General features: G+C 43.4%; 1 protein-coding gene across 3 annotated transcripts; it reads left to right on the forward strand.

Annotated features, from left to right (window-relative positions):
* The first annotated feature begins 28,192 nt into the window (after nucleotides 1–28,192).
* Nucleotides 28,193–101,065, forward strand: GFOD2 (Gfo/Idh/MocA-like oxidoreductase domain containing 2). Of its 3 annotated transcripts, none has more exons than XM_089689953.1 (3): nucleotides 28,193–28,287; nucleotides 39,812–40,096; nucleotides 99,830–101,065. In XM_089689953.1, exons 1-3 carry the CDS (start codon nucleotides 28,221–28,223, stop codon nucleotides 100,726–100,728), a joined length of 1,251 nt encoding a protein of 416 aa, XP_089546079.1. In that variant the 5' UTR covers nucleotides 28,193–28,220; the 3' UTR covers nucleotides 100,729–101,065. The 3 variants fall into 3 exon arrangements, with proteins under 3 accessions (XP_089546079.1, XP_089546081.1, XP_089546080.1); XM_089689955.1 differs by lacking the exon at nucleotides 28,193–28,287 and adding an exon at nucleotides 28,305–28,483; XM_089689954.1 differs by lacking the exon at nucleotides 28,193–28,287 and adding an exon at nucleotides 29,859–29,969.
* The last annotated feature ends 43,114 nt before the right edge of the window (nucleotides 101,066–144,179 follow it).

Genomic DNA, 144,179 nt, shown 5'->3' on the forward strand with positions numbered 1-144,179 from the left:
ATAGTTGAACCGCGACAAGAACAAGGCCCATCTGGCCTGACGGGGTGTCAATCTTTTGGCCTCCGAAAGATAAGTCAGGTTCTTATGATCGGTAAGAATGAGGACCGGAACCGCGGAGCCCTCGAGCAGGTGCCTCCATTCCTTGAGAGCCAGAATGATTGCCAACAACTCCCTATCTCCAATCTGGTAGTTGCACTCTGCAGAGGAAAGCTTCCTGGAGTAGAACCCACAGGGAAGTAGGGGTCCATCGGGTGACCGACGTTGAGACAGGAGAGCGCCTATTCCTGTCTCGGATGCATCGACCTCAAGGACGAAGGGCAATCCAGGATTGGGATGAGACAGTATCGGAGCCGAAGCGAAGGCGGATTTCAGAGCCTCGAAAGCTACAATGGCCTCGGATGGCCACTCGTGAGGATTACTGCCCTTCTTGGTTAGGTCTGAGAGGCTTTGCCAGCGTGGAGAAGTTCCTGATGGACTTCCGATAGTAGTTGGCAAAACCCAAAAAGCGCTGAATGGGCCGAAGACCATTGGGACGAGGCCACTGCAGAACTGCCGAAACCTTTTGAGGGTCCATGGAGAATCCCTCCGCAGAAATGATGTAGCCTAAAAAGGCAACTTGGGATCGATGGAACTCGCACTTCTCGAGCTTACAAAAGAGTTCGTTCTCCCGTAATCGTTGCAGCACCCGCTTGACATCCTGGATATGGGACTCCATGGAGGTAGAGTAAACCAGGATGTCATCCAGGTAAACCACTACGCACTGCTGCAACAAGTCACTGTCAGGGCAGGAACGCTGGAATGGGCAGGCAGGCCTATGGTACGTTCACGCTGCGACTGACGACAGCCACTACCCACAGACCAGAGTCCCTCAGGGAGCGGAGTCTAAGCCCCAGGCTACCCTTCACCAGGGCCCCTGATGGTGGGGATGGACTTGACGCAGCCTGAGACCAGGTCGCGGCCCCCGAATGACCCCAGCTGCGATAATGACTGCCGCCAATGGCGTACAACTGGTGGGAGCTAGATGGGAACACGAGTAGAGTAGTCAGACAAGCCGGGTCAATAACAACGGAGCAGACAGTACTAGACGGTAGGCAAAGAATACTCAGGTCACGGGCCGGGTTCAGCAACGGGAGATCAGGTAAAGGGTTAACGCAGAGAGTAGTCTTGTCCAAGCCGAGTCGGTTACTAGGAGAGCAATGGGAACAACACAAGAGCTTGCAACAGGGCAACATACAGGACACAAGTGCAGAGCACACTTGCAGACAGCAGGTTTAAATGTGCTCAACCACACCCTTCTGAGGAGGAGCCACAGAAGCCTGAAGGCATAAAGGTTCCCACCATGCTTTGCAGAAAACCAAGATGGATGCCAGCTCATGGAGATGCACAAGCTCTGAAGAAAGGTAGGACCTTGACAGTCACGAAGGACATCATTTATGAATTCCTGAAAAACTGCGGGCGCGTTACACAACCCGAAGGGCATCACCAAGTATTCGTAGTGGCCGGTTCTGGTGTTAAACGCGGTCTTCCACTCATCCCCCTGTTTGATCCGTACGAGGTTGTACGCCGCCCTAAGGTCAAGTTTGGTAAAGACTGTTGCCCCCTTAAGGCGGTCGAACAACTCAGTAATCAAGGGAATCGGGTATGCATTCTTAGTGTTGATTCGATTGAGACCCCTATAATCAATGCAAGGCCTCAATTCACCACCCCTCTTCTTTACAAAGAAAAAGCCCGCTCCTGCTGGGGAAGTAGACTTACGAATGTGCCCCCGGGAAAGCGCATCCGCAACGTACTCCTCCATGGCCTTATTCTCCGCAACCGAGAGAGGATACACCCTGCCACGTGGAGGAGTGGCACCGGGTTGCAAGGATATGGCGCAGTCGTAAGGACGATGAGCAGGTAAGGCACCAGCGCGTACCTTATCAAACACATCCTGGTACTCCCCATAATCAGTAGGCAACGCAGAGTCCGAGGAGGCACACAACACCTTAACCGGCCCATGGATGCACCCGGCCCCACACTGTGGAGACCACGAGAGGATCTCAGCAGTTTGCCAATTGAAGGTTGGATTGTGCATCTGGAGCCAGGGATACCCCAAAACCACCGAATAGTGTGGAGAAGAAATCACCTGGAAACAGGCCAACTCCCTGTGAACAGCCCCAATAGCTACCTCAACTGGCATAGTCTCGTGGGTAACCTGCGGTGGTTGCAGGGGCCTGCCATCTATTGCCTCGAGAACCAATGGGGTAACTCGAGCCTGCAGGGGAATGGAGTGCTGGGCAGCAAACGAGCTGTCCATAAACAACCCGCCGGCCCCAGAATCTACCAACGCCTGGGCCGTCACCGAGCCCTCCGCCCAAGAGAGGACAACGGTGATCAGTGGCTTATCTCTGCGGAACGCCGGGGACGAGGAGACTCCACCCAAGATCTGTCCCCGACAGGATCTCAGGTGCGAGCGTTTCCCGGACGGACCGGACAGGACTGCCGAAAAGTGCCCACCAAGACCACAGTACAGGCAGCGACCCCCCCGACGCCGAGCGGCCCGCTCTCCCTCGGAAAGGCGAGCAAACCCCAGCTGCATGGGCTCACCACCAGACAATCTATCCCCAGGAGGCGTGGGAGGAGAGGGAGGAATGGGTGGGACAGAAAACGCAGGTGCCAGTCGATTGGAAGGCCTCTGCAGGCGTTCCTTGAGTGAAGGCCTCTCCCTGACCTGGTATCAATCAGGATCAGGAAGGAAATTAGTGCTTCCAGCTCCACAGGCAATTCCTTGGCTGCGATCTCGTCCTTCAATGCATCAGAAAGACCCTGAGAAAACGCAGCCACCAGAGCCTCATTGTTCCAACCCACCTCTGCTGCCAGGGTACGAAACTCTATGGCGTACTCGGCAACGGTCCGTGAACCCTGATGCATAGTGTGGTGGTTTATGTAAGGATTTATTCTACTTATAAAGGGCGTGTCCCTTTCCCTTAGATGAAATATTACAGTGCCTCCAGCCGTTAAAATACGGCAAATATTTAGTAAACCAATAATTTGGACACCTTGATAATTTGATCACCACTTATTATTATACCTTGAATTCTTTTAGCCAGTATGATTTCGTACCATACACACAAAATTTGCCTTATAATAGATAAATATAAAAATTTTATTTATGTACAAAAATTATATATATATTAACACAAAACGCAAAAGACTGGTGATAAATGAATATTGGTACACGCAATCAAAGATATACCCTACCAATGTAATACACAATAATAAGGTATCTAACTAATTACATCAATATCACAATTTTTAAATGATCTGATTAAAATTAAATTTATTAATAACTAATAATTTCGAGTATCTCAAAGGTTATATTCTCACAAGCCGTGGCCATAGGATTGCAAGACGCTATTCCTTGATAAATTATACTCTGATTATTAATATTTAATAAATTATGAAATATGAAATATTTTTATAATATGACACCAAACAATTTTTTTAACAGTAAAACAGGATCTCTCTACATATATATAACTACCCAATATTGTTGTGATACACTAAGGTAATTCTATGATTCCACACAACAGAAAAAAAAAATAGGCAATGCAAAATTAAATTAACAGTCTCACCACACCCGGAATTCAGACTAGGAAACTCTCCCGTGGATTTAGCTGGCAATGGAACGCCTTCAGAATGATGACCACAGGGGAAAGTGAGATAGAGTTCAATAGTGTGGGAGAATGTAGGAAGTTAGAAGGACAGAGGTTTAGCAATTTAGTAAAGTTTGGAAATTTGAAAGGATGGAAGAGGGGTTGTAGAGAGGTCTCTTCAGATGTCTTCAGATTCTTCTCATCAGGTCTTTCTTCAGTCAGGTTTTCTTTCTTTTAATGAGTTTTTCTTTTGATGAGTTTTTTCTTCTTAAAGGTGCATGGGCTTTTATATCCACTAATCCATTGTTCTAAGATACCTTCCCACCAGGCTTCTTGATTGGCTAGTTGAGAAATGTGTGTACATAAGCTATTTCTCACCTGCCCGCCAGATGGCAGTCATGTATCATAGAACAATTTGAGTATTTGAGATGACTCATACCTCGGGTGGAATTTTAAGGTAATTACAGGGATTAAATATACGTCTTTTTCCAAATATATAAGTGATCATACCTATAATATTCTAAATAGGGACCATGGAATCTAGGTGTATATTCAGTTATTCCTTCTTGAAATACCATCCTGTCTGTTTCCTGATAAGACATATAACTAATGCTAGTTTATAATACATCTTACTTTCCATCATCTCAATACTCAAGTTAGTGATATATAATTCCCATTGCTGAATATTTGGTGGTGTGTGAAACCTATTCTTTATAACATCTCTAGATACTATGTTTTTGTAGTAATATCTTTGTAGTTAGATACATTCAATTTTTTTTAGCTTTAAATGTCCTGAATTTAACTTATGTTTCAGAACCACATTTTCTATGGGTAGGGAAAAACTCTCTGTTTGCCTGGCTCTTGTATTGGAGTCACAGTAAACAACTATTAATACTTTCACCCTTGGTGGACAATAGCATATTGTGATAGTTTCAGAGGTCTGTTGGTTTATCACACTCTGCAAGGTTTGGGTAAGCTCTCAGACAATCAGTTTGGTTCCTCTATTGTCATGTCCAGACCTTGTATATGTTTACCTGCTATAGAAGTCTGAATAATGGTGTTTGACCACCTGTAGAACTTCAAATAGTATATTTGTCTCTAGGAGGAAAAAAAATCCCTTCACCCATCGTTTACATTTCTCTAGCTAGATGGTCATTCGACTTTCCAACCAAGACAAATTAACCCTTAACATCCGGCTATGCTGACTTGATGTTATATAGGATTATGTCTTGATAAAATCATGTTTTTGAGACATAATTTCAAAAGGTCCACAACAAATCCCCCTTTTTTGGGGTACAGGCACGTGTAGATGGGTGTCTGTGTCGCAAAACATGAGTGGGACTTTTGGCTAGAGTGATCGTTCGTCTTCTCCGGTGAAGTGAATGAATTTTTTTTTAATAATAAAATGGCAGCGGTGATGCTGGTTGGTCCTCAACTTGACTCGGCGTCTTTAGATGGACACTCCTGATGACGATCCTGGTCTTGTGATGAGGCCTGGCCTGGCACATCCACCTTGGGGTCCATGGGTCCTCCGCACGACAGGTCTCTTAGACGGTCTCCTAGGCGGGTCTTTTCCTCTGGACTGGCCCTTGGTGGCCTGGGACATCAGGTTATCGTCTCCGGATCGATCTCTGGCATCTGGTCTTTCCCACAGGACATTATAGCTTCCTTCTAGGGTCCGGTCATTGACACCTCCGATCGCCGGTCTGGTCATTGTCTGGGCCTTCCTTTCTAAATTATTAAAATGAACAGTTTAAGTATTGGATATACATAAAATTATATTACTGGATCCTGTAAGGCAAAAGATGAATGATAATGTTCAAAGGAAATTTAATAATGATCTCAATATCTCCAGATAGGAACTGGTGGGTTAATCTTCCAACAACTGCAATTGAGACTTCGGATGGCAAGCACGTAATTGGTTGATGTGCACCCATCTATCACTGATTTCACCATACCGGGTAACCTGTAATTTATATGCGACCGGAGAGATTTTATCAATGATAGAGAACGGACCTTTCCAAGATGGAAGGAATTTCCATTCCTTGATCTGTTCTCTTGCAAAGTTGTATAGATAGACTTTGTCACCAATCTCATATTCCTTCTTGGAGGTTTTGAGATCATAGTATGTCTTAGCACTAGTTGCAGCTCTTTCCAAATTTCGCTGGGCAAAGGCAAAACCATATTGCAGATGTTTACGTAAATCCTCTATGTACTGGTGTGTGGTGGTGGCATTGATCAAATTTTGATCTGTAGTGCGATACAATAAGTGCTGGGGCAGTACCATCCGTCTACCTGTCATCAGTTCAAAAGATGACATTTTTGTAACTGTATTCGGAGTAGCCCTCAACGCCATCAGGACCAGCGGGAGTTTGACATCCCAATCTTTGCCTGTTTCCTTAACAAATTTCTTAAGGACGTTAATGATGGTCTGATTGTATCGTTCTACACCACCACTAGAGGCTGGCCGATAGGCGATATGCAATTTCCTTTTAACCCCCAAAACTTACCACAATTTGGCCATCACTTCGCTAGTGAAGTGCGATCCTCTATCAGACTCTATCCTCTGTGGTAGACCAAAACGTGAAAATACATGATTTATTAGCAATGCAGCACATGTCTCGGAGCTATTATTTGGTGCTGGTATACATTCGACATACTTGGTGAATAAACATGTAACTGTTAACATATACCGATTTCCTCGTGAAGATTTTGTTACGGGCCCAATAAAATCCATTTGAAGGTCTGACCAAGGCATACATATCCCCCTTTTCTGGAGAGGTGCTCTGTGAGTTGGCTTGGTAGGTTGAAATTGGGGACATATTAGGCAACCTTGGCAGTACTCCTTCACATCACGTAACATATGAGGCCAGTAGGCATAATCCCGCAGGATCTCATACGTGATCTTCTCTCCGCGATGACCGGAAGTAGGAGCATCATGGGCATGCTGTAGCATCAAACCTCTAAATTTAAGTGGGACGACCCATTGTTGTACGCCACCCTTTGAGGTTCGTTTCAACAATCCCTGGTATAAAGAGAATTGGGATTTGGATTTCATTAAGATACGTAAATCCTCCTTCCCACTACATACTTCCTTATTTATGGGATTTTGGTTGGGATCTTCTATATGACTATAAAACAAGCCAATTATTGGGTCTTCTTTTTGGGCAGTAATTAAATCCTCACTAGGAGAATCGTGACTCCACTGTAATGCATTTGGATCACCAGCTGTTCTGGCCTGTTGCCTGGTGACAGCTTCAACCTGTACGGTACCTTGGTCTTCTTGAAGTGCAGGGTGATATCATTGGACCTTACCAGTTCATCGATGTGACAAAAGAGCTTACCATGTTTCATGGGTTTGTGATTACTCTTGTTCATGTTGTTTCGCTTCCACCTAGGGAAATACTCCACAAAACTATTCCTGACATAATTGGAATCGGTTATGATGGCACACTCTTTAATGTTGAACTCTATAGCCATCTCAACTGCTCTAAGGATTGCAGTAAGTTCAGCAACCTGACTGCTTTTTGGTCCAAGTTTGTATCCCACAGACATTGGGGTGACACCTTGGGTCCAAACGATTCCAATACCTGCCACTAGTTGGAGCTGTTCCCCATCCTTGTGATGAAAAGCACAACCATCCACATATACACACGGCAGCTGTTTACAGTATTCTTCATCGTAAACCTTGTAGGGAGAGAACAGTTGTTCTTCCAGAAAGTCAGTGTCCGGGGCCTCCATAGCAGGCGTAGTTGCGGAACAATCATGGAGCTCGGCTAGGCCCTGGGCTACTGGACTTTCCTTGTTCTGTTTGTACCGAATTTCAAGAGGCCACCCTTGCAAAGACAAAGTCCAAGCAGTGATGCGGCTATTAGACACATTTCCTCCCTTGATACGTTCACTCTTTAAATACTGTAAAGGCTGGTGTGCCGTTTCAACATTGATTCTCTCTCCCTGAATGTAACTGCGGAAATTCTGTAATGCCTACACGGTGGACAATAGAGCTTTTTCACAGTCACTGAACTTTACTTCAACCGGGGACAAAGTTTTACTGGCATAGGCAATCACCTTACTGACATCATCACGTTTCTGGTAAAGAACGGAACTCATACTTACGTGCGTAAACCCTGTCTCTAGATAGAAATTTTTACCCCCTTCGGGATATCCTAGACACGGCGCTTGTGTGAGACGTTCCTTTAACTCCTTCATGGCGTCTTCCTGTTTCTTACCCCACGACCATCCGACATCCTTCTTCAGTAGGTGAAGCAGTGGCTTGCTTATCTCGGCGTAATTATCAATAAACTTACGCGAGTAGTTTACCATACCTAGGAATGATCTCAATTCTTTAAGGTTAGTAGGGACTTTACAGTTCAGAACCGCCTCAACCTTCTTCTTTTGTGGGTTCAAACCTTCAGCAGTAACTTCATGGCCTAGGAAGTTTACCTTCGTGCGACACCACTGGGCTTTTTGTAAGGACAGTTTTACTCCTGCTGCTTTTAATTGGCCCAGAACATGCCGAAGTTCTGTAATGTGTTTGGCCATATCAGTACTTTTGATCAGGATATCGTCCACATATGCCAACGTCCCCCTTTCGAAAGCGTCTGGCATGGCCTTGTGCATGAACACAGCAAATTCATGTCCGGAATTTATGAATCCGAAAGGCATTCTTACCCAACAATACTGTCGATTTCCAAAACTGAAAGCCAGTTTGTATTGGTCTTCCTCACTCACCTTAATGGTCCAATACCCCTGTGCACAATCCAAGGCTGTAAAAACCTGGGATCCTTGGAGCTGGGCTAGACACTGGTCTATGTATGGGACCGGCCATCCTGACATGTACACACGTTTGTTCAGCTGACGGAGGTCAGCGCACAAACGGCATTGTCCATTGGGTTTTAAAATACCCAGGATTGGGTGGTTATAGGAGCTGTGGATGGGCCTAATTATACCCCTTTCATGTAACTTCCTGATAATCTCAGCTAGAGATTTATAGGAAGCTAATGGTAACCTATACTGTCTTACGAATACTGGTGGGGCATCTGGATCTGTTTGGATCCTAGCGATGTGTAGGTCAGTAGTCCCACAATCGTAAGAATCCTTGGCAAAGATCTCTTGGAATTCAAGGAGAAGCTCTCGGAGCAGTTGTCGGTCGAGATCACTGGCACACGCGTCGGCGAGGGCCACCATCTCTTCCACTAACTCCTTGAATCCAGGAAAGCTTTCCGGCTGACCTATCTCATATGCCTCTTCAAGTTTCGTGGTGAGGTCATTGGGTATGTGATGTGTGTGTGTGTTCTCCTGCCATCCAGGTTCTTTGGGGTACTCTTGTTCTTTGATTGGGTGATCAAAGACAATTGATGTCTCTTCGATTCGACAGGTGCCATCTTTAGAATCGAATGGATAAATGGACTCTATGGTGAAAATACCCTCTGGTAATGAATGGAATGTTTGTTCAATTAATTGTTCCTCCGACAAATATTCATCGGGGATGAGTCCAATCACCTGGTTAGTGACCCCAAAGGTGTAATATTCAGTCTCTACCGCTAGACCAATAAGGGTCTCTTTGGGTAAGACGATGTCCTGATTGGACAGATTATGTATGTAAATGTACATCGGGGATTGATGTGTGTTGACTAGGGGCGTGTGTGTAATGTTCAGTCCCTCCCCCTGCATTTTATGGGAAAGGCATACTAATGCATCTGACCCCTTCAGTCTATGTCCCTTTTTAACTTGGATGGGGAGTATGAAATTATTTATGCCCTTAGGGATTGTAATCTTTTGGGCTACCTGGACTTCAACAGCATAAGGCATCTGTTGCTGGGATTTTAAAGCTAAGTCCAGATTTTGGTAATTTTCGGGGTCCCCCTTTAGTCGACTCCATAAACAGTCATTAATTAGGTCGACTTGCATTGCAAAGCGATGTAATACATCGTTGCCAAAATAAATTTTAGTTTGGGGATTATCCAAGACTAGGAACACATGGGTGGCTGTTTTGTTTCCTAAAGTGACGTTTAAGAGACACCTAGCCATTGAATTGTAATCATCAGAGTCATCAATGGAGTCTGAAATCCAATGACGCTGAGGTGTGGAGAAACGGATCATTTCCATTTCGGTCAGGTGTTTTATCAGCCCATGGCTTACAAAGCTGTGTTCCTGTCTCAAATCTAGTTTGGCATATTTTGACCTATTAAGACCATTTATCCGGATGGGGATAAACAAGTCGCTGTTAACCCTTTCAATACCAGTCAAGAATTGGGTGTGATCTCCCCCTTTTCTTGGTTTATCCTCCTGATGAAAAGATATCGTAAGGATGTCATCTTGGAGGGAAATCTCTTTTATTTTATCTTGGGGAATTCTAAAAATGTGTTCCTCATCTCTTCTGATAGGGTTATGGTCATCAGGTTTGATAACCGTTACATCAGGAAGTTGGCTGTTCCTGAAATGGATTTCTAATGATCCAGGCCTTTCTTCCACCAGGTGGCAGTGTTGTCGGGAATGGGGAGTTTTAAGTTTCCCATATTTAATCGGGGTATTTACCTGTGACCACAGTACTTGGTTCACACAGTCAACTATTGTGTTCAGCCTTTTTAGGAAGTCCATCCCAATTATCATGTGGTGCTGGGAGATGCTGGCAATGATGATGGGGTGTCTCAGTTCCTTATTACCCAGTTTCAGTTTAAGCCAGGCGGTACCCATGACTTGTAAAGGGTCTCCACCTACACCAATCAATGAGCTGTCAAAGCTTTTAAGTCTCGGCTTGGTGGGCATGACATTCGCCACTTTATCAAAATGTTCCTGTGACATGATGGTTGCTTGGGATCCAGTGTCTATTAGGCCGACAATAGAAAGATCACTGGCATCCTGCACCTGTACTGTGGCATAATATCTCCCATCAGATTCAGTCAGCTCACACATGAAATTGGTGTGGTTGAAGATCTGTGGGCCCTTCAATGACATATGACTGGTTCTTATCTCACCGCATGTGGTGGACACATCACTCTTATCCTCCCTGGTGGGATTCTTGGACTGTCTCAAAACAGAAGCACAACTAGAAGTTGGTGCTCCGTCTGGCTTGTCAATCCTGACGACTTCCGATGCCGTGACTATATTAGGGGCAATAGATGGACACTGAAAAGCAGGAGAATCGTTAATAACCAACAAATGGTCCCCCTTTGCCTGAGAACTAGATTCTCTATTAGTAGGCGTGTCAGGGACAGGACACACATCTCCTGTCATTTGACTCAGTGTTCTCCCCTGTTGGTTTAAGGCTTGGTTGCCTGTTAATTCTGTGACCCTTGGTTGGTCACAGGAGCTGCTCCTAAAAAAGGATTGGATGGAAATTGAGTGACAAGCCTGTCCATTTGTTCAGCCATTTTGCTGATCTGTGCCTCTATTTGTCCAATACGCTCAGAGGAGTCATTCTGTTGATTCTCCCTTTTCCTATACTTGCGCTTGTATTTTGGACGAGACTGGTAATGAGACTCAGAGTCAGAACTACTGCTCTGGTCCTGACGCCATTGTTCTCTCTGAGGTTTTGGGGTCTCCCTGTCATTAAAGGGAGCCTGGGGTACTGTATCCCCCCTTTGAGCTTGAGGGTGTTCTTGGCGTGGAGGAAATCTTTGGAAGTCAGAGTTCTTGTTAAAATTGGGATTCTTATTGTAATTATGGTTCCTATTGAAATTGGGGTTCCCATAAAAATTCCCATGTTGGTTTTGGCGAGGATAATAGAACCTCCGAGGATACCATTGCCCCCTTTGATTCTCATCACTGTACTGGCCCTTACCATACTTTTTATTCTTCTCACTTCCACTACCGTAGTTCCCTGGCTTTTGTCTATTCTTTCTCACCCACTGGTTTTGGGGTGCAAAGTTATGGACCTCCTTCACTTGCTGGGTTTGAGGTACAAATCTAGGGGAACCATTGGTTTTACCCCCACGGACTACTTCCGCATATGATTTCTTCTCTGCCTGCAAATTTGGATTTGGAGGGGAAACGGTAGTGGTTGCTACTATCTTGGGGCTATTTTTGGGTTCTCTTTTTATCCCGCCCTCACTGGACTGTTGGATCGAGAATAAATAGTCACACTCTCTCACCAACCAATCAAGAGAGCATCCCTTTCTGTAATCCTTTGCAAGTCCCAATTTTATGTAAGCAGGTAATGCTTCATAGAATAGGGTCTTGAATTCTGGCTGGTTAGGATTGGGATCCTTTTCAGCCAGGAAATAGGCATTTCTGAGGACAGCCAGAAATTCTGCAGGGCTTTGGTGAGGACCACACTTTAAATTGTAGGCCGCAGCCTTGGCAGAGGTTACAGTTTTATAAGGCCCAAATTCCATGTGGCACTTATGTTTAACCTCTCTCCAGGACTGATTGGAATAGGCCCTCAAAGTATCAAAGAATTGCCGGTATTTCTCTTCAAATACCCACGGCAGCAATTCTATCTTGGTGTGGTCATCTCTAATGCCCAGAATTTCTAACGTCTGTTCATATGTTTTCATGTGTTCGGTGATCTCAAGGGACCCTTTCTTAGAAAACATAGAAACAGTGTCCTTCAGGAACTTAATGACCTTTGGGGTGTCATATCTCCTGAATGATCCCTGGGATTTCCCTTCCTGCCTATATGAAACCTCATACTTTTCTTCGGAGCGCTCTGGAGTGTATCTTAGAAGCCTAGGAGGCGACCTATATTCTGACCCGGACTCACTATCAGATACTTCGCTGTGATGCGGGTATCTCCGCTCATCAGCCTCTGGCTTGACTGGGTTGGTCCGGTTTTGGACCCCAGAATTTATTTGGGCCGTCAACCTCATAATCTGCTCCTCCAGAGTTTTCTGCTCAGATTTTATCAAGGTAAGTTCTGACTGGTCATGCTTATCCCCTGGGTGAACTTTAATTTTAACAGGAGATAACCTTTCTGATCTGAAGTACTCCACCTCATCTTTTAAATCCTGATACTTCTCTTGAAGTTGTTTTAATTCCTGAAAATTTCTTTCATACAGGTCCTGAGCACTTCGAAAGTCTCTGACCAATCTATCATAACATTTCTGGGATTCGTCTAAATGACTACCGGCATGACCAAGCTTCCCTTTCAAAGACTCAATGTCCTGATTTCTGCTTTCTAACAAGAAGCGGGCTTCTGACAACTCTTCCCTTAAAGTTATGGTTCGCTGGGCAGCTCCAGCGGTCATGAACCATAACATGGGCCAAGCTTCTAGGAGAAGTTTGTCACGGCTTTTATCACTCTCTGCTCCAGCAAATGCTATTAAAAACCCAACAACCTGGCCCTTTTGGTTGAACAGGTCCTCAAAGGTGCTCATAGCCTGCCTTTTCTCTTCATCCACAAATTCATTATTGCTATCCCCCAGACCTAATCTCTTGCGGAGATAATCTATTACTCCACATTCAACATAATTCTGCCAAGCATTGACAGCTTTCCGGGCTGGCCTCGGAGTTTCCTCCTCAATGCCTTGAGCCGCCATATTTTCCTCGTTATGCTTGGAAGAGGTGGATCCGTGATTACTGGATGCCATTTTGATACAAAATATATGTTTGACCAAGTGTACAAATATACAATCACCAGTGCGTTTTGTATTATGGTACGATTTCTATGGATCTCAGCAGTGCCTCCAAATTTATCCTGTGGTGGTTTATGTAAGGATTTATTCTACTTATAAAGGGCGTGTCCCTTTCCCTTAGATGAAATATTACAGTGCCTCCAGCCGTTAAAATACGGCAAATATTTAGTAAATCAATAATTTGGACACCTTGATAATTTGATCACCACTTATTATTATACCTTGAATTCTTTTAGCCAGTATGATTTCGTACCATACACACAAAATTTGCCTTATAATAGATAAATATAAAAATTTTATTTATGTACAAAAATTATATATATATTAACACAAAACGCAAAAGACTGGTGATAAATGAATATTGGTACACGCAATCAAAGATATACCCTACCAATGTAATACACAATAATAAGGTATCTAACTAATTACATCAATATCACAATTTTTAAATGATCTGATTAAAATTAAATTTATTAATAACTAATAATTTCGAGTATCTCAAAGGTTATATTCTCACAAGCCGTGGCCATAGGATTGCAAGACGCTATTCCTTGATAAATTATACTCTGATTATTAATATTTAATAAATTATGAAATATGAAATATTTTTATAATATGACACCAAACAATTTTTTTAACAGTAAAACAGGATCTCTCTACATATATATAACTACCCAATATTGTTGTGATACACTAAGGTAATTCTATGATTCCACACAACAGAAAAAAAAAATAGGCAATGCAAAATTAAATTAACAGTCTCACCACACCCGGAATTCAGACTAGGAAACTCTCCCGTGGATTTAGCTGGCAATGGAACGCCTTCAGAATGATGACCACAGGGGAAAGTGAGATAGAGTTCAATAGTGTGGGAGAATGTAGGAAGTTAGAAGGACAGAGGTTTAGCAATTTAGTAAAGTTTGGAAATTTGAAAGGATGGAAGAGGGGTTGTAGAGAGGTCTCTTCAGATGTCTTCAGATTCTTCTCATCAGGTCTTTCTTCAGTCAGGTTTTCTTTCTTTTAATGAGTTTTTCTTTTGATGAGTTTTTTCTTCTTAAAGGTGCATGGGCTTTTATATCCACTAATCCATTGTTCTAAGATACCTTCCCACCAGGCTTCTTGATTGGCTAGTTGAGAAATGTGTGTACATAAGCTATTTCTCACCTGCCCGCCAGATGGCAGTCATGTATCATAGAACAATTTGAGTATTTGAGATGACTCATACCTCGGGTGGAATTTTAAGGTAATTACAGGGATTAAATATACGTCTTTTTCCAAATATATAAGTGATCATACCTATAATATTCTAAATAGGGACCATGGAATCTAGGTGTATATTCAGTTATTCCTTCTTGAAATACCATCCTGTCTGTTTCCTGATAAGACATATAACTAATGCTAGTTTATAATACATCTTACTTTCCATCATCTCAATACTCAAGTTAGTGATATATAATTCCCATTGCTGAATATTTGGTGGTGTGTGAAACCTATTCTTTATAACATCTCTAGATACTATGTTTTTGTAGTAATATCTTTGTAGTTAGATACATTCAATTTTTTTTAGCTTTAAATGTCCTGAATTTAACTTATGTTTCAGAACCACATTTTCTATGGGTAGGGAAAAACTCTCTGTTTGCCTGGCTCTTGTATTGGAGTCACAGTAAACAACTATTAATACTTTCACCCTTGGTGGACAATAGCATATTGTGATAGTTTCAGAGGTCTGTTGGTTTATCACACTCTGCAAGGTTTGGGTAAGCTCTCAGACAATCAGTTTGGTTCCTCTATTGTCATGTCCAGACCTTGTATATGTTTACCTGCTATAGAAGTCTGAATAATGGTGTTTGACCACCTGTAGAACTTCAAATAGTATATTTGTCTCTAGGAGGAAAAAAAATCCCTTCACCCATCGTTTACATTTCTCTAGCTAGATGGTCATTCGACTTTCCAACCAAGACAAATTAACCCTTAACATCCGGCTATGCTGACTTGATGTTACAGTTGTGACCAAAATTATTCAACCCCCAATGCTGTAAAGGGGTTTAGGGACTATAGTGTACATTTGGAATTGTATTCAGAATCAAATCCTACAAGGACGTTGTAACTACCCAAATGCAACTAAAATGACATCAATTGTTTATGTAATACAGTAGTAAATGGTTCTTATGTGGTTTCTTCATTGCCACAATTATTCAACCCCTTAAAGACTACCACTCTGAAGAACAGAGGTTCATACAGGTGCTTTCCATCAGGTATTGAAAACACCTGTGGATGTCACCGAGCAGCAATCAAGCATAATAAGCACCAATTAGGCAGCTTTAAAATGACTGTGATACTCAGCTCCTTCTAGACATTTACTGGTGTGGTTACAAACATGGTGAAGGCAAGAGAATGGTCCAGGAAGACAAGAGAAGAGGTGATTTCTCTTCACAGGAAGGGCAATGGCTATAAGAAGATTGCAAAGATGTTAAACATACCAAGAGACACCTTAGGAAGCATCATTCGCAAATTCAAGGCAAAGGGCACTGTTGAAACGCTACCTGGTCGTGGCAGAAAGAAGATGCTGACTTCGACTGCTGTGCGCTACCTGAAGCGTAGAGTGGAGAGAAGTCCCCGTGTGACTGCTGAGGAACTGAGAAAAGATTTGTCAGATGTGGGTACAGAAGTTTCAGCCCAGACAATAAGACGCACACTGCGTAATGAAGGCCTCCGTGCCAGAACTCCCAGGCGTACCCCCTTGCTGTCTCCAAAGAATAAGAAGAGTCGACTGCAGTATGCCAAAAGCCATGTGGACAAACCACAAAAGTTGTGGGATAGTGTTCTGTGGACTGATGAAACAAAATTAGAACTGTTTGGGCCCATGGATCAACGCTATGTTTGGAGGAGGAAGAACAAGGCCTATGATGAAAAGAACACCTTGCCTACTGTGAAGCATGGTGGAGGGTCAATCATGCTTTGGGGCTGTTTTGCTTCTGCAGGTACAGGGAAGCTTCAGCGTGTGCAAGGTACCATGAATTCTCTTCAGTACCAGGAGATATTGGATGGAAACGTGATGCAGTCCGTCACACACCTGAGGCTTGGGAGACGTTGGACCTTTCAACAGGACAATGATCCCAAGCATACCTCCAAGTCCACTAGAGCATGGTTGCAGAGGAAAGGCTGGAACATTTTGGAGTGGCCATCGCAGTCACCAGACTTAAATCCGATTGAGAACCTCTGGTGGGACTTAAAGAAAGCAGTTGCAGTGCGCAAGCCTAAGAATGTGACTGAACTGGAGGCCTTTGCCCATGAAGAATGGGCGAAGATACCCGTAGATCGCTGCAAGACACTTGTGTCAAGCTATGCTTCACGTTTAAAAGCTGTTATAACTGTAAAAGGATGCTGTACTAAGTACTAAGATTGAATGTCACTTGGGGGTTGAATAAAACTGATAATGCTGTGAGCACAGAAAAGACATTTGTGGTTATTTCATTATAACTGTTATGTTATATTTGTCTGACCTACAAGTGCCTCTTTAATGTAAATGTAAGCAAGATGACTGAATGATCAAAAGCAATGTCAAACTGGCCAAAACACTCAATTTCAGTGGGGGTTGAATAATTTTGGTCACAACTGTATATAGGATTATGTCTTGATAAAATCATGTTTTTGAGACATAATTTCAAAAGGTCCACAACAATAGACATGAGCAGCTTGGCAGCCGAGGCGGAGCGAGCCAGTACATCGAATACCCTACGGAAGGCATCGACAAAACCGGAAAACTCGTGAATCACTGGGTCATTCCTCTCCCATAAGGGATTCGCCCAGGCCAAGGCCTTGTCTGAGAGTAGCGATATTAGGAAACCCACCTTTGACCTCTCAGTCGGAAAAGCGTGGGGTATTAATTCGAAGTAAATCCCCACCTGGTTGAGGAACCCACGACACTGACTCGGCTCACCCCCAAAGCGCTGTGGAAGAGGGGCTGAACCAGTCATACCTCTGGGCGCCGCGGGTGCCGCAGCAGTCGCGGCGGTAGGCGCAACAAGCGGAACAGCAGCGGGAGCGACCACCGGAGTGACAACCGGCCTAATAACACCAGGAGTAAGGTGCGCGGTGCGTGCCAGCAGAGTTTGCAACGCCTGAGCGAACTGATCCAACAGGAGATCCTGTTCATCCAGTCTGGCGACCAACATTGGAAGCGAAGGCGTACCTGCACCGTCAGGATTCATGGCACTTGTGTAATGTCAGGGCAGGGCTGTGGAACGGACAGGTAGGCCTAGTGGCAGGATAAGGCACTGACTGACGACAACCACCACCAACAGACCGAAGTCCCTCAAGGCGCAGAGTCTAAGTCCCAGGCTGCCCTTCACCAGGGCCCCTGATGGTGGGGATGGACTTGACGCAGCCAGGAACCAGGTCGCGGCCCCCGAGACACCCCGGCTGCGGTAATGGCCGCCGCCAATGGCGTGTAGCTGGTGAGAATGACAATAGCGTAGTCAGGCAAGCCGAGTCGACAACAACAGGACAAAACAGTACAGAACAGTAGACAGAGAATCACAGGTCACGGGCCGGGTTCAGCAACGGAAGGTCAGATCGAAGGAAAACACAGAGAATGGTCTTAGTCACAAGTCGAGTCAGAATACCAGAAGAGTCACGAGCATATACACAGAGCTGTAGCAAGACAAAGACACAAGACACAAGTGCAAAGAGCATGTGCGTATCACAGGCTTATATGTACTCAGCCACACCCCTCTGGGGGATGGACCTCAGAGACCTGAAGGCATAAAAGCTTCCCACCATGCTCAGCAGAAATCCAAGATGGATGCCAGCACATGGAGTAACATAACCTCTGGGAAAAGGTAGGACCTTGACACAGACATGAACAAACTAGTTGAGATCTTAATAAACAATAGCTCTGCTTCTATCAGTCAAGGATATAGGAATCTTCACTTTTCCTCGGGGAGGGTTTCAACCCTGTGGGAGAGGAAGAGTTTGAAACCTGGATGGATCAGGCAACTCAGGCTTTGAAATAATGGAACATCCCAGAAGTAGTCAAGAGACAGAGACTAAGTGAAAGTCTTGGAGGGTCCATAGCTAGGGCAGCATAGTGGCTAAATGGTTAGCATTTCCCCCAGGCAGTACTAGGGTCATTGGTTCATATCCCAACCACAGCACCACCTGCCTGGAGTTTGCATGTTCTCTCTCTGCCTGCGTGGGTTTCCTCCGGGTACTCTGGTTTCCTCCCACACTCCAAAAACATGCTGGTAGGTTAATTTGATCCTGTCTAAATTGGCCCTAGTATGTGTATGTATGAATGTACCGTATTTTCCGGCGTATAAGGCGACTGGGTGTATAAGACGACCCCCTAATTTTCCAGTTAAAACATAGGTATTGGGCTATACTCGTCGTATAAGACTACCCCCCTTCTGAGGCAACACCATTTAACCCCTAGCCTACAGGGCACTTATACCCACTTCCCCCCAGGCCAATTTTCAGCTTTCAGCGCTGTCACACTTTGAATGACAATTGCGCGGTCATGCAACACTGTACCCATATGAAATAGGTGGCACTGATGAGGAGGCACTGGTAGGTGGCACTGATGGGCATTGACAGGCATGAGAAAAGGAGAGAAGCGCCTCTAAGTGCAATAAGTCTTTTTATTCAAGTCTAAATGTAGAAACACTCACATGTATGAAGTAATCATAAGCTTAAAAACCGTGGTTAACAATAGTTAACGGTGGGGTGGTAACCCGGGTGAAGAGCCGTCATCTTACTGCGATGTGGGGAGGTCAGCTCTCGGCTGGAACAGCGTGGTGGCTGGAGGGGAACAGCCCTTCCTCATTTTTTCTGAATCACTGATGGGCACTGAAAGGCAGCACTGATACATGACACTGATAAGCGGCACTGATAGGCAGCACTGACTGGCACTAACTGGCACTGACTGGCACTGATAGGCAGCACTGATAGGCAGCACTGATGCACACTGATAGGCGGCACTGACTGGTAGCACTGATAGGTGGCACTGATGGGCATTGACAGGCATCACTGATGGGCACTGAAAGGCAGCACTGATACATGGCACTGATAGGCAGCACTGATGCGCAGTAATAGGAGGCACTGATTGGCAGCACTGATTGGCATTGATATGTGGCACTGACTGGTAGGCACTGAAAAGCAGCTCATATGGGCACTGATATGTGGCATTGATGTGCACTGGTAGGCACTGATATGTGGCACTGAAGGACACCGACAGCTGGCACTGCTGGGGCTACACTGATCATCAGGGCACACTGATCATCAGTGCCCTGATGATCAGTGTACATATCCCCTCCGCGGAAAGCCGATTACGGCTCTCCTCTCGAGCTCTCAGCGTGACAGCTTGAGAGGAGAGAAATGCCGATAACCGGCATTTCCCTGTTTACATGTGATCAGCTGTGATTGGACACAGCTGATCACATGACCAAGCAGACATCTTCGGCTCTTTCTGTGATCGGTGATCCGCTGTGTCCGAGAGACACAGCGCATCACCGCGCATGCGCAGAGAATGGGAGGACGCCATATGAGCCAATCACGGCAAGTGATGTATTTTATTAATGAATACAGAGCCTGCTCAGATTGGCTGCGTCAGAAAGGCGAGCTGATGATGTCACAACTTCAGCCAATTCGAGCAGGCTCTGTATTCATTAATAGAATACATCGCTCGCCGTGATTGGCTCAGCGCGGTACACTGTATGTGTAGCTGAAGCTACCGTACAGTATTACCGCACATCCAGCGGTTCTATACCCGGCGTATAAGACGACCCCCAAAAGTTGTCTTAATACGCCGGAAAATACGGTAAGTTAGGGACTTTAGATTGTATGCTCCTTGAGAGTTAGGGACTGATGTGAATGTGCAATATATATGTAAAGCGCTACGTAAATTGACGGCGCTATATAAGTACCTATAATAAATAAATAGCTAAAGTGATTTGCAGTCTGAGGATAGGAAAGCAGGATTGTGTAGCAATGGACTATATTTGTGCTTTATATGCTGTGTATGGCCGAGTAGAGAAACTTCCAGACCATTTGTATAAGTTCGAGCACACTCATCAGCGTAGGGGTGAGAGACTTTCTGAATACATTACTCAAGTGGATAAAATTCTACATCAGATTATCCTAAAGAAAGGGATTGATCCCTAGGATGCTGACAAAGTCTGTCTGGAGCAGGTTCTACAAGGTGCACAACCTAATCACCCAATTATGCTGAAACTATTACTCAAGAAATCACAAGCAACCCCCACTTTCCCTTAAATAGTGAGAGAGGTGAAAGAGGAGGAATTAGTGGAGAAGAAATAGAACTGAGAGAACTGCCAAAATCTGCTTCCAAGAAAGAAAAAGTGTCAACTCGGGTGGTACAAGTAGATAAGTATTTCACCAATGAGGATAGTGACGGGGAGACAGAAGCAGATGAACACTTAGGCTCTAAGATCATCAAAACCGTCAGTGAGGCAGCCCGAGTCAACCTGCTGACACAAGTTGCTCACGTTCTGAATCAGATACAGCGAAGCTTGTTGTGGGTAATGGAAACACAAGTGAAACTGCAGGCAGCCAAACCAAATCAGAGTGGAGCCCATGCTTCAGCCTATGAAAAGCGGAAGTGCTTCCAGTATGGAGAACCTGTAAATTTTAGGGCCCAGTGCCTAAGGAAAGAGACTGAGCCAGACCTATCTAGACCATATCTCAAGTTGGAAGAGCTGAAGATCTGGGGTATTGGCTCTGAAAAAGTCCCTTATGATGGCTACATTCAAGGTAAAATAACTTTCGGTTCCTCGGAGAAGACAGAGACATTTTATATGTTAGCAGTTGTATGTTTCAGATCATCAGGAACAAGACAAAATTCTCTATCAATTGGAAATAACACTGACCTAGTGAAAAGGTTCCATTATTCTTATAGCTGAGAATGAAGACCTCACCTTCAATTGCATCAAGCCTTTCGACGGGTGGTTCGGGAGCAGATAGCTTCAATGGAGTGGGAAAATTGTGGAGGCTAGGAGCCAGGGAAAGATTACTGCAGTCTGGTGAAATAGTCTGTATGAAGGCCACAGTCAAGTTGGCTTGGGATCAGCCAGGTCCCTTCTGTATCTTGGAGACTGATTCACACCAAGGAGAGATGGGAGTGGAGCTGGTCCCTGAATAGTACCCACAAAAGCCTTGTCCCAGAATGGAGGGAAGGTGCCAGTTAGTCTCTGGAATGTTATCAACTTCCCTATCAGGTTAAAGGCACAAATGTCAATTGGACAAGGGAGTTTGGCTATTCCGGTAACACCTACTGATTTGGTGATGGGAGGGTCCAGAGAAAATTCAGAAGAGGAGTCTTCTTCCTCTCACACACCACTTTCTCCTAAATGGAAGAAAAGAGTAAAGGATCAGTTGTTGAGATGGGAAGAGATGTTTTCCAAGAATGACTTTGACTTGAGATGTGCTAAAAGTGCTCAGCATAGGATTCGCCTTCAGGAAGACAGGTTATTTAGGGAGAGAGTAAGGCAAACACCTTTGAGTGACCAAGAAGACCTCAGAGAGCAACTTGCTGGGCAGAAAAAGTCAGGAGTAGAGAATCCAGGAGCCCTTACTTTTCTCCTATAGTTGTAGTGAGGAAGAAAAATGGGACCCTGCAGATGTGTGTCAGAACTCTGAATAGAAGAACCATTCAGTACACCACCCCTTGAATTGAAGTTTAAAGGGGCAAACAGGATAAGCGTGCTTCATCTGAAAGTGCTCTTATCCTTCAATATGTGTTTTACATTCCCAAGGTGCCAAAAACTGTTTTCTAAAATCTTGCTGTAATCACTGCTGATATTGAACCCCTTTCTGCTGCTATAATGTAGGAAAAGTGGGCCTGAACACCCAGCAGCCACACCTCCACAGTGGTCTGAGGCTCTGTGCAGAGCGCATGCTCACTGTGCACTGTGTGCTTAAAACTGACACCCGCTGCAGATCGCAAGTGCAGTGTGTTTTGAATGCGGTGTGGGAAATGCGCACACAATGTGGGTTTCCCGTACAGCGTTCTCGTGTGATCAGGCCCTAAACCTAAAGCTAGGGCATTATTCAACTTTATGCAAAGAAACACAACAGGGCGCCAGATCAGTGTGAGTATAGAAAGAAATACCTTATTACATCTCACTTGTACATGTGGGGCAACCTGTGTACTGCTCCAGTGACAGGGAGGCATGCGGTGACCGCTCTCTTCAGGCTGACAAAGGCGACAACAGCTGCAGGGCATCAAGAGGGACCCGCTGATGGCATGGCTTGGCAACATCTCCCTCCTCACTCCTGCCAACTGACAGAAGGTAGTGACAGAAGCTGTTAAAAGCGTGCAGGCCGCAACGCGTTTTCAAGGCTCTGCCTCCTTCTTCAAGCTCTTCAAAGCTGCAAGGTGAAGTTATCCTTTAATGTGCCCTTAGGCACGATGGTTACCAGTTATAGCGGTCACTTGTTTTTGTAATATCCCAAAAAGTAGCATAGTGTTAAGATTACCTTTCAGTGCTTGATCTCCAGTTCTGCCTTGAGAGCAACCAATGTGAAGTAACCACTTTCAGACCAGTGAGGTACATCGCTGAACTTGTGGGTGGTTGTACCAGGATAATGCCTGAAGCTTCAGGTAATTCCTGAAGCTTCAGGCATTACCCCAGTATCGTTTTTTAGAACTGACGGTTGGATCTCTTGTAATAGCAATCGGAGAAGCTAGATTGTTATTACAAGCAGCGCGAAGGATGTCCCCCCCCTCCCTTGCAGCTTGCTTGCGCTTCCGCATCCCACTGGGTGGTCTCATCCTTTGATCGGCTGCTATAGTAACCTGGAAGCGATTATCTGACGTCACTTCCAGTTTACTCAGATGTTATCTAGGTACCATTTTTTAAAAAATCAAAAGCATTCGAAAACACTTATCTTGGTATCTTGAATGCTTTTAAGGGAAGAGGAGTATTTTGGGGTCTTATAAACCCCAGATCTCTCTATAAAGTGTATCTGTCACATGTCTATTGCTGTCACAAGGATGTTACCATTCCTTGTGATAGCAATAAAAGTGATAGAAAAATATTAAAGCAACAGTGTAAAAATAAAATTAATTAACCACTTCTGGTGTCTATACCAGAGTGATGCCTGCTGCTGTAGGCATCACCCCAGTACCATTTTTTCAGAGCTGGCGGTCGGCTCTCTTGTAATAGCAATTTAGGCAGCTTTCCAGGCACTAGATTAGTATTAAAAGCAGCGGGAGGGGACGTCCCCCCATTGGAGACCTGAGAGGCCAGTATTGGCCTAGATTGGCTCTCCATTATAGTAAACCAGAAGCTATGACCTGACATCACTTCCGGTTTATTCAGAAGTAAAAGACACCATTTTTACAAACATAAAAGCATTTAGAAACACAGATCTTGGTGTTTTTGCATGCATTTACGTGCAGAAGAGTGATTTGAGGTCTTATAGACCCCAGATCTCTCCCTAAAGAGTGCCTGTCATTTGCCTATTGCTGTAACAAGGGATGTTTACATTCTTTGTGACAGCAATGACAGTGATCAAGAAAAAAAAAATTAAAGAAACAGTGTAAAAATCAATTAAATTAATGATTAAAAAAAAGGAAAAAGAAAAAAATTTTAAGCGTCCCTATCCTCCCATGCTAGCACTCCAAGGTGAATGCGTGCATCGGTCTCACATGCAAACAGCGATCAACCCACACATGTGAGGTATCACCGTGAACATCAGACCATGGGCAGTAATTCTAGCACCAGGCCTCCTCTGTAAATCTGAAGTGGTAACCTGTAAAAGCTTTTAAAGCATTGCCTATTGATAGTAAAATTTACTTTGCTTGTCGCCATTGCATGGGCATGCCCAATTTTAAAGCGTGACATGTTTGGTATCTATGTACTCAGTTTAACATCAAATTGGTTATGTAGTGTGTTTTTTTGCAATAAAATTCCAAAAAGTGTATTTTTCCCTTAAAATTGCATTTGAAAAACTGCTGCGCAAATACTGTGTGACATAAAAAATGTCAAAACCCACCAATTTATTCTCTAGGGCCTGTGCTTAAAAAAATAATGTTAGGGGGTTCTAAGTAATTTTCTAGCAAAAAATACTGATTGCTACATGTGAACAAAAAATGCCAGAAATGGCCCGGTCTGGAGGTAAAGTGCCCCCATCTCCCGTGCTCGCATCCAAAAGAGAAGGCCTGCATTGGTCCCCCATGCATGCACGCAAACAGCGACTGTCACACAAATGATAGGCATTTCCGCGAATGTCACATTAATAATTATTATTAATGGCAATAATTCTAGCATTAGACCTCCTCTGTAAATCCTAAAGTGTTACCATGTGACATAAAAAAAAAATTCTGTTTGAAAAACGGCTGCACAAATACCGTGTAACATAAAAAATTTCAAAACCCACCAATTTATTCTCTAGGGCCTCTGCTTTAAAAAATATATACACCGTGTTCCAAATTATTATGCAAATGGTATTTTTCTCATTTACCTAAATAATTGATGTAAATAACAGTCAGCATAATTCTCATGTTATCAACTATTAAGAGTACAATTCAAATTTTATTGAACAAACCTCCTAATGATAACAGTATTTTTTTTAAAAATAAAAAAAACTTACAATGCACTGTTCCAAATTATTACGCACAGTAAGTTTCAAAACTTACTTCAAAAAGTTGTAAAGAACTGAAAATTGTCATTTGTTGTGTTTGCAGCATATTTACTGAAATCAAAAGTTATTTCAATCAAACTCTTAACAACATTTTAACTTTTTAAACATTTTAACAGGTCACGGTACATTTTAACATAGGACCCCTTATTTGATAGCAGCTTTACAAGTCTTGCATCCATTGAACTTGTGAGTTTTTGGACAGTTTCTGCTTGAATTTGTTTGCAAGATATCAGAATAGCCTCCCAGAGCTGCTGTTTGGATGTAAACTGCCTCCCACCCTCATAGATCTTTTGCTTGAGGATACTCCAAAGGTTCTCAATAGGATTGAGGTCAGGGGAGGATGGAGGCCACACCATGACTTTCTCTCCTTTTATTCCCATAGCAGCCATTGATGCAGAGGTATTCTTTGCAGCATGAGATGGTGCATTGTCATGCATGAAGATGATTTTATTATGGAAAGCATAGTTCTTCCTTCTGCACCAGGGAAGAAAGTGGTCAGTGATAAACTCCACATACTTTGCAGAGGTCATCTTTACACCTTTGGGGACCCTAAAGGGGCCGACCAGCTCTGTTCCCATGATTCCGGCCCAAAACATGACTCCACCACCGCCTTGTTGACGTCGCAGCCTTGTTGGAACAGGGTGGCCGTCCACCAACCATCCACTACTCCATCCATCTGGACCATCCAGGGTTACACGGCACTCATCAGTGAACAGGACTGTTTGAAAATTAGTCTTCATGTATTTTTCTGCCCAGTGCAGCCGTTTCTGCTTGTGAGCATTGGTTAGTGGTGGCCGAATAGAAGGTATATGCACAGTTGCAAGACTCTGGAGGACTCTACACCTTGATGTCCGTGGGACTCCAGAGGCACCAGCAGCTTCAAATATCTGTTTGCTGCTATGCAATGGTATTTTAGCAGCTGCTCTCTTGATCCAATGCATGGATCTGGCAGAAATCTTCCTCAATGTGCCTTTATCTGCACAAACCCGTCTGTGCTCTGAATCAGCCACAAATCTCTTAATAGTGCGATGATCATGCTTAAGTTTTCGAAAAATATCTAATGTTTTCATACCTCGTCCAAGGCATTGAACTATTTCACTCTTTTAGGCAGCAGAGAGATCCTTTTTCTTCCTCATATTGCTTGAAAATGGTGCTCTGCTTAATAACGTAGAACACCCTCCTTTAGTAGTTTTCCTTAAATTAGGCTCACCTGCCAATCTAATTATCACAGGTGTCCGAGATTGTTTTCAGTGATCAAAAGAGCCCTAAGGCTGGCCATACATTATACAATTATCTTCCAATTTTCTGCCCAATTTCCTTTAGCTTTACCTTCAACTGTGTAGTGCAAGGGCCTGCCTAATTGGATACAATTGAAAGTGTTGCTTAGGTTTGTCCTCCTATTATATGGTTTTTGGTAAATCTAAACCAAAAATCTCCAGATAATTGTATAATGTATGGCCAGCCTGAGACACAATGCCATCCATGAGTTAAACTGAAAAACAAAATATTTCATCTTTGTGACACTTAAATAGAATTTGCATAATAATTTGGAACAGGGTGTATATAATGCTTGGGGGTTCTAAGTAATTTTCTAGCAAAAAATACTGATTGTTACATGGTAACATGTAAAAGCTTTTAAAGCGTCGCCTATGGATACTAACATTTACGTCGTTTGTCACAGTTGTACGGGTGTGCGCAATTAATAATAAAACGTGACATGTTCGGTATCTATTTACTCTAGCTACTAGGTGCAACATCAACTTTTATATTTTACAAACAAAATGGGTTATGTATTTTTTTTTTGCATTAAAATTCATTGAAGTGTATATCTTCCCCAAAAACTTGTGTTTGAAAAAACTGCACAAAATACAGTGTGACATAAAAAAAATTGCAAAACCCACTAGTTTATTCTCTAGAGGCTTTAACCGCTTACCAACCGCCCTAGAGCAGAACTACTGCTACAGGGTGGCAGGGCTGCGCAAAATCAAGTATATATACGTGATTTTGTATTTGCGGGTAGGGGGCACGCACAAGCACGCTGCCATTTGCAGCTACAGCTGTCGATCACCGGCACCCAGCAAACGCAGAGTAACAGCGATAGAGAAGAGGTCTGTATGTAAACAACACAGATCTCTCCCCTGTCAGCTCCAGCATGCTGCTTTGTATTGCTCTGCATATCAGAGCAATACAAAGCAGCGTGTTTACACAGTAAAGCACACACAGACAATATAGTAAAACAGCACACAAGTTAACCATTTGATCGCCCCAGATGTTAACCCTTTCCTGCCCAGTGTCATTAGTACAGTGTCAATGCTTTTATTAGCCCTGATCACTGAATTAGTGTCACTGAGGATGTCAGTGGCAGTTATTCAGTTCCCCCCAGTGTCAGAATGCCTGCCAAAGTCCCGCTATACATCGCTGATCACCACCGTTACTAGTATATAAAAAATTGAAGTATATATACTGCCATTTGTAGATGCTATAACTTTCATGGAAACCAATGAATTTTGGGATATTGAGTTGTTTTTTTTTTTTTATCAAAGACATGTAGCTGAATACATTTTGGACTAAATTTATGATGAAATTAGATTTTTAATTTTTTTTTTTACTGGATATGTTTTATAGCAAAAAGTCCAAAATATTGGGTTTTTTTTCCAAAATTATGGGTCTTTTTTTGTTTTTACCACAAAAAATTAAAAACGCACCGGCTATCAAATGCCACTGAAAGAAAGCTTTATTTGTGGGAAAAAAGGATGTAAATTTCATTTAGGTGCAGAGTTGCATAACTGCGCAATTGTCAGGTAAAGTAATGCAGCGCCGTACCGCAAAAAATGTCCTGATCAGGAAAGGGGGTAAATTCTCTGGAGAGCAAGTGGTTAAAATTATATAAGGTTTTTGGAGTTCTCAGTCATTTTCTAGTAAAAAAAATACTGTTACATGTAAACAAAAAGTGCCAGAAAAGGCTTGGTCTGGAAGTGAACAGTAAGTAGGAAGTGAAGGTAATCAATGTCTGCTGTGTAGACAAATATTCTTCACAAATGCATATACAGGCTGCCAACCCTAACGCCCATTAGAGAAAGTTCACCCGTTTCTCAGGTTTACGGTCAGAGTAGGAAACATTTTTGCATTGCACGCCCTCTACCATGAATCCAGCTCAGGCTGCGCTACATCAATTATATTGACCGTGATGGATCTTTCTGTTCAATTCGATCACTATCATTCCCTCTATCACAAGCTGCACTCCCTGATACGTTCGATCACACATCCACCACTCGCTTCTAGCTATACATCCTTTATCTCCCCACCCCATTCACCAATTACACCCTGCCTCTTGGATCACGTGTTTATGACGAAATGCTTGAGTCTTTTATGGCTGCTGTGTTCTGCTCGCTGCTGTTTTGAGAGGGCTCGAGGTAATGGAGCTGAAAACTATGGAGTGATAGCATTGTGCACTGCTGAGCAATAGAGAGAAGCCGTATTCTGCCGTATAGTAATGTCGGCTGTGCGGGTGGGGCTTGTACAACAGCAACGTATTCTGTGAGCTGGTGGCAGTGTTCAGGCGCTTACCAGTGATGGAAAGGAAAACAGATTGATGTGGGAACAGCACAGGTGATGGGACAGATTTTAACAAGTGCAATAGTAGATATAGAGGCAATTCATGGAGGGTCTTTTTATGCTTAGTTATTTCATTACCCTATTATTGCCTATAAATCATAAAATAATATATTCCTGTACAATTGTATTATATTTGAAGGAATGTCATAAATATTGTAAAGGTTTTGAAAGATGTTTTCTCAATAGAGTAAGGCTCGGTTCACATTAGTGCATTTTTGTGGGCCACGTTTGCTTGGGCACGCCATCTCATTCATTTGAATAGGCTACCTTGCCTGCATTTCCAGCAGTAAAAGTTGCATGTACTCTATTCAAAATGTGGCCCGCAGAGAAATAACATAGTCATTTTGACCATGTGATTTCCCTGCGGTTCTGGCACCTGTGCAGGTACTGTATTTTTACTTGCATGGTGGTGTCATTCAGAATGAATGGCAGCACCATGCATTTTCTCAGAGCAGTGTGTTTTCATTACAGGTGTGTGCAGGGATACCCACAGCAGCTCACATAGATGTGAATTGAGCATTTGAGGTGCAAATGTATTTCTTCTTTCTTTCTATCCTTATTTGTTGTTTCCCTCCCATTTGCGGTTTTCTCTCCTCTCCTTGCGTAGTTTATCAATATTTGGAGTGCTGTGTGCTGAACCTACAATTGTAGGACTGCTTGTTACCTATAATGCATGCATTGTAAGATGGAATGTAGGACATTATGATCGCTATACTAGAACATGTGTAAACTGGTGAAGATTTGACCTGCATTGCAGTTCTGTGTAATAAAGTTATGGTTGCTTATACTGTTTCACCCTGTTGACAAAGGCATGAAACTTCCTAACTGGAACAAGAGGAAACAGGAAAAGACCTGATTACCCTCCAACCTGTGGCTAGAAAAGAGTTCATCAACCTTTTTACCTTGGGGAACACTTGAAAAAAAATTTCAGATCTGATCAGTGAGCTGTATATATAACAACAATTAACAAACAAATTCAGAGCAGCACAGGGAAGCTACTGTTGTAACATGCCTTTCTTGATCCCCGTTAGCCCTCCTCTCGTCCATCCCAGGTTATATCTCATACAAGCGCCTGGGTCAGACAGAAGAGGAGGACCTGTGGATAACAGTACAGTAATAGTATATTTCCCTGCACCACTCTACAAATCCATAACACAGGGCTTCTCAAATGGGGTTTCACCGCAAATCAATATTGTGGCAGATGTATATCCACCCAATGTTGTTTTCAATATGCACTGACAGTGTGCATTGATACCTGATGCCTCTTCTGTAGATGTGGCTCCTGTGAAGTCAGAGGGCGGGATCGAGAGGAGTGCAGAGAGTGGGAACACGTGGCTGGATGAGGCAGTGACATTATGCGTATGGCAGACTGTGGAGGAGGGAAGCAGAAATTGGAAGCATGTGGATAAATGTAGCAGGAGTATGGCAGCGCTGAATGCAGAGAGCAGGGGCATGTGGCTGGATGAGACTGTAGCAGGAGGTGAGATCATAATGGCTTTATGTATAGTTTTGACGTAACCTAAAACTATTATGCTCCATTCACACTAGGGCATTTCAAATTGCAGGCAGAATTACTGCAATTCTTCTCGTGATTTTAAATTGCGCTGAGAAAATGTGTGATTGCGTGTTCCGGTGCTATTAATTTCAATGCCACCTGAAAACGTGGGATGTTTTTGCACGATTGTGGAGCGGTTTTCCGTTCTGGAACCTTTTTGGGCGTCGCGCGTCCCACAATTGTGCGGAATCGCAGCGCGTCAGTCTGCATCACTGCTGCCATACACTGGATATCACCTCCTGCTTTAGCCATGTGCTTCCTCTCTCTGGTCAACCCCCAGTCTGTATTCACTGCTGCCATACACAAACTGTTCTCTGGCTCTCTGACAGTACTAACTGTGAGCACGCATTGAGAACAGCAACATTGGTTGGTTTACATTCGCCACAATGTTTTTGTGGCGTAACCCCTGGGGACTTCTCATGGGACCCCGGTTGAGCAATAGTGGACTAGACCAGTGGTCTCCAAACTGCGGCCCTTTTGCTTGCCTCTATCCAGCCTTCAGGGTACTATTTCTCCCACTGACACCAACAAGGAGGCACCTTTTCTTTCACTGGCACCAACTATGGGGCATTTTTCCTTCCACTGACACCAATGATAGGGCACAATTCCTCCCACTGATATAAACAACTAATACAAAGAATGGAGCTCTATTCTTTCCTCTGATACCAATGATGGGGCACTATTCATCCCACTGATACTAATGAACGGTCACTATTCCTCCCACTGATACCAATGATGGGGCACTATTCCTCCCCCCGACACCAATGATGGGGCACTATTCCTCCCCCCGACACCAATGATGGGGCACTATTCCTCCCCCCGACACCAATGATGGGGCACTATTCCTCCCCCCGACACCAATGATGGGGCACTATTCCTCCCCCCGACACCAATGATGGGGCACTATTCCTCCCCCCGACACCAATGATGGGGCACTATTGTTTTGGACTAGGTCACTTACAGACCATTTACCGTGATCTACCAGTGAGCCAAATTAATATGAGAATACGTGCACGTGGAAGTAAGACACTGACACTTCGCAGTTTGCCAGCTTCCTAAAATTCTGTTTTATTGAGGAACTAACAGTATCATTTATAGGGCTTATGATGCAGGCAAAGCATATACATTGATTGGGTGAAAAGTCCACTGGGTTTCTGCGTGTTCTTCCATCCGTGTTGATATCTTCCAATCATTTTCCCTAAAGAGACTCATTCCCTTTTTATGGGGGTTGTTTACATTAAAAGATACTTTTCTCCTAATGAGTCACCTAGGGTGAGACTCCGGATGAAGGCGCCATCTTAATTTTCATCATTGTTCTGTCAACCTATATCTGATTGTTTACTTAAGAGAGTAAGGAATTTTAAAGAGCAAGAAGCAGAAAGTAGCAAGACTATAAAATTGTCATTTTACTGATCATCTAATAGAACGTGGACTGTCTATCACAATCCACTACAATCCCCCCTTAAAATGGCTATTTTATTCCTGACTGTCCCTATGTCTTCTGATGTCCTAACTGCCTGGTGGCCCTCCCCTTGGAACTCTTTTAAGACGCATATAGAGCCCCCGAGTGGCTAATCCATCCCTAGAGTCTCGATGCGTCCTGAGAAGGCCACAGTCAGGCACTGTCTTTCCCTGCTTATAGTTGTCTGTTGGGATGGGAAAGTTGTAGCATTCCTTTTTTTTTTTATTATAAGTTTGAAATATGATGATCAGGGGCCATGGTCTGTAAGGGAGTATAGGATTCCCTTTCTTTACAGGGGAGTTCAACATTGTTATAGTTCAGGAATGTAGGGGAGATCTCGTTCACAGCTTTCCCTATTAGCCTCTTAATGCAAGGGATCACACAGCAGGCGACTATTGCCATTAGAATGATAATACCCAGGATAACCACCCCTGCTTGGGCGAGGGCTTTCTGCCAGCCACTCAGCCATCCAAACCACTGATCCCAGGGATGTGTAATACCTGAGTTTTCCTTAAGTTCATTTGACAGGTCCTCCAACCTCTTGATGGCCAGTGTCACCTTCCCATTTGGGCCTGTGTTATCTGGGATATACGTACAGCAGGTCATGGTCTTTGGTATCATTTTACAGACCCCCCCCTTTTTCAGCTAATAACATATCGAGTGTCATACAATTTTGAAAGACCATGTTAGAAGTAGCCTCCAACTGCTCTGCTATCCCCTTTAGGGCATCTCGTGTGTAGTTTACAAACCATTGTTGATTATAGTAGATGTAGTTTATCCAATCTACATTCTTGTTCTCAGTGATGAAGAGGAATAGGGATTCAAATCCTGCGGCCACCTGGTCTCTGGCCTTGAATTCATCGGGTACCCCCCTTGGGACTCCTATCGCATCTATATAGACATGGGGGTCAAAACTCCCTTGTGGGGCACTTCGTTTGTGCTTGGTTGCATGGGGGGGGGGGTTGGGAGGCCCCTTAAGTAATGGATCTGAGAGGATGTGCAATGGCATTATGGCATTGGCAAGGGTACATTCCCCTCTCCATTTCCCTATCAGTCGGGTCCTAATCTTCTGATCACCACAGATCCAGAATATATCCCCCAATGATATGACCTGGTTCTGGGTTAGATCTGACCGGGCTGTACTATAAGCAACACAGAATCCCTTTGTGAAGTTCCCCAGGAACCTTCCTCCTCCCTCGTAGTTGGCATAGCAGGTATAATTACCAGGATATATAGTTAAACCATTTGGGGCCTTTTCGTCACCTTGGATTAGGGGGTAACGCTTCTTCCAGTCCTCACATAAAGACTGGTTCGTAGAGACGTTAATATACAGGCTTATGACACACTCCTCTATGGAATCTGGTAGGGTTAGTGGCACCGTCCCCAGATGTGGTCTGGCATGCCCACACACATAGCAGTTGGACTTATTATGCGAGTTTGCATTGTATCTCATCCATTCTAACCACAGATTAGTGTCTGAGAGGCCGGTTTCTACTGCTATAGTATCTTCGTATGTAGGGTTTGCTATGGCCACCATCTCTGCCAACGTTTTGATCTTTGGCATAAGTGGGTTATAGGTGGGAGCAGTATCTCTGGAAGATTTCCATCGGTTTGATCTATACATATCCCTTATCCAGAATTGTCCCATCACTCCCCCATGTCCCCAGTATCCCAACCAGTAAAGCCCCTCATCTCCTGGGCTGGGGTTCTCTATGGTGAGGGTGAGTGGCATAGTTCTCCCTGTTGGTTTTTCATATGAACATGTGCCTGTTTTAAGTAGTCAATCTATCAATTAGGCTCTTCCCATTTTTATCTTTGCGGTTTAAAGCACTTAGTGGTTTATACCCCCAGTCAGGCCCCGTATTCCATCCTACTGAGCTCCAGTATCTGCACTTGTCTCCCCAGTAATCATCCGTCACACATATATATATACTACTGGAGTGATCCTGATACGTAGTACACTGCCAAGGTTGTTTCGGACAAGGCGCTATGAAGCAGAAGTCAAAGGCAAAAGTTGCCACACGGGTGTTGGAAGAATTGTACCAAAATGTTATCAGGCCACTCTGTTCGGGTGTCCCACCTTCCCTTGTGATTGCCACTCTTTGTCCCCTACCCATTCCCGAAAGCACATACAAAAGGATATATGTGTATAATTTCATGTTTCTAGTTGTCTTCTGGGGGTGCAACTTTCTTGCAGTGAGAGGCGTGGATCCAGGTACTCTTTCCTTCTAGCTTCACTGAGGTGGCCGTCACCAGAAGCACCTGGAAAGGACCGTCATATCTGGGTTCCAATGTATGTTTCCGCAGAAACTTCTTGACCAAGACCCAGTCTCCAGGTTGCAAAGTGTGCGTTCCAGTGTCCGCCTCAGGATCTGGAATGGAGGAGAAAACTTGCGCATGGATATTAGTCAACACACGTGCCAAAGATATCACATACTTTGTCAATGAGTCAGACTGCAATTGTAATTGTTGAGGATAGTAGGTACCCAGTCTAGGGGCGGACCCAAACAAAATCTCATAGGGAGACAACCCATGACTTCCCCTTGGTGTGTATCTAACGCTGAAAAGAGCAATAGGCAAGCTGTCCGGCCATCCCATGCCTACCTCTTGGGCCATTTTTAACATTCTTGACTTCAGGACCCCATTTAGGCGCTCTACCTTCCCACTACTCTGGGGATGATAGGGTGTGTGAAACGCAAGTGTGACCCCCAGAGCCCCCCAGATCTCTTTTGTGACATTGGCAGTAAAAGCCGGTCCCTGATTGCTTTCAACCACCTCGGGCACTCCATATCTGCAGACTATCTCCGTGAGCAGCTTCTTGGCAGTGGTTCTTGTGGATCTGGGCTATGCGCCGGTAAAAAGGCATCGGGTGTTTCTCCGAGTCCGGGAGAGTTGTGACTAGTGAGGAGGCTTGGGATGGAGTGAAGGCCACATACATGATAGGAGCATCAGGTAGGTTGGGCACCGGGCGGGGATGGTCGTCTTCAGATCCTTGGGGGCGATAGACAGGATTGTGGTAAGTGGAAGAAAAGGGATGAGGTGCTGAGTCTGCTCCCATTCCAGACTCATACATAGATAATTTTTGACAATGGGGTTGTGTGGTTGGGGGAAGTTGAACGAGTGGTTTGCTTTCTGGACCATGGCCTTCTGAGAACGGATCATTCTGTTGGGAACAAATGGAAACAGCATCATCCTCTCGGGTACCCTGGCAGACTGCCGCAGCCTCTGTCTTTTCTTGAGCCCATCCTCTTCTGTCTGGCAGAGAGGTAGGGGTTATCACATCTGTAAAATTTCAGCCCGGCCATTCTGTGGGTGTCTTCAGTTCAACTTGGTCTGAAGCCTCTGTTTGTTTTGGTGGTGGTGGTACTACAGGCATTAGGGGTGTGTGGAGGGCCGAAGGTGGTTGGGAGCCAGAGACAGTAAGCACTGGGCAAAGGGGGGCAGCTGGCATGAGGTGTGTATGGTGTATCAGTGTACTAAGCCCAGAGTCAACATGGCTTCTGGTGGCTTCACTGGGCGGCGCCATCTTTGATGAGGGCGGAAGGGGCGGGGCCGGAGGCGGAAATGGAGGTGACTTTGTTGGAAGCATCGGATGTTGCATAGTCAGCTTCCGGTCACATCCCTTGCAAATCTCCTCCCACCCCGGATTCTTAACTGAACACCCCTTACATATCTGGAGGTTCTGACTACACAGTATGCAAAAATCTGGACTCTCGGGGTGGGGCCTTCCTGTATTTCCACATGCCTCGCACCTCCAGGACGGGCCATCATCATAGGGGGGCGGCGCCTTGCCGGGCGCATCTCCTTTCCTGTAATATACATATACAACTCCCCCGTCCTGATTCAGTTTTTGCTCCACCCAACCCTCCTGATGTAGGGCGCGGGCCACATTAAACCAAGTTTCTGCTGTCTTTAACATGTTATGCTTCATTAGAAGCCCTTTCTTCTCTTTACACAGTTTCCTCCACCAGTTCACAAGCAAACGAACTGTTCTCTGGCTTTATAAGTTTCTTTCCCATTTTGTTTTACTTCCCTCCCGGAGACCCTAAGGTGGACCCCAAAGCCGTCACTCTCTCTTGTTCTGAAAGTGCTGTGTCGTGAGACCGTTTAAGCAGAATCCACGCAGCACTTCCCTCCCCCCCCCTGCTTCTCCTCCAGTGACTTCCCTATTTTTCTGCTACACTGAGAATAATGTGCATTAACCCTGTAAACCAATATATCAGGAGCTATGATTGTCACTGTACTACTACTTGTACTACTTTCACCAATCCCCACTCTCCTTCATGTACACCAAACATTAATCCACATACACAGTGTGATCATGACATAGTATTTCAGACACGCCTGTCGGGAGTAAAATTTTTTTTTTTTTTCCCCCACAAGACCAATCCCTGGCTGTGGTTATTTCCCTCGTGTCACCATCACTGCGACTGAGAGTTCCCCTCGTGTCACCATTACTGCGACTGCGAGTTCCCGGCACCCTCTCTCAAATCAGGGTATATCCTGTCCACACCTGATGAGGAATATTTTGCCGTAATTCTCCCCTCCCTCACAGGCGCATCAACAACAACCCAACCAATCACACTGGTACACACAGACAACACAAAAGACAAGACATATCACACTGGTAGATGACATTACACTGACAGGTGGGTTCAAAGGAGCCCCGGGCAAGTACCTGTCCTTTGCTGCTGACCAACGGACAGCCAGACGGGTGAGTAGTCCTGCTGGGCAATTCCAGACTACGCAGGTAAGGAATTATTAGACATAAAAATTCACTTACCGCTTTTGGAGGTGATCAGTCTCCGCGTCTGGAATGCTCCACGGTCCCCCTCATCCACTCTGGGTCGGCTGGTCCAGTGTTCAGAACCCGGGCCCCACGTTGGGCGCCAAAATGTTTTGGACTAGGTCACTTACAGACCATTTACCGTGATCTACCAGTGAGCCAAATTAATATGAGAATACGTGCACGTGGAAGTAAGACACTGACACTTCGCAGTTTGCCAACTTCCTAAAATTCTGTTTTATTGAGGAACTAACAGTATCATTTATAGGGCTTATGATGCAGGCAAAACATATACATTGATTGGGTGAAAAGTCCACTGGGTTTCTGCGTGTTCTTCCATCCGTGTTGATATCTTCCAATCATTTTCCCCAAAGAGACTCATTCCCTTTTATGGGGGTTGTTTACATTAAAAAATACTTTTCTCCTAATGAGTCACCTAGGGTGAGACTCCGGATGAAGGCGCCATCTTAATTATCATCATTGTTCTGTCAACCTATATCTGATTGTTTACTTAAGAGAGTAAGGAATTTTAAAGAGCAAGAAGCAGAAAGTAGTAAGACTATAAAATTGTCATTTTACTGATCATCTAATAGAACGTGGACTGTCTATCACAATCCACTACACTATTCCTCCCCCTGACACCAATGTTTGGGCACCATTCCTCCCCCCGATACCAATGTTTGGGCACCATTCCTCCCAGTAATACCAATGATGGGGCACCTTTCCTCCCACTGATACCAATGAATGGGGCACCGTTCCTCCCACTGATACCAATGAATGGGGCACCGTTCCTCCCACTGATACCAATGAATGGGGCACCGTTCCTCCCACTGAAACCAATGAATGGGGCACCGTTCCTCCCACTGAAACCAATGAATGGGGCACCGTTCCTCCCACTGAAACCAATGAATGGGGCACCGTTCCTCCCACTGAAACCAATGAATGGGGCACCGTTCCTCCCACTGAAACCAATGAATGGGGCACCGTTCCTCCCACTGAAACCAATGAATGGGGCACCGTTCCTCCCACTGATACCAATGGATGGTGCACCGTTCCTCCCACAGATACCAATGACAGGGCACTATTCCTCCTTCCACTGACTACAAGTAAATTTTAATTTTTTTATTTTTTTTTCACTCCTGACACTGGGACATTTTCTACTCCCAATGGGCACTCTGGCCCTCCTAAAATCTGAAGGACAGTAAATCGTCCCTTTGTTTAGAAAGTTTGGTGACACCTGGACTAGCCTATTCAAGTGGCCTGCATTATTTGTGGATACAATCTTGATATTTTTAATTGCTTGCTGTGGTCTATTTTTCATGTTTCTTATGCATATTTTTACATTCCTGCTACTGCTGACTGTTGTCAAAATACATTATACACGTCTAGTTTTTCTGACATTTAAGTTGTACATCTTCCAATATATATGCCCATAGAGCAGGGGTCTCCAAACTTCTGCCCTCCAGGTGTTGAGGAATTGCAAGTCCCATGAGGCCTTGCAAGACTGACAGCCACAGGCAAGACTCAGAGGCATGATGGGACTTGCAGTATTTCAACAGCTGGAGGGCCACAGTTTGGAGACCCGTGCCATAGAGGAAACTTTGGTGCTCTTGATGGCCAAGAGGACCGTGCTTAACAAGGAGAAAAATCTCAGCCAGCACACACCGTGCAAGCCCAGTGTGTAGGTGATAGCAGAGTCAGCCTAACTCCATCTAGTCCACGCCCCCTGACATGTTTTACTCCATCCATGGGGCTTAGTCATGGAGCTAAGGATATCTCTGTGGTAGGGAGTTTATATATCGCATCATGGGCCGCTGTGGTGATTAATTCACAAACAGGTGAGAGCTATAGAGGGGAAGAAGGGAGAGCAAAGAATGCTGCACAGGATAAAAAAATAAAAATGGATTTATATAGCCAGCAGGCACTTCTAGTCTACTTTTGTGTGGAAAAAAATACAGTGCATCCAGAAAGTATTCACAGCGCTTATCTTTGTCACATTTTTTTAGGTTACAGCCTTATTTCAAAATGGATTCAGTTCATTTTTTTCCCTCAACATTCTACAAACAATACCCCATAATGACAATGTGAAAGAAGTTTGTTTTGAAATCTTTGCAATTTATAAAAAATATACCACATGTACATAAATATTCACAGCCTTTGCCATGACACTCAAAATTAAGCTCTGGTGGATCCTGTTCCCACTGATCTTCCTTGAGATGTTTCCACAACTTGATTGGAGTCCACGTGTGGAAAATTCAGTTGATTGGACATGATTAGGAAAGGCAAAACCTGTCTATATAAGGTCCCACAGTTAACTGTGCATGTCAGAGCACAAACCAAGCCATGAAATCCAAGGAATTGTCTGTAGACCTCCGAGACAGAATTGTATCAAGGCACAGATCTGGGGAAGGGTACAGAACAATTTCTGCAGCATTAAAGGTCCCAATGAGCACAGTGGCCTCCATCATCCGTAAATGGAGTTTGGAGCCACCAGGAATCTTCCTAGAGTGGGTCGCCCAGCCAAAATGAGCGATCGAGGGAGAAGGGCTTTAGCCAAGGAGGTAGCCAAGCACCCGATAGTCACTCTGAAAGAGCTTCAGCGTTTCTCTGTGGAGAGAGGAGAACCTAACAGAAGAACAACCATCTCTGTAGCAGTCCACCAATCAGGCCTGTATGGTAGAGTGGCCAGACGGAAGCCACTCCTCAGTAAAAAGCAAATGGCAGCCAACCTGGAGTTTGCCAAAAGGCAGCTGAGGGACTCTCAGACCATGAGAAACAAAACTCTCTGGTCTGATAAAACAAATAACCCGAAAAAGATTTCTCCTGCGCTCCGGGACCCAGGCCGGTGGCGAGTAGATGGAATTAAACCTCCAGAGAAGCAACCACCGGAGTATCCAAGGTCGTGCAGCTCCAAACCAAGGCTGGGGAAGCCCGAACAAACTGCGAAGTGAAACAACAAGAAGCGCACCAACCTTGTGCATTACCTCAGTAACGAAAATTTATTAAATGAAGGAAAGGTACTCACAAGCAGCAAATAAAAATAGGCATGTAAATCCACCCAGGGACTTCAAAGGTAAGAGGCCAGCGCGAATCCCATCATGGGTATAGGTACTCAGTCCAGCTGACGCGTTTCGAAGGTCATGCCTTCTTCCTCAGAGCTCACTTGTTTGTTTCACTTCGCTGATAAAACAAATGCCAAGCGCCACATCTGGAGGAAACCAGGCAACGCTCACCACCTGGCCAATGCCATCCCTACAGTGAAGCATCACTTCCGCTTTCAACACAAAACATGTCACTTTCACACCTGCAAATCACATAGTGTTTCTATTTTTTTGTCCAACACCTGTGTATATGTCATTTATATAAAATTGTTAAATTACATACAGCATATACTTTCATGTTAATATAAAAGCTTATAGCAAAGTCTTAGGCTTTTTTTCTTGAAATTCTTGTTTTAGAGGACCATTTTTTTAAAACTTTTTATTTATGGTTTTTGTATCTTTTTGTTTTTTTTTTTAGGTATCTTTTTCATTTTATCATCTGATATGAAGACTTTACCAGGCATAGGAGTATTCGGGACAGGCAGTTCAGCTCGGGTATTGGTGCCATTACTCCGTGCAGAAGGGTTTCGCATTGAGGCTTTATGGGGAAAGACAGAAGAAGAAGCTAAGTCCTTAGCTAAAGAATTAGATATATTATTCTGCACTACTCGAACAGATGATGTCTTGCTACATCCAGATGTGGACCTTGTGTGCATCAGCATTCCACCACCTCTCACTCGGCAGATTGCAGTAAAAGCACTAGGTAAAAGTGTTTCTGTCACTAAAACAAAAAGTGCACCAGCCTTATGCAATAAAACATAATTTATTATATAGCACTAGGGAATAGGTGGGTCAGTGATGGGTGTCCTTTGGGACCTTGCAGTGCCAAAAAACAACAAAAAAAAAAAAATAGCCAGTGATGGGAATGCGTGGGTGACCTAATTTGGTGTATGCTGATGGTGCCCTTGACACTAGGGAATGCTGTATTGACACCTCTTCTGGCTTTAGATTCAAACACTTTGCTTCAGGAGCTATCCATTCCATGTTCCTTTCAGACTTCATCTGATGGCTAATATGAGTGTCTTTGGGGCTGTTGGTAGCCTCTTTTGAAGTAGTTCCTTTCACTCAAGTTCATTCCAGGCATCTACAGGGTAGCTTAGTTTACTCTAAAGATGCTAAAGCCCTGTCATAGGTTTTTCCTTTCCCAAAAATAACCCCATACTTTATGATCCCACATTCAAACTCTTCAGTCCCAGAGCAATCAGACATTCCATTCTTGCATGAGGGTCTTAGGCCTTATGATGTCCTCCTTCAAGGCAGTCAGTATGTCCAGTGGTGCTCCAGACTGTTGCAGTTGAACATTCTGGCAGTGTCGGACAAGAGGGCAGTCTCTGGATTGTCCCATTTGCCTAACCAGCAATACTGACCTAGCATGGAATGACACAAGCTCACAGCTGTAATCAGCAGAGGTCCTTCCTTTCTTCACTCTCACAAAGGAGGGCAGCGTTTCAGGCAGGGTAGAAGCCCAATGTACTCCCATGATACCAGAGACTTGGTCATGGGAGGAAGCTTGTTTCTCAATGAACACTTTGGAGCGCAGGGCAATTAATTGGACCTCTCATCTACAAGGGCATCTGATCAGGGTTTAATTTGGCAATGCGATGGCAGTGGCTTACCGGGCTGGTTCACACCACAGAAATGCAGTTCTGGATGCTTTTCTGTATGTGTGTTTTTGACACATTCTGCTGTTTTTTTAATGCGTTCTGGATCATTTTTTCCCCCTCTTCTGCTTTTTCTTCAACTTAAATGAGGACTAGTGCATTCCAGTGTGTTTTCCAGTACATTTCAGTGCAGAAAAAAATGCAGCATGTTTTTTTGTGGAACTAGAATGCACTGGAACTGACCACACAGGTGTAAACTATGCCATTGGAAACGTAATCTACTATCAATGTGTTTTTGATGCAGAAAAAAAACCTGCACTGGACTGCATGTGGTGTGAACTGGCCCACAAGGAAATTAGGAGTTTTGCTGCTTGAAGAGTACTGAATCTGATTGTAACCTGCATAGAACTTCATATTGCAGACCCGTTTGCAGTGCACATTCCACATGGAGAATTGCCTGGGTGAGTTCTCCATCATCGTTTGGACTGTGACAAATGGTCTGTTCACCCCATGAAGTTTGAAGACTTCTGTCCTAGGTAGGGAATCCAGCTGGGGAACTTCTGGCTGCAAGGTTTAACAAAATGAGCAGATTTGCCTCTAAATCCAGGAATCCTCTGGCCTTTTGCAGTGAATGGTCTTGATGACTTCATGGGATCAGTTCAGCCTGAACCTCCTTAGCTCCTGCCTCACCTTCTCCGCAGCACGGAGGGCATTCCAACGAGTCTCATAGCATCTTACTGGCTCAGAAGGATGTGGTGCCCGGACCTCGTTGGTAGCATGACAGCAGACATACTCTTCATAGGCACTTCCAGATCATCTAGAACAGGGTTTCTCAACCAGGTTTCTGTGGAACCCTAGGGTTCCTCCAGAGGTTGCCAGGGGTTCCTTGAGCAATTTTTGCCTCTCAGGTAAGTTCCCACTAATACCATTGATCTTTTTAGCAATCTGTAAGGGGGTAATTATTCCCAATGACCACAAGTAATTGGAGCATTCTTACCTCTGACTATCGCACTAATTTATCATTAATTGTAGATAGTCATTTTTAGCAGGGGTTCCTTGAGACTGGAAAGTTATGTCAAGGGTTCCTCTGCATTGAAAAGATTGAGAGAGGTTGATCTAGAACCTTGGTCACCAGGGACAGTTTAACACTCTTTTTTGCTAGCTTTTAGGGCTTGTTTACACTTGTGATTGGGGGAGGGGTGTTAAAAATGTGCAATTTTAAGCTGTGTTTTTTACACTCCCCAACAGCTCCCCCTTAAGCTGCAAAGGTTTTCATGTGCTGTGGTCGCTTAGCTTTGCATTGCACGTTCAGAAAAAACTAACACTTCTGTCATGTTCTGTGGACAGTAAGCCTGATGAATGAGCCTGATGAATGAGACCCATTCAAGTGAAATGGGAAGTGTCGCAAACATCCTGCAATCCACATGCAATGCTCATGGGCACAGCGCATTGGTCCAGAAATTAGTGGGTGAAAAAACAGGCAGTGAGGATGTTTAACATCAGCTGCTCACTACCTGGAAAGTGCCTCTGAAAAGTCATCAGAACACATCATGTTTTGGAGGTATGGCAGTTTAGATGTAAGGCCTAGCTGTTGTCATTTTTGGCCATCCCTACAGTCTTGAAAGCTAGGATATAGACTTCTCACAGATCTACACACACACATGGAAATCTTTCTTTTCTTTCTGCGAGACAAGGAATCTCCATCACAGTTTTCTGTGGAACGAATCCTGTTATTTCTCAAACCTAGTCTAGATTACCATTTGAGTACCATCAAGGTTTAAACCTTTACCTTAGCAAATCTTTCAGTGACCACTTGCCTCTCACTCCTTAAGTTTTTTGTACAGATTCACTAATTTCAGGGTGGGTAAAAATCGATGATTAAAAAAAAAAAATTTAGAAATCCGATTTTTATTTAAATTGGATGTTTATGTGTATCAAATTTATTTTAATAGATTTTTACACTAAAAGCATTTTATCTAAAGATAGTTTTCTATTTAAGATACATTAATAATTTAGTTTATTTAGCATGAAATGGAGCTTAGTTATGTAGCATAAGACTGTATATTCTGCAATATTTATATTTTTGGTATACTCATTCAATGAATGCAAGCTGAGATAACATGCATTCACACAATTTCACAGTAACCATGAGAAAAAACATGAAATAAAAGAATTTGAGTAGTTCTCCAGCGATGTGTGTATAACCTATTAACCTAAAATTGGTTCTGATATCGCTGTTTTACTAACCCAACAGCTTATTATTCTTAAAGGCAAACCTTCATTTGGTTTGCAAATATTAAAGATTCTAATTACCAGCAAGAATGAGTTGGAATCCTTACATTTAAAGAGCACCTGTCATTTTAGATCCATCATGGCAGCTCTTGTTAGCGGGCATCCACTCCCCTGATGCCACCATGTCCCTCACCTTGTTGCGTCACTGCCGCATCACCAGCCATCCCATTAAAGTGAATGGGACTTTCGGTGCGTCAACAGTGGGTCGGAGGAGCTGCTGCGGAACAGAGATGACCGTTTCTCTTTAACAATTCTGATATTTAAATTGAGCCTTTTCACTAGTGATTTAAATCAACCTCAATGACTCTATGGGCTGTTGGCCTGGTTCTGTGGGTCCTTTAGTAACTGCATTTGAACCTACAGTATTGGGGATAACTCTCTTGTCTTTCTTAATTGCAAGTTTGCTTTTCTCCTATTACCTCTGAGAGGAAGGCTAGAGTGAGCGGCCTTATACTGCGTGGACCCTTTTCTTGTGCTACACAAGGACAAATTTATTGAGGCCCATACTTTTTTTTTTTTTTTTCTTCCAGAGTGGTTTCTTACCTTCTCTTTACCTGGTCATCATTCTGCCATCTGTCATTCTCCAAAATATCCTAGTGGGAGGTTCTTTCCATCGTCTGGATGCAGTATGTACAGTTCAAGGTTATCTCTAAACTACAACTCCATTTAGAAAGTCCGACTCTGTCACTCTTGTATGTCTTTGGTGGAGACAGCCTACTTTTAGTTACACAAGACCTTCTATTTTTAAGTTTTGCAAGGCTACCACTGTCTTCTGTTTATTCAGAGGATGGTTCAGGCCTCATGTGATGCCAGCTTGTGAATTTGGTAGAAAAGGCTTGATGTAGGGGTTCCACTCTAGGTAACATTGTGCTTAGTCCTGCAGAATGATCCTGGAAAAACATAAGTTGCTACCTGATAACTTCATTTTCAGCGATTCTCCAGGATGGTGAGTCTTCCACTAAAAGGTGTTTTTTGTTCGTTTTTGGTTTTTTTTTGTTTTTTAAATTTGGTGTTTTTTTGTAGTCCTCTTGTAAAGTACTCACGCTGCTGGCTCATGGGAGCCCTTTTAAAACTTGTTTCAGTCCTGTGTTTCCTGCAGGTGGTTGGAGCCATCTCTCAAGTGAACTGTCGTGGGTGTGTGTGGGTGTGTGTGTGTGTCATTATCCCTCCCCCATGTGGCTAGTTAGTTTCTAGCTGTGATGACATGGAGTGGTCAAGAAAACGGAAAATTGAATGACCGATACGTACTGTAATTTTCCTTTCCTGAGGAGCTCCATGTCAGCACAGCTGGGTAAGGCCTTGCACCCCCCATGCTTCCAGGACTTAACTCATAAATTTGAGCCTACCTGCAGCCTCAGCATTCTATAACTAGTCCTATCAAGCTGGGTGGGAATACTTGCTGACATGGAGCTCATCAGGAAAGGAAAATTACAGTAAGTATCTGTCATTCAGTTTTCTGTTTTCTTGACCGCTCCATGTCAGCACTGCTAGGAACTAACTAGCCACACGGGGGAGGGATAATGCTACACACTCTTCAATCCTGGCTAAATGTAGATGCCAGGATGCCTCTGCCAAACTCAACTGTCATTAGGACTGCTTCTGTACAGTAATGAGCCACGAATGTATATATTGACCCTCACGTAGCTGTCTTGCAGATAGTGTCTGTGAACACTGTTTTCTGTTGCTCACAAGGTCCAGACCCTTCGGGTGGACAGTGAGGTGATCCCCTTGGCACAGCCAACCCTTCCAACTTGTAGGCCAAGGACATGAGCTTCACCAACCAAGAGGCAATAATCTTGTTGGAAGCTGTGAAATCATTACATACTCCACCTGGAATGACAAACAAGTGCTTCGACTTCCTGATGCCAGATGTCGCCTTGATGTAACAATTTAAAGCTTGACCCATATCTGTTGGGCCAGCTTCTTGGGTACTCCCTAAGAGGGATGTAAGAAGTACAACTTTTCATGTGATATGGACTCTGAAGACCACTTAGGCATGATCTTGAGCATCAGCATGACTACCACCCTATCCAAGATGAACATAAGAAAAGGTTTTTTTAAATCCCAGGGCCGCTAATATGGACACCCTTCTGGTTGATTTAATTGCCAACAGGATAGCAGTTTTTAGCGAGTGGTACCACAGGGAGCCACTTTGATTGAAGGCATCTGATGCAAACAAGTCCAACACCAATGGGAGATCCCATGTCCCAAGTAACAATTCCTTAGGTAGGTTTGAACCAACTTGCAGCTTGAAGGACAGTATAATTGAGTGTTGGATGCCCACTGTATGTCGATGAAGGCAGAGCTAACTGAAATGTGGGCCTATAGCGTACTTGCGCATAAACCTAAATCAAGCTTGCCTACAGAAACTTCAGACTTCTGAAGAGCCCAGTGTAAAACCTTGATCAGCAATCCTGTGTATTTGTCATATTCTACTATAGGCACTGTTAGTGCTGTTCTTTGCTTTCATAAGAGCATTCGCAACCTTTACAGAGCACCCGAGATCTATTAGCCTCTGCCTCTCAATACCGAAGCCATGAGCTTGAGCCTGTCAGGTGTTATACGAATGGGACTTTGGAGAATCCAATCTTACTGGCAGAGGGAGTGGAGCCTTGGCACTCATTAGGAGGAGCAGAGGGTACCAAGACCCCTTCAACCAATCTGGGATCACCACCAGAACTATCACTTTTCCCTGCCTCAGCAGGAAGCTCAGAATCAGAAGGAAAGGCAGAAAGGTTTAAGCTCATAACAAAAAGGCTGAGTATCTGGCTGCTCGTCCCTTCATGAATGCATGTACCCAAAGAACCCCCAGTGGGACTTCAATTCAGCAATAGGATCATACATATATTCAAAGAGACATTTGGTTAAAGATTTTTATCAACTTTATTACATACACATTTCCATTGTAATATTGAATACATAATTTCTAAAGAGTATTTCTATGACAATATTCTTACAAGAGAACTCTTAATACAAGAATATGAAACCACACAGAACACATAAAAAAAAACTCTGATGCGTTTGGATCATTCCACATTCTAGATTTTCCTCATGGGGCAGGAGAGACCAAGGACATTCTAGTAGATATATAAGCAATCATAAATGAGTATACCAAAAAATAGACAAATAAAAAAGAAAAAAAATTTACCACATAACCAAATACTTTTTAATTACAAAAACATGGCAGAGTAAAAGAGAAGATGACTTCCAAGATGAGAGGCTGGAAACCATGTTATGGTGGGGTGCATCATCCAAGAGGGCAAGAGTGGTCAGATGTAAGTCACCAGACAACAAGGACTTACAAAGGGGCACCAAAACATTCCCCCAATTGGACTAAAGATGGTATGCAAAACCGAATATATTAAATTCCAAATCATCAGACCAAAGAGATATACCTAATAAAAGACTATGCATTCAAGAATAGTCCTTAAAGGATATATCAAGAGATGAGACTGACAGTGTCTGGAGCAGGCCAATGTATGGAACAAGTAGAATTTCACTCGGTAATGGATGTAACAACTCAGGGAAATATACTGGTAAATTTGAGAGACTAATTTCTCCAAGAAATGGAAGTATGTCAAATGCCATGGAACAAAGACCAAAGTGGCACATAAGACTGTGAAAGATCCAAATATTAGGCAGACAATTAATGGTAATAGATAATAGTAGTATAAAAAAAGAACTATACATTAACAATATCATATGAAGGAAAGAATTGAAAAATATATCCCAATCACAATTTGATGGAGGTGCGGACGTGACGCCTCTACGCCATTTCCATCATGGCGGGGGTTGGCGGTGAAGACTGGGGATTTCCCTCACGGATGCCGGGGTGGCCATATGGTGACGCCCTCTGGCATCATTGGCTGCTTTAGCTGCCACTCCAGACCTGGGACACATTTGTACTAATTTATTCCCCTATTATCAAACCATCCGTATTCAGCTCTATTTAGTGAGCATCCATTTTACATTTATCTCTGTCTTCTGATTCACTGGCTGTTTGTGTATCACTCTGATGATTTGGAGAGCATTACATTTGTTTTTATGTGTCTGCTATAAAACAAGTAGTCATTTGCTGCTTCAGCTGCCACTCTAGACTTGGGACACAGGTGCACTAATTAATTCCCCATTACCAAACCACCTACACACAGCCCTATTTAATGAGCATTCATCTTACATTTGTCTCTTGGTTTTCTGACTGTCTGTCTGTGCTTCACTCTGATGATTTGGTGAGCATTACATTTGCGTTTATGTGTTTGCTATTAAGCAAGTAGTTGCGACCATGGATGACTAATTTAACCACTTGCCTACCAGGCACTTATACCCCCTTATTTACCAGGCCAATTTTCAGCTTTCAGCGCTGCCGCACTTTGACAATTGCACGGTCATGCAACATTGTACCCATATGAAATTTTGATCATTTTTTTCTCACAAATAGAGCTTTCTTTTGGTGGTATTTAATCGCCACTGGGTGCTTTACTTTTTGCGCTATAAATAAAAAAGTGCAAAAAATTTGAAAAAAAAAGTTTCTTTGCTTCTAATTATAAAATTTTTCAAACAGGCATTTTTTCTCCTTCACTGATGTGCGTTGATGAGGCAGCACTGATGGGCACTGATAGGCGGCACTGATGGGCACTGATAGGCAGCACTAAAGGGCACTGATAGGCAGTACTAATGAGGTGGCACGGATAGGCGGCACCAATATGCAGCACTGATAGGCGGCACTGATAGGTGACATTGATGATGGGTACTGATAGACGGCACTGACTGGCATCACTGCTGGGCACTGACTGGCGGCACTGACTGGCACAACCCCTGGGCACTGCTGGGCAGCACTGCTGGGCAGCACTGGTGGGCGGCACTGGTGGGCACAGGTGGGTGGGCACATGTGGGTGGCACTTCTGGGCACAGGTAGGTGGCACTTCTGGGCACAGGTAGGTGGCACTGCAGAGTGGCACAGGTGGGTGCACTGCTGGGCACAGGTGGGTGCACTGCTGGGCACAGGTGGGTGATCTGCTGGGCACAGGTGGGCGGAGCTAGTGGGTGCACTGCTGGGCACAGGTGGGCGGAACTTGCGGGTGGCACTGCTGGGCACCGATCATCAGGGCACTGATCATCAGTGCCCTGATGATCGGTGCCGATCCCCGCTCTGACAACTGCCGGTTCTCGGCAGTACTTTCCTCACGATCCGACAGCGTGAGGAAAGTGCAGCCGAGAACCGGCACTTGCATTTCCCTCTGATCAGCGTGTCATTGGACACCGCTGATCAGGTGGTAAAAGGCCGCTGTGATTGGCCTTTTACCACATCACGTGATCAGCTGTGTCCGTAGGACACAGCGATCACGGAGATCGCCGGGTGCGCGCCCCTTGGGGCGCGCAGGAGAGCGCGTTCTGAGGGGACGTCATATGACGTCCACTCAGAACTGGCCGGCCGCAGTGAAGCCGTCATTCGGCTATCTGCGGTCGGCAGGTAGTTAATGCATATATGGCTTGTTCTGATTTTATTCTTTGTCTACTCTTTTGATATGCTGGTTAAATCTCTCCATGGCTGCATGGTTTGACTTGCCCTATCTATAGCCAATTACTTGGATGTAATTTATACTAAGGGTGGCTCACCATCTCTTTTCCCTATTAGCGACTTGGTGGATTTGTTCCCAACAGCACCTTTTTTTGTGCTTCCTTGCAGACTTTGTGAGCAAGAATTTCTGTTTGTTTCTTGCAGAGTATATTATATCTCATAATCAGGTGCCTTTCCATTTCCTTTTTGACCAGTATTGATGATTCTTGTTGCAGTGCAATACATTTATTTATATCCCATCAAATTGTGATTGGGATATATTTTTCAATTCTTTCCTTCATATGATATTGTTAATGTATAGTTCTTCTTTTTTTTTTTTTTTTTTTTTTTTTTTTTTTAATACTACTACTATTGGCTATTACCATTAATTGTCTGCATAATATTTGGATCTTTCACAGTCTTACATGCCACTTTGGTCTTTGTTCCATGGGATTTGACATGCTTCCCTTCCTTGGAAAAATTAATATCTCAAATTTACCAGTCTATTTCCTTGAGTTGTTACATCGATTACCGAGTGAAATTCTATTTGTTCCATACATTGGCCTGCTCAAGACACGGTCAGTCGCATCTCTTGATATATCCTTTATGGACTATTCTTGAATGCATATTATTTTATTAGGTATATCTCTTTGGTCTGATGATTTGGAATTTTAATATATTCTGTTTTTCATACCATCTTTAGTCCCATTGGGGGAATGTTTTTTGCCACTTTGTCAGTCCTTGTTGTCTGGTGACTTACATCTGACCACTCTTGCCCTCTTGGATGATGCACCCCACCGCAACATGGTGTCCAGCCTCTCATCTTGGAAGTCATCCTCTTTTTTGCTCTTCCATATATTTTTGTAAGTAAAAAATTATTTGGTTGTGGTAAAAACATTTTTTTTTTTTTTTTTGGATTATCTATCTTTTGGTATACTCATTTATGATTGCTACATGCTGATTGCAGTATATCTACTAGAAAGTCCTTTTGTCTTTCATACCCCTGAGGAAGATCGAGAATGTGGAATGATTGAAATGCGTCAGCGTTTTTTCTTTCTTTTCTGTGTGGCTTCATATTCTTGTATTAAGAGTTCTCTTGTAAGAATACTGTCATAGAAATATTCTTTTTAGAAATTATGTATTCAATTGTGGGCAGTACAGTGGCTAAATGGTTAGCACTTCCACCTGGCAGTACTAGGGTCGCTGGTTCGAATCCCAACTACGTCACTACCTGCCTGCAGTTTGCATGTTCTCCCTGTGCCTGCGTGGGTTTCCTCCGGGTACTCCGGTTTCCTCCCATACTCCAAAGACATGTTGGTAGGTTAATTGGCTCCTGTCTAAATTGGCCCTAGTATGTATATGTATGAATGTAAGTTTGGGACCTTAGATTGTACGCCCCTTGAGGGTTAGGGACTAATGTGAATGTGTGTGTGTGTGTGTGTGTATATATGTGTGTGTGTGTGTGTATGTATGTGTATATATGTGTGTGTGTGTATGTATGTGTATATATGTGTGTGTGTGTGTGTGTGTGTATATATGTGTGTGTGTGTGTATATGTGTGTGTATGTATGTGTATATATGTGTGTGTGTGTGTGTGTGTGTGTATATATATATATATATATATATATATGTGTGTGTGTATGTATGTATGTATGTATGTATATATATATATATATGTATATATATATATATATATATATATATATATATATATATATATATATATATATATATATATATGTATGTGTGTGTGCTGCGTAAATTGACGGCACTATGTAAGCACCTAAAATAAATATTGCAATGGAAATGTGTATGTAATAAAGTTTGATCTTTTTTAACCAAATCTTTCAATATACGTATGATCCTATTGCTGAATTAAAGTCCTACTAGGGGTTCTTTGGGAAAGGTATAAGCTGTCCTGGAGATCCATCCTGTGATCAGCACCTCCACCCGGTGGATACCGGACCCTGGAATAGAATTTAAGTAACTTGGTGTTGATTGGGGATTTGAACAAGTCTATCTCTGGAGGAGATTACCAAGCTCGTTTAGTTCTCAAAAGACTTGTGGCAGTCTGGACCATTCATTGTCGTCTAGGATTGTCCTGGACAAATTGTTACCTAAAGATTTTCTCCAACTGGGCACATAGGTAACAGCTGCAGGATATTTCCTTTGGCCAATCCCAGAATCAATGTCTCCCTCCTAAAGGAGGTTTCTCTAAGTGCCCTCTTGTTCCCTGGTGTAGGCCACAGTCGTTGAACTTCACCAGGACAGGTCCACCCTGGATAAGGTGACTGAAGGCTAGGAGAGCCTGAAATTCTGTTTCCAGCTCCAGGATGTTGGACATGATCTTGGACCCTTGAAAAAGGCCATTGGTCCTGAGCCCATTGCTCCTGAATTAGGGCTCTCCAACTACTTTGCTGGTGTCTTACTGTACCATCAGCCACTAGGTTGTCAGATGGAAATGAAATCACAGAAGATTCTGCTTCTCCAACCACAAGTTTTGGCTCGATTTCATACAGGGCGTAATCCATATCTTTTGACCTAGGTCCCCTGACTGCTACAAGTCCAGAAACATGATAGGGAGGGTGGGTGAGAGTTCAACTGAGCCTTACTGACCTGCTGGTGCAAGGCGATTTAATGCAGCCCAGAGACATGAAGGGTGACAGATCTCCCAAATTTGTCCTGAAATGCTTGCCTTCAGTGACCATGTGTCCATAACCAAAGCTGTACCTATGCCCAAAGAGGAACCACAAAGTGCCCTTATGAAACGTATGGATGGCATAATTCCCAAAATACCAGAAAGCATCCTAACATGAAGCTCTTCGCTGACTTCTTGGATTATGTGCTGGCCTTTTCTTTGACTCCCAGTCAGAAATGCAGAAGCTTACCTCTCGAGTGACTGTGGAAACGAGACTCTTGAACTTCAGTCTCCTTTAACTCAACAGATGTTCATATTGAAGCAGGAAGCCAAACTGACCACTATTATTTCAGGCTTCACCTTCTAAGATCAAGAACAATGCACTTAGTGATTATGTCCTTGAAGGCCACAGCATCCTCTAATGGTAAAGTCATGTATCTGGCCAATCCCATAAGGGACACACCGACCAAAGGAATGATTCAAAACCCTTGACATCCTTGTAGAACAAGCTCTTGATTCAGTCACCATAAGGGAATTGTCAAGCCGTCCGCTGGAGGCACTTGAAATACTTCCATAGCTTTGCTTCTATTTAAAGGCATTTCATCAACCTTACAAAAGGAGGAATCAAAAACCTGGACAAAGGTTGTCCTCATCTTGTTGTTCAGAAGAGACCGAAGAGGATTGATTAGCTTGAGAAGGCTCAGTTATAATGGCCCTAAAAGGAAAACTGGATATTGCCAGAATAGATGTGAATTCAGCAATTCCTTTAAATTTTCTTGACCATATGCTTAATTAATTGTGACAACTTGATCACCATCATCTTAATTACTGTCTACTTGAACAAAGCAGGAATCATAAAGTCATGTTCATCCACATGTTCTTTGGACGAATCTGGTAAGGGTTGATTTGCCTGATAAGGTTCTGAGACTACTGATTGGCAGAATATATGACCCCTTTTCAAAGTGAGTGGAAGCAACTCCTTAAGAATGTATTGACCACGTAGTCAATGAATGTAATAACTTGTTAGGTGTGAACTTCTTTATCCCTGGCTGCTTGAACTATTAGGGCTCTTACAGTCATGCTCATCCGAATCTTCTTTTGGAAAAGTCTGAAGGGGATTTTTTGCCTGGAAGGCTAGGAGATTGATGGAACAGATAGCCCTTTCACAGTGTGAGTGGAAACGCACTCCTTTTAGAGTGTATTAGCCTCGTGTCACAACCTGTTAGGTGTCATCATCTTTATCCTTGGTTGCTTGACCAAAGCAATATTCATACAGTCATGTCCAACCACATCATCCTCTTTGGAAACTCTGAAGAGGACTGTTTCACCTGGGAAGGCTAGGCCACTTCATTGCCAAAGCAGATAACTCTTTCAAAGGGTAAGTGGAAACCGCTTCTTTAAAGTATATAGACAATGTGTTTATTGAATGTGGAATCCTGTTAGGTGTCGTCATCTCTATCCCTGGTTGCTTAAACCAGCAGGATACATAGTCATGCTCGTTCTCATCTTCCTGTTCATAGAGTCTGAAGAGACGCTCTTGCCTGGCACAGCTATGAGACTTCTAAATGCCAGAACATATAACCCTTTCACAGGGTGAGTTGCAACAACTCCTTTTGAGTGTACTGGACTTTTGTTTAATGAATGTGACAACATGTTAGGTGTCATCCTTATTTCTAGTTGCTTGGACAAAGCAAGATTCATACCGTCATGTTCACCCGTCTCTTTCCCTCTGAAGAGGCTGTTTTACCTGGGAAGGCTATTAGTGCCCAGAAACACCGCTGCAAATTCAGGTGCGATCTGCGAATTGAAATCGCACCTGAAATTGCATCTAATGAATGTGAATGTCTGTGTCTTAACATTTGCAATTTGCTGCAGCATGATTTCTAAAGTAGTTCTTGTATTACTTTTTCTGCAGTTTTGTTGCAATTTTCACATACATAGAATATAATGGAAATCGCACTGCAAATTGCAAGAAATTGTTGAAAATCTTTACAAGTAGGAATAAAATCTTCAGAAATCACACTGATATTGCACACATACCACAGCCGTGTAACCAGTGACTTAGACTGCTCATTGCTAGAACATTTAACCCCCTTACAGGGTGAGTGAAACACTTACATTCATGTTCATCACACAGTTATGTTCATCTGTCTTCTTTTTTGTAAAGCCTGAAGAGGGTTGCTTTCCTTGGAAAACCGAGGCTGCTCATTGCCAGACTTGGATAATCCTTTCATATGGTTTTGCCTGCCGCTTAAAGCTTGTTTAGTAACAAACCCTAAAGGGTAGATGGAGGTTGATACTGCAGCTTCCAACCACAACCAGATTTCACCAGGTGGTTAATGAACCAAACTTGGCCCTGCCAGAGAGCAGGAGATAATCTTTTGTTAAGACCAGCAACAAAAAGGTAGGAATCTGCAACAGAAATTACAATATTTTGCAGTGTACACAAACCGTCCAAGGGAATTGACATTGTAAAGACCTACTTTCTTTTTTTTTTTTTTTTGAGAAACTGGGAATGCTGGTCTTTTGAGGGAGTTGACATAAAGGCACAATGGTAAAGCAAACTTGAGAAGTTACCAACAGGTTAATGTCATGTGTGAACAAAGTATTACTTTGTGCACCTGTTATGCAGACTACTATCTGTGCAGGAGTTCTGGGTCTGCACAGTGGCTGCAGGGAGCAAGGCACAACAATACCAAGCAGTGGAGCAGTCATTTGGATACAAAGTACTTTTAAATTTAGCTCACACAATCTCCGCCATACGGCTGTAAACACTGGCACTGACCGGGTGTGTGTGTGCGCCTAGGGGAGACTGCTGACACCGCTGCCCATGTCACATGGACTCAACAGACCTTGGACAAGGCTGTTAGCCATGATAAAAGCCACCCCGAGGATCAGCTGCAGGGCTCCATGGATTATGGGTCATTTAGCCGTTACACCAGAGACTGCGTCCAGCTGAAACCCACACACATGAATGGACAGCCTGCCCTTTAGACCAGCTATGTAGAGGAGCACACCTAGGTCCTGCACATGGGAGGAAAAAAACACAGAGGCTGTGGGTGGGCTCAGATTTGAGTTAGAAAAAGGAGTTTTTACGGTAATAACTCATTTTATCCTGTACAGTGTAATACAATGCTTAGGTTTTAGTTTCATTTTGCCACTGGGAGATTCTGCTTCTTTTTACATTTAGCTGAAAAGAGCATGATCTTGCAGTCTTGGCACACCTACCTTTCTGTATATCCTGCACCTAGCACTCACACTTCACTTTCCAGTATCCATGCCAGCTATGGAATGGCCATCCAATGCACATAGCTACATACTTATCAACTGTCCCAGATTTGCGGGAACAGTCTCTTCTTGGTGAGTTGTCCCTTGTCAGCTTAGTCCTGGGCTTTGTTTCTAGATCTCAGCTTTAGGGACTCTGCTGTTATTTTCTCCCTTCTCTGCTCTAACTGGCAGGAAGGTGCACAGCATAAAAACTATTCAGAGGGAGTACAGAAGCAGACGATTGCCACATGGCTGACATGCTGTCCACTGATACTTTACTGCTGGAAGGGGGCGATGTGTCCTGCAAGAAGCTGCTGTCAGTGCACAGAAAGATGGCAGCCATCCCAGCAGTTTTGCTGCTTTTTCCATCATACATTTTTATTTGGTTTTACAAATCTAGTTACAACAACAAAAAAACAAAAATAGGAAAGCTACACAAGATCACAGTATAGGTGCTGTGTTAAAGTTTAACAAAAGAGGAAAAAGGAAATATTGAAAAAATTCCTAACAATCCTAATAGTTCCATGAAATAATCATTTGAGTATTCAAAAAAAGGTTAAGCATAATAATATCTTAGGTTACAGTTCTGAACCAGTTGGACCAGGGTTTTCAAGCTTTGTCAAATTTGGTAATTCTATCGTTTAGGTAAGCTAAAGATTTCTCATAGATGAAGTGGGTCTAGACAATGACTTCTTTTAGAGAAGGGGCTAAGTCTTCTTCCCAGTGTCTAGTAATGGTAAGTCTTGTTGCTAGAAGAATGTGTCACTAATGCAGGCCATAGACAGCTCGTTTATAGGCCGATTTTGGTTTTTTTTTTTTTTTTCCATCAGAAAAACGAAACATCGGTCGTTCTGTTGCCACAACAATTGCAAAGATCGGCTGTTTTTTGCAAATTTTCCAGCACGACCGATTAAAAAAAAAAAAAAAAAAAAAGAGGAACCGCGAAAATATGCCGATGCCATTGCCCCACTAACAGTGCGAAAATCAGCCGATCAACAAACCATCTATGGCTTGCATAAGAGTCAATAATGGATTGAATATGTATCTATATTCAAAATGGCTAGGGTAGGATCTGTTTTAATATTCCAATAATTTCTAACATTTTTACATGGCCATAATATATGTAATTAGTACCAATCTGACCACAGTTTCTCCAGCTTTGAGGACTATGTTGTTCTGAGAATTTGGCCATTTGGTAAGGAGTTAGATACCATGTTGTGGAAATTTTGTGCATTAGCTGCCAAAGGTTAACACATCTAGTAGCTGAAAACACATTCCTGAATGTACATTCCCACTGCTCATTAGAGATTTCAGTCTCTAAGTCTTTTTCACACTTGATTAAGCTAGTAGTGTTATTAAATTCTGATTTACATTTGTAGAAGGTTATACAATAGGATTATACTACCTGATTTAGGAGTAACTGTGCTATAGAACTGTAAAGATACTTTTTGATATATATATATTGTTTCGACTGATGCGCATATAGGTTGATTTTACAGAACAGAGGAGGTTAAATTCTTTCATAAGGAATTCAAAATTTTTTTTTATGTTTTTTTGTCTTGTATTGTGCGTATGCCATTATGTTTCCAATTCGAGATATCTATGCTAGGCATTACGACTTCTAAGGCTGTTATAGGTATAAGAAGAGGACTTATTCTGAAAGGATCTATAGGCATGGAGCTTAAGGATTTCCAGGCTTCAATTGAGGCTCATATAGTTGGTGTTTTACTAGTGGGAATCCTTTGCCACAAGCTCGCTAGTAGTATGGTGCTTAAATCTGTAGCAGAGGCTACAGTTTTTTTCAATGTAACCCTATTTTGTATCATCTTCTACCATAAACCAGTGTTTCAGTTGGTCTAATAATGATGCTTTGTGATAGTCCCTAATGTCAACAAATCCCATTCCTCCTATTTTTTTTTTGTGTTTGATTAATATATTATGTGAGCATCTAGGTCTCATATTTCTCCAGAAGTATTTTTTAAGCATAGATTGCAGGTTTGTTAGATATTAAAATTTTAATAGGGATTGGAATTGATCTAAATAGATATAAAATCTGTGGTAATATGAACATTTTAAATGTGGCCAGTCTGCCAGACCAGGATAGTTCACGTTTAGCCATTTGATTAAGGTGGGTTTTAATTTTTGTGAAAGTGTTATCCAAAGAAACACAAAATCAAACAACAATAGTGAAGTCCAAACATCAATTAGTCCATCATCTATTAACCCTAGCTTCCCTATTTCTTCACAGTGAAAAATGAATTCAGGCTGTAGAAAATAATCAAATCAATTCTTCCAGTGATATCCCCGATGTATATACCTCAAAAAAAGAAAATATCATATAGTGCATTACCTTTTTATAAACATAAATATTATTCCAATATATACACCATGCAATTTATGCAGTGAATATTTGTGAGAAATAGTGAAAAACATGCAATAATCTGTGAAAAACACACTGAATCACTCTTCAGTGCCACACAAAAATGCAAACTGGTGTGCACTTCTATTTGTAGTAAGGATACCCTTACCAACAATCCCAATAAAGCATGCCCATAATAATCCAACAGCTTGAACAGGATAGCTCTCCTGCAGATCTTCCCCAAGCGTAAATGATCTCCACAGTACTCCCTGGATTCCTCAGTCACAGTACTCCAAGTATCACCAAGCACTTCACTCCATCCAGAGACAAAACATGAGGGACAATAATAGTGTGATACCGCCAATCACATGAAAATATGACCTTTATTAAAACTGCTCACATCAAATAGTGTATATAATCAGCTTGCATATTTATGATAGTGCTTCACTTGTATGTGCAATATATATTAGAATCCAGATGGTGACAGTGTTTATAATTTAGTTGTGTGTATATACATGAAAGCGTTCCATTGTGGACATTTATCTTCCCTCTAAGTTTACATTGGACAATATCAGTAGATGTTTCCCCTTTAAAAATATGATAAAGGTTATTGTTAATAGGAACAGTGATATACAATCATGTTTTATACATGAGTCTACTACGGTGAGCTGTTCGTAAGCCTATATCGGACAGTACTGGCTTTGTTCCCTCTTGTAATATGGTGGCGAGGATCTCGGCGTCACGGAGAGGAGGGGTATAAACAGAGCTGTGAGCCGTTCTTAAGCTTATACCGGACAGTACTGGCATTGTTCCCTCTTCTAAAATGGCGGCGAGGATCTCGGCGTCAGGGAGAGGAGGGGTATAAATAGAACTTCCTTTCTTGACGGCCATACCCCTTATGAATAAGTCGATGATGAAACGCGTCAAGGGAAGTGACGTCAAGACGCACACCGTAACCGGAAGTTGACTTGTGGCTATTTTGGAGAAGGGAAACGATCGCAGTGTGACTACTTGGACGTTTTCCTGGATGGCTGTGAGGTTTCCTTCACTATAATTAAGCGATTTTAAAGGCTATTTGATGTGAGCAGTTTTAATAAAGGTCATATTTTCATGTGATTGGCAGTATCACACTATTATTGTCCCTCATGTTTTGTCTCTGGATGGAGTGAACTGCTTGGTGATACTTGGAGTACTGTGACTGAGGAATCCAGGGAGTACTGTGGAGATAATTTACGCTTGGGGAAGATCTGCAGGCGAGCTATCCTGTTCAAGCTGTTGGATTATTATGGGCATGCTTTATTGGGATTGTTGGTAAGGGTATCCTTACTACAAATAGAAATGCACACCAGTTTGCATTTTTGTGTGGCACTGAAGAGTGATTCACATAGTGTTTTTCACAGATTATTTCACGTTTTTCACTATTTCTCACAAATATTCACTGCATAAATTGCATGGTGTATATATTGGAATAATATTTGTTTATAAAAGGTAATGCACTATATATTTTCTTTTTTTGAGGTATATACATCAGGGATATCGCTGGAAGAATTTATTTGATTATTTTCTACAGCCTGAATTCATTTTTCACTGTGAAGAAATAGGGAAGCTAGGGTTAATAGATGATAGGGTTAATAGATGGACTAATTGATGTTTGGACTTCACTATTGTTTGATTTTTTGTTTCTTTGGATAACACTTTCACATATATTATTTTGTACACCTTCAGTGGAGGGTGTTGATTGTGTTGTGGGTGAGTCTTAGTTGTAATTTTGGAGGTGGTTTTTGATTTGAATGGGTTTTAATTTTTGGAATGAATTTAGAATAATTGAGAGTTCCTAGGTCAGAGATTTTGTTTGTCAACAATATTCAAAGATCAGGAATGGCTTCATTTTCCCTGATGTAGGGAAATTTTGTTTTGGAGGTGCATTTTTAGAATATGATCTACACCCAGATTTAGAATATTAGATTTGGATGCATTTATTTTATAATATGAAATATTACTGAATTGTATGAGAGCTTGTTGAATTGCTGCTAAAGAAGTAGAGGGATTAATTGGCATTAAAACGTCATCCACAAAGAGCGTTATTTTGTGGTGGTTTTTACCTATATAGAAGCCATGTATATCTGGATTGTTTCTTATAGTTTCAGCAAGAGGTTCAATTGATAGGTTAAAAATTAGTGGCGACAATGGGCATCATTGTCTGGTACCAATCGTAATTAATAATGGTTTGGATAGCATGTCAGATACATAGACTTGGGAGGAAGGATTTGAGTAAAGTGCTGAAATAGCATTATAATTGTTCCTGAAAATCCAAATTTATGCAGTACTTGGAACATGGATGTCCAGTGTATCCTATCAAAAGACTTTTCGGCAAGAGCAAGTAATAAGGAGGGAATTTTATGTGAGTCTGCGTAATGAATTATGTTGTTTAGTTTCCGGGTTGCGCAGATATTTGTCTACCTTTTTTAGTAAAGCCTAACTGATCAGGCTTGATCAAATCTGGGAGTATATTGGCCAGTGTGCACGCTATAATTTTAGCGTAGATCTTAATAGTATTTAAAGAAATAGGCCTGACATTTTGTGGGTTGTCTGGATCTTTACCTGATTTGGGGATTGTTACAATTAATGCTTGCAGCATTTCAGAAGGTAATGAGGCGGAAGAAAATGCGTCAGTGTATAGTTGGTTTAGATGAGGACTAGATGAGGTATTTTTGAAAATTTTATAGTATTCGTTGGAAAATCCATCTGGTCCCGGATTTTTGCCATTGGGTAGTTTTTATGTTGTTCTGTTTATTTCATTTATTATGATAGGGGAGTTTAAGATACTTAGCTGTGATTTTGAAAGAGTGGGTAAGCGAATTTGTGATAATAATGCTTGTATGTTTTCTATAGAAGGTTTGAGAGTGGATTTTTCTTGATTTAGGTTATACAGTGAATCGTAGTAACTAGCAAATTAATTTGATATTTCTTGAGGATTAGTGATTTTGTCTTTTGGGTTAAGATACGGTATTTTAGTTCTAGTATGCAGGGATTTCATTTTATTCGCTACGTATTTCCCTTCTTTGTTTCCATTAGAGTAGTAGTTGAGTTTTAATCTTTGCATACTTCTATCAAATTGGTACATTAGTAAGGATCGTAATTCATTCCTTAGTCTGGAGAGTGTATTTGAGGTGGTTTGATCGACTTGAGCTGTATTTTGCGTTTCTAGTTTGCGAATATCCTGTAGTAAGTCATTAAGCTGTTTATTTCTTTGCTTTTTAGCTTTAGCGCACATTTTGTAAAATTATACTACGTATATATGCTTTGTGAGTGCACCAAAGTGTGCCAGAGTTTGATACAGCTTGCGAATTTATATGGAAGAACTTCTCAAGATGTTTTTCAAGTATCACGTTATTGTTGGGGAATTTTATAATGGACAAATTTACATGCCAGAGGTTGTGTGGTTTCAATAAGTGGTTATCTGAAATGGTAATTGAAACCGGCGCGTGGTCTGACCAAGTTATATTGCCTATAGTTGATGTGATAACATTTTGCAGTAGCCATTTATCTACCAATATAAGGTCAATTCTCAAATAAGATTGGTGTCTAGCTGAAAAAAATGTGTAATCTTTCACCTGCATGCATGTTGACACCTCCAAACATCATAGACATCCTCATTTATTAGAAAGGGGTATAGGGTTGGGGTAGTCCTTCTTTTTTTTTTTTTTTTTTTTTTTTTTTGAGATTTTGTTAAGTCTAGGTTACTGTCAACTATGAAGTTGAAGTCACCATATAGTATAAGGAAACCAGAACAATTTTTGGAGATTAGTTTGAAGAGCTTGGTAAAGTATGTTCTTTGACGAGTATAAGGTGTGTATTATCTATAGTACATGTAAGAATCAGGTACCGGCCTTCGGGGTCTGAGATTTTTTTTTTTTTTTTTTTTTTTTTTTTTCAAAGGCATTGATAGTATGTGGAGATAATTTTTATACCCATTGAATGAATGAATATGTGTATGTATGTGTAATACATTTTTATGCTTCTCTCAGTTAAACCATTTAGACTATCAGGAATTACATGATAGTAAAAACAAAAAGAAAAAAAATAAACAAATACAGCTGACTCAGTAAAAAATAGGATATTAGTACTTTTGGGGCAAAAACAAAACAAGTGACCTTGCCATTGGCAGGCATACTTACAGGTAGTGTGTTCAGTAAGAGTAGTACCCTCAGTGCCTTGGTTAAACATGTGAAATTACATCTAAGTGGGACCATGAGATAAGATTGCAAATATATGGTCAATGTTTAGTTTGGTGTTTGTGAATGACCAAGTTCCACTCTGGAGATGCTCTGGTGGTGGTAGAATGTTGTGGGTCACTTTCTGGGAGAATGTCCCACTCTCCAAGACATTGCAGACCTTCCTCTAGGCTGTTGATTGTGATGATTGAGTAATTTCTGGTGACTATCAATTTAGTGGGGTGACCCAACGATAAATAATTTTGTGGTTTCACAGAGCTTTTGTTATTGGGAGATTTTCCTGAGTTGCATGATGCGCTTAGATAAATCTGTGAAAAGCTGTAAAGAGGAGAACTGTGCAGGCAAATGTTGGGGTTTGCACGCAATTTCCATGATTTTTTTTCTTTGACATGGGAAAAAAAATTAGTTCTCATCAAGACATCTCAAAGTATTTTATCTGGCATTTTATCTGGCAGATAGGAGGGTTTTGGAAGGCGATATATTCTATCGATGGTCAGATCTGTGTTTGTAGCATCAGGTAGGGGGGCACGAAAGAGCTCTTGGGTATATGCTCTCAATTGGTGAGGTTTTATCAATTCTGGAATGCCTCTTATTTTAATGTTACGTTGTGATCTATCCTCCAGATCTGCGACTTTATTTTAGAGCCATTCAATTTCTTTATCCCTTTCGTTATGGGCATCTACTAGGGTTTTAAAGGAAGTGGCGTATTCTCCCATTTTTGTTTCAACATGGTCAACTCTGTTGCCAAGATCAATAATTTATGATTTGATTTGTTGCATAGAGTTAATGATATCTGACTATATGGATAATCTTAATGAAAGGAGCATCTCCTTCATTAATGTATCAGAAATAGGCTGACTAGTAGTAGGAAAGTTAGCCATTGGATCTGAGAAATTACTTGCAGAATGTGAAGTATTAGTGTGAGAATCTGTTACAGCATGCTGTGGGTTAATATCTGTCATTCTAGGTTTTAGATTTTTGCTGGGCTCTCAATAGAGGAAGTAGAGAAAGCAGGGGAGACAAGATGCAGTAAGATAGAACTGTTTTCTGCTTAAAGTGGAGTTCCACTTGAAAAAAAAATAAGTCAACAGCTACAAAAACTGTAGCTGCTGACTTTTAAAACAGTCACGGGGGCGCATGCGTGGCCAGGGACGATGGCGGTTGCGTTTTAGCTGAGCTCCGCTCATCCCCGGCCAGCACGGACTCACCCGTCACGCGCCACTGCTGCCTTCTGCACAAGGGTGAGTCACATCTACCAGGCACCCGGCCCGGCACCTCGGAGAGACCTGTATGGGGAAGATAGGGCGCTGGAAGCCCCCCTCCCCGCAGCCACAGGAGTCGCGGCCATCGCCGCTCCGGCGGTTCCTGTCCAGGCCGCAATCCCCGGCCTCTAGTATGGCCAGGAGCCCAGGGAGAGATCCCGGCCCCCCGGTGGTCACGGAGGGTACTGCACCCTCATGCATCTCAGCCTCCATGCCTGCCTCTGCCCTGACCCAGCCCCAGATGGAGGACTCTGATCCCCAGCATATATCTGGGGGGGCAGTGGAATGCTCTGCATCAGGGAATCGTCCTCCCTCCACCCAGATATCTCAGCACACTGTACCATCTCCTTCCCTCACAATTTCAGCGTTGGATGATAAGCTGCAAATTTTTCTACGCAATATCACCGCATCCATATCCGCTGAGGTTGGAAAGCTGGCATTAGATCTCAGAGGGGAAATAACTCAGATTGGAGATCGCACGAATAAATTGGAGACTGAGTTTGATGATTTGGTGCAATACGTTCATGTCCTGGAAGAGGATAACGCATATTGGAAGCATTCCATGTCCCAAATGCAGCTCCAGCAAGAGGATCTAGAAAACAGGGAACGGCGCCAAAATATCCGTATACGCGGTATGTCCGAATCTATCGCTGATACACAATTACACCGTCACCTTCTATCCTTCTTTATCGCAACCGCCCCCCTGGTTCCAGAAGCGGATTGGCGAATTGACAGGGCTCATCGCTCATTGGGCCCAAAACCTGCCGAAGGCACTAGACCACGCGACGTCATAGTTCGCTTCCACTTTTTTCAAAGCAAAGAAGCCTTATTATTAGCTGCTCGCCACACATCCTCTCTGGAATTTAAAGGTGACAGACTCCAACTCTTCTGCGACTTGTCCCCGATTACCCTGGCCAAGAGGCGAGCCCTGAAGCCGATCACCACACACCTTCAACGCCATCATGTCCCTTACCGATGGGGGTTTCCCTTCCGGCTGGTCGTAACTAGGGATAATACCCAAGTTGTGCTTCGTGATCTTCTTGAGGCGGATTCCTTCTTAAAGCGCCTGGGACTTCCACCTTTGTCAGAAGATGTGTCTCCGCTGCCACCGACTCCGTCTCGCCCATCCGCCACCCCCAGCAAGATCTGGACCCCAGTCCGCGGAGGTCGGAAGAGACTTTCACGTACCCCACAACGTCCACGTCATCCTCAGTTGACCGATCCGCCTGTCTGAGGACTCTCTGGGGTGACTTTCCGGGGTGTTTCCGGTGACGATCCTTCCCTCCTGGTTTTTTTTTTTTTTCTTTTTTTTCCCTTGCATAATTTTCCCTCAGGTTTCTCTTTTCTGTCCGGCCGAACCATTGTTGGGTGCATTTTTTCACTTCTGTTTTGTCTGGCCGGGCATGATGACCTTTCTGATGTCCTGGTTGTCGTGCTGCTCCCAATTTTGTCTAGCCATAGGCCTAGACGACTTGGGCCAATTTGTTGATCCCAAGTTTATATCCTCACGGATACTTATGTCAATCTCTGTGTTTATACTTTCATGTGTTATTTTACTGTTTTTTTGTTTTTTATTCTATTACATCGATGGTATTTCATTCCTTTTTTATGCTAACACATTTGCTTCAATCCTTGTTATTTTATAATGGCTTTGAGGTTTCTGTCATATAATGTCAAGGGCCTCAACTCCATTCAAAAACGGTGGATGGCTTTGAGGGAGTTTCGATCCTCAGGAGCAGACATTATTTTTGTCCAAGAGACCCATTTCAAATCAGCTGGTTCCTTTCGTTTTGCCTCAAGGTTTTTTCCTCAAGCCTATTCGGCCTTCGATCCCTCCGGGAAGGCTGGGGTGGCAATCTTGATTGGGTCGCACTGCTCCCTTCGGGTTGTTTCCTCCAAAGTTGACCAAAAAGGTCGCTTCATTATTTTGGAATGTATGCTTGGTGACACTCCCCTTGTTCTGTTGAATTTATACGCCCCCAATACGGGTCAATTGCAATTTCTTTCCCAAACACTAGCTGCCTTAGATTCTTTTTCCACCTCGCATGTGATTGTGGGGGGTGATTTTAATTTGATTTTTTCCCCCCATAAGGACAGGAAAGTTCTTTTTGAATCCACACCCTCAAAGCGGCAATGCTCCTCTTCAAAATCCTTTCGTAGACTGATAAGGGAGCATCGTCTCTTCGACGCTTGGCGGATTAAACACCCCACCCATAAACAATTTACTTTCTACTCCACCCCCCACCGTAGCTATTCTCGCTTAGATCACTTTTTCATCTCTGCCCCACTGCTTCCACTCTTGGTCACTTCTGAAATTAATCCCATTACCTGGTCTGACCACGCCTCTCTGACTTTAAACCTTTTCTTTCCTCCTGCTATATCCAAACCATGTCACTGGCGCCTTAATGAGACTTTCCTCACTACAGACCATCTTAGGGATGAATTGTCTCGGGGACTTGATACCTATTTTACCCATAATGTTGGCTCCGTAGCTTCCTCCTCAACTTTATGGGAGGCCCATAAGGCGGTATTTCGAGGACTCTGTATTTCTATGGGCTCGCGTTTAAAGAAATCTGCGGCGAGTGCTAGGGCCTCTCTTGTACGTCAACTGTCTTTGGCGGAACGACGGTTGATGGCCAAGCCGTCCGTCTCTGGGCTCCGGAGGGTAACATTTTTCCGTGACCGCATTAAAACTCTTGACTCCAGTAAGTCTGCACAGTCCCTCCTGTGGGTTAAACAGAAATTTTACGAATTTTCCAACAAACCCCATCGTATGTTAGTCAATCGACTTAAAGCTCAGTCTCCTTCTACGATGCCTGATCTTTTAATCCAACCAAACGGAAGCCCTACCTATGATCCTCAGGTCATGGCAACCCTTTTTGGCTCATACTATGAGAAACTGTATAACTGTTTGACCCCAGACCTTCACCCGCCTCTCACACAGTCATCCTTTGACGACTTTTTTGATTCCTTGTCACTTCCGAGACTATTACCCCCAGACATTGCCATCCTTAATGCTAACATTACGCTAAAGGAACTACTTGACACGATTAAACATCTTCCCTCTCGTAAGGCTCCGGGTCCAGATGGATTACCCTACTCTTATTATAAATCCTTTATTGGTATCCTGGCTCCCCATCTTCTTTCCCTTTTATAGCGACCTTTTTAAGGGGGTCACACCCCAGACTGACTTTTCACGTGCCTATATCTCGGTTATCCCTAAACCCAATAAAGATCTCTCTATTGTAGACAACTATCGTCCGATTGCACTACTTAATTCCGACTACAAGATTTTCACTAAAATTTTAGCCAACCGATTGTCTGGAATTATTTCCAAACTCATACATAGGGACCAAGTGGGCTTTGTACCTTCCAGACATGCTGCAGATAACACCAGGAGATCTATTGATCTGGTTAACCGATCTTCCACCCCTGCTGTGTTATTGAGCTTAGACGCTCAAAAAGCTTTCGACCGGTTAAGTTGGCCTTACATTATTATTATTATTATTATTATACAGTATTTATAAAGCGCCAATAGTTCGCTCAGCGCTGTACATTACAAAGGGAGACACAACATGTGACAGAACAATACCAATACAATGCAAAACATGAGGGGATCGAGGGCCCTGCTCTTTCGAGCTTACAATCTAGGAGGGAGGGGGTGGTGGCACAGGAGGAGATAGCTGTGGGGGATGGAGTGGTTGGAAGAGTGGAGGAGGTCGGCAAGTTAGCAGGGGGTGGGGTAGGCTTCCCTGAAGAGATGGGTTTTCAGGGTGCGCCTAAAGGAGAGGAGAGTAGGTGATAATCTGATGGGTTGGGGCAGGGAGTTCCAGAGGATGGGTGACACCCTGGAGAAGTCCTGGAGGCGGGCATGGGAGGAGGAGACCAGGGAACTAGAGAGGAGGTCTTGTGAGGAGCGGAGTGTGCGTGTTGGGCGGTACTTGGATATTAGGTCAGAGATGTAGTACGGGGCAGTATGGTGGACAGCTTTGTACGTCAGCGTTAGGATTTTGAATTTGATCCGTTGCGCAATCGGAAGCCAGTGGAGGGATTGGCAGAGGGGGGTGGCGGAGACAGAGCGGTTGGAAAGGTGAATGAGTCTGGCAGCCGTGTTCAGGATGGACTGAAGAGGGGATAGCCAGCGGCGAGGCAGGCCAGTGAGGAGGGAGTTGCAGTAGTCGAGTCGTGATATGATGAGGGAGTGGATGAGCTGTTTAGTGGTTTCTGGGGTTAGGAACGTGCGGATTTTGGCGATGTTGCGGAGGTGGAGTCTGCACGAGTTTGTTAAAGATTGGACTTGGGGCTGGAAGGATAGGTTGGAGTCCAGAATGACACCCAGTACTCTGGCCTGCGGGGCGGGTTTGATGGTAGCGTTGTTGGATGTGATGGAGAAATCAATGGGGGGTGGTGTCCGGGCTGGGGGGAAGACAAGAAACTCGGTTTTGGAGAGGTTCAATTTAAGGAAGTGGAGCGACATCCAGTCTGATATGTCGCTCAGTAGGTGTGTGATTCGGGCTGAGACCAAGGGGGTGAGGTGGGGGGTTGAGAGATAGATTTGTGTGTCGTCGGCATAGAGGTGGTAGTTGAAGCCGTGAGAGTGTATGAGTTGGCCAAGGGAGGAGGTATAGATGGAGAAGAGAAGGGGCCCGAGGACAGAGCCTTGAGGGACCCCAACAGAGAGGGGGAGTGAGGGGGAGGTGGTAGCATTATAGGTAACGCTGAAGGAGCGTTGTGACAGGTAGGATGAGAGCCAGGAGAGAGCAGAATCTCTGAGGCCGAGGGAGTGTAGTTTTTTGAGGAGGAGGGGGTGGTCGACTGTGTCGAAGGCCGCAGAGAGGTCAAGGAGTAGGAGCACTGAATAGTGGCCATTAGCTTTGGCGGTTAGCAGGTCGTTGGAGAGTTTGAGTAAGGCAGTTTCGGTGGAGTGTAGGGGACGGAAGCCGGACTGTAGGGGATCGAGGAGGTTGTTGTCGTTGAGGTGAGAGCATAGGCGGGTGTAGACTAGGCGCTCGAGGAGTTTAGATGTAAATGGGAGCAGGGAGATGGGTCTGAGGTTGTTCGGGTCATTGGGGTCCAGGGAGGGCTTTTTAAGTATGGGGGTGATGTGTGCATGTTTCAGAGGGGAGGGGAAAGTGCCTGAGGAGAGGGAGAGATTGAAGATGTGGGTGAGGGAGCGTAGGATGGAGGAGGAGGAAGGTCGTAGGAGTTGTGAGGGGATAGGGTCGAGGGGGCAGGTGGTGAGGCGGGCATCAGAGAGGATCTTGGAGACTTCCTCGATGGTAGTAAGGTCAAAGGTGCGGAGTGTTGGGGGAGCTTCAGTATGAGGAATGTAGGGTGGGGTGGAAGAGGAGGTCAGAGCAGTGGTGGGGCCGTGGGAGAGGGGTGATGAGGGGGTAGCTGAGTGAGGGTGAAGGGGGTTGGAGAGAGTTTGAGCAGCGACGAAATTCCTGCGGGTTAAGTTGAGGGGGAGTGGGGATAAGGGGGTAGCTGTGTGAGAGGGGACAGGTTGAGAGGGCGTGTGAGTTGCGGCAATGTCCTTGCGAATTGTGTCAATTTTGTTTTTGAAGTGATTGGCAATCTCAAGGGCAGTGAGTGAGGTGCTGGGTGGAGGTGGGGGTGGAGAGAGTAGAGAGTTGAAGGCAGAGAAGAGTCGGCGAGGATTGGAGGAGAGGGCCTTGATGAGGGTCAAGAAGTAGGCCTGTTTGGCAGCATGGAGGGAGGAGGTGTAGGTGCGGAAGGCAGATTTGTAGCGGGTGAAGGCTTGTTTGGATTTGGTTTTGCGCCATAGTCGCTCCAGGGCACGACTTTGTCGTTTGAGGGTTTTGGTGTGATCAGTCTGCCAGGGCTGGAGCGGTCGGGGTCTGATGTTGCGTGTGGTTAAAGGCGCTAGTGAGTCAAGGGCTGTTGAGAGCGCGTTGTTGTAGGCGGTCAAAGCCAAGTCGGGGCAGGACAGGGGGAGGATGCGGTCGTGGAGTTGATCAGCTGCAGAGTGGAGGGAGGCAGGATTAAGGTTGCGGAGGTTACGGCTGGTAGTAGTGTGACATTTGGAGGGGTAGGCGTTGGAGGACGAGGAGATAGAGAAGATTATCAGGTTGTGGTCAGAGAGAGGGAAGGGGGTGTTAGTGAGGTTGTGGGGAGCGCATCGGTTGGAGAAGACAAGATCAAGGATATTTCCGTCGGAGTGGGTGGTGGATTGTATGCACTGTGCAAGTGCAAAGGAGGAGGTTAGGTGGAGGAGACGGGCTGTGTCCGGGTTGTCGAGGTTGACAGGGATGTTGAAATCCCCAAGAATGATGGTGGGTAGCTCAGAGGAGAGGAAGAAGGGTAGCCAGGAGGAGAAGTCATCTAGGAAGCGGGGTATGGATCCAGGAGGCCGGTATATCACAGCAATCTTCAGGGGGGTTGGGGAGAATAGTCGGAGGCAGTGGGCCTCGAAGGAGGAGAAGGATAGGGAGGGGGGGTTTGGGAGGACTCGGAAGGCGCTCTGCGGTGACAGGAGCAGACCAACCCCACCACCTTTACGACCGTTAGGCCTGGGTGAGTGGGTCCAGGTGAGACCTCCGTAGGAGAGTGCAGCAGGGGAGGTAGAATCAGTGGGCTGGATCCAGGTTTCCGTAATCGCTAAGAGGTTGAGGGAGCGGGAAACAAAGAGGTCGTGGATGGCGGTAAGCTTGTTGCACACCGAACGGGCGTTCAGGAGTGCACATGAAAACGGGGGGGAGATTTTAGGGAGCAGGGGGACAGATACTAAGTTGCGGGGGTTGCAGTAGGACGTGGAGGTGGGAGGGTGTTGAGCGGGTGAGGGAGGTGGAGGGCCAGGATTCGGGGAGATGTCCCCCGCGGCTAGGAGGAGGAGAAGGGTGAGAAAGGTGGCATGGGAGCAGGATGTGCAGGAGCGTGAGAAACTCCTAGTGGAGGTGTTGGGGTCAGTGGGAGAGAGGAGTAATAGGAGGAGGTGGTGGGTGCCATAGAGGGGTGAGGGAAACAGTGAGGACACGATATACAAATGTTTGGGAGGGGCAGAGGGATATAGTGAATGGAATTTGGGAACGGAGGAGAGGAAAATGAGAAGGAGGAGTGGAGGAGACATTTTGGGGAGGTGAAGAGAGCAGTAGTAGGGAGATGATAGCAGTGAGGGGGAGATGTACCGGTTGTGGGGTGGAGCAGAGGGGTAGAGAAATGAGATTTGGGAACAGAGGGTAGTAATATGATGAGAAGAGGGGCGTATTATATAAAGGCACACAGAGTGGGTCTCAGGCATGTAAGAGGTTTCCCAGGGTGTTTGCTTGCAGTCTTCCAGCATGCAGTAGAGCTTCTTACTGTTGTTGTGTCTTCCTGCTGCTTGGGTTCTCCTGCTTTAGTTAAACTGCTGCGTTTAACTGCTTCTTCTATGCACTCGTTCAAAGCCGCACTCAATCTGAAGCAGCACCCCATCAGAGACTGTGCCCCCCATCAGAGATCTCCCCCATGAGCTGATCTAAATTTATAGGGAGATGCTCAAATGAGCATTCAACTCCACCCCAATTAGAAGCTGATAAAGATCACATGAGGAGTGGGGGATGATTCTCTCAGGAAACAGACACCAGTCGTAAAAGGGTGCAACTGAAGGTGAGAGCTGATCAACATATACAAAAATATAAATACACCATTTGTTCTGAATATAGCAGGAGTCAATGCGTTTTGGAGTTAAGAGTGGAGGTAGGAGAAAGGAGCATTTACCCAGGAGGAAGGCAGCAGGAGTCAATGCGTTTTGGAGTTAAGAGTGGAGGTAGGAGAAAGGAGCATTTACCTGTGAAAGTTCATGGTCATGGTTCATGGTCTTGGAGAGATTTGGTTTCAGAGGCCCATTTGTAGCAGCCTTGAAGGCCCTTTACTCTTCCCCATTTTCGCAGGTCAGATTAGCCTCTTTTCTCTCACTCCCTTTTCAGATGTCCAATGGCACTCGTCAGGGTTGTCCACTCTCTCCCTTACTGTTTATTCTTTGCCTGGAGCCGTTGGCCACATCCATCAGGTCGAATCCGGATATTCGCGGGATACATTCCCATACCCATGAGTACAAGTTATCGCTGTTTGCTGACGACATTCTCCTCACACTCACGAGTCCCTTTACTTCTTTACCGATTTTGCATCTGACCTTGAAACAATTTGGGGCTACAGTTGTGTCCAAAATTATTCAACCCCCACTGAAATTGAGTGTTTTGGCCAGTTTGACATTGCTTTTGATCATTCAGTCATCTTGCTTACATTTACATTAAAGAGGCACTTGTAGGTCAGACAAATATAACATAACAGTTATAATGAAATAACCACAAATGTCTTTTCTGTGCTCACAGCATTATCAGTTTTATTCAACCCCCAAGTGACATTCAATCTTAGTACTTAGTACAGCATCCTTTTACAGTTATAACAGCTTTTAAACGTGAAGCATAGCTTGACACAAGTGTCTTGCAGCGATCTACGGGTATCTTCGCCCATTCTTCATGGGCAAAGGCCTCCAGTTCAGTCACATTCTTAGGCTTGCGCACTGCAACTGCTTTCTTTAAGTCCCACCAGAGGTTCTCAATCGGATTTAAGTCTGGTGACTGCGATGGCCACTCCAAAATGTTCCAGCCTTTCCTCTGCAACCATGCTCTAGTGGACTTGGAGGTATGCTTGGGATCATTGTCCTGTTGAAAGGTCCAACGTCTCCCAAGCCTCAGGTGTGTGACGGACTGCATCACGTTTCCATCCAATATCTCCTGGTACTGAAGAGAATTCATGGTACCTTGCACACGCTGAAGCTTCCCTGTACCTGCAGAAGCAAAACAGCCCCAAAGCATGATTGACCCTCCACCATGCTTCACAGTAGGCAAGGTGTTCTTTTCATCATAGGCCTTGTTCTTCCTCCTCCAAACATAGCGTTGATCCATGGGCCCAAACAGTTCTAATTTTGTTTCATCAGTCCACAGAACACTATCCCACAACTTTTGTGGTTTGTCCACATGGCTTTTGGCATACTGCAGTCGACTCTTCTTATTCTTTGGAGACAGCAAGGGGGTACGCCTGGGAGTTCTGGCACGGAGGCCTTCATTACGCAGTGTGCGTCTTATTGTCTGGGCTGAAACTTCTGTACCCACATCTGACAAATCTTTTCTCAGTTCCTCAGCAGTCACACGGGGACTTCTCTCCACTCTACGCTTCAGGTAGCGCACAGCAGTCGAAGTCAGCATCTTCTTTCTGCCACGACCAGGTAGCGTTTCAACAGTGCCCTTTGCCTTGAATTTGCGAATGATGCTTCCTAAGGTGTCTCTTGGTATGTTTAACATCTTTGCAATCTTCTTATAGCCATTGCCCTTCCTGTGAAGAGAAATCACCTCTTCTCTTGTCTTCCTGGACCATTCTCTTGCCTTCACCATGTTTGTAACCACACCAGTAAATGTCTAGAAGGAGCTGAGTATCACAGTCATTTTAAAGCTGCCTAATTGGTGCTTATTATGCTTGATTGCTGCTCGGTGACATCCACAGGTGTTTTCAATACCTGATGGAAAGCACCTGTATGAACCTCTGTTCTTCAGAGTGGTAGTCTTTAAGGGGTTGAATAATTGTGGCAATGAAGAAACCACATAAGAACCATTTACTACTGTATTACATAAACAATTGATGTCATTTTAGTTGCATTTGGGTAGTTACAACGTCCTTGTAGGATTTGATTCTGAATACAATTCCAAATGTACACTATAGTCCCTAAACCCCTTTACAGCATTGGGGGTTGAATAATTTTGGACACAACTGTATATCAGGCTACAAAGTTAATACGTCTAAAACTGAGGCACTCCCAATACACGTCTCACCAGCCGTTCTATCCTCGCTTCAGGAAGCTTTTCCCTACCGGTGGTGCACCCATTCTTTAAAATATTTAGGTACTCATCTTACTTCCTCTTACCAATCCATATACGAGGCCAATTTCCCTCCACTATTTATTGCAATTTCTCGCTCCCTGAAACAATGGGATGCTCTGCCCATTTCTTTCCTCGGACGCATTAATGTATTAAAAATGACAGTGTTACCTAAACTTTTATACCTGTTTGCGACCCTCCCCGTTCCCGTTCCTATGTCCAAACTCCACTCTCTTCAGAAATCTTTCCTGCATTTTATTTGGCACAACAAGCGGCACAGGATTGCACGTTCTGTTTTGCTATCCCCACGATCTAGGGGGGGCTTGGGGGCTCCAGATATAATAACATATTACTACGCAACTCACCTTCGTTTTCTCATGTCATGGTCTTCCCATTATCCTCCCAACACATGGACTGAGATCGAATCCTTGCAACTGTCCCCAGCCCATCTATGTTCTCTCCTTTGGTCGACCTCAGCAGTGGATGTCTCCTCCTTTCGCCATTTATTCCTTGGTCCCATGCAATTTTCTCTGACTGTTTGGCGGAAATGTAAGGCTAAATTTTCACTGGCCTCCGATTGCTCCCCACTGACGAATATCCTCTGTAACCCTAATCTCCCAGACAACATGGCCATGTCCCGGATGTCTCATTGGGCTGTAGCTAACCTTTTTCAATTGCGTCACTTGGTACACCCGGTGACTCGTAAGTTACACTCATTCCCAGTTCTCCAGAAAAAAGCCCTTTTACCTCCTCAACACCTATATATTTATCTTCAAATACGCCACTTTTTTTCCACTTTATCACCTTCATTGACTCTGGGGAAGCCTACTCCCTTCGAACGTCTATGTATGCAGGGTCCCCATCATAGGGGTATAATCTCTAATACATATAAACTTCTTATGGAAGCCCCCTCTTTATCCAACAATACTCGCCTTTATATGCGTAGGTGGTCTCAATTTATACAATGCGATATTGATTTATTGACATGGCAGAAAATTTGGGAAAATGCATCTAGATCTTCTGTCTGTGTGGTTTTTAAGGAAAATATTTACAAGATCATGATGTTATGGTACAAAACACCTGAAGTTCTGCATGCTTATAATCCGAATGCTTCTCCTGATTGCTGGCGCTGTAGTAGAGACCTCGGTTCTCTCTATCATATTTTTTGGACATGCAGCTCCATTGCTCCTTTTTGGCAGGATGTTCTCTCCTTGCTGAATTCATTGCTGCGTGTCTCTCTCCCACTTGATCCACTATATTTTTTGCTGGGTTTACCATACCCAGGACTACCTAAATTATCCAGGAAACTCGCTGTCCATGTGCTGACCGCGGCCAGGAGAAGCATTCCTATGTGTTGGTTGTCCTCTGATCCTCCTTCAATGCCGATTTTGTACAAACTTATTGCTGATGTAAGACAGATGGAATATTTGACTGCACTACATAGTTGTTCGTTTGCTGTATTTGAGATGATTTGGCTCCCATGGGATACTTTCACTTCTTCTATGCCGGCCCACATTGCAAGGCCCTGATATTTTTCACACTGTTAATTATGATTTAGCTGGTCCTGACCCTATTTAACTCTGCCATCGATGTACCTTTCTGTTATGTTTATTTTCTCTTCTGATTCTTTGAAATATATTGTTTGTATTTCACGAAAACCAATAAAAATTGTTAATATAAAAAAAAACAGTCACTTACCTGTCCAGCGGTGTCCTCACCACCGCTGGTTTCACCCGGCCGTCTTCTCTCTCTGACGCCAGCATCTTCAGTGTGGGCACCCGGCTGTGACAGCTTACAGCTTCAACTTCCGCTTCCGATCGCCTAGTCTATCGCAGTGGAAGTGGGAGCGGGGGACAAAGGCTTAAAGCGGAACTTCCTTTTTTGGGTGTATCTCCGCTTTAACAGGTGTCACAGGAGAAGCTGCAGAGACTTGCCTGTGTGCAGGAGGATGCTGAGCTGCTGCTTCTGCTATGTTGGGGATTGCTGTGATCAGGCCTAGGGGGAAACTCTGTTAATTTCAAAAGTTTCCTCTCAGCTTTCCTCTTCTTTGTCATCTCCCTGAGGGTCACTGGGCTGTTGCCTCTCCTCTGGTCGCTTTTGGAGTGTCAGGTCTGCTGCTGCTGTGTGCTGGCATGTGTGGTTATGCAGCCTCTCAGTCTCTGCTCTGGCTATGCCCCCTCAGTTTTGCTGCTTCTTATCACAGTAGTCATAAAGATGTTTGTGGTACAGGAGCACAGATTGAAAGATAAGTGTAACCCTTTCATAGATCTCTGGTTGTGACAGTAGCAGAATGTGACCTATGCTGATGAGGAAACAATTGATTGCCACCAGTTTATTGACATTGATAGTGTTATATAGTGTACTCCTAGATTGTAAGCTCTAAAGAGCAGGGCCCTCGAACCCCTCGTGTATCGCATTGTATTGTTACTGTACTGTCGCATGTTCTGTCCCCCTTTGTAATGTACAACGCTGAGTGAACTGTTGACGCTTTATAAATACTGTATAATAATAATACTTGAAAAGGTGGGGCAGTAAATTGAAAGTTAAGTGTAAAAGAAAAGCTGTGTTCTCATATGCAAAGGAGAGCGCAAAACTATTTCTATGTGACTTATAGGATTGGTTCTGCATTGGATTGCATTAACAGGTAATATTGGGGTGTCACCTTAGCAAAGCGATACAAAGCATATACAGTATAAGTCATGCTGGCCTTTGTGTTGTCCCTGCATCTGGGGACTGTGAATACATTTCAGGGAGAGAGGGGGTTCTGACCTCCTGCATTGTAATGCCAAGTGCACTAATGCCTAATACACAAATACCAAATGCCCCATGCACTATGCATTACTTACTACAGACCTCTTCTTTACTTACTACTGCCCTGTGCATTCTGTGTTCCTTACTAATGAACCCTGAACTCTTCATTACATACTACTGACCCCTGTACTATGTTACTACTGATCTGTGAACACTAATGCTTTGAGCTCTGTGTTACTTAATACTGAACTCTGCATTGTACATAACATACTACAGACCCTTTAAAAAAAAAAAAAAAACAAAGTATTGAACTCTGGTGATCTTTGATCCCTTATGTGTTGTTCGAGTAGATCGCCATTTTCCCAGGGTTGCCTGCCCCTGATATACCGGATTCAGAAATTGACACAGTTTAATCCTGCCTTTCTAGTTTTATTACAGAATTTTTGCCACCCACAAGAGTCTTCTACCCCTCAACAGCCACAGTGTAGCAGTACTCAGTAGAATTATCATTGTCAAATGATGTTTGTCATATTTCTTGCCCAATGTGTTTGCAGTGTTATCGATGTTTATCACTGTATTCTCTGCAAGAGCTGTTGGGTTGCTGCAGTTTAGACTGTACACAATAAAAGTTGTAGCTATCTAAACAAGTACATAAACCATTGTACTAATGAATAATACCTTCTTTGCTGTATTTCTGTCCGTACTATGAAAAATCTTACTGTAATACACAGTATTTTAAAATCAGATTGTAGAACCATACTCGTTACAAGTGACCCTAAAGTACATTCTCTGCCTACAATAACTTCCTGGATGCACAACAAAAAAAGAGGTTCTTGGAAATTTTTTGTGAAATGTGTGTAACTGTGATAGCTATTGCATAAAACAATAACCCCTGGAGGATTTATGCACCCATTCAGCCTAAAACCTCACTGGGTATACTACCTCTTTTGGCCCCCTTTTCAGCAGTACTGGAAGCTTCGAGCACACCGCGTTAGTACCAGTGTCATCAGCTACCAGCACAGCCTCAAAACTGCCAAAAAATGTGCACTAGTTTGGTAAAACTCTTACTGAGCAGTTTAGGGACCTCGGTTAGATTCCGAGCATGAACTTGTAAAAAGCAGCAGTCCATTAAGTTGCTTCTGATTCAGATAATTAAAAAGAGTCAAGTGTACTGCTACAAAGCACTTTTGGAAGAGGGGTTTCTAAAACGTGGCTGTTTTTTGTGGGTGTTAAAAGAAAACACAAGCAGATTAATCCTATAGTGCAGTGGTTCTTAACCTGGGTTCGATCGAACCCCAGGGGTTCGGTGAGTCAGTCTCGCGGGTTCAGCGGAGGTGAAGACCCACACCCAACTCATATGATTCGTGCAGTAAATATTCATTATTATGTTTTTGTTTTTGTGTGAAAATCATGTTTTAATGGTTTTGTTCTTAATGGTTTTGTTCATTTTGTGCACCTATGTATAAATATATACCTAAATATATACCTATGTTTTGAATTTGAAAAATCATATTTTATTTTTCCAATTAAGAAGGGTTCGGTGAATGCGCATATGAAACTGGTGGGGGTCAGTACCTCCAACAAGGTTAAGAACCACTGCTATAGTGCAAAAAATAGAAGATATTCTTTCTGTTCTATTCAGCGGTGTGCAAAATGCTGCATTTTAAGAACGCTTGACATGTTTGTTTTTTTTTGCCTCTAAATAGCTCTACATGTTAGCCTAGGTATCTCCATGCACACAGTCGTGTTTTACAGGTGTTTTGAGGCAGAAAGGGAAACGCATAACCTTTTGCCTTCAGGAGAGAAGCTTTTAAGCAGCAAAATAATACTGGACCTATCTAAATGCTAGACACATTTAACACTTGAGCATGCATGTCAATGGCCAGAATAAACAGATGGGGGGCACAGTCTCAGATGGGGTGCTGCTTTTGCATGAGTGCTGCTTTGATGGAGTGCTAAGACGCAGTTGAACACAGCAGTCTAATCATGCCTTCCCTGCTTTTCAAAGGTAAATGCTGCTATCTCCTCTCCACTCTAAACTACAACAACGCATAGACTCCTGCTTTCTCTGGGTAAATGCTGCTAGCTCCTCTCCACTCTAAACTACAACGCATAGACTCCTGTTAATTTCAGAACAAATAGTGTATATATATTTTTGTCTATGTTGATTAGTTCTCACCTCTAGTTGCACTCTTTTTATGACCATGGCTTGTGTCTGGTCTGTGTTTGAGAAACATCCCCCCCCCCCCCCCATTCATGTGATCCTTATCAGTTCCAAATTGGGGCGGAGAAGAGTGCTCATTTGACCAACTCCCTATAAATTTAGATCAGCTCAAGGGGAGAATCACAGATGGGGGCACAGTCACAGATGGGGTGCTGCTTTTGTGTGAGTGCTGCTTTGATGGAGTGCTAAGACGTAGTTGAACACAGCAGTTTAACTAAAGCAGGATAACTCAAGCAGCAGGAAGATACAACAAAAAGAAACTCCACTGCATGCTGGACAGACTGCAAGCAAGCACCCTGGGAAACATCTCTTACAAGTCGGAGTCCCACTCCGTGTACCTTTTTAATATGTCCCCTCTATTCCTCATTTTTCATATTTCCTGCATCCCATAATCTCACTTCTTTACCCCTCTGCTCCACCCCAAAACTTGTACATCTCACCCTCACTGTTACCATCTCCCTACTACTGCTCTTATCACCTCCTGCTGATACTTCACTCTCCTGCTGACCCACACACCAGGACTGGGAGGCATGTGCACTCGTGTACATCGCGCTCCCATGTTACTTTCCTCACCCTTCTTCTGGTCCTCCAGGGTTTCACCCCCACACCAGGCATCCTCTTTCTTCTGGGAATAGCCGCAATCCCCTCAATTTAACATCAGTCCCTGTGCTCCCAAAAACCACCCTCCTTTTTTCATGTGCGCCTTGGAATGCCTGCTGTGTCTGTAATAAGCTCACCTCTGTCCATGAACTTTGTCTCCTGCTCCCTTAACCTACTAGCAATTACAGAAACCTGGCTCCAAGCAGCAGATTCTGCTTCTCCCGCAGCACTTTAATATGGAGGCCTCCTCTGGACCCACTCACCCAGACCCAGTGGCTGGAAAGGTGGTGCAGTTGGTTTGCTTATATCCCCACTGAGCACCTTTCAAGTCCTACCTAACCCTCCCTCTCCTTCTCTTATTTCGAGGCTCACGGCATCTGGCTGTTTTCTCCCCTTTCTCTGAGGATTGCAGTGATCTATCGGCGGCCTGGACCAGTGTCCCGCTTGCTTGATGATTTCTCCGCCTGGCTGCCCTACGTTCTCTCCTCTGAACTACCTACTATCATTCTCGGAGATTTTAACATCCCCATTAATGTCAACAACCCAGCTACATCCCAACTCTTCAACCTAACCATCTTTTGCATTAGCAAAATGTATACAGTTGTCCACTCTGATGGGAATACATTAGACCTTGTTTTCTCCCATCTTTGCACTCCCTACAACCTCAGAAACGCCCCCTTTCCTCTCTTTGATCACAATCTCATCACTGTGTCCTCATCTTCAAACACCTATCCCTCCAAGCAGCAAACAATTACCCGCAGAAACCTTCACAACTTGAACCCTGCTCCTTTCCACTCTGCAACTGACCAACTCTGACAATCTCTCCTCTGTCCTGCCCTGACTTGGCCACTGCTGTCTACAAGAGTTCGCTTTCATCCACATTAGACTCACTTGCTCCTTTTAACAACACGAAGAATCAGGCCCCGACCATTACAACCTTGGCAGACTGACGACACCAGAAATCTTAAACTACATAGTTGTGCGCTGGAGCGATTGTGGGGTAAAACCAAATCCCAGCAAGCATTCACCCTATATAAATCTGCTTTCTTAACGTACAATTCCTCCCTTCATGCTGCCAAACAAGCCTACTTTGTCACTCTTCTTAATACCTTGTCATCCAGTCCTCGTCTCTTCTCTTTTAACTCTCTGCTTTCTCCACCTCCACCCAGTACCTCACTCACTGCTCACTTGATTGCAAATCATTTCAAATATAAGATTGATGCAATTCGTAGGGGTATCGCCACTGCACAGACATCCATTCCACTTAGCATACCTTATACTAAACCTCCCTCAACACTTTCCTCTTTTGACCTTGCTACTACCGAAGAGGTCACTAAGGTTTTCTCAGAAGCCCGTCTCAGCACCTGCCCCCTGGATCCTGTCCCCTCACAACTACTACGGTCACCCTCTAATTCCATCCTATGCTCCCTCACTCACATCTTCGATCTTTCCCCCTCTACTGGTGCCTTCCCCTCCCCTCTAAAGCATGCGCACATCACTCTCATACTTAAAAAGCCCTCCCTGGACCCCACCAACATGAACAACTTAAGACCCATCTCCCTGCTGCCATTTACCTCTATACTCCTAGAACGCGTAGTCTACAATCGCCTGAACTCCCACCTCACCAACAACAACCTTCTTGACCCTTTACAGTCTGGCTTTCGCTCACTCCACCCCACTGAAACTGCCCTACTAAAACTCACTAATGATCTACTAACAGCTAAAACCAATGGCCATTACTCCATACTCTTACTACTTGACCTCTCTGCGGCTTTTGATACGGTTGACCATCCCCTCCTCCTCAACTCCACTCTCTTGGCCTCACAGACTCTGCTCTCTCCTGGTTCTCCTCCTCCAGCGTTACCTATAACGCTGCCTCTTTCTCTTCACTCCCTCCTTTCTGTTGGGCTCCCTCAAGGTTCTGACCTTGGACCCCTTCTGTTCTCCATCTACACCTCCTCCCTTGGTCACTTGATAAACTCCCGTGGCTTTAAGTACCATCTCTATGCTGATTACACACAAATCTATCTTTCTACCCCTCACCTCACCCCTTCAGTCTCCTCTCTCTTTACTAACCGACATATCGGCATGGATGTCACTCCACTTCCTCAAACTCAATCTTTCCAAAACTGAGCTCTTAGTATTCCCCCCAGCCCGTGCCCCTCACCTGACTTCTCCATCATGATCAATAACACAAGCGTCATTCCCTCCCCTCATGCCAGGGTACTAGGTGTAATCCTAGACTCCCATCTGTCCTTTCACCCCCAAATTCAATCACTGTCCAAATCTTGTAGACTTCACCTCCGCAACATCTCCAAGATACGCCCGTTCCTAACCTCGGAAACCACTAAGTCCCTTGTTATCTCACCTTGACTATTGTACCTCCCTCCTCATTGGCCTACTGAATCGCAGGCTGTCCCCTCTTCAGTCTATCATGAATGCTGCTGCCAGACTTATCCACCTTACTAACCGTTCTGTATCTGCCACCCCTCTCTGCCAATCCCTCCACTGGCTTCCCATTGCCCAACGGCTAAAATTCAAAACATTAACAATAACATATAAAGCCATTTATAACTCTCGCCCAAATTACATCAACGATCTTGTCTCTAAATATCACCCAAACCGTACTCTCCGCTCCTCGCAAGACCTCCTGCTCTCTAGCTCCCCTGTCTCCTCCTCCCATGCTCGTCTCCAGGACTTCTCCATAGCTTCCCCCATCCTCTGGAACTCTCTACCCTAATTTATCAGGCTTTCGCCTACTCTGCTCACTTTTAGGCGATCTCTGAAAACCTCTCTCTTCAGGGAAGCCTATCCTGACCTCAGGTAATAATGGAATCTTCTACTCTTCCAACCAGTCCATCTGCCACAGTTACTACCTTTTTGTACCACTAGCCCCTCCCTCCTAGATTGTAAACTCCAAGGAGCAGGGCCCTCCTTTCCCTCTTATATTGAACTGTATTGTTGCTGTATTGCCTCGAACCCCTCGTGTATTGTTTTGTTACTGTATTGTCTCATGTTCTGTCCCCCATTATAATGGACAGCGCTGAGCAAACCTATTGGTGCTATATAAATACTGTACAATAATTGTCTCCCGTTGTATTGTAAAGCACAGAGAAAACTGTTGGCGCTATATAAATACTGTATATTATTAATAAACTAATATTCTGGCCAATGAAATGAATGAACGCACAAATGTTTGACGTGCCTAAATGCATTTGCAAAGCAAGGCTTTAGGTGTGTTATTTATGCTCCTTTTCTCCTGTCAGCTGACAAAGCATTCAGAAGTGCTGGGCAAAAGTAATAATTAAAAGAGACAAAAATAAAAGCAAGCCTCAGTGCCGTGATATGAGACTCTCGGGGAAGCTTAAGGGCTAACAAAAAAGTAAAGTTACAACCCAGACATTGTTTGGTCAACTTCTATTGAAGGTACATGCTGGGAAACATTTTATCAATCAGCAGCTGCAGCCACTGAGCAGAGGTAGCTGCAGGCAGAATGCAATGTCACCTCGCTCTCTGTCTATGACCAGCTTTACTCTACAAGCCCCTGTGTGTGCAGAGAGAAAGGAAAATGGTAATGAATGTCTGCTAATAAACACTGTGTGAAATATTTGCTGATGCTAGTTCAAGTGCAGTTTGAAGTCTTTCTTATTGCTTTTATTGCCAGAGATAGAGGAATGTAGTATCGGATGTCTGTTAACAAAAAGCATATAGATTAGCTAACACTGCATAGTGCAAACGCTGTCTGAAGTGTCATGTAATGTGGTATCCCCATAATCGGGATGAGTAGCAGAATATGTTTTGGGTGTTATTCTAAGTATGCCCATGCTTTGTGTGTAAACAATTTTTTTTTTCATTTTCCAAACACGCAAAAAATGATTCACCAAGCCTCTTAGAAATACATTTGGGTTACTGCTTTCCAAAATGTAGTTATGGGAGTGTTTTATACTGTCATGCCATTTTTAGGGCCTCTGAAATGTGATGGGTGGCTGAAAATCAGATGTGTAATTTAGTCCTCTTGAAAGTCCAAAGGTGCTCTTTGGATTTGGCCCCTCTACTTGACTAGGCTGCAAAAGTTTTTCACATGTATCCCTTATACTCTATACTCGGGAAGAGTAGCAGAAAGTGTTTTAGGGTGTGATAAATATCTTAATAAAATTATGCGTCCTATATGGTCTTGTCTGGGGTAAATTACTCCAGATGAGATCACGAATGAGGACAAGTAGATTGGGACACCAATTTTAGTCCCTGGACAGGAATCTATTCATGGCCTTATGGGAAAAAGATACAGTATATAAAACATCCCCTCAACAATTATTGTTATATAAGAGATTTATAGATGACATCCTGATTATTTGGCAAGGGGAAATAGAGGCCCTCAAAATATTCCTTACATATCTTAATAATTACAAAAAATATTATATTATCATGGGTGGTCAGTGAAGTGACTGTCAATTTTTTTAGATTTAGAATTGACATATAATAATCATGCCATTTCTACTAAAACCTATTTTAAATTAGTAGATAGAAATGGTTATATTCCATGGGATAGTTGCCACCATACACTATGGTTGATGAATATACCTAAAGGCCAGTTTATTCGTTCATGCAGGAATTGTACCAACAAAGAGGATTTTTTTGATCAAGCACGGATACTTGAAAATAGATTTACCCAAAAAGGTTATGACCCCCACGTGATTAGGAATAGTATTTAGGAAATATCTGGTGTTGACCGACAACTAATAAGTGATAAAATTCAAGTAACGGCTAAAAATGAATTATTACCCATCATTATGGACTTTAACATACACCATAGACAAATTGAAACCGTATTCAAAAAACATTGGCCGATTCTGAAATCAGATAAATAAGGTCAAGACAAAAGGAGGACTGAATTTAGGTCAAATAATAATACAGAATTTTCTGTTAAAGATGTCATCACCTGCAGGTCTGAGGTGGTTGTTTATGGACTTCAGTGCCCATGTGGGCTTCAGTATATATGTAGAACCAAACGCCCCTTGTGGAAAAGATTACGTGAGCATGTACAAAATATATATAAAGGCTACCCCAAGCACAGTGTATCCAAACACTTTGTTACCCATCATAATAGAGATCCATCTTTTACTTCCAAACCCCCATCCATCTGCCGACAGTACAGAGCAAGGGACAATTCTGCATATGCTTTGTGTGTTTCTGGCTAGAGAACACTTCCTGTATGATCGAGCTATTCAGGTCACATGGCTTTGACATCACATATTTTGGCATGCATTTACATCCTAAATGACAGCCCAGTCCATCCCTCCCTCCTCCATGCCCAGTATCTATGTGGGGACACACTTTAGTGGATTAGTTCACCTTTTGACCAAAAATAATAAATGAACATTTTTTGCAGGTTAAAATTTTTTTTATTATTTTTGGTTGCAGGAGTCTGTAAAGCATTGCACCAGCAATCAGCAGATCACTGGTGCCATGCAGGTCTCCTGCAGACCTGTCGGTATATCTGCTTACCTATACAGGCTATCAGATATGCGGACAGGAAGATTCAATTAACTACCACGGTGCTCCACAGCAGAACACTGAATGAATGATGTGGGCAGAGCGCTGTTTTTAAAAAGTGACAGCTAGTACTTTGAACTTCTTCTCCCTATACGTCTGTCACAGGGAGGAAGGGCAGCGGCTGCAGCATTGCTAAAAATGGGTGGAATATGTAACCTGTTCCCAAATGTGAACTTATCCTTTAACCGGTTCCCGCCCGGCCTATGGCCAGATGGCCGGGAGAGCACCTCGTACCTCCGGGTGGACGCCATATGGCGTCCTTCCAGGCATGCACAGTTTGCGTGCCTGTAGAGCCGCGCAGCCTGTCGTCGGCCGTGTACCGTGCAGGCTGTGTACCGGCCCCGTTGCCAGTACCATGTGACCTACTGTGACTAATCACAGCAGGTCACATGACAGTTGTATACAATGGATGACTTCCTTTCTTGTCATCCATTGTATACAAGTGTGGCTAGCTGTGAATGGTCACTGCGATCACATGCACAAGCTGAGCAAATCACAGCCCAGCTTTGACATGTGATTAGCTGTGGCCTAAGCACAAAAAAAAAAACCTGAATTAATCAACTTCATTTAGGTAAATGCTTGCTTACTATGGTAACTTTATACTACTTTGGTCATAGTGAAATATGAAAAAAAAATGTAATAAAAAAAAATAAATTTTTTTTTTGTACTGTCACCAGTCAGTGTCCCTGATCACCGCCATGCCAGTTATATGATGGTGCTGTACTGCACTGGTGACAGTATGTAAAAAAAAAAAAAAAATAGTGACAATCCTTTTTTTTTTTTTTTTTTTTTTTATTCATTTTCGAAAAATTATTACAAAAAAATTACAACTTCAAAAAACTCGCTATGCCTGTTATGAAATACATCAGACTGCCTACTTTTCAAAAAGGGGTCATTTGGGGGATATCTGTACTGTTCTGACATTCTTGGACCTCAACAAATTAGATTGGCCGTCAGGATTAATCAATATTCAGATCTATACCAGCTTGTGAACTCTATAACTTTCCTACAGACTAAATAATAAATACTAATTTGGGGTTATTTTTACCAAAGACGTAGTAGAATACATTTTGGCCTAAATTTATGAAGAACAATTATTTGCAAACTTTTGTAACAGAAACAAAGCAAAACGTTTTTTTTTTTTTTTTAATTTTTGGTCATTTTGTTAATTTAGCAAAAAATAAAAACCCCATTGGTGATTAAATACCACCAAAAGAAAGCTCTACTTGTGTGAAGAAAATTATAAAATTTTAGTTTGGGTACAATGTTGTATGACCGCGCAATTGTCATTCAAAATGTGAGCGCTGAAACCCTAAAAATGGCCTGGGCAGGAAGGGGGTAAAAGTGCCCTGTATGTGTATGTGCAAATGTTATCTTTCTCTCCTCTCTTTTGGCGTGTGTGCGTGCGTTCCGGGGTGTGGAAGTTTTTGAAAAAACTACTTGTCCAGAGACTAAATCGGTGTCCCAATCTACTTGTCCAGATAAAAAAAACATAAGTTTTAACCTGCACTGTATTTAAATCTGCTTTAAATAATGTTAACATTATACTGTTTGTCCCCTCCTCCTGGGGACTAGCAGGGAGGGGAGAGACCTTGCAGTGTAGTGAGCACCGATTGGCTGCTCGTCAGGAAAGGGGAGTGTCGGACTTAACTTTTTTCCATTTCGCTGCCAGAGCTGCTTTTGCGTGATTTTCAGAAATCGGAAATCCTAGAGAATAAAATAGCGGTAGTTCCAATTTTTTTATGTCGGATGATATCACAAAGGTCTAGGAAACACAAAATTTCAGTAAAAAATACACTTAAGTTAATTTTAGGGCACAAAAAGCAATAAATTATATATATTTTTTGTAATCTATAAAAGACGAGGTTGCAGCGAGTAAAAAGATATCCAAAATGTCAAACCTTAAATTTGCGTGTGCTCGTGAAACGGCAACAAACTTTAGTACCCTATATTTTCTATATTTTGAACAAATGGTGTAGCGCTGTTAATACTAATATACCATATTGCCAAATCATAATATAAATAATATTAAAGTGAAAGAATTAATAAACCTTGTGTATCCTTATTACCTTAAAGGTGAAATACATTCCAAAGCAAATATAAAATCAAAGTGACCAATTATAAAACCATAACATATATCAATTGAAATAAATTAAATAAAAAATAAAAAAAATGTCCCAAGAAGTGAATAAGTCCCAAGTGAAAAAAAAAATTATTCTAGCACAAAAAAATTATATAATCCAAAAATTTAGATTTTTTTCAGTTTTTATATTCCCACTTTTTGTTGCGTGCTCATATTTATGGTGCCAATTATATCCATCACCTTCTAGTGTGCGCTCACCTCAAAAATTCGACCCTCAAGGAGTCAAAGAGCAATCAATATCCCTGGATGATCCCTGGTTGGATGGATCTCTCTCTTTTAAGTGGACACAGGAACAGCTCCCACCGAAATCATATAAACGATCAAACACATCTTTAAGGGGTCTTCAAATGGCTCAAAAAGAAGTCAAAGATAGAACTTCCATAGTGTAGTAATTAGCTATTTATTTAAAAAATTCAAAAACAGCCAAATGGCTACTCGCATAAAAACAAGGGTCACGGACCCAGCAGGCATGCACTGTGTAAACTACAGTCAGGTGTACAAGGAGTACCAAGATGGTGATTACCATCCAAATGTAATGACATCACCACGCTCTATTCCTACTAGTTACATCACGCTAACACGTGATTTCTTCAGGGCTATAAAGCTGGTGACCACGGATACCTTTTATAGGAAGTCCGCACCTTAATCAGATCATTAGGCTGAGCACAGCAGCCATTTTCACATGTATTTTCCACATACACAAGGAGCATTAAAAACTGCATGATAACGTTCTCAAATTATTGCAATATTTGGACAGACTCTGACCCTATGGTCATACTGCATATATAACCCTTATTTTTTATATAGAGAGAGAGAGAGAGAACGAACCACATTATTACATAGATTATAGTGGCCATTTTCCCATAGATTATACACAAACAGGTGAAACTAAAAAAATTAGAATATCGTGCAAAAGTTCATTTATTTCAGTAATGCAACTTAAAAGGTGAAACTAATATATGAGACTCATTACATGCAAAGCAAGGTAGTTCAAGCTGTGATTTGTCATAATTGTGATGAATATGGCTTACAGCTCATGAAAACCCCAAATCCACAATCTCAGAAAATTAGAATATTGTGAAAAGGTGCAATATTCTAGGCTCAAAGTGTCCCACTCTAATCTGCTATTTAAGCCATAACACCTGCAAAGGGGTCCTGAGCCTTTAAATGGTCTCTCAGTCTGGCTCAGTAGGAATCACAATCATAGGAAAGACTGCTGATCTGACAGTTGTGCAGAAAACCATCATTGACACCCTCCATAAGGAGGGAAAGCCTCAAAAGTTAATTGCAAAAGAAGTTGGATGTTCCCAAAGTGCTGTATCAAAGCACATTAATAGAAAGTTATGTGGAAGGGAAAAGTGTGGAAGAAAAAGGTGCACAAGCAGCAGGGATGGCCACAGCCTGGAGAGGATTTTCAGGAAAAGGCCATTCAAAAGTGTTGGGGACTTTCACAAGGAGTGGACTGAGGCTGGAGTCAGTGCATCAAGAGCCACCACACACAGACTGATCCTGGACATGGGCTTCAAATGTCGTATTCCTCTTGTCAAGCTGCTTCTCAACAACAACCAACGTCAGAAGCGTCTTACCTGGGCTAAAGAAAAACAGACCTGGTCTGTTGCTCAGCGGTCCAAAGTCCTCTTTTCTGATGAGAGCAACTTTTGCATCTCATTTGGAAACCAAGCACCTGCCCACACTGCCAAAAGCACCAAAACCTGGTTCAATGACCATGGGATTACTGTGCTTGATTGGCCAGCAAACTCGCCTGACCTGAACCCCATAGAGAATTTGAGGCATTGCCAAGAGAAAGATGAGACATGAGACCGAACAATGCGGAAGAGCTGAAGGCTGCTATTGAAGCATCCTGGTCTTCCATAACACCTCAGCAGTGCCACAGGCTGATAGCTTCCATGCCACTCCGTAGTTGAGGCAGTAATTGCTGCAAAAGGGGCCCAAACCAAGTACTGAGTACATATGCATGCTTATACTTTTCAGAGGTCCGATACTGTTCTATGTACAATCCTTGTTTTATTGATTGCATTTTATCTAATTTTCTGAGATTGTGGATTTGGGGTTTTCATGAACTGTAAGCCATAATCATCACAATTATGACAAATCACGGCTTGAACTATCTTGCTTTGCATGTAATTAGTCTCATATATTAGTTTCACCTTTTAAGTTGCATTACTGAAATAAATGAACTTTTGCACGATATTCTAATTTTTCAAGTTTCACGTGTGTGTGTGTGTGTGTGTGTGTGTGTGTGTATATACATACATATACGTAATGTAAAGTTCAAGTACACAATTAAATAGTGGGTCAAATCCGGGTCCCTAGTGTCTATTTGAGTTTTCCCTGGTGTTTATAGAAGAGGTCAGTCTCTCGGAAGATATGAAGAATAAAAGTTTTAGAGGAAGTGGGTCCAAGGGAGCCCAGACTGGTTCGATTAAAAAGTATACGTCTCAGGGGAATGTGACCCAGAAAGATCCCTGGGGATAAATGAAAAGAGCAAGTTGGAAATTAGTTTTGAAAAAAAGTCCTAGACTATCCCTAGGAATGGACAATGGCAGTCAACATATGATAGAAAATACGGAGAGGAGAGAATCTGAAAGGGAATTACAAGTGCCGAATAAGAAAGAGATGGCAGAAATGTTTAAAAACTTGGAAAACCCAATAAAGCAAGAAATAGCAATGACACGGAATGATTTGGGGCAATTGTTATGCAGAGTGGAAGAAACTGAGGAAAAACTTAAAAATCATGAACTTAAGAAACGGACACTTGAAATCAGGAAAGATTAAAAAAAAAACCAGAGTTAGACTTACCGGTAACTCCTTTTCTTTGAGTCTTCCAGGACAGCCCCATTGAGACATAGAGCTCCTCCCTCCGGGTCAGGGAACACGCCAAACCCTACGCCATTAAAAGGCGGATCTCCAGGCCTCCATCCCAGTTTTTATTCGAGAACTAGCAGAAGACACTGAAAGACTGATATATATCTTATACATCAGTTGTGCATCTGCAGGATGGGAAATCATGGCTGTCCTGGAAGACTCATAGAAAAGGAGTTACCGGTAAGTCTAACTCTGGTTTTCTCCTTGCATCTTCCAGGACAGCCCCCTTGAGACGATCAAGAACTTACAGCTTAGGGCGGGCCCACAGCCTGGAGGACCTTGCGCCCGAAAGCCTGCGCCCTACTTGACAGGAGCTCTAGACGGTAATGCCTCATGAAGGTAGAGAATTTCGACCGGGTGGCTACCCTACAGATCTCCTCCGGCGAAGCCCTGGCCCTCTCTGCCCAAGAAGCTGCTAATGATCTAGTCGAGTGGGCCCTAACAAAGGGAGGAACACCTAAAACCTTGTACGATTCTCCAATTGCCAGTCTAATCCATCTACCTATAGTGGCCTTGAATGCTGCAAAACCCTTCTTGCCCTGAAAACAAAACAAAAAGGGAATCTGACTTTCTAAATTCCTGGGATCTGTCAAGATAAATCATAAGACTCCTTACATCTAGCAAACTTAGCTTTTCTTCCTCTTTACCTTCAGAGAAAGAACAAAAGGTCGGCAGAACTATATCCTGAGACCTGTGAAAGGAGGATACTTTAGGGAGACAATCTAGATCCGTCTTGAGCACGACCCTGTCCTCAAGAATGGTCAGGTAAGGCTCCCTAATAGAGCTTGTAATTCACTCACCCTACGGGCTGACGTGATAGCTACCAAAAAAACTATTTTTAAAGTTAAAAATCTAATTGTTGACTCTTCCAAAGGTTCAAAAGGCTTGCGGATCAAAGCCTTTAGAACTAAGGATAGATCCCAAACCGGACACCTCTTGACCTTAATTGGTCTAGACCTGGAAAGAGATCTGAAGAAGTCCACTACAAAAAGATTTTGCTCAGGTAGACCTGCAGAAAAATGCTTAGGGTTGAAGCCTGTACCTTCAAGGTGCTGATCGAGAGACCTCGAGCCACTCCTTCCTGAAAAAAATCTAAAATTGCCGGGATGTCCAGGGGCCCCTGCCGGCCTGAAAACCATGAATTAAACTTTTTCCAGACCTATGAATAAATGGCTCTGGTTACTGGCTTACGGCAGTTAACCAAAGTCTTTACCACCGTGTCCGAGAACCCTCTGGCCTTGAGCTGCTCCTCAAGAACCAAGCCGTCAATTTCAAGGTCCTGACCCGTGGATGCAGAAGAGGGCCTTGAGAGATCAGATCCTCCCTCTCCGGGAGAGGAAACGGGCGAACTGAAGTAAACCTGTTTTTTAGGGAGAACCAGGGCCTCTTAGGCCAAAAGGGTGCTATTAAGACTAGATCTGTCTTTTCCCTCATAAATTTTTGCAGGACCGCCGGCACTAGTCTGACTGGAGGAAATGCATAGGCCAAGTCGAAATCCCAGAGGGTCGACAGGGCGTCTATCCCCAAGGTCTGCTCTCGCGGATTCAGGGAAAAAAATTGACTGACTTTTCTGTTCTCCTGGGACGCAAAAAGATCTATCTCCGGAACCCCCCATCTGCAAACTATCTCCTGAAAGACCTCCTGGTTGAGAGACCAATCGTGACTGATTGGTCGTCGACTCAGGAAATCCGCCAGGGAGTTCTGTGATCCCTTCAAATGAACAGTTAAAACTGACAGCAGATTCTGCTCTGCCCAGGCCAGAATACCACCTGCAATCTTCTGAAGAGAAGGGCTCTGTGTACCTCCCTGCTTGTTTATGTAGGCCACTGTCGCTATGTTGTCCGACCAAATCTTCAGGTGATTGTTCTCTAATCTTGCCCCAAAGGCCTCCAATGCCTTCTGAACTGCAATCAGCTCCCTCTGATTTGAAGACCTCAAAGCGTCCACTTGAGACAACTCTCCCTGAGCTGTCATCTCCTCTAGATGGGCTCCCCAACCATAACTGCTGGCATCTGTTGTCACAATGAGCGTAGCTAGCTGACCCCACTCTAGACCCTTGGTCAAAGTTGCTTCCCTTCGCCACCACCAAAGAGACCTCTTGACTTTGGACAGGAGCTGGACTGCCTGCTCCAATGTAGAGCTGTCCCCGTCCCATACTCTCAACAGGAAAGCTTGAAATGGTCTTTGGTGGAGCCTTGCCCATGGAACTGCGGGAAAACAAGATGTCATCAGATCTACCGCTCTTGAGACCTCTCTTACTGACACTGACAGGTTGCCCTGCAACCTTGCCAGTGTCTTGTCCATCTTTATGACCTTCTCCCAAGGAATAAGAATCTTCCTCTCTAGAGATGAAATTTTGTACCCCAGGTAAACTACTCTCTGGGAGGGTGTAAATGCCGACATCTCTCTGTTGATGAGCCAACCCAGACCCTGAAGGAGATTCTGAGCCACCCGCAGATCTTCGGCCAACTGTTGATAAGATCCGGCTACAATAAGATCGTCCAAATAAGGAACTATCATGATAGACCTCATTCTCTGGTGAACTAAGGCGTCTTCCAACACTTTGGTAAAAATTCATGGTGCCGACGCTAGCCCGAAGGGCAAGGCCCGACACTGCCAGTGGAAGACCTGCGAACCCATCCTTATCGCTATCCTTAGGTATCTCTGGCTTGTTTGATGAATGGGAATGGGAAAATATGCACCCCTAAATCTAGTGTAGCCATGAAACAGCCCTGAAAAAGGATATTCTTTACAGAATAGATTGATTCCATCCTGAAATGCTTGTATCGTAGGCCCTGATTCAGAGGCCACAGATTCAAAATCAACCGGAACCTGCCCGAAGGTTTTCCCACGACAAAAACGTGGGAATAACACCCTGAACCCAGTTCGCTCTGAGGAACCTGAACTAGTACCCGCTGGTCTACTAGATCCCCAATGAGACCGCATAGAGCGTGAGCCTTCACCCGGTCTTTGTGAAGGTTAGTGACTAAAAAACTGCTTGGAGGACAGGAATCGAACGCCAGCATGTAACCCCTCTGAATCAGGCTCAAAATGTAGGGGTTCGGGGAGATAGATGCCCACTGAGGGAGACAGGACCCCAACCTTCCGCCCACCAGGACGCTTAAGTCATTGTGACATGGAGGGTCCTTGAGGAGGATTGAATAAAATCCCCCCCTTTTCCCCTGTTCTTATGCCCTGTCCAATGCTTCTTGGGCTGACTTTCTCTACTTTGTAGCATCTGGGATTTATGGTGAAAAATTTTCCTAGGAAAAACCTTTTTACCTTCCGGAAAAGCTTTCTTTTTATTGGCCGTACGCTCGAGAGCCTCCTCCAAACCAGGGCCAAAAAGATTATCCCCTAAAAACAGCAAGGCGCAAAGGCGTAACTTAGACGCTGAGTCTCCTGCCCAGGTTTTCAACCATAAGGCCCGCCTGGCTGAATTAACTAAGGCTGAAGATCTTGCAGCCAATTTGACCGATTCCACCGAGTCATCTGCCAAAAACCCAGCCGCTTTAAAAAGTAAAGGCAGAGATTTTAAAAATCTGCTGCCTTGAAGTTCCCGCCGCCAAATTGTTTTGTAACGGGGTAAGCCAGCACTCTAAATTTCTGGCCACACAGGTAGCGGAAAGGGCTGGTTTAAGGCTAACAGAAGAAGACTCCCAAGCTCTCCGTAGCAAAACCTCCCCTCTTTTGTCCATGGGGTCCTTTAAGGCCCCCATGTCCTCAAAGGCCAGATCCATTCTCTTGGAAATCCTAGATAAGGGGGCGTCCAATCTTGGAACCTTGTTCCAAGGCTGCGACGGACCCTCATCAAATGGAAACCTTCTTTTCAAAGCCCCAGAAAAGAAGGGTTTCTTTTCTGGATTTTCTTATTCCTGCTTGATGGTATCAATTAAAGAACTATGCACTGGGAAAACCCTGGTCTTTTTAGCATGAAGCCCCTGGTACATGAGGTCATGCTTAGACAAGGCCACTTCCTCCTCCTCAATCTCCAAAGTTTCATAAATAGCCTTTAAGAGGTCCTCCACATCCTCTAAGGCCAACGTATATCTAGAGCTTGTAGAAGCAGGGCTCTCCTTGTTCTCGGAACTGGAACCCCCCTGAGAAGAGGCGAAGGACCGAGGGTCCTCCTTCCCCTCCTCTGGGGCTTCCTGCCTAGCTGCCCCTACAGCCATGGCCAACTGCACCCCAATCCCTATTGGAGTCTGCATCCTATCAAACAGTGACTTAAAGGACTGAAATGTCGCCATCATGTCCTCCTTAATGGAGGATAACACCTTGTGGCATGCCATGAAGGACTCATCCTTAACTAAACTATCAATGCAGCTGCGGCACAGGGGTTTCTCATACGCAGACCCCAACTTTGCCGCGCACACTGCACATTTTCTCTTTGGGGCCTGTACTGGGGTCCTGTCCTGGGTCTTAACCTAAAAACAAGATAACAATATGGACCCTCAGCTCCCAAAAAACCCTGCTATACACAGTGTCAGGGGGAACCTGCAGCGTGCCCCACCATCACCTGCCCACAGGGACTGGGGGAACCATCAACCAACCTCCCAGGAGTCAGCTAAAGGGAACCCTCCCCAAGCCTACCTGAGAGGAGCCAGTGCTGGAACCAGGATCTGCCTGTGATGGGCCAGCTTCCATTCTGTTCCGTTTGGCGTGGTCACAGTTCCGCTGTTCTTCACGCTCCTCCGACTGCCGAAGTGGAAGCCTGCTCCTTTTCTTCTGCCTGTGGAGACTGGAACCAGCGTCTCCAGTGCCCGACGATGGCATCACTGCGCCGACTTCTGGTTCCTGGAGCGCAGGGCCCCACCACCGGAAGTAACCTAACTTCCGGTCCGTGGAGCGCAGGGCCCTGCTGAAACACAGGGCCTCGTCCGCCGGAAGTTGTGTCAGACTTCTGGCCTGTGGAACGCAGGGCCCCGCCCTTTCCGGAAGTCCCTCCCGTTCCCTTCCGCCCAGCGCTCTGCACGCATGTACCGAATGCCTGGAGGAGAGAAACATGCAGGCTCAGAGGGAGCGGATGCCCCAACTCACCGCCGGACACTCCCACTCCTCTGCAGTGACGCCGCCATCGCTGGTCCCCTGGGTATGAAGGCTTCCAAGCGCCACCAGCCCCACTCACCGTGGAGAGGAGGTAAGTGATCTTCTGGGCCCACACTCTTCCAGGACTGTCCCCAAAGAGAGCAAGGACCCCCTAAGGTTCCTAAACATGTTCCTTCCGGATCAGAAAACACTAATAACTGGGATGGAGGCCTGGAGATCTGCCTTTTAAAGGCGTAGGGGATGGCGTCCCCAAAGGGAGGAGCTCTACGTCTCAAGGGGGCTGTCCTGGAAGACGTAAGGAGAAAATTGCTTTATAAGATAAGAGGTTCAAGAAAATAGGGATAGGAGGTGTAATCTTAGGATACGAGGAGTCCCAGAGAGTTCACAGGGGGGAGGAGTTGAAAGGGTTAATGAGTAAAATTTTAAACTCCATAATGGACAGACCTATTTCAGAGATGTTTAAACTGGATGATGCATTTAGAATAGGAAAATTTCAACAAGGAAACTGTAGAGAAAGACCGAAAGATATAATTCAGTTCCATAGGCTTAGGGATAAAGAAGAGATTTGGAAGAAGATCAAGGGAAGAACAAGTATGAAGAAATAAACATTCAAATTTTTGCGGACTTAGCACCAGAGACATTATGGAGAAAGATCTTTGAAACCCCTGGTAGATCAGATGAGAAAACAAAATGTGCATTATAGATGGAGAGCCCAGGCGAGCCTAATCGGATGGAAAAATGGACTCAAGTCCTCAGGAAATCTCAGAATAGCCGTAAGAGACTTCTGTGATCGACTTGATTTGCAGAGAATAAAGATACCAGGGTGGGAAGAAGAAGAAAGAGATACAGGGGTTATGGGAAAAGAGGAATGGCAGCTTGCAAGAGGGGGAAAGTAGGGAAGGGAATGGAGGAGAGGAGTGTTTTTTGTTTTTGTTTTTTTGTTCTCTCCTCTCTTCTTTCCCTCTCTATGATTTCTCTGTTCAAACTCCAATAATTTCCCACAGACACTTAAAAATGAAAACGAACTAGATAGATAAGGGGACAGTGGGTGGTAGGGAAAAGGAGAGCCGTATATGGGTGGAGTTCAACCCCAAGGTTTTAAATCAAAGGTGGGTTTAGGCCCACAAATGATTAGTAGGCAAACTTTAAGCCTAAAAAGGGGGAAGGTGGGGGTTGGGGGGGAGATGGGTTGGAGCGGGGTACTAGGGCTAACACTCTGCGGGTTGGGAGGAGCTATGAGAGTAGGGAGAGAAGAGAGGAGGAGCTGGAGAAGTATGGAGAAAGTACAGTTTGTAACTTAAAATGTAAATGGCTTGTATTGTCCTGGGAAGAGATTTAGGTTGTTTAGAGAGTTGCAACATAGAACATCTTCAGTGGTTTTTTTTACAGGAGACACATCTAGAGAGAGAGTCAAATGTTAGGCTGAATACTAGACATTACCCAGTGTGGTACTATGCAGATTCTCCAATTAAAAGAGCAAAGGGGGTAGCTATAGGGTTTGCAAAGAATATAAGGTTTGAGCTGGAGAATAGAATGACGGATCCTGAGGGGAGATTTTTGATTCTAAAGGGCAAATTGCAAGAAATTGAGTGCACAATAGATATTTATTGTCCAAATAAGAAGTCGGAGATATTTTTGAAGGGAGTATTGAAAAAACTGATGGATTTTCATTAAAGAAGTTGATACATGAGTACCAACTGGTGGATATATGGAGAATTAGGCACATGAAAGACAGAGACTATACCTTCTTCTCACATGCACACGAGACATATTCTAGATTGGATTATATATTGATGGAACATCGATTTTATAGAGTTTGTGGTAGAAGTAAAAATTGAAATAATATCTTTATCAGATCATGCCCCGTCACAATGAAATCAGGATGGGGAAGAGAGATGAAGGGAGGATTAGTCTGGAAGTTGAATGAGGCACTTCTCCTAGATCATGAGATTGATCAGAAGATTGTGGAGGAGATCAAACTATCTTTTGAGGAGACTGATACAGGAGACGTGTCAGTGGTTAAAGTGTGTGAGGCCCATAAGGCTTACATCAGAGGATTTCTTATTGCAATTGGGGAAAAAAGGGGGGAAAATGAGTGGGCTTCTAAAGGAAATATTTGATCTTGAACAGGTGCATAAAAGTAAAATATCTAAAGAGAATGCAGAAGGTAATAAAGAAAGAAGAGCTAGAGACCTTGATGGAAGAAGAAAAAGGAGAGTCTTCAATAAAGTAATAAGCGAAAGGTACAGATGGGGAGATAAGCCAGGAAAGTACTTAATGAGAGCCTTAAGGAAAAAGAAAAATAGGAATTACATAGAAAAAATAAGAAACCCCAAGGGTGAATTAGTCCAACTAAAGATATTGCTAGAGTATTTAAGGAATATTATAGTAAGCTGTATAATATCTCCCAAGATTCTATAAATAACGCTGGAATTGTAAATAGTGAAAAAAGGACATACTTAAAAAATGCAGGTTTACTGAAACTGAGTGAAGCACAATTGGACTCCCTAGACTCAGTACTTTTTAATGCTATTTTTATTTCTTCTTGTGTGATTTCTATGGCAGGGAAAAGTGCACGGCCAGACGGGTATACTGTGAGATACTATAAAAAATATAAAGAATTGTTAATACCTAAACTGAAGTTATATATGAACACCCTAGGGGGTGGGATGGAAATGAGGTGAGAATCCCTACAGACTAATGTGGTTCTAATTCATAAGGAAGATAAGGATGCCACCCAGTGTTCAAGCTATAGACCAATCTCATTGCTGAATATAGACACTAAATTGTACGCAAAGGTATTATCAAACCGGTTGAAAGATTTAATGCCCGATTGGATACATGGGGATCAGGTGGGGTTCGTCCCAGGGAGAGAAGGCAGAGACAATGGGTTGAGATCTTTGTTGCTCATTCAGAAAAGTAGAAAAGAGAAAACCCCAGTGGTGTTGTCAATTGATGCCGAAAAAGCATTTGATAGAGTGAACTGGGGATTTATGATGGACATCTTGGAAGCTCTAGGGCTGGGAGTTAGAATGAGAGAGTGGATTGGAAAATTGTATAGGGGGCCTTCAGCAGCTATTATGGTTAATGGAGAAAGGTCAGGGTTTTTCAGGATCTCAGATGGAACAAGACAGGGATGTCCATTGTCCCCATTGTTGTATGTTTTGTCTTTGGAGCCTCTGCTGTCTACAATAAGGAAGAACATAGATATAAAGGGAATACAGATAGGAGATAGAGAACATAAAGTGGCGGCCTATGCGGATGATTGATGTTCTATGTGGGAAACCCCAGGATAACACTCCCAAATTTAATGAAGATATTGAAGGAATATGGGGAGTTATCAAATTTAAAAATTAACCCAACAAAAACTGAGATTTTAAATATAAATCTTACAGTGAAAAAGAAAAGATACAAGAGGAATTTCCCTTCGTATGGAGAGAAAAATAATTAAAGTATCTAGGGGTAAAACTTTCATATAAGAATTTGGACAAATTAAACTATATTTCACTATAAAATGAGATTAAAGAGGAATTAAGGAGATTAGGGGGAGGAAACCCGTCTTGGATAGGACGCATAAATCTGATAAAAATGGCAATTGTGCCCAAAGTCCTATATAAATTTAAAATGGTCCCAATCAAACTTCCAGAGGTATATTTTAAAGAACTTAAAAAAATATTAGGATATATATGGAGGAATAAAAAACCTAGAATATGTTATGAAACTAGTAGAAATAGAGGGCTGGATTGGGAGTGCCAGATTTTAAGAGATATTATAAATCTGTAATAATGGCGAGAATCTTTGATTGGACGCACAACCCAGGGAAAAGTTGGGTCAAAATCGAAAATGCACTGAGTGGAACGAATTTGAGTAGGATTATATGGGTGCCTACACAATATAGGGGATTAGATGCTAGCACAAGTTTGTACACTTTAAATGTTTTAAGAGTTTGGGATGTATTGCACAGACAGGAGTGGGTATTTAATTCACTGTTAATGCCACTAAGGAACACAGTTTTTCTCTCCAGGTAGGGAGGGTATTACAGGAAAATGGATTATAAAGGAGGATGCGCAATTGAGAGATATAATGGTGGGGGAGGAATTGGGATCACTTAAGGAGTTGGAAAAGAAAAAAGGAGAAGTTTTCACTAGGGTAGATGAGTGGCGATATCCCCATTTGAAACACTTTGTCGGGAAACTCCCAAAACCTTTGAGAACTAGAAATGATTGGAACCCATTTGAGAGGTTGTTAGAATCACGGGGAGATGGGAAACACGGAATTGCTAAAATATATAAGATTTTCACTCATTTAGGCACTAGCACAAAACCGATTGTATATAGGGAAATGGGAAAGAGATTTGGGGGTGGTAAATAAATTACAAGTGTTTAATAAGATGGCACATTACACCGAAAGTTGAACATAAAATGAATAGGGAGAATTTACCATTGTGTTGGAGGGGTTGTGGAGAGATAGGCACATTGTATCATATATGGTGGGAGTGCCCAAAAATACAAGTATTTTGGAAGAAAATTGTTCACTTAGTGGGGAGGATTGCTGAAATCAACGTTAGATTAGACCCAGAGATCTGTCTTTTCCATAACACAGCGTTATCAGTGAAATTATATAAGGATTCGGGTATATGGTATTTTTTAAGTGCAGCGAAGGGTCTGATACCCAGGTTTTGGTGAAAAAAGGAAGTGCCGACGGAAGAGGATTGGGTAGCTAGAGTGAATCAGATTTGTGAGATGGAGAAACTTTATTATATGCATGTAGACAAGATGGGGACATATTATGTAAAATGGAAAAAATGGGAAGAGTTTAATGTGAAGGTGAAATATATGAAGATATAATATCTAATAAGATGAATACTCTGATTGCTTTTTATAGGGACGATGTGGGAAAACGCAGAGTGGGTGGATGGGAGGGGGGAGGGAGAGGAGGGTAGATGGGAGGGGGGGGAATAGAGATATTTAGGGAGATAATGTATTGTAGTAAAGTGATATTGTTTCTCTGTTTTTATTGGAGAAAATGATTGTAAAATGAATTTTGTTGAAAATCAATAAATATTTATTTAAAAAAGAAAAATTAATTTTCTTTTCTTTACAGTTTGTTTTACATACTGTGACCAGAGTAGTGCTAACACACTACTATTCTGGGAGAGGTGATCCAAGTTTTTGGGGGTTTTTTTTATATACACTGATTGCTTATAACGTTGATCACTGTTTTATAAACAATCATTTGTATGAATGGCATTTATTAATGTGCTATTATGTACAATTGTGATAACTGTGAATGGGGATTAATTACTAAAGGCAAATAGGCTGTGCACTACAAGAGCACTCTAAATGCACTTGGAAATGCAGTGCAAGTGCACTGAAAGTGCAGTTGATCTAGATCTGAGGGGAACATGCAAGGAAAATAAAAGAAAACCGCATGTTTGCTTCCACATGATTGGATAAAAGAAATCGGCAAAGGTTCCCCTAATTTCTGAGCTTCCCCTCGGATATAAAACAACTGCAATTGCATTGCACTAGAAGTGCACAGTGTATTTTCCTTTAGTAAATCAACCCCAATGAATGATATGAATGAAAGCCATTTATTGACAGGTGATCACTGAGATTGAGCACATGGTACGGGGGCTGGCCTGGTACAGCGAACACAGTGGGTTACAGATTGAGCCACTGTGCAGTCTCTAGAGAGCCCAGGAGGACATCATATGACATCCACCCAAGATTAGAAAGCTACTTGGCTGTCATTTGACTACAGGCTGTGTGGGAGGTAGTTTAAAATTTAAAAGGAATTTTGACTTGCCTGTAAACTCCATATCTTGGAGTACCTTCCAGTACACAGGCTACCTTTCCCTTTTGTTCTTGTGATACTCTGCATTACTTGATTAAAAAAAACTGAGGTCTTATAAATAGGGGTAGGGTTGTAAGGATGTTCAAAAACCTTGCCAGTGTCCAGTCATCTGAAGGTAGCAGCCTATAACCTATGAATATGCAGCCTGTGTCCTGTACTGTACTCCAACACATGCAATTTACAGGAAAGTCTGTTTTCTGTTGTTTCCCTTCATGAAATGGTTGTCTTTGCTTATGTTTTGAAATGTTCAATTCTTATTGCTTTTTCTTGTGTTTTTATAAATTACAGGAATTGGGAAGAATATCATCTGTGAAAAAACTGCTACATGTTTAGATGCTTTCCTTATGGTTAAAGCTGCCTGCTATTACCCGAAACTTATGAGCCTTGTTGGTAATTCTTTGAGATTCCTTCCAGCATTTGTTCAAATGCGACAGCTCATTCAGGAACAAGAATATTTGGGAGAAGTTCAGATATGTGATGTGCGTGTATACTGGGGAAGTTTATTGAGCAATCACTATAGCTGGATCTGCGATGAGCTGATGGGAGGAGGTGGTCTGCATACTATAGGAACTTATGTAGTGGATCTCCTCAGTTATCTTACTGGGAAGAAAGCAGAAAAAGTGCATGGATTTTTAAAAACCTTTGTCAAGCAAAATACATCAATCACTGGAATACGCCATGTCACTAGTGATGATTTCTGCTACTTTCAAATGCAAATGGTTGGTGGAGCTTGTAGCACAGTTACCCTTAATTTTAACATGCCTGGCACTTTTTTGCATGAAGTACTTATTGTGGGGTCTGCAGGAAGACTGATTGTACGTGGGACTGATCTGTTCGGCCAAAAAAACACTTCTTCTGAAGAAGAGCTTTTGTTTACAGATCCTTTGCTCTTGGAAGCGTCAGGCCTTTGTGGGTTTGAGAAAGTTCCTCTACCATATTTGAAAGGAATGTCATACATGATTAAAGCATTAAGACTCTCTTTTCAGAATCAAGAAGATCATAGAACATGGAACCATAAGCCCTTAGTGGCAGCGGCAACATTTGAGGATGGATTGTATATGCAAACCGTTGTGGATGCTGTTAAAAGATCTAACCGATCAGGAGAATGGGAAACTGTTAAACTAATGACTGAAGAACCTGGTACCAACCAAAACCTATGTGATCCATTTCAGAGGAACAGTCTTTGAAACCAATATAAATATATTTCATGTGATACCTGACACTATTTTAACATAGTCTTTAAAAGGAATATTAGAGATGTTAAAAGTTAATGTTTACTATATAACCAATTTGCCTTTTGTACAGGGTGGATTTAGTTATGAAAATAGCAGTTTTCAGGGTTTTTTTTCTACAAAAATATATACCTTTTTAAAGCTGTAGCTTGCGGTGCCAAAACCACATTTATCTTTTACCTGAAAATGACTGTACTTACTCAGAAAGCACAATCAGTTAACTAGTATTTTTTGTATTAAATGTGAAACTGTAGCCCTAACATTTATATAAAATATATTCTTTGAATTCCAAGTAGGTTAAATGTAACAATTTATTTTCTCTTCTAGGTAAAAAAAAAAAGGAAACAAAAACTCAATGTAATATAACTGGTTTAACGGCTAAACAAGGAAGGCACCAGTTTGCTGGAAGCAGCAAGAGCAATTGGACTGTGTATTTTTCCATCTAATTATAGTCCGATCATGCTGACAAAAGCCTCCTTCTAAATGAAGAATTACTGCCATACAGATTAATTTGCCAGTCCAAGGAGCTGCCAGCTAGCTTGAGGTGTTGGAAGACTCCATAGGCAGTTATGCATTATAGAAGGTTATTTCCAATATGTGAGGCAAAGTTTGGTAACTGCCTATGAAGGAAACCACTGACCCAGTAAGGAAAGTTCCAAATAATAAGTGTCCAGTATTAAAGCAAAGTAATACTTAGCCATCCAATAAAGTTTCAAGATGTTCAGGCTGTGCTGTATAGGGGTAGTGCTTCCTGGATATTTCAGAAAGGCCCATGATCTCCTCTTGGATGGAGGAGATAGGGATCCTAACATATTCCACCATGGGAAGGAGGCTGGAAACCTGACCAGTTTCCCTGGCTGATTCAGAGGTGAATATCAAGCTATGCCCATGAAGGTGTATAGGTTGATATTTGCCTCTGAAGCAGCACAATATGCTGTTAAAACTCAAATATATATGTTCATAAATCAACATAAACTAACAATAAAAGCAGCGTGTTATAAAAATATTATAATTTGTCCTCCACACCTAAAATCACAAAATTAATACAATAGAGAAGTAAATTGAAGTCCAGAGGGAGAGTACTAAAAATTCTTCATGTGCGTTCTACTAGCAATAGACCACCATGCTTCACTCAGACTTATCGTAAACAAAAACCTAGAGGGTCATAAACCTCTCAACATAGAGCAGTCCTAACATGCATGCATCAGATACTACCGGTCCTCAGCAACAATCATCTTCATCAAGCAAATATCTGAATTGATGAAATTATATGGCACATGAATCTGGTATTCTCCACCCCACCTCAGCAATCACCCTCTCCAATTATCACACCCATGGAAAAAGGAAAAAGAGAGCTGAACTAGTATAAAAACAACAGAAACCTTTGTGAAGATTAGTTGAACCACTCACATGCAATAGCAATATATACATAAAGTGCAGAGCTTAATAAAGTGACAAATAATTAGTGGAAAAAAAAAACTGAAAAATGTCATAAAAAATAGTCCATCCAAAAATAAAGCAAAAAGTCCCCAGAGGCTGTGATGAAACAAAGAAAATCCAAGGCCAGATGATGTGTCACCAACCACTGGTATGAAAGGCTTGCCAGAAAGGCATGACTCCCTGTTAAGAGTGGTCGATCGTGCTTTGTTATAAACAACCCAGAAAGCCGGACAATCTAATCCTCCTCTAGATCACCAAGAGAACAAAGACTTTCCAAACAGTGGAGCTTAATTAGGGTAGCTATACCACTCAGAATAAAGTTCAGACTCGTGGTAGGAAACGTAAAAAAAGAGTGCTCCACATAGTATAAAACCATTAGGACAACATATTTAAAGCATGGTTGCACTCACATGAAAGCAAACATGATTAGGCATTGATAGGCAAAATAGCAGTAACAGCGCTGTACAAAAAATGCCCATCTTGGGCTATATGGAAAGTACTTCTGGGTACTTGGTGATGTCATGTTATTCAGCTCTGTTCACATGTTTTGTCAAAACTGAGATCATCTGGGTCTTTGCTCTACGTGCTTTTCATGTAGGTAGTTTACCCACAGGTGCAGTTTCATACACTTTTCTAGTGTTGGGCACAATATTTACGTGCTTGTAACTGACCAAATATTTAAAAGATATGGGTGATACCCCTGGAATATGTGCCTTCAAAGTCAGCAATCACAGCTCTAATGTTTTTCTCCTAACATTAAAGTGTTATTAAACCCAGGACCCTGCATTCACTATATTTGGTCTCCCACAGTACATGGAAGTGCAATTAGTTTAGTAAATATAAACTGCTAAATACCTTTTCTCATTAGAAGTTAGAGCAATCTTGTGGCCTCTATCAGTGTTCAGCCAAGTACTAGCTAAAGCTTGTGGGAGGAGTTTCTTTTGTGCTGTAGGAGGATGCAAAACCCCTGACCTCTGTCTGACCAGTGCTATTTGGCCCTGTGCTGTCACATGCACTCTCCCAAGAAAAAAGAAAACCTCTCTAGCAATACACACCAAACTAAGCATGTACAAATTGCCTACACTTCAGTCTGTCTTATCAGGAGATAAGAGGTGGTCGCTTAAACAAGGGGAGGAACAGAGAAGACAGAATCAAACGGTCTTTTTACACAATGGAGAGGGTTAACCCCTTAGGTTCCACAGTGAGTATAACAAGCATGCTTTACTGTATATACAGGCTGATTTTACTGTTGTGGGTTTAGTAACACTTTAATTAAAACTACAGATTTTTTTTTTCTTTCTAACAGCGGCTTTGCATTGTAGGAATAATTGTTTTGAGCAGTGTATATATATCGCATGACGTGATTACCTGGACCCTACAGAGGTTGCACAGGCAGTCCAACTCCTCCAGGATGGTACATCAGTACAAGCCATTGGCAGAAGGTTTGCTGTGTCTCCCAGCACAGTCTCAAGAACATGGAGGAGATTCCAGGAGACAGACAGTTATTCTAGGAGAGCTGGACAAGGCTGTAGCAGGTCCTTAACCCATCAGCATGACCGGTATCTGCTCCTTTGTACAAGGAGGAACAGGATGAGCACTGCCAGAGCTCTACAAAATGACCTCCAGCAGGCCACTGGTGTGAATGTCTCTGACCAAACAATCAGAAACAGACTTCATGACGCTGGCCTGAGGGCCTGACATCCTCTAGTGGGTCCTGTGCTCACTGCTCGGCATCATAGAGCTCGATTGGCATTTGCCATTGAACCCCAGAATTGGCAGGTCTGCCACTGGCATCCTGTGCTTTTCACAGATGAGAGCAGGTTCACCCGGAGCACATGTGACAGACATGAAAGAGTCTGGAGAAGCCATGGAGAAGGTTATGCTGCCTGTAACATCATTCAGCATGACCTTTTTGGTGGTGGGTCAGTGATGGTCTGGGGAGGTATATCCATGGAGGGAACGTACAGACCTCTACAGGCTAGACAATGGCACTCTGACTGCCATTAGGTATCAGGATGAAATCCTTTCCACCCATTGTCAGACCCTACGCTGGGGCAGAGGGTCCTGGGCTCTTCCTGGTGCACGAAAATGCCCGGCCTTGTGGCGAAAGTATGCAGGCAGTTCCTGGAGGATGAAGGAATTGATACCATTGAATGGTTCCCACACTCTCCTGACCTAAATCTAATAGAACACCTCTAGGATACCTTGTTTCGGTCCATCCGTCGCCACCAGGTTCCACCTCAGACTGGCTAGGAGCTCAGTGATGCCCTCGTCCAGATCTGGGAGGAAATACCCCAGGACAACATCTATCGTCTCATTAGGAGCATGAACCAACGTCAGGCATGCATGCAAGCACATGGGGGCCATACAAACTACTGAGTACCATTTTGAGTTGCAATGAAGTTTCAGCAAAATGGACTAGCCTGCTGCATCATTTTATCACTTTCATTTTCAGGGTGTCTTTGAATTCAGTCCTCTGTAGGTTGATAATCTTTATTTCCGTCAAAGGATGGGACATCCTTACATATTTTTCCCCATTGAGATCTGATGTATTTTCAACGTGTTCCTTTAATTTTTTTGAGCAGTGTATATACAAGGCATCCACCTCTACTACATCACATTATTATTATTATTATACAGTATTTATAAAGCGCCAATGGTTCGCTCAGCACTGTACATTACAAAGGGGGACAGAACATGTGACAGAACAATACCAATACAATGCAAAACATGAGGGGATCGAGAGCCCTGCTCTCTCTCGAGCTTACAATCTATGAGGGAGGGGATAGTAGTACAAGAGGAGATAGCTGTGGGGGATGGAGTGGTAGGAAGAGTAGAGGAGGTTGTTAGGTTAGCAGGGGGTGGGGTAGGCTTCGCTGAAGAGATGGGTTTTCAGGGTGCGCCTAAAGGAGAGGAGAGTAGGTGATAATCTGATGGGTTGGGGCAGGGAGTTCCAGAGGATGGGTGACACCCTGGAGGCTGGCATGGGAGGAGGAGACCAGGGAACTAGAGAGAAGGAGGTCTTGTGAGGAGCGGAGTGTGCGTGCTGGGCGGTACTTGGATATTAAGTCAGTGATGTAGTACGGGGCAGTATGGTGGACAGCTTTGTATGTCAGTGTTAGCATTGCATACAGTGGAGGAGGTTAGCCCAGATCAAGTGAAAACAAGGTAACCAGATCCTCTGGATGTTATGGACGCATATACCAAACACTTCCTTGTACAAAATCTGTGCTATAATATTATTAGAGGAACTTCAAAGTACAGCAGGTAAAATAACTATTGAACATCTCACCATTTTTCTTATGGTCCCAAGTGTATAAAATCAAGCACATAGGCATGCAGACTGCTTCTACAAACATTTATAAAAGAATGGGTTGCTCTCGGAAGCGCAGTGAATTCAATCGTGGTACCCTAGTAGCTTGCCACCTGTACAATAAGTCCATCCGTGAAATTTCCTTGCTACTCTATATTCCACGGTCAACTGTTAGTGGTAATATAACAAAGTGGAAGCAACTGGGAACGATGGTACCTCAGTCACGAAGTGGTAGGCCACGTAAAATGACGAAAGAGCGGTGTCAGCACATGATGCTCACAGTGCGCAGAAGTCACCAACTGTCAGTAGCTAAAGACCTCCAAACTAAATGTGGCCTTCAGATTAGCACAACAGTGCATAGACAGCTTCATGAAATGGGTTTCCATGGCCAAACAGCTGCATCCAAGCCCTACATCACCCAGTGCAATGCAAAGCGTCAGATGCAGTGACGTAAAGCACGCTGCCAGTGGTCTCTAGAGCAGTGGAGAGGTGTTCTCTGGAGTAACAAATAACACTTCTCTTTCTGGCAATCTGATGGACGTGTCTGGGTTTGGCGGTTGTCAGGAGAACGGTACTTGCCTGACTGCATTGTGCCAAGTGTAAAGTTTGGTGGAGGGGGGATTATGCTGTAGGGTTGTTTTTCAGGGGTTGGGCTAAAAAACAAGGCGTCAGTATACCAGGACATTTTGGACAATTTCATGCTTCCAATTTTGTGGAAACAGTTTGCAGATGGCCCCTTCCTGTTCCAACATGACTGTGCATCAGTGCACAAAGCAAGGACCATAAAGACATGGATAAGTGGGTTTGGGGTGGAGGAACTTGACTGGCCTGCACAGAGTCCTGACCTCAACTCGATAGAACACCGTTGGGATGAATTAGAACAGCGCCTGCAAGCCAGGCCTTGTCCAACATTAGTGCCTGACCTCACAAATGTGCTTCTGGAAGAATGGTCAAACATTCCCATAGACACACTTCTAAACCTTGTGGACAGCCTTCCCAGACGAGTTGAAGCTGTTATAGCTGCAAAGGGTGGGCCAACTTAGTATTGAACCCTACGGACTAAGATTGGGATGCCATTAAAGATCATGTATAAAGGCAGGCGTCCCAATACTTTTGGCAATGTAGTGTATTTCTAAAGGTGCTATTGACATGAAATTTTCACCACATGTCGTTAACAACCCATGCAATTCATCCATACAAAGAAACCAAAACAAGTTCAGAAATTAAGTTATGTGTAATAAAATGGAATGACGCAGGGAAAAAGTTTGAGCACATGAAGAAGGGAGGTGCAAAAAGGCATGGAAATCCAAGACACCAGTTAGACTCTGTCAGTAATTAGAAAGCAATCCATCTCATTGTCAGGGCAAATTAATATCAGCTGGTTCAGTCTTAACTGATGGCCTTTAAAAAGGTGTCTCATTACCAGGGTGTCACACAAGAAACATCTCATGATGGGTAAAAGCAAGGAGCTCTCTCAAGACCTTTGCAACCTTATTGTTGCAAAACATACTGATGGCACTGGCTACAGAAGGATTCTAAATTTCTAAGTTCCAGTGAGCACTGTTGGGGCCATAATCCGGAAGTGGAAAGAACATCATTTCACCATAAACTGGTCACAACCAGGTGCTCCTCACAATATTTCTGACAGGTGTGAAAAGAATTATCAGAAGAGTTGTCCAAGAGCCAAGGACTTGTGGGGAGCTTCAGAAAGACCTGGAATTAGCAAATAAAGTTGTTTTAAAGCAAGCAAGTAATGCACTCAACCGTCATGGCCTGGGTATGCATGCTCACTACGCAAGACTCCATTGCTGAAGAAAAAACATGTTGAAGCTCGTTTAAAGTTTGCTTCACAACATTTAGACAAGCCTTTGAAATACTGGGAGAATATAGTCTGGTCATTTGAGACCCATATTGATCTCTTTGGATGCCATAATACACACCATGATTGGAGGTGGTCAAATGGCACTGCACATCACCCCAAAAACACCATACCAATGGTGAAGTTTGGAGATGGGAACATCATGGTGTGGGGCTGTTTTTCAGCATACGGTACTGACAAACTGAATTTAATTGCAGGATGAATGGAAAAATGTACCAAGGCATTCTTGATAAAAATCTGCAGCCATCTTCCAGGATGATCAAGATGAAACAGACATTTCAGCAAGACAATGATCCCAAACAAAAAGCCAAGGTAACTCAATTGGTTTCAAAGAAAGAAAATAAATCAATCATCCAAAATCATATTAACAGTTTTGCGCTAACACATAACATAGATGAAATTCACAATAATAAATAACATCAAATTAATGTCCAAATGAAAACATAAAGTCCTTGTGTTAAAAAAGTCCTAAAGCCGATAAATGATGTGCTTGAATAAATTGTGCTCCACAACTTCAACTGACAGTGCTCCACCACAAAAAGAAAGAAGTATCCCTCCACCTGAGAATAGGATGGCCGCTCCCCTCAAATAATGGACTTACAGGTGAAACTCAAAAAATTAGAATATCATGCAAAAGTTCATTTATTTCAGTAATGCAACTTAAAAGGTGAAACTAATATATGAGATAGACTCATTACATGCAAAGCAAGATAGTTCAAGCTGTGATTTGTCATAATTATGATGATTATGGCTTACAGCTCATGAAAACCCCAAATCCACATTCATGGGAAAGACTGCTGACCTGAGTTGTGCAGAAAACCATCATTGACACCTTCCATAAGGAGGGAAAGCCTCAAAAGGTAACTGCAAAGGAAGTTGGATATCAAAGCACACTAATAGAAAGTTATGTGGAAGGGAAAAGTGTGGAAGAAAAAGGTGCACAAGCAGCAGGGATGAACGCAGCCTGGAGAGGATTGTCAGGAAAAGGCCATTCAAAAGTGTTGGGAACTTTCACAAGGAGTGGACTGAGGATGGAGTCAGTGCATCAAGAGCCACCACACACAGACGGATCCTGGACATGGATTTCAAATGTCCTATTCCTCTTGTCAAGCCGCTCCTGAACAACAAACAATGTCAGAAGTCTCTTACCTGGGCTAAAGAAAACAGACCTGGTCTGTTGCTCAGTGGTCCAAAGTCCTCTTTTCTGATAAGAGCAACTTTTGCATCTCATTTGGAAACCAAGGACCCAGAGTATGGAGGAAGAATGGAGAGGCACACACTGCAAGATGCTTGAAGTCCAGTGTGAAGTTTCCACAGTCTGTGTTGATTTGGGGAGCCATGTCATCTGCTGGTGTTGGTCCACTGTGCTTCATTAAGTCCAGGATCAACGCAGCTGTCTACCAGGAGATTTTGTAGCACTTCATGCTTCCTTCCGCAGACGAGCGTTATGGGGATGCTGACTTCATTTTCCAGCAGGACTTGGCACCTGCCCACACTGCCAAAAGCACCAAAACCTGGTTCAATGACCGTGGGATTACTGTGCTTGATTGGCCAGTAAACTCACCTGACCTGAACCCCATAGAGAATCTACGGAGCATTGCCAAGAGAAAGATGAGAAACATGAGACCAAACAATGCGGAAGAGCTGAAGGCCGCTATTGAAGCATCCTGGTCTTTCATAACACCTCATCAGTGCCACAGGCTGATAGCTTCCATGCCACGCATGAGGCAGTAATTGCTGCAAAAGGGGCCCAAACCAAGTACTGAGTACATATGCATGCTTATACTTTTCAGAGGTCCGATATTGTTCTATGTACAATCCTTGTTTTATTGATTGCATGTAATATTCTAATTTTCTGAGATTGTGGATTTGGGGTTTTCATGAGCTGTAAGCCATAATCATCACAATTATGACAAATCACGGCTTGAACTATCTTGCTTTGCATGTAATGAGTCTATCTCATATATTAGTTTCACCTTTTCAGTTGCATTACTGAAATAAATTAACTTTTGCACAATATTCAAATTTTTCGAGTTTCACCTGTATATCATAGGTCAAGCAAGCATGGTCAATCCATGAATGGGCTCTAGATGGCAGCAAAGAGCTGGATAAGGCAATGACAAGGATGATAATGCAGGATCACCCCAGAAATGTCTTCACAACTTCACAGCAACATGTAGGAAGAAAGAACAGCCTCCCATAGTTTTTAAATTAAAAGCATGAACAGAGTAACACAATGTTTCAGAGTAAACAGATCGGTATGATATTCACCACACTTCTGGTCGTAGAGTCCGTGACCAGAACTGATGTCACCAAGCTCCACCCCACGTGTTACACCACCAACCACGTGGCTTCATCAGGGATAGGCTGCCCAGTGACATGCTCACGTTATATACACATCGGTAACTATAGCAACCGGACACATGATATCTCTAAAGAGCCCAAGCAAGTTGTATTAACCGCCAAAATGAAACATAAATGCAGTAACTTATATATATATAATCTAAAAAAGATAGAAAAAAACAAATGTAAAAAATAAATTGATATTACAGTAATACATCGGTTTACGGTCTGCAGGACTTTTCGTATAGCAAAAAACTCATAAACCGAAACACCATTTCCCATAGGAATGCATTGAAAATTAATCTGTTCCGGAGGTCAGAAAAAAGTAAACACTACTAAAATACTGCATGAGTTATTAAGTCGTGGTATTTTAATAGTGACAACCATGGGTTTCCCACTGACAGCTGAATGTAAAAGAATTGCAACAGCAATTAAAAAAATAAATAATTAAAAAACAGCATGGGGTTCCCCCTCCCATCGATACCAAGCCCTTCGGGCGAGGTTATTTAACTTGTTGCCGACCGCAGATAGCCGAATGACGGCTGCACTGCGGCCGGCCAGTTCTGAGTGGACGTCATATGACGTCCTCCCAGAACGCGCTCTCCTGCGCTCCCCAGGGGGCGCGCACCCGGCGATCTCCGTGAACGCTGTGTCCTACGGACACAGCTGATCATGTGATGTGGTAAAAGGCCAATCACAGCGGCCTTTTACCACGTGATCAGCGGTGTCCAATGACACGCTGATCAGAGGGAAATGCAAGTGCCGGTTCTCGGCTGCACTTTCCTCACGCTGTCAGATCGAGAACCGGCAGTTGTCAGAGCGAGGATCGGCACCGATCATCAGGGCACTGATGATCAGTGCCCTGATGATTGGTGCCCAGCAGTGGCACCCGCAAGTTCCGCCCACCTGTGCCCAGCAGTGCGCCCACTAGCTCCGCCCACCTGTGCCCAGCAGATCACCCACCTGTGCCCAGCAGTGCACCCACCTGTGCCACTCTGCAGTGTCACACACCTGTGCCCAGCAGTGCCACCCACCTGTGCCCACCCACCAGTGCAGCCCAGCAGTGCTGCCAGTCAGTGCCCAGCAGTGATGCCAGTCAGTGCCGTCTATCGGTACCCATCATCAGTGTCACCTATCAGTGCCACCTATCAGTGCTGTATATTAGTGCCGCCTATCCGTGACACCTCATTAGTGCTGTCTATCAGTGCCGCCTATCCATGCCACCTCATTAGTACTGCCTATCAGTGCCGCCTATCAGTGCCCATCAGTGCTGCCTCATCAACGCACATCAGTGTAGGAGAAAAATTACCTGTTTGAAAAATTTTATAATAGAAACAAAGAAACTTTTTTTTTTTTTCAAATTTTTTGCACTTTTTTTATTTATAGCGCAAAAAGTAAAGCGCCCAGTGGCGATTAAATACCACCAAAAGAAAGCTCTATTTGTGAGAAAAAAATGATCAAAATTTCATATGGGTACAATGTTGCATGACCGCTGAAAGCTGAAAATTGGCCTGGTAAATAAGGGGGTATAAGTGCCTGGTAGGCAAGTGGTTAAGGACACTTTTGGCTTTGGGGAATATATGCGGTTCACTGTCCTCCTTAAGCCACAGGGGAATGACATAGTGTGGAGCTGATTCTGGGAATCTATCAGTGTCCTCATTTCACAGCAGTGACTAAGGATACACAGGTGCTATCCAAAGTTTTTCTTTTTCTGTACAGCTATTATAGGCATATAGGGTAGACCAAGAGGCTATGGCTTGCAGGTGAGTTACTTGATAATACTTCAATACTAGAACTCACAAACCACTTGGGTGCTGGTAACCATAATAAGGCAATGTAGCTTGTTGAGGCTATGACCACAGCTGCTCAATTAACCATAGGAGACGTGTAAAAGAAACAATGACTGATAATGAGCACTCTTGGTGTAAAGCTAGAATATGACGTAATCGGTAGGAGCAAACAGAATGGCACTGATAGTAACAATGTTGTCCAAGATGAAAAAGGATTTTATTATCCACTTAAATTAATAAAAACATAAACTGAAGTTCTGTATCCAGTGCAGATCAAAGACAAAATAAGTGGTATAGCCCATATGTCACATTGTTAGCAATAAAATTGGCTTACTGCTGGAGATACAGGAAGTGCCAAACCAGGGTATTGGAGTTGATGATGGAGAAATCCTGTGGACCACTATACATGGTGTGTGGGTCACCAGCTGTGAGATGGTGGTAACAGTCACTGTGATAGGATGCAGCCTCTTGAGTGTCCCCGGAACTGACGCACACTGGAAATGACATCAAGCTCAAACCAGACGTGACATCAGTGGAGCACAGAAGCCGGCAGAGGATCGCTGATAGAAGAGCAAGGATGCAAGGGGCTGGACACAATTCCTGGTTGCTATGACAACGTGGTTCACTCATTATCAGTCATTGTTTGATAATACGTCATTAGGTTTGGAAATGCCAGACCACCCTCATTTTGAGAGGCAAAAAGTAAGCTCCTTAAGGGTGGGGACTGATATGAATATAAAATACATGTAAAGCGCTACGTACATTGATGGCGCTATATAAGTACCTGTAATAAATAAATAAAAAGAACCATTTTAAAGACTGTCTTCTGTAATCCCACGCAAAATTCAGCAAATCCATTTGCAGGCTTTTAAGCTGTAGTTTCAGTGGGTATTGGTAATGTTTCTAAAAAGTAGTAAAGCTTAGAGAGAAGCTTTTAATAGAAGTGACAGGGCCAAAGAAGGATATAGTGTTTCTTCCAGTGCAGTAAAGATGTAAAATATAACTCAAATGAGTGGTAACAAGTTTTCCCTGTACAGTGTGCTGTATCTGGCAGTAATTTTCACTCATAGATCTTGGAGGTCCACTATGTATAGGAGAAATAGCTGATTAAGTTCTGGAGCACTAAGGGAGAAGCATTAAGCAGGAGGATGTCCAATTTGGAGGTGCAGATTTTGTATATTGTGTATTTAATATACAATATAGCATCTATGTAGGTTGGGAAAACGAATGCATGTTTGAGTTAACGTAAGGAGGACATCATCTGCAAAAAGTGATATTTTTAAATTCCTGGTTTCCTACTGGGATTTTGTGAATGTTGGGATCCTTATGAATGTGGGTTAAAAAGGGCTCAATGCATAAGGAAAATAGGAAAGGTGACAGGGGGCAGCCCTGTCCTACGCCATTGGATATAATAAAAGGGCTATGAAGTCACATAGGGGGTTATGACCTGTAAAGAAGTCATATACAATTGTATATGTATATAAGTGTATTCAATTTTAATCGCTTGGAGGAAAGGACCTCTGAACCCTATGTATGCAAAGAGGAAAGGCCAGCTTAGTCTGTCAAAAGCTTTGTCGATGTTTAGGCTCAATACGAAAGCTTTCCTTTTCTTCCTGTTAACCAGATCGATTTAGTTGATTACTTTTCTCATATTGTCACCTGCTTGACAGAATGGTATAAAACCTATTTAGCCCTTGTGTAGTAAGGAGAGAATTGCATTCAAGCAAAGTTAGTCTATAGTTAGTGCAGCGCTATAAAAAAATGATAATAAAATGTGATGCGGATGCCTGAAGCTATAATACACAATATAAAAATATATAAAAATAAATGCATAAAGATGAATATAAAACACATAAATATTATAGTATGAAAATAAAGTCCATGTGACAATCTATAAGGAACAGGTAGTGTATGTCCCAACACCTATGCACTATAAGCAATAGAACAAATATTTCAATCAACATTCAAATAAGTGCAAAGAGTGATGCTGATATCAATATTCCAATAGGTGACTCCTCTAGTCCCAGTAGTCCGGTGATGTACGGGAAAATGGTAAGATTGCACACTCACCAGAGGCGCAATATAAATGCGCATATGAATCAAACAAGCCCCAGGTCCCCTCTGTCCTGGGAAGGAAGCAGCCTGGAGTGGAGTTCTTAGAGATAAAGGCGATGAAGTAGCACTTCTATAGGTCCCCTTTAAAACTGCAATGAGGGTCATGTGTGCCATAGCAGCCGGATGTCAATGTGGATCTATTTATAGTAGTTGGACGCTTATGACAAATGAGAAGGCGCCATCTTGCCAGTGATCAGCGCCAATTGTGAATATGCGGGACCGCGGGCGCCATTTTGCCGGCAACCCGCATCAATTGCGCATGCGTGGGACCACGGGCGCCATTTTCTCATAGGTCATTGAAGCAAGGAGACAAGCTGACAGCTTTTACCAAAAAAATAGATATTGAGAGCGAATCATCCTGAGTGATAAGTATGTGATTAGGAGTCAAAGACCTTAAGCGTATAGATGTGCAGTCCCGGTTCACGATCGTCATCGTAATGCGCATGCGTGAATACCGCGGGCGCCGTTTTCTTGTGGAACATAGATATCTCTGCCAGGGAGTTATGTAGGCCATTTAACTTAAATATTCATTAAGGAGGCTATATATGTGGCATGTGATTAATGAGGGTGGCCATAGAAAGTGACAATCGTGATATAATCCATATGGGGTCATGTTAACGATCAGTATAAAGTGCGCATGTGCGGAAAGATAGCCACCATTTTGTCGTGGAACGTTTTATTCATGGGGCCACGATACATCATTGTCAATATAATATAGAACCTGATATGTTAATGATTGTAAAAAGGAAAAATATGTGTGGTTACATAAATAATGTATTAAAAGTCTCAATGTGAGAGACATATGACGTAATTTGGTAAAATAGATTATGTTTAATAAAATGGTATAGATAAAAATGTGATATAGCTAAATTCATTGGTATGACAACATCCAACGCATCAGCTCTCACTAAAAATGAAAATATATAGAATATAATCTATATAAGGAAACTAATAGATAAATTGAATGACAAAAATTGATAAATAAAATAGGCTGTCGCACTAAAAACCAAATACATAATTTTATAAATAAGATGAATTGATAGATAATAAATGTAAAGCCCACCAAGGCTCATATTGCTGGGTACTGAAGAAATATAAAACTAGTGACATATGATCAAAAGTACAACGAACGAATATATATAATAAATGGTCAATATAAAAGTAACTTTAAAATCAAGCACCAAATAAATATAGACCAGGATAGCCATAAAAACAATAAGTGTACAAAAATAGTAAAAAATAGTAAAAAAAAAAGTGAAAAGGGGATTCAAATTAAGTGTGGAGGGTAGGTCATGCAGCGTGTGGTAAAAAAAATCGGGATGGATAGGATCGACTGTTGTCTATAAAACAGTTTATGTCCACTTCGACATTATGGCCTTAAGGAGTCAGGGTTTTCATCTCATATATCCATCTAGTTTCCATTTGTGAGACCAATCTACATTTATTAGTACCTCGCCAATGACTCTGGGCAATATCAATGCCAGTGAATTTCAGAGTCGTCGGGTCTCTGTTGTGGTGATACCTGAAATGTTTAGAGAGTGAATGTTCCTTCAAACACTTTTTGATGTTATTAACATGTTCTCTAAACCTGTCTCTAAGTCTCCTTGTAGTGCGGCCAATATATTGTTTTTTACATGGGCATTCTAAAAGGTACACTGCATAACGGCTGTTACAGGTTAAAAATGTAATGTCATATGTCTTCCCAGTCGTGGAAGATGTGAACAACTCAATTTTTCTTTTATATCTTCCACTTTGTCTACATATGACGCACTTATTGCACAGATAAAAACCTTTCATATTCACGAAAAAGTAGTTCTTCAGGGAGGATCTGTAATGTTGGGGGAAATCTTATTCCTAAGTGTAGGAGCCTTTCTAAACACAATTTCAGGTCTATCAGGTAAGGCTCTGGATAAGACAGGGTCAGCTTTTAGAATATCCCAGTTTTTCTTAATGATATTGCTAACAGTTTTGTGCTGTATAGTGAAAGATGTGACAAACAGACAGAATTTATTATCCTTACGCATGATAGAATTGGATAGCACAGAGTCATGATTCATATGCTAATATACATACATACATATATACATCTCTATATCAAGTGTTTCCTTATTGTATCCTTTCTCAATGAATGTTTGAGAATGTCAGCTTTATTGTGGTAAGTATCTATGTCTGCACAACTTCTTCTCACCCTCATGAACTAGCCCTTGGGCATATTGGCCAGCCATGAGGGATGATGACAGCTGTCGACTGGGATGTAGCTATTCCTGTCTGTCATCTTAAAGTAAGCCTCCGGTATTAACCACCTTCCGCCCGCCCTATAGTAAAATGACGAGCGCAAGGTGGTTCTTTCGTTCTGATAGGACATCATATGATGTCCTACCAGACTCACTGCACATGCGCGGCTCAGGGAGCGTGCAATGCGGCGATCGCCGGTGCGCTGTGTCCCTCGGACACAGCGTATCACGGAAAGAGCCGAAGATGTCTGCTCGGTCATGTGATCAGCTGTGTCCAATCACAGCTGATCACATGTAAACATGGAAATGTCGTTTATCAGCATTTCTCTCCTCTCGAGCTGTCACGCTGACAGCTCGAGAGGAGAGGAGAGCCGGTAATCAGCTTTCCACGGAGGGGACATGTACACTGATCATCAGGGCACTGATCAGTGTGCCTGATGATCAGTGTGGCCCCAGAAGTGCCATGTGCCAGTGCCACGTGCCAGTGCCCATCAGTTCCACATCAATGCCACATATCAGTGCATACCAGTGCACATCAATGCCACATATCAATGCCCATCTGAGCTGCCTTTCAATGTCACCCATCAATGCCAATCAGTGCCACCTATCAGTACTGCCAATCAGTGCCACCTATCAGTGCCAGTCAGTGTCACCTATCAGTGTGCATCAGTGCCAGTCAGTGCCGCCTATCAGTGCCAGTCAGTGCTGCCTAACAGTGCCAGTCAGTGCCGCCTAACAGTGCCAGTCAGTGCCGCCTAACAGTGCCAGTCAGTGCCGCCTATCAGTGCCGTTTATCAGTGTCATGTATAAGTGCTGCCTTTCAGTGCCCATCAGTGATGCCTGTCAATGCCCATCAGTGCAACCTACCAGTGCCTCCTCATCAGTGCCACCTATCAGTGTCCATCAGTGCAGCCTATCAGTGCCCATCACTGCAGCCTCATTAGCGCACATCAGTGAAGGAGAAAAATCACTTATTTACAAAATTGTATAACAAAAACTAAGAAAAAATTTTTTTTTTCAAAATTTTCAGTGGTTTTTGGTTTGTTTAAGAAAAAATAAAAATCCCAGAGGTGATTAAATACCACCAAAAGAAAGCTCTGTCTCAAAAAAATGATACAAATTTCATATGGGTACAGTGTTGCATGATTGCGCAATTGTCATTCAAAGTGTGACAGTGCTGAAAGCTGGAAATTGGCCTGGGCAGGAAGGGTGTATAAGTGCCCTGTAGGCTAGTGGTTAAATAACCTCCTTTGTTCACTAGTGTTATATCCAAAAAATTAATTTCAGTAGTACTGTAAGTGAATGAAAGTTGGATATTTAGGTTGTTATTATTCAATGTCCCAAAAAAATTAACCAGTGCTTCTTCTCCTTGCCATAGGAGGAGGATGTCATCTATGTATCTTTTATAGAATAGGAGTTCCGGCCACTCTCTTAAATAAATCATATCCTCCTCCCACCTGGCCATGAATAAATTGGCCAGGCTGGGAGCAAATTTTGCCCCCATGGCAACTCCCCTAGTTTGCAAATAGAATTTTGAGTCGAACCAAAAATAGTTCTTTCGCATTGCAAAATCAAGTAGATCTAAGATAAATGACTTATGTGTTGTGGAGATATCTGTCGTGTTCAGGTAGTAATCCACTGCAGACATGCCATCTTCATGGTTTATGTTGCTATACAAAGAGGCAACGTCTGCAGTTACCAAAAAGGTTAAGTGGTCAGAATTCCATGTAAGGTTCCTAGTTTCATTTAACACTTGCATCGTGTCTCTTAGATATGATGGCGTGGTCAGGACTAATGGTTGTAAATAATGGTCTATGTACTGGCCTATTCTGAAACACAAAGACCCTATTCCACTAACTATAGGTCGTCTGGGCGGGTTGATAGGGTCTTTATGAACTTTTGGAAGGCAATATTGGATAGGGAGTCTGGGAGCCTTTGGGCACAGGAAATCTTTTTTTCTTACTGATGATGTTACTATCAAAAGCCTTGTTAATTAGATTTTTAAGGGAATGTTTATATGTAGCGAGAGGGTCCTTCAGTAGTCTCAAATATGTATCCTTGGCATCCAGGATTCTATGAACTTCCTTCATGCAATCTGTTTTATTTAAAACAACAACCCCTCCTCCCTTGTCGGCAGGTCTTATCACAAGATCTTTCTTCTCTAATAAAATTTTCAATCCTGCATCTATATCTTTTTGGCTGTAGGGCCGTTTTATTTTGATCGCCTCCATGTCTTTGAGTACCATTTCTTTAAAGATATTTATATGTGATTGAGTTTGAGGGGGGGGGGTTAAAGAGGGAGGCATTTTTCAGCTTAGAACTTGATGTTCTATGTGTATTAGGGTCAGTAGCTAAAGGTTTATTCAGAAAATATATTTTTATTGCCAGTCGCCTGGTGAATTTATGTATATCAATATACATTTGAAATTTGTTTAGTTTAGCTTTTGGTGCATATTTTAAGCCCTTTCTATGGCTACCCTCATTAATCATATGCCACATATATAGCCTCCTTAATGATTTTTTAAGTTACATGGCCTACATGATAACTCCCTGGCAGAGATATCCATGTTCCACAAGAAAATGGCGCCCACGGTATTCCCGCATGCGCATTATGATGACGATCGTGAACCGGGACCGCACATTTATACGCTTAAGGTCTTTGACTCCTAATCACATACTTATCACTCAGGATGATTCGCTCTCAATTTCCATTTTTTTGGTAAAAGCTGTCAGCTTGTTTCCTTGCTTCAATGACCTATGAGAAAATGGTGCCCATGGTCCCGTGCATGCGCAATTGACACGGGTCGCCGGCAAAATGGCACCCGCGGTCCCGCACATGCGCATTTGGCGCTGATCACTGGCAAGATGGCGCCTGGTCATTTGTCATAAGCATCCAACTACTATAAATAGATCCACATTGATGTCCGGCTGCTATGGCACACCCCTATTGAGAATGTACATCTTGTACGAAACGTGTTAAGGAGGAGCCCTGCAAGCCATGACTTCACGCCACCAGATCACGGAGGTCTGGCAGACATCTTAGAAACCCAGCTGGTTAGTGCACTAGGCAGCTTTAAAGCTGCATATATCTACCTGAGGATTTAATTACTCTTATTATCAACCCTTTTCCTGATATATGCGGTATCTTTTAAATGTGTGTTCATTTACCTTTTTACTATTTAATAAACTTAATTGAATGTGAAATACTACACTATGGGCACCATTTTCTGCTCTGTACCGAGCACTTAATTCCCCAGGAACCCAAGGTGACCATCCCAGGGACCAGAAGAGAGATACCTTTTGCAGACCCTCATTGCAGCTCTAAAGGGGACCTCTAGAAGTGATACTTTATCGCCTTTATCTCTAAGAAGAGGTTATCCACTCCAGGCTGCTTCCTTCCCAGGACAGAGGGGACTTCGGGCTCGTTTGATTCATATGCGCATTTATATTGCGCTTCTGGTGAGTGTGCAATCTTACCATTTTCCCGCACATCACCGGACTACTGGGATTAGAGGAGTCACCTATTGGGATATTGATACCAGCATCACTCTTTGCACTCATTTGAATGTTGATTGAAATATTTGTTCTATTGCTTATAGTGCATAGGTTTGGGACATACACTACCTGTTCCTTATAGATTGTCACACGGACTTTATTTCCATACTATAATATTTATGTGTTTTATATTCATCTTTATTTTTATATATTTTCATATTGTATATTTTAGCTTCAGGCATCCGCATCACATTTTATTATCATTTTTTATAGCGCTGCAGTATACAGGTGAAACTCGAAAAATTAGAATATCGTGCAAAACTTCATTTATTTCAGTAATGCAACTTAAAAGGTGAGACTAATATATGAGATAGACCCATTACATGGAACGCAAGATAGTTCAAGCCGTGATTTGTCATAATTGTGATGATTATGGCTCACAGCTCATGAAAACCCCAAATCCACAATCTCAGAAAATTAGAATATTGTGAAAAGGTGCAATATTCTAGGCTCAAAGTGTCCCATTCTAATCAGCTAATTAAGCCATAACACTTGCAAAGGGTTCCTGAGCCTTTAAATGGTCTCTCAGTCTGGTTCAGTAGGAATCACAATCATGGGAAAGACTGCTGACCTGGCAGTTGTGCAGAAAACCATCATTGACATCCTCCATAACAAGGGAAAGCCTCAAAAGGTAATTGCAAAAGAAGTTGGATGTTCCCAAAGTGCTGTATCGAAGCACATTAATTGAAAGTTATGTGGAAGGGAAAAGTGTGGAAGAAAAAGGTGCGCAAGCAGCAGGGATGACCGCAGCCTGGAGAGGATTGTCAGGAAAAGGCCATTCAAAAGTGTTGGGGACTTTCACAAGGAGTGGATTGAGCCTGGAGCATCAAGAGCCACCACACTCAGATGGATCCTGGACATGGGCTTCAAATGTCGTATTCCTCTTGTCAAGCCGCTCCTGAACAACAAACAACGTCAGAAGCGTCTTACCTGGGCTAAAGAAAAACAGACCTGGTCTGTTGCTCAGTGGTCCAAAGTCCTCTTTTCTGATGAGAGCAACTTTTGCATGTCATTTGGAAACCAAGGACCCAAAGTATGGAGGAAGAATGGAGAGGCACACACTGCAAGATGCTTGAAGTCCAGTGTGAAGTTTCCACAGTCTGTGTTGATTTGGGGAGCCATGTCATCTGCTGGTGTTTATCCACTGTGCTTCATTAAGTCCAGGGTCAACGCAGCCATCTACCAGGAGATTTTGGAGCACTTCATGCTTCCCTCCGCAGTCGAGCTTTATGGGAATGCTGACTTCATTTTCCAGCAGGACTTGGCACTTGCCCACACTGCGAAAAGCACCAAAACCTGGTTCAATGACTGTGGGATTATTGTGCTTGATTGGCCAGCAAACTCGCCTGACCTGAACCCCATAGAGAATTTATGGGGCATTGCCAAGAGAGAGATGAGAGACATGAGACCGAACAATGCGGAAGAGCTGAAGGCCGCTTTTGAAGCATCCTGGTCTTCCATAACACCTCAGCAGTGCCACAGGCTGATAGCTTCCATGCCACGCCGCATTGAGGCAGTAATTGCTGCAAAAGGGGCCCAAACCAAGTACTGAGTATATATGCATGCTTATACTTTTCAGAGGTCCGATATTGTTCTACGTACAATCCTTGTTTTATTGATTGCATGTAATATTCTAATTTTCTGAGATTGTGGATTTGGGGTTTTCATGAGCTGTAAGCCATAATCATCACAATTATGACAAATCACGGTTTTAACTATCTTGCTTTGCATGTAATGAGTCTATCTCATATATTAGTTTCACCTTTTAAGTTGTATTACTGAAATAAATGAAGTTTTGCACGATATTCTAATTTTTCGAGTTTCACCTGTATGTTTCTTATATGATTTCAGAAAGTTATATTGTTTTCCTTTTTAGTGTTCTAGCCGCTTTCCACACTTAAACGCTCGCTGAACCCATATCTTTTACATTGTCTATAGTTAGTGCATGAGGAGTGGTCTTTATTGGGTTTCGGTATTCGGAAGATATATAAATTTTTGCATGTCATGGGGTCCATTAAAGAGCTTCACCACGGGAAAGAGTTACTAAAACTGGTGCACATAGAATCAGATGCAGCTCTGCATAGTAAACAATCAGCTTCTAACTTAAGCCTGTTCAATTAAACTTTGACAATAAAACCTAGAAGCTGATTGGTTAATATGCACAGTTGCACCAGATTCTGTGTGCACCAGTTTTTGTAAATCATCCCCCATGTGTGGCAGAAGAATCAGGAGGAATGTCTTATAATATTCATAGGGGAAACCATCTGGTCCTGGGGCTTTGTGTGTTGGCATCGTGTTAATGGTTGCCACAGTTTTATACCTCTCAGTGGGCGATTGAGAAAGTGAAGGTCAAAAACAGAGCGCTTGGGAAAGCCACTGTTCACAAGGTATTGCTGCATTAATTTATGGAGAGAGGTGGATGATGGGGTATAGTAAAATTCTTCTAAAACCAAGGCTATGCAGGAATAATGGAATTGCAGTATTTCCGATTTGTCTAACATGAGGAGCTGAAAGATGCATTTTTGTTTTCTTTTAGTTTATTTGCTAGAAATAGGCCTTGTTCCCTTTACCATAACAAGAGTTTTCTCTCCTCTGCCAAGGGCAAGTTCTTTTTAAGTGGCTTGCAATATGACTAGCTTTTAAAAGCGTCACAGAACGAGAAGTATGTAATTGAGCTACAAGGGCTTGGAGTTTATGTTCAGGAAGAATTTTAGTGGCATTAGCATTTTTCTTGAGAGCAGAAGGGAGGGCTATACATTGTTCTATGATGACGGTCAGGTGCTGCAAGATATTTCTGGGGTTGTATTTTCCATGAAATAAAGCCTGATTCTGGGTTGACACCATTGTGGTGCGGGACCCCGCACATAATTTTCATGTTTTTATACCCCTGTAAAGTAGGAACATTCACTAAGACTTAACCGATGCAAGAGTGAATAAGGTAAGGGTGAGATTAATTAATATATTGTCTTTCTGTAGGGTAGTTTACTCTCCACGCATAAAATAGTGCACGCTTTCTAGAAAGCTAGCAAAACAGCTGAGGTTGTTTAGCTATGCATAGCTGAGATTTATGGTTTCTTATTGCATGCCTGTCCAGGATAGTCAAATATAGTAAGTTATAGTCGCCACAGTGATCAGGTTTTTATGTTCCTTTTGGAAAAAGACCCTTGATAGAAAAGCATTTTGGTTCATGTTAGGAGAGCATATGTTGCAAAGAGTAATGTTCATGGATTGCTATTTGCCTTTAAGAATGATGTAGTGGTCCTTAGGGTCCAGATAAGAGTTAAAGTGGAACTTTACCCATAACAACTTGATAAAAAATAATGTTCTATAGCCACTTCAGCTCCAGAAGGTTTTACCCCTTTCCTGACCAGGGCATTTTTTGCTATTCGGCATTGTGCAGTCATGCAACACTGTACCCAAACAATATCTGTATCCTTTTTTTCACACATATAGAGCTTTCTTTTTGTGGTATTTGATCACCACAGGTTTTTTATTTTTTTACGATATAAAAGGAAAAAGACCAAAAATTTTGAAGAAAAAAATAATAATTTCTACTTTCCATTATAAAAAATATCCAATAAACTAAAATTTATTTATAAATTTAGGCCAAAATGTATTCTTCTACATGTCTTTGGTAAAAAAAATCCTAGTAAGTGTATATTAGTTGGCTTGCGTTAAAGTTATAGCGTCTACAAACTGTGGTATATAAGCTGGAATTTACACAGCTTTTACTTTGACTGCCTATCACAATTCGTGAGGTGCTAAAATGCCGGGGCAGTACAACCCCCCACCCCAAATGACCTCTTTTTGGAAAGTAGACTTCCCAAGGAATTTTCTGAGACACATGGTAAACCCATGGAAGGTTTTATTTTTTGTCTTTTGTATTTTGATTTAAAATAAAATGACAAAAAAAGTTTTCCTTTTCAACACAAAGTTGTCATTTAAATGATATATTGCTCACACATGCCATGGGTCTATGTGGAATTACACCCCAAAATATATTCTGCTGCTTCTCCTGAGTATGGGGATACCACGTGTGAGACTTTTTGGGAGCCTAACCGCGTATGGGGCCCAAAAAGCAATGACAATCTTCAGGCTTTTAAAGGGCATGATTTCCTCATTTACCTTCCTCACTACCTATCACAGTTTCTTTTTTTTTTTATTACAAACGTTTTGTATTACAAAAAAGTTTTCAAAAACATTCCGAGAAGTAACAATTACATTCCAAAATATATAAAATATATACATACAGTAATTTTTGCAGTGCTAACATCAGATAGATATATCTTAGATTGTATATGTGTATAAAAATATAGTTATCTGTGATACATCTCGGTACAAATCAAAAGGTACAATCACATGATGTGTAACTTAAATATAGCGCAATACGTCTTCATCAAAATGCTGGTATAATTATCCTTCGAGAGTCTATAAAGGTACTAAGGATCCCATTTGAGATTAAATAGTTTTTTGTATTACGTAATGTATGAAAAATTGTTTCCATAATTGTGATGAACCGTCCCTTTGTGATAACATTTTCCCTTTCTGTTCTGATTTTATCCCCTTTGTAAAGCTGTATATGTTTCACAGACATTCTACACTGTTTGTTTAGGGAAATGTTACCTTGTAGTCTTCCACTCCTAATAGAGTTCATACTGTATTGTTGGGTTGTAGGGTTTTGTTGTGGGTGGGGAAAACCCGGTGCCAGGCTGTCTGGTGGGACTGAAGGGGGCGGGGATTACTGCCAGGATGTGCTGTATATACTGAGCTGTGTTTAATAAAGAAAGAGGCATTTTCACCCTACACGAAGTTCCGACTCGTGGGTTGGGGAAGGATTGGTTTTGAGCTTTAATACCTGCCTTGACAGAGCACTGGAAGACTTGCAGGACAAGGGGACCATTGAGTGAGACGCACTGCTTTGCACAAGGAAGCCCAGGCGGAACCGTTCCGTCACAATAATCATAATTCATCTATTCTAGATAACATTTGAGGAAAGGGAACTATATTTTTTCCAATGAAGTGGTATTGCCTAGTGTGTTGATATGCAAATGTTATGAATAAGATTGGATAAAGAGGAGGATATAGCTGGGATATCTCCTAAATAATAAACAGTTATCATATGGTAAAGTAATTTCCTTGCCCATAATAGAGTTAATTATAGAAAAACAGGTTGGGTAGGTCTTTTCAGGTAGGAACTCATTTCTCACATTCATATATGATTTTGTACATTTGCGGAGATTAGACCACATGGAATCCCAATTCTGGATTCTCAGCATATAGGGTAAATGCTGTAGAAAATTAATTGAGGTCATTGTATAAAGCTGAAATGAGACCTTTCCTTCTAGGAGTTTTGTGACACATATGTTCATAAATAGTAAAATAATTAGCATCAGGTATAGCATAATGTGTGTTATAAATCCTATCACAGTTTCAGAGGTCCTGAAATAGCACAAAACCCTCGAAATGACCCCTTTTCAGAAAGTAGACACCCCAAGCTATTTACTGAGAGGCATGTTGAGTCAATGGAAGATTTTATTTTTTCCACAAGTTTTTGAAAAAATGACAAAAAAACATTTTTTTTACACAAAGTTGTCACTTAAATCATATATTGCTCACACATGCCATGGGCATATGTGGAATTACACTCCAAAACATATTCTGCTACTTCTCTTGAATGACCCATTTGTAGAAAGTAGAAACCCCAAGGAATTTTTTTAATTTAAATATTTATTAATTTTTCAGAAGTTATTCAAACATACCTCATTAAAACCTTAGCTTATTATCAAAACATTTATCGTTTCATCCCTTTCCCCCACCCCAAGGAATTTGATAAGAGGCATGGTGAGTATTTTGCAGATATTTTCTTTTTTCATTTTCTAAAAACCTGTGGCAACTAATGAGATCTGCAAAATATTTACCATGCCTCTCAGCAAATCGCTTGGGGTGTGCACTTTCCAAAAAGAGATAATTTGGGGAGTGTATGAACTGTTCTGGCATTTTATGCCCAATGTTAGAGACTTCCGCCACACATTACCTACTGTTCTAATCACTTGAAGACCAAGCCTTTCCTTTATTTACATGAAAAAACTGTATTTTTTTGCTAGAAAAGTACTTTGAACCCTCAAACACTATATATTTTTTAAAGCAGAGGCTCTAGAAAATAAAATGGTTGCATCCCAGATGGAGAGTGAAAATTACCATCAATTTATTACTTAGGCTTGTCCCTTTTTAATTTTGCAGCATATCCCTGCCTACAAAGAGTAAACAAATTATACTAGTACAGATGTTATATATAGAAAACCCTCTTTTTTGTGTGATTTTTAAGGCACAAATAAAACAGGTAGAACCATTAAATTTGTAGTAACTTTTATAGAACCTGTCATGGACTGCCAGTGCCTCTCCCATCCCCCGCCATATCCCTCCACCCCTCCCTTCCCCCTTGTACATTCCAAGGTCTGTGGGGCTTCCATAGACATGGCTGGGCCGGCCATTGCCGAGGCAACCTAGCTGCGTCCCACATGATCTTCAAGAGACCCACATAGGAAGCAGCCCTTCTCTTTTTGTTCCTGTCCATGCTGCTGGAATCATCTTGCTCCCAGAAAGATGCTGGGAGGCTCGGGTGAGGGGGACCAAGCCTCCCCAGCCATCCCCCCTGTGCACTCTGCAGACCCCCAAAAGGTCAGGACTGTAGCCCTCTGCAATACCCCAGGGTTGGGAGTCTCCACAGCTCTGCATGAGCCTTCTCCTCAAAGGTCAGACTCCACAGCTGAGACCCTGCCAGTCTGTAAGCCTGTCTACTGGGCACCCTTGCACCCTGTCTACTGCTGAGTGCCCTGGGAGCTGCTGCTGAGGGACCCTGCACACTATCCGTGGCTGCGTGTCCCTGGAAGCTGTCTGCTGCTGAGTGCCCTGGGAGCTGCTGCTGAGGGACCCTGCACACTGTCCGTGTCCCCTGAAGCTGTGTGCTGCTGAGTGCCCTGGGAGCTGCTGCTGTCTGCTGATCATCCCTGGAATGCTGACTGCTGGTCGTCCCTGTCTGGAGCCGCCTGCCGCTGAGGGTCTGCCAGCTGCTTACCGTGAGTGTCCTGAACTGTCCCCGCTGTGTGCACCGACCACCCATGTTCTGAACTGTCCCCGTTGTGTGCACCGACCACCCGTGTCCTGAACTGTCCCTGTTTTGCGCACTGACCACCCGTATTCCGAACTGCCCTGCTGTGTTTGCACTGACCACCCGTGTCCTGATAGCATGCCCGGAGTATAGCTACCTGTGGTGCCCCTGAGTGCTTGAGCCATCGCTACCCGTTGAGTCCCCGTGAACCCAATGACCCTAGAAAGCTGGGTGGGAGCTGTGCTGTGGCCAGTCTCCACAGCTAGAGTCCCATTGAGTCCCCGAGGCCCCTGCCCAGTGGTAGGTTGCCGCCTGTTGCCCGAGCCCCTGCCCAGGGGTAGATTGCCGCCTGTTGCCCGAGGCCCCTGCCCAGTGGTAGGTTGCCGCCTGTTGCCCGAACCCCTGCCCAGTGGTAGGTTGCCGCCTGTTGCCTAAGGCCCCTGCCCAGTGGTAGGTTTCCGCCTGTTGCCCGAGGCCCCTGCCCAGTGGTAGGTTGCCGCTTGTTGCCCGAGGCTCCTGCCCAGTGGTAGGTTGCCGCCTGTTGCCCGAGGCCCCAGCCCAGTGGTAGGTTGCCGCCTGTTGCCCGAGCCCCTGCCCAGGGGTAGATTGCCGCCTGTTGCCCGAGGGCCCTGCCCAGTGGTAGGTTGCTGCCTGTTGCCCGAGCCCCTGCCCAGGGGTAGATTGCCACCTGTTGCCCGAGGACCCTGCCCAGTGGTAGGTTGCTACCTGTTGCCCGAGGCCCCTGCCCAGTGGTAGGTTGCCACCTGTTGCCCGAGGCCCCTGCCCAGTGGTAGGTTTCCGCCTGTTGCCCGAGGCCCCAGCCCAGTGGTAGGTTGCCGCCTGTTGCCCGAGCCCCTGCCCAGGGGTAGATTGCCGCCTGTTGCCCGAGGCCCCTGCCCAGTGGTAGGTTGCCGCCTGTTGCTCGAGCCCCTGCCCAGGGGTAGATTGCCGCCTGTTGCCCGAGGCCCCTGCCCAGTGGTAGGTTGCCGCCTGTTGCCTGAGACTCCTGCCCAGGGGTAGATTGCCGCCTGTTGCCCGAGGCCCCTGCCCAGTGGTAGGTTGCCGCCTGTTGCCCGAGGCCCCTGCCCAGTGGTAGGTTGCTGCCTGTCCCCGAGGCCCCTGCCCAGTGGTAGGTTGCCGCCTGTTGTCCGAGGCCCAGTGGTAGGTTGCCGCCTGTTGCCCGAGTCTCCAATCCGCTGCCCAGTCACGGAGGGAGCTCGGCTGAGGCCCCAAGCCTATGGGGGAGACTGCCTGCCTGTCGCTGAAGACCCCCCATGCCTGGAATCAGCCCTGGTTTGCGCACACATCACCCTCCCTGCCATTTCCCCATTGAGTGTCTGTCCTTTTGTTGCTTCAATAAAGCTTTGTGTGTTCCCCATCTTCTCTGTGTGCTCTGTCCTGCCTGCACTTCCATTACAGAACCATATTTAATTTTACACAAAATATTAAAATTCACATGAACATATACAATATGGCTGTTAACCTCTTCCATACAGGGCACTTTTACCCCCTTCCTGCCCAGGCCAATTTACAGGTTTCGGTTTACAGGTTTCGGTTCTCCCTCTGAAGAAGTGCCATTGCACGAAAGGCCTCAGGAGGAACCAGACAGCACATGACAATACTGCCACCTGGAGCTGGAAGGAAGCCCAGGCGGTCATTTTAATGGAGGTATAGTGTTATTTTCTGCTCATCACTATACCCTGTCTGTCTTATGCGGTACTACAATAAAATCATTTAGTATACTACACTATGGGCACTTCTTTTGTGGCTCCTATTTGGAGCTATTAAGCCCACAGGTACCAGGTAGTATCCAGCATGTCCGGAGGAATAGGAGCCCCATATCCAGGCTGATCACCTCACTATCTTAAGGAGGACCTCTGGAACCAGTGGATTTAAACATTTAATTAACGGCTTGATGACTACACCATAGGAAAAAGTTCACCGGATTGACCAATATACCTTGAGGATTATTATTTATGCGCATTATCGATGCGCTTCTGGTGAGTGCGCATTTTTCACTTTTGGCTGGAGTCACAAGTCTATCTGCTACATTATCAGACTTTATATTGGTTTATGGTCTCACATGTGTTTATGATCATTTTATGTGGACTTATTGGCATAATATTTGATATGTATTTCTAGCGCTACACCCTTTTTATATCTTTGATCTTTTAGAGTGTTGGTGCCTCTTGGTGTTTTAGCAGCTACTTATAGGAGCGCTCACTATACTTTTATTTTTATCTGTCTGTGGTACTCAGATCTGTCATCGGCCGTGTCCGAGGTACATGGCCGGTGACAGATCGCGCCGCTGCGTGGCTCTGCAGGCGCGCAAACTGCGCATGCCCGAAAGGACACCATGTAGCGTCCACCCGGAAAGGTGAGGGTTTTTGCCAGCCGCCATTCGGCCATAGGCTGGGCGGGAAGAGGTTAAACATTGCATACCTGTTAAAATAAATGCACAGGTAAGGAAGGAGAAATTCAAATCATGACCGGCACTTGACGTGTTTCGAGACAACAGACAATCTCTTCCTCAGTAGTGCCTAAATAGATCATGATGCCTATAATAGATATATAATTATAATTACATTATAAATAAAAACTCAAGCGCTTACTATGGTGAATACAAAAATGTAAATAAATAACTATGTTTGATAAGTGAAATGTGAATGATAAAATAATATGAGTGAAAAGATGCTGCGCTACATATACAAAAATACACAATTCCTATAGAAAAACTAAAAACTGTGGTGGTTTATGTAATTTGTTCTAAATAAGTAGGGCGGTGTCCGATTCCCTTAACCATTTCAATACCGGGCAATTTTACACCTTCCTGCCCAGGCCATTTTTCATGTTTCAGCGCTCTCACACTTTGAATGACAATTGCGCGGTCATACAACATTGTACCCAAACTAAAATTTTATCATTTTCTTCACACAACTAGAGCTCTCTTTTGGTGGTATTTAATCACCGCTGGGGTTTTTATTTTTTGCTAAATTAACAAAAAAAGACCAAAAATTCTGTTATAAAAGTTTACAAATAAATAATTGTTCTTCATAAATTTAGGCCAAGATTTATTCTGCTACATGTCTTTGGTGAAAATAACCCAAATTAGGATGTATTATTTAGTTTGTACGAAAGTTATAGAGTTCACAAACTATGGTATACATCTGAAAATTGATCAATCCTGAAGTACTGACAGCCAATCTAATTTCTTGAGGTCCAAGAATGTCAGAATAGTACAGATATCCCCAAATGACCCCTTTTTGCAGAGTAGACAGTCCGACTTACTTCATAAGAGGAATGGCGAGTTTTTTGAAGTTGTATTTTTTTTGTCATAATTTTTTGGAAAATGAAAAAATTAAAAAAATTATTTTCACTATTTCTTTTTTACATACTGTCACCAGTGCAGTACAGCATGACATGTGCATGTGACCTGCTGTGACCATTCACAGCTAGGCACTAGTATACAATGGATGGCATGAATGAAGCCATCCATTGTATACAACTGTCATGTGACCTGCTGTGATTGGTCACAGCAGGTCACATGGTACCGGCAACGGTGGCCGGTACTCAGATCTGTCATCAGCCGTGTCCGAGGTACACGGCGGTTGACAGATCGCGCCGCTGTGCGACTCTGCAACCGCGCAAACTGCGCATGTGCGGGAGGACGCCAAATGGCGTACACCCCGGAAAGCTAAAGTATTTTTGCGGCCGCCAAACGGCTATAGGCCGGGCAGCTAATGGTTAAATATATTGCAGTGCCTCCAGCCATTAAAATACGGCAAATAATTAATAATCCAATAATATGGACACTTTAATAATTTGATCACCACGTATAATTTTCCTTGAGTTCTTTAAACCAATGTGATTTCTTTACCATATACACAAAATTTGCCTTTTTTCATAAATAAATACATTTATTTAGGTACAAATATTTATATATATATATATATATTAATACAAACAAAACTACTGATGATGAGTATATGCTTACACACAAAGATACAGTATATCACGCTAACCTCTATGGTATAAAAACACAATATACTGTATATCTATAACCATAATTCAAAAACATTTTTTAGAGGGGTTAGTATCAACTTATAGTGCTTCAGATATTATTTCCAATTTCCCGCGGCCGTAGAGAAATAAGAAAGGATCTCTGATAAATGCACAGCAAAAACACTTCAAATGTGCACAATATATGTACACAATATATGATATCAGTACCCCAAAAAAGTTATATCAATAATTATCCAGTTAACCTCCATACACTATGCAAATTATATAGCTATACGCAATGGTATTCTAAACAACACAATGAAATGTTATCAACTCTAATAAGTTAAATATATATATATAAAAATAAAGCTGTTCTGACAGTTCTCACCACTCCCAGAATTGCGATTTCTGAGGTCTTCCAGTGGGATGCAGTTGGTAAAAGAAAAATATGTTTCTGGTCAGTCAGGCACAAAAATTGGATCAGCAGCAGAGTCTCTGGCAAAAGTCTTCTTAAAAAAAATATTCTTCAAAAATAAAATGGTAGCAGGAAGTTCTCAAGTGGTCAGGTAGCAAGTGTTCAGTCTCAGGTGGCAAGTGACTAAGTGATTTTCAGGTGGCATCTTTTATATGGTCAAAGTACACTGTTCTGAGGGACCTCCCAAAAGGCTTGGTGATTGGACGGTTAGACGTCTGTGTAATTTAGACGTTCCTTACCTGTCCACCGGGGACAGTCATGTATCACGAATTAAATGGTGATCTTAATGATGACTCATCTTTTATCTGAAATATGTACTTATAGATAAAATGTATGGGTCCTATTAAGGTATAAAAATGACTTTTCCCGATATCTTTTAATAAGGTCCATACATATATATATATATATATATATATATATATATATATGAGTAGATTTGGCGTCTCATCTTTCTGATATGAGAGCTGTATTTTGATTGCTGATTTTTGTCCTGAAATGGCAGATCTCTGTATAATAATTTCAGAATGTGTTATGGTATTAAGTTTAATCTTGTATGCTTAATTCCAGTCCATCATATGATTTATGTCACCTCTCTCTACATCTTGATGTAGACACATGTGTTGCTGCATCTTTATTTTGATATATGTATTTTACCCAAATCACAAATCATCTCAAATCCTTATGACTTCATGTTATTCAGTTGAGTGATATGCAGTATCCAACTTTGTTAAATGGACCTTGGTGTGTTAGTATATATCCATGTCTTTGATAATATTTCAGTTTGGATATATGCCAAACGTTTTTGTAATATATTAACTGAGTTAAGTCTTTCCTCATGCTGAGTGCAACCCTCAAGGAGACAAGGCCTTCAGGTAACCTCCATTTAATTAAATCCATTGTTGGATAATTAGTGTAAACATCTACTCAGGTTTTAGTGGGAGGGCTGACTCACTATAATTGAGTTTCCCTGAGTCCTGTGATGGACTATAATAGGGGTTGACCTTCTAGTTTTCAATAGTCAATTGTGACAACTCCTGGTGCTTGTTTGTTTATCAAACATCCTGCAAGGTCTTGTAGTAAATAGTACTGGTCCCACAATTGTCAATTTATGGTACTTTGTTTGATAATCTGCAAGTCTCAAGGTAGTGTTTGATTGCAGTGTATTTTAAACAGGTATCTTCCACTCATTGTTTAGGATGGTTTCCTGGATGGGTCACCTGCAGTTGATCACTAGTTAACCCATAACAGGAAGCTTTAGGATTTTCTTTTGGGGAATTTTATTTTCCTTAATAAAGAGTCCAAAAGTCATCACACGTCCCCCCTTTTTGGGAAACAAACACGTATAAAGAGGTGTATGTATCGCAAATCGTGAGTGTGACTTTGATTAGAATGGCCGTTAATCTTCTCCTGTGACAAGTCTCAAGATCAAGGGGATTTGCCCGTTAAGTCTCTGTGATACTTTCACGATTCGTATAGTCGAGATTGTCAACCATATTATAGCCAGTCCAATAAAACTAAAAACGATTATATCCATTGGAATAGAGTAGGACCGACTGTCCAATAGGATATGGTCTTCTTCAGAATAATCAAAGTTCTCAACTGACAAGTTATCTTTCTTGACAGTCATTTGGATGGTGTGATTGGGTTTGTGTTCCAGTAAGAATTTCAGGTCTGGATTCATGGATATTTCCTGACGTTGAAAAGGATCACCACTCTCAACTTCTCCTTCCCATACCTCATTTCTGATTGGGTAAAGGGTAGTTTTCCCGATAGTCATTCTGGAATTAGGTGGCACCTTGATGATGGACACTGTAGCGGGTAATGCTATGACACGGCTCATTATCTGTTTCTCATAAAACACGCTCATATTCTTTAATGCTGTGCTGACAAACCATTCATCTTTAACAAGTATTGCTTGTACTTCTGATGGGTCGGTAGCTTTTCTCATTTTTACTTCACATCTCTCGGAACCATGTTTATCGTATTCTAGCCCACATAATGCATGGGTTGCATCGTATACAAATGGATTCCCATTACATTGATAGTTAATGTCTTTGAACCGGGTGCATTCATCCAGGATAGCGATGGCATACAAATCTGGCACCCATGGCTGGTATGCGATCAGGTCAGGGGTCTTTATCTGTATGTGGATGTCTCCTTTCCATGTTCTGACATTGTGAATTGTCTTTATTTGAAAAACATTCTTAGAGGAGACATAGGGTATGGCCAACAAAAAGCAAACTTCAAGATCATCTGGATTGATGTAGAGGGGCATTGCACTTCCCGTCTCGAAGGCTAAGTTGACTTGAAAGTCCTTCACTTCACCCCCATTGACCCGCTGGAGTAAGTTCCTGACCATCTCGGACACAAAATATAGTGGTATGTATCCGTGAGAAAGGTCATTCATTCTATTCTGTATCTCATTCAGGAATGCTAACGTGTGGAAAAGTATGGGTTCCTGAATGAACAGTAGCTCTCTTTTGAACAGTTCATGAGTCTGGTGCAAGTCTATGGAACGGGTAATCAATTCCGAATGCATGTTGACAGTCACCACAGCATCGTTGACAACAGCGAGTAAGTCAATTAACCCCGCTTTCTGCATTTCAAGTTTGTGGTGAATTGCTTTGATACTCATTTGTAAGTGTTCAATTTCAGTGGCGAGAGTCTTTACTGAAACAGAATTAGCAGCCGACATAGTGGTGGAAACTACGGTTCCCAAGACTGTGAAGATGAGTCCGGCAATCAGAGCTCCAATGAATCTCTTTGGCCTTTTCTCCTGAGCCATAGCTACCGGGTCAAATAGTTTGCGAGCTTGGATCAGAATTTCCTCAACTCAAGCTTGTGCTGTATTTAGGTGCATGGTGTACCATTCTTTAATTTCTGGAGACTGGATATTTTGTGGGTTGTAGCGTCTTTCTGTAGAAGTCTTTGGATTGATGCTGACACAAACTTTTTGGGTAATGATATGTTTATCGAAAAAATAAAGAAAAACAGCGCAAACATAGACCTCTAAATAAAAACAATATACAAAGTGCAAACATAAATGAAAAATTGATCAATAGTGAAGTCCATCAAGATAAACCAAAGTTCAAAAAATATCAAAAAATCTTTTTTGTGCAAAAAGAAGTATTATCAAATTCTTCTTCTATTATAAAGGAACTTCCACCTTCCACCCGTGAAAACCAATATCAAATGCACTCACCAGATATAGGTGAATAAAACGCCTCTTAGGAATTTTATGGGATCCTAAACCCTCTTTCGTATCCACTCTATAGGAATCCTTTTCTCCAGCATAGGCTCCACCATCCGACCAGGGAGAAAAAAATCTCAGATAGTGTAATATTGTAAGACACCATTCATAAGTGAAATCAAGGATTAAGGCCACTCACATTCAATTCACTTTAAAAAGGCATATTTATTAGGACCAGCTTCTTTCAGATGAACAGTAGATGCAAGGCAACCTCCCACGGAATCTCACATCACAGCTCCAGGTTACAGCAGAAGCTCTACAGAGACACCGCATATACAGATCCCAAAAGATGGCCGCTGGAACGCACCGCTCAGCGTGCGCTCCACTCACCGGAAGTGACGTCAGACGTACGGAGTAGAAACCGGAAATGCATCAACGCGTTTCGCCCCTCCCATCAGGCGAACGCCCGATGGGAGGGGCGAAACGCGTTGACGCATTTCCGGTTTCTACTCCGTACGTCTGACGTCACTTCCGGTGAGTGGAGCGCACGCTGAGCGGTGCGTTCCAGCGGCCATCTTTTGGGATCTGTATATGCGGTGTCTCTGTAGAGCTTCTGCTGTAACCTGGAGCTGTGATGTGAGATTCCGTGGGAGGTTGCCTTGCATCTACTGTTCATCTGAAAGAAGCTGGTCCTAATAAATATGCCTTATTAAAGTGAATTGAATGTGAGTGGCCTTAATCCTTGATTTCTCTTATGAATGGTGTCTTACAATATTACACTATCTGAGATTTTTTTCTCCCTGGTCGGATGGTGGAGCCTATGCTGGAGAAAAGGATTCCTATAGAGTGGATACGAAAGAGGGTTTAGGATCCCATAAAATTCCTAAGAGGCGTTTTATTCACCTATATCTGGTGAGTGCATTTGATATTGGTTTTCACGGGTGGAAGGTGGAAGTTCCTTTATAATAGAAGAAGAATTTGATAATACTTCTTTTTGCACAAAAAAGATTTTTTGATATTTTTTGAACTTTGGTTTATCTTGATGGACTTCACTATTGATCAATTTTTCATTTATGTTTGCACTTTGTATATTGTTTTTATTTAGAGGTCTATGTTTGCGCTGTTTTTCTTTATTTTTTCATTATTTGTGTTGATCACAGTGCACAGCAGCAGGATAGAACCTGTAGTAGAGTGTTTCACTAGGCGCAGGAAGAATTTTTAGTTAATGATATGTTTATCGGTTAGTATGAATCCGGGCGCTTTTTGGACGAGTATTCCTGATGACGGTCCTGGTCTGGCGATGAGCCTGGCCTGGCCTGGCGTACACGTCCACATCAGGGTCCATAGGTTCTTCCACATGACGGGTCTTCGGGACGGTCTCGTAGGTATGTCTCTCCCTCTGGATTGGTCCTTGGTGGTCTGGTCTCACGCTTGGGACATCAGGTCGTCATCTCCGGATTGATCGCTGGCAGTCATCTGGTCTTCCCTCTAGGGTCTGGTCATCGACACTTCCGATCACCGGTCTGGTCATTGTCTGGGCCTTCATTACTAAAATATGGAAAACAAACAGTCTAAGTATCCAATATACATAAAATGACCTTGTAAGGCAAACGGTATTTAATATTTTTTTTTATGGTAATACCATTATTACTTCAACATCTCCAGGTAAGAACTGGTAAGTTAGTCTTCTAACAACTGCAATTGTGATTTTGGATGGCAAGCATGTAATTGATTTATGTGCACCCATCTCTCACTGATTTCACCATTCCGGGGAATGTGTAGTTTATACGCCACAGGGGAAATCTTGTCAGCAATAAAAAATGGACCTTTCCAAGACGGAAGAAATTTCCGTTCCTTGATCCGGTCTCTTGCAAAGTTGTATAGATAGACCTTGTCACCAATCTCATATTCCTTCTTGGAGGTTTTAAGATCATAGTATATCTTAGCACTAGTTGTGGATTTTTCGAAATTTCGCTGGGCAAAAGCGAAAACATATTGCAAATGTTTACGCAAATCCTCTATGTATTGGTGTGTGGTGGTGGCATTGATCAAATGTTGATCTGTAGTGCAATACAATAAGTGTTGGGGCAGTACCATCCGTCGACCTGTCATCAGTTCAAAGGATGACATTTTTGTGACTGTATTTGGAGTAGCCCTCAAAGCCATATATCCCAGTCCTTGCCTGTTTCCTTAACAAATTTCTTAAGGATATTAATGATGGTCTGATTGTATCGTTCTACTCCACCACTAGAGGCTGGCCGATAGGCGATATGCAATTTCCTTTTAACACCCAAAATTTTCCACAGTTTGGCCATCACTTCGCTAGTGAAGTGTGATCCTCTGTCAGATTCTATCCTCTGTGGGAGACCAAAACGTGAAAAGACATGATTTATTAACAAAGCAGCACGTCTCGGAGCTGTTATTTGGTGTTGGAATACATTCGACTTGGTAAATAAACATGTAACTGTTAACATATATCGGCTTCCTCGTGAAGATTTAGTTACAGGTCCAATAAAATTCATTTGAAGGTCTGACCAAGGCATACAAATCCCCCTTTTCTGGAGAGGTGCTCTATGGGTTGGTTTAGTACAGTGGTCGGCAAGCCGCGGCTCGCGAGCCACATGCGGCTCTTTACAAGCTTAAATGCGGCTCTTCTGTGTGCCGGGCGCCCGCTCCCCTCCCTCCCTTCCCTCCTCTCCCTCCTCTCGGACGGGCGTGTGCCGGGCAGCCGCCCCCTCACCTCCCCTCCCCTCCCCCTCCCCTCCCCTCCCTCCCCTCCCTCCTCTCCCTCCCCTCCCTCCTCTCCCTCCTCTCCCTCCCCTCCCTCCTCTCCCTCCTCTCCCTCCTCTCGGACGGGCGTGTGCCGGGCGGCCGCCCCCTCACCTCCCCTCCCCCTCCCCTCCCCTCCCCCTCCCCTCCCTCCTCTCGGACGGCCGCCCGCTCCCCTCCCTCCTCTCGGCGGCCGCCCCAAAAGTCAGGACTCTGCAGCTGTCAGGATGTAGGCGGGGCAGCCAGGATGTAGGCGGGGCAGCGTGACGAACTCCTCTCCTCTCACAGTCCGCCCTGAAGACCAGAACGGCGCGGGAAGCAAGGCGAGAGGAACGCGCGGAGCAAAGGTAAGTGAATTGACACAGGGGGGACTTACTATATGGAGGGGACTTACTATATGGGGGGGGACTTACTATATGGGGGGGACTTACTATATGGGGGGGGGGACTTACTATATGGGGGGGGACTTACTATATGGGGGGGGGACTTACTATATGGGGGACTTACTATATGGGGGACTTACTATATGGGGGATGAATTACTATATGGGAGATGAATTACTATATGGGGGATGAATTACTATATGGGAGATGAATTACTATATGGGAGATGAATTACTATATGGGAGATGAATTACTATATGGGAGATGAATTACTATATGGGGGATGAATTACTATATGGGGGGATGAATTACTATATGGGAGATGAATTACTATATGGGGGATGAATTACTATATGGGGGATGAATTACTATGGGGGGGATGAATTACTATATGGGGGATGAATTACTATATGGGGGATGAATTACTATAGGGGGGATGAATTACTATAGGGGGGATGAATTACTATGGGGGATGAATTACTATATGGGGGATGAATTACTATGGGGGATGAATTACTATATGGGGGATGAATTACTATGGGGGATGAATTACTATGGGGGATGAATTACTATATGGGGGATGAATTACTATGGGGGATGAATTACTATATGGGGGATGAATTACTATATGGGGGATGAATTACTATATGGGGGATGAATTACTATGGGGGATGAATTACTATATGGGGGATGAATTACTATATGGGGGATGAATTACTATGGGGGATGAATTACTATATGGGGGATGAATTACTATGGGGGATGAATTACTATGGGGGGATGAATTACTATGGGGGGATGAATTACTATATGGGGGATGAATTACTATGGGGGATGAATTACTATGGGGGGATGAATTACTATGGGGGATGAATTACTATGGGGGATGAATTACTATGGGGGATGAATTACTATATGGGGGATGAATTACTATATGGGGGATGAATTACTATGGGGGATGAATTACTATATGGGGGATGAATTGCTATGGGGGATGAATTGCTATATGGGGGATGAATTGCTATATGGGGGATGAATTACTATGGGGGATGAATTACTATATGGGGGATGAATTACTCTATGGGGGATGAATTACTATATGGGGGATGAATTACTATATGGGGGATGAATTACTATGGGGGATGAATTACTATATGGGAGATGTATTTTCAGTTTTAAAAATGTGGCTCTCAAAATAAATTTCAATCGTGGTTTTGGCGAGATTTGGCTCAGTTGAAAAAAAAGGTTGCCCACCACTGGTTTAGTAGATTGGAACTGGGGACATATAAGGCAACCTTGGCAGTACGCCTTCAGATCATATCACATATGAGGCCAGTAAGCATAATCCCGTAGGATCTCATATGTGATTTTCTCTCCACAATGCCCGGAAGTAGGAGCATTGTGGGCATGCTGTAACAGGAGACCTCTAAATTTAAGTGGGATGACCCATTGTTGGGTACCACCCTTTGAGGTTCGTATCAACAATCTCTGGTACAACGCAAATTGGGATTTGGATTTCATTAAAATACGTAAATCCTCTTTCCCAGTACTTATTTCCTGATTAATGGGATTTTGGTTGGGATCTTCTATATGTCTATAAAATAAGCCAATTATTGGGTCTTCTTTTTGGGCAGTAATTATATCCTCACTAGGAGAATCTTGACTCCACTGTAGCGCATTAGGATCACTGGCTGTTCTAGCCTGTTGCCTGGTGATAGCTTCTATCTGCACTGTACCTAATAGATGATCGATATCTAGTAATTCTCCTGTTATTGACCCTTCTTTGGCTAGAGAATCAGCCAAATTGTTCCCTTCTTTTTCTGCACCTAGGACCTTGGAGTTGCCTTTGGTCTTTTTTAAATAAAGGGTTATTTCATTTGACCTCACTAACTGATCTATCTGACAAAAGAGATACACACGGCAACTGTTTACAGTATTCTTCATCATAAACCTTGTATGGAGGTTGTTCTTCCAAAAAGTCAGTGTCCGGGGTTTCTGTAGAAGGGTTAGGTGCTGAACAATCATGGAGCTCAGCTAGGCCCTGGGCTACTGGACATTTCTTGTTCTGTTTATATCGAATTTCAGGAGGCCACCCTTGCAAAGACAAAGTCCAAGCAGTGATTTGGCTATTGAACACATTTCCTCCCCTGATACATTCACTTTTAAATACTGTAAAGGTTGATGTGCCGTTTCAATAATGATTCTCTCTCCTTGAATATAACTGCAGAAATTCTGTAATGCCCACGGTGGATAATAGAGTTTTTTTTGCAGTCACTGAATTTTATTTCTACTGGGGACAAGGTTTTACTAGCATAGCCAATTACCTTACTGACATTATTTTGTTTTTGGTAAAGAACGAAACTCATACTTACCTGTGTGAACCCTGTTTCTAGATAGTAGTTTTTACCTCTCTCTGGAAACACGAGACATGGGGCTGTGTGAGACGTTTCTTCAACTCCTTCATGGTGTCTTCCTGTTTCTTACCCCACGACCATTCGACATCTGTCTTCAGTAGGTGAAGCAATGGTTTGCTTATCTCAGCGTAATTATCAATGAATTTTCACAAGTAATTTACCATACCTAGGAATGATCTTAATTCTTTAAGATTAGTAGGGACTTGTCAGAGATCCAGGTATGACCAGAGATGTGTGGACTGACACAGGGAACAGCAGGCTTCAGAAATGATGAAATAATAATAAAATTTATTAAGAGCTGCACAAATATACAAACGCAGTGCAAACAAAAAACAAACCTTAAACTAATATTAATATGTACAAGTGTAGTCAGGGCTGGAGAGGTGGAGTGGTCAGGCTGGCCGGGTCAGGAACAATCGGGCAGATAAGGTACAACATGAGCAGGCAGGAAAATGGTCAGGAATAGCCGGGGTCGGTGTAGGCGGAATTCTAGCAGAGTCAGAGTCAAGCAGGAGAGTCAAGCAGGCAGAAGACAGGATACAGGAAACAGGATCAGGACAACAGGGCACATGGGCAAACACCAAGGCACTGATTGCAGGCCTGGTACTGCTTAAATACACCTCCTGCAATCAGCCTCAGGCTAAGGCTTGATTGCAGGAGTGAGATTCTGGCTGCTGAAAGTACCCGCTGGCAAGCACCAGTACTGCAGCTCACACAGCAGGTGAGCCCCAGCACCACCAGTAGTGAGTCCTTTCCTGACGGGTGTGGTCGCACAGTGGAGAGCTCTGCAATACCTCCAGAAGGCCTGAAAAGCTGGGGGCTTAAGTGTCCCAGCCAGCCCAGGAAGGATGTCTGCTCCTGGGCCTGGCCCTGCCGGAGGAAGGCCATCTGAGGGGCTTAGTACCGGTCCCTGCATACCACCTATAGAAGACCTGGGAACAGCCCCCAAGAAGGGGGAAGGGTATGCGGAATACAGTGACCATGTGGTTGCCCGGATTAAGACGGTGGAGAAGGAGGAGACCAAATTGGTCAAATTAAGTTTGGAGCTTAAAAAGCTACGTTCCAGCTATGTTCGTGTGTGGAGCACCAAGAGACAGGCGATGAAGCCTGGCCTGGAGGCCTTACAGCAGAGGGTCTCTCTGCAAACAAAGTATGTGGCGGCACTTAAAAAGAAGAATGGGGCCTTGAAGGAAACGTTTGCTAATGATAGCCGCTTCAAAGCAGCAAGAAACAGGAGCATTGCTGCAGCAAGAGGTCCTGTGGATATGGTCTCCTCTATGGATAAGTCATCTGATGAGCTGGTGACGGGAGGTGAGCCAGTGATGGGAGGCGAACCGGTGATCGGGGGTGAGCCGGTAACTGGAGGTGTGCCGGGGCAGGAGCTGGCTGAGCTCGCTGCACCAAGTTTGAAAATGGCGCCGCCAGATAGGGAGGATGCCGAGGCCGTGGGCGGTTCGGACTCCCTCTCCCTAGGGCAGCAGAGTGCGGATTGGGGATCGCGTGTGGAGGAGGTGGAGTTGGCTGGGGAGTTATGCTTTGTCCAGGAAGAGGAGCCGGGATTGAGAGGTGACTGCTTCCGCTTCACCTCAGAGGATACTGGAAGTGAGGAAGAGGATATGTCACAGAAGCCGGCCAAGCCGGTGCGGAAGGAGCGGCTGTGTTCATGCAGCTAAAGAGGATACCGAGCTCCCTGGGGAGCTCCGTTCTGGTGAAGGACGGTATACCGGTGATCGGGAAATTGCTGCAGGACTCTGCAAAAATGGGCAGCAAGGAGTCAAAGGACATCTTTGGTGGTAAGACCGAGCTGGTGGTGCGGGCTCCTCCTGCGGGGCAGGGGGCAGTTTGTGTAGGTCCCTCTGTCCCGTTAGGCCCCGCCCCTCCAAAGGTGGGGGCTACTCTTGCTGGGGAATCTATTGCTCCTGGCGCTCCTGCTGAAGTTCTGTCCCCGCAAATCCAGGTGCCCATATGTCAGGCCCTGCAGAGTCCCCCTTTGGTGGGTTCAGGCCCCCGGGTTCAGGTCACTTCAGCCCCTGCTTTGGTGGGCTCCGGTGGGGATGGTCCGGGTGTTCGGGCTCAGGGTCCTTTGGGTCCTGCACCCCTGGTCTCCCTCTCTGGTGGCCCTGCTCTATCTGGCCCTGTTCCCCCGGGTCATAGTGATTCAGTCTCGCCCCCCCGGTCCAGTTCCCCCTGAGGCAAGTACCTCTGTGCCCAAGCCTGTCATCAGCTACTCAGCGGCAGTAAGAGGTGGGCAAGGATCAGTTAGGCCACTTATGGCACGGGCAGGTAACCTGCCAACCTCCGCGTCCAGGAGAAATGTTGTGCAACTGAAATGGTCAGGGGAGGGACCCCCTTTAAGCAGAAAAGAGGTAATAGACCGTGTCCTGGAGATGGGGTTCAGGGCGGCAGATATTTTTGCTTTTATTGCCCCTGTGGGTACAGGGGAGTACGATGTCTCATTCTAGAGGCCAGAGCAGCTGGATCTCTTTTGGCAACGCTATGAGGCAATTTATGTCCGTAGTCCCAGGTGGGTGGGGTTGTCCCCCAAATTAATATCGAGGCAGAACGTAATTAAAAAGGTCACCATACTTGTGAGAAATGAGTCCATCCCCCCGTCGGATATTGTAGTGTGGCTGGGGAGGTATGGGGATGTTATGAGGGCCCTCAGCAAGGTGGTTGATGAGAGAGGGATCTGGACGGGTGGATGGACAACCACCGTCCGTCTAAGAGTTGAGGGCAATGTACTTCAGCACATACCCTCATCTGCTTTCTTGGGGAGAGATAGAATTGTTATTTTCTATGCCGGTCAGCCCTGGGTATGCCACCGGAGTGGTGCAAAGGGGCACTTTGCTGCCACGTGCCTGGTTATACGGTGCTTTCTTTGCCAGGAAATTGGTCATCTGGCAAGAGATTGCAACATTGTGAGGTGTAACCTCTGTGGGGTCTTGGGCCATACGTACAATCAGTGCCCAGAGGCACTCCGCAACCTCCCAGTGGTGGAAATTGTTGCCGAATTGGACAGGATGGATGCCAAGGAGGCGGAGGTTGCGGTGGAGTGGGCCAAGTCGGCCTCTGCAGTGGCCTTGGTAGAGGCGGGGGTGGCTTCAGTTGTCCTATCTGTGGTAGTTCCCCTGGTTGAGCCCACCCCAGTCAGTGTCCCGGTAGTTTCCCCTGTTGGGTCCATCCCCCCTCCTGGTAAGGGGAAAAAGTTGGCTGAGGCCGCCAGGGGGGCCGGGGTGGTGGATGTAAAATCTAGGCCGTCTGTGCCTGCTCCCCCAGTTCTCCTCCATTTGAGGTGGGAGAAAAAGCTCAATAAGGAATCTCAGGGGTCCCAGTGTCCTGTTCAGGGTGAGCAGGGTGGGTTCAGGTGGAGGAGGGGTGGTCGGTGGTGTGGAGACGCAACAAGCCAGTCCTCTCACCTGCAGGGTCTGTCTCCTCTTTAGAGGTGGGAGACTTGGCCCTCGACAACATGTTTGGGGCTCTGTCGGGGGAGGAGGGGGTGTCTGAGGATCCTGTCTCCCCGATGGAGGATGAGGAGGGAGGAGGGTCTCTCAAGAGGTCAGGGGACCCTTATAAAAAGGTCAAGAAAAGGGTTAAGAAACGCCACTCTCAATTATCTTAATGGCAGTTCCCGCTCCGATAAAGGTGGCAACTATTAATGTTGCCAGCCTAAAATCTGTAAGTGCTAGAGAGTCAGTCATATTTTTGCTCAGCGGTATTGATGCTGATGTTTTGTTTTTGCAGGGACCAGGTTGCCCAGCTTGGCTTACATACATCTGGCCAAGCGGGAGTGGAGGTGTGGGCCTTCTTACTGGTCTCTTCCGGCTGAGCCTTACAGCAGAGTTGCGGTGTTTTTTACTGGTATGGTAACGTGCCGGCGGATCATTGAGGTGGAGATTGGACGATGTCTGATCCTAGATGTCCTTGTGAAGGGGCAGGAACTGCGCATGATTAACATTTATGGACCACAGTCCAAGTGGGACAGGAAATGCCTCTTCACAAAGATCAAGCCTTTCCTTTTTATGTCTCAGCTGGTGGTCTTTGGAGATGATTTTAACACCATAACTAGGCCCAAGGACAGGAGGGGCTTCAATGACAGGCTGGGATATGATAGCGTTTTTCTGAATGCTATAGTCGGGGAAGCAGGTCTGGTGGACGCCTTGGTTAAGTGCAGCCAAGACAGCATGGGTTTCACGTTTAGGAGAGGTAATAGAGTAGGATAGACAGGTTTTTTTTGAAGGAGGACTCTGCCTTCTCGGCACCTGAGTGTCGGGCGGTGGAGTTTTCTGATCACCTTATGCTTACTGTGACTTTGAATGTTTCAGACACGCCGCTGAGAGGGAAGGGCATCTGGAGGTTGAATTCGGCTCTGCTGGAAGACGAGGACGTAAGACAATCT

This window comes from Staurois parvus, unplaced genomic scaffold (genome assembly GCF_062004578.1).
Source record: "Staurois parvus isolate SC_StPar_1 unplaced genomic scaffold, SC_StPar_1.0 ptg000505l, whole genome shotgun sequence".
NCBI lineage: Eukaryota > Metazoa > Chordata > Amphibia > Anura > Ranidae > Staurois > Staurois parvus.

What these genes read in the sequence shown, in the direction of transcription:
- GFOD2 (XM_089689953.1), top strand. Translation starts at nt 28,221, where the DNA reads ATGACGAAATGCTTGAGTCTTTTATGGCTGCTGTGTTCTGCTCGCTGC. An exon ending in CTGTTTTGAGAGGGCTCGAG is followed by an intron (nt 28,288 to 39,811) that starts GTAATGGAGCTG and finishes TTTTTTTTTTAG; the next exon opens with GTATCTTTTTCATTTTATCA. An exon ending in GATTGCAGTAAAAGCACTAG is followed by an intron (nt 40,097 to 99,829) that starts GTAAAAGTGTTT and finishes TATAAATTACAG; the next exon opens with GAATTGGGAAGAATATCATC.